Source organism: Cavia porcellus, unplaced genomic scaffold, assembly GCF_034190915.1.
Source record: "Cavia porcellus strain 051 isolate PalLab524CR breed Dunkin Hartley unplaced genomic scaffold, mCavPor4.1 scaffold_1, whole genome shotgun sequence".
Taxonomy (NCBI): Eukaryota; Metazoa; Chordata; class Mammalia; order Rodentia; family Caviidae; genus Cavia; species Cavia porcellus.
The window spans coordinates 64868714-65012892 of NW_026947484.1; positions in this window are offsets into that span (position 1 = coordinate 64868714).

The window sequence follows — 144179 nt, forward strand, 5'->3', positions numbered from 1 at the left end:
TTTTCTAACTTTACACTCTCATCACTAATGCAAAAATCATATAATTTATTGTATATTCTCCTTAGCTTTATATTCTGCCATCTCCATTCTCTAGGCCCACACTAGGAGAATATGTGTAAAGAAACATTACTTTGGTTGCCCTTCTGAGCTTCATACCCAAGCCTGTGGTCTTATTTTCAAGCCCTAATAAGAGATGCATCACACAAATACAGGAAAGTGCTTTGTGCTTTTCCCATACTAGCCAATTACTCTAATTTGTTCTGTCTCTAAAGAATGAGAGGAGAAATCAACGCAGAGGCTGATTATGTGATCTACTCCAGGGAAAGGATCTGCAGGTAGTCAATTTACTAATGCTCAGTGTATCTTAAGTGGTGACAGAACCAATCATCACCAATTTCCTTCATTTAAATTAGTGTTTCTCAACAGATACACATCTTTCAGATTGGATAATGTATCCTTTAAGTTAAGAATAGAGCTGGACAAAAGGAAAAGAAGAAAAAGTGACCAACACAATATTTTAAATAATAGTGCAGTAATAGCTTCCCTGAGGAATTCAGCCTACTTTATGGACACAATTTAGCACAAACCTATAAGAAAGCTAACAAAGCCCCAAAGTACTGCACAATAGCCTGGAGAGGTAAAGGTCAAGGATGATTATTGCCTGGCTCCAGAGACAGCAATACTTACCAAAAAGAGTACAGGATGGGAAAATCTGGAAGCTTGTGTTCTAATTTCAATTATTCCAGTAATTTATTGTGTGATCTGAGTGAACATAGCCTGGCCCACTTTTTCCAATTACAAAAATGTACATTGTCATCTCAGTGGAATGAAATACCAGACCTGAAAAGCTGCAGAATTCTTTAGGAAAAAAAATAATAAAAATCATGCCTTCTAACCAAAATTGAATAATTCAAAGAGTCAGTGGAAGTTTAATAAAAGCCTGCCTTGTATCAAATTATGTGATGCAATTGCTTTTTGTTTCCCTGTAGTTTTGGGACCCATGGCTATGCACATGCTCGACATAATTACTTTTTTGAAAACTATTTTAATGGTGTATTTATTGAGATGACAAATTGCAAGAAATTATAATTAAGTGAAGTCAATAGATAACTATGAGTTTCAAGGTCATTAAGGTTATATTCAAAAGATGATCTAAACTTAATCTTATAAAGAACTAGCAAAATGCCCTGCTACTTCATGTTGACCATGCATCCAAGAGACAAACAGAGTGCTCAGACAGAACTCACGCAAGTATTCCATACATGGTAGCTTTAATACAATGCTCCAAATTACCTGTCATTCATTTCTTCCAAAGTTAAACTCTATGTCATTTTTTCAGCTTAGCTGAGTTTTATGACTGATTAATAGAACAAGACGAAGAAAAGTATGGCCAGTGGGTCAAATCTAGGCAAATGACTAATGTCAGGAATGTCAGAACACAATTGCGTTTATTGAGTCTAACACTGGAGACCTTTTACACAACAGCAGCAGTGCTGAATACTTACAGGAAACAGAATGGCTCAAAAAGCCTAAAATACTTATAGTACCATCAGTCTTTTTAAAGAAAATGAATTTCCAATCCTTGCAATCAATCGAGTGAAATAGGATTCTATGTAATTTCTAAGACCATAGGAGATCGTGCAATTACTGCTTGGTTCTCACAGATCGTGCAATTACTGCTTGGTAACCTCCGGACATGCTTTCATGGGACACTATTTTGAAATTTAAAAAGTATCGCATGAGAAATTCAAGCCACAACAGCTCCACCTGCGTCTAGTCGTCAAGTCATCCCATTTCAGGTGCCAGATGAGAATGAAAGCATCCAGATGACTCCATCTCCACCCAGTGGCTAAGGCTTCCAGGTGTTAAGTACAGGCCAAAGACAAGACCCCTGCCCTACACAGAGTCCATGTGCATATTAACATTATTTTTTTTTATGTCACTGAACTTGTGTCAATAGACAGAAGCAATGTGTCTATACACAGGAAAACAAGCTTTCACAGAGGATGTTTTTAGACATGAATGTTGATCAGCTTGGTTAATACACATGATAAGGATGGATAGATGCATAACTAAAACAGAATATATATATATATATATATATATATATATGTTTATATATATTCTATATCTATATAGAGACTAGCTTTTCTTATCCATAAAATGGGGGAAACTTGGTAACAGCTAATTTTTCTACATCTTTTTAGTGTTTTCCAGGAACTGATAACTTTTTCCTGGGTGTGCATCTTTTTTTAACACTCACAGAAACTCCTCAAGAGGTATAATGATGTCATCTCTATTTTCTAGATGATAAAACTGAGACAAAATATAAAAGCAATTTGTCCTAGAGTACTTATCAAAGAATTCCCGGGCTGGGGTATAGCTCAGCAGCCCAGTTCCTTTCTGTAAGCACAAGGCCATGAGTTCAATTCCCACCTTAAAAAAAAAAAGAAAAGAATTTTAGAATTCAGAACTGAACCTAGCCAAGCATCATTATCGAATATTCAGGAAGTTAGTCTTTGAAAGAAAAAAGAATTGCAGTCATAATTCTGACGCTAGCCTTAAAGAATTGTATTTCACTTAGGGACAAGTTTGTTTTTAAAATTAAAAAGATTACTGTTATCGTGATTACTAACTTCTACATTTAAAAAAATTGACAAAGACGAGAGCTTTGCTAAACACAGAAAAAAATCTGTCAGTTATTTTCCAGTGAAGATCATCTACTAGTCTCCATGCCAACAGCACTCTTTTCTACTCTTAATTTTTTGACTCTGATTTGCCCACTTAATGTTTCAATTTATTTTTCTTTCCTACTACTAGTGAAATCTTGATGTTTATCTCAACATTTTGGCAATAATATAATGAAATAATTATATCACAGTCTTTATATGCTAATGCTCACTGAGATAGAGATTTTAAGTAATTTTCTGATAATTTAGACAAAAAATTGTCATCATTGGAAGCATATAAATTAACTGTGCATAAAATAAATGTTGAAACAAAAAATTTCTGGCAAGTAGATTGGGTAATATATATGGATAATACCCTGTGCTGAAACCCAATGACCAACCACATAGTATTTCTTTCAGGGCCTCAAGCCAAGCTCATTCCAATAAAAGGTGGTACTATTAGTGGGAAAACTTGGAATTATTAGACAATTATTAGAATATCCAAAATAAGACATACATGAAGTCCCTAAGATAGATAACCTCAATTACAAATTATGTAGAGCAATACATTATCCCATTATTCGTACATAGCACAAATCATCCAAGCTGAACCAAACATACTGTCAGATATGTAAGACCAGACCAAGTGAGGACTGAGTTGCAGATGGCGGGAACAGGTGAGACCCGAGAGCCATGCGAGGGGTGGGGTGGGGTGGGGTGGGGTGGGCGAACCTAAAGGAGGGCGGTCTCTCCATCCTCATCTAGTTTTCCCTAGTTCAGTTATCTGAAGGTTCAGCATTTAAGAGACAATCAGACACAATCTGCATGAATTATTCTTTTCAGTATGATCAGCAGTCAGATGACATATTAATTATGATTTGTCACCTTGACTTGACTAAGAATCACCCAGAAGGTTAGGAAAGCTCCAGATATGTCTATGCTTGATTAACTCATAGACCACAAACTGAGGACGAAAGACCATCTCAGATGTTGGGGACAGGGTGGCACTAACCAGTCTTCTTGCAGCCTAACACAATTGCAAGGGAAAGAAGAAGCAAAGGAGCTCTTTGCCACTGTCTTAGGGTCCTCATCTGCGGTTCCTGAAGCTTTCAGAGAATTCTTCAGTCTTTCAGCATGGACCTTTCAGCTTTCCAATATGGAATCATGGTGGACTCTGCACTCAGCTCCAGACCTTCAAACTTCACCTGGATCCTCTCTGTCCAGCATACAGATGTCATCTCACATTCTTCCACCCTCACGGTTGGAAGCCTATCTTGAAACTCCTTTATATAATCATACATATATATAGGCAATTCTGTTCCTATTATGAACCCTAGCTGAGACAGATAGTAAATATTTTAGATTGTGTAGCTCTTGTCTGTTTAACTACTCAGGGTGTGCTGCTGTAGCATTGATAGAGTCATATACATTAATGAATAGATGTAGCACTGTTCTAGAGTAGTGATCATGAGCAACCATGGGTGAATAGGATGTGGGGTAAATTATAGTCCTTCCTGTACCAACTTCTACCTGAATAAATTCGGGGCTTTTCCCAGAAGTTACATATACAAGTGGTGATCAAAACATATGGTGCATATTTTAATTTAAAAAAAATTTCACAATAAAGTCATCAAGCTTCCTCAAGTTATTCCCCTTCACTTTAAACACCCTTGTTCTAAATTTCTTGCCACTTTTTAAAGCAGTTCTGAAAGTGCTCTTTCATGAGTGCCTTTATGAGGTTTTATCAAAATACAGTGGCTGATCAATCAAGTGCCACCCAACAGGCAGGCTTGTAAAATACTATGCTGTGTCCTCACCCTCCTAATCCACTAAATTTGGTGCACTGTGACTCAGTCCTTGCTCAAACTCAGAATGACCATGAAAGGTAAACGTTTTCAATCACTTCACAAGATCAAGGCCACCATGCCAACATAACTAAGTCCTCTTCCACAGGTTGGAAAAAGCTTATTCACCTTTTGGAGGGTTATAAGCTTAATTCACAGTCCACCAATTCAAATGTCCATTTCATTCCCAAAACACTCTTGCAAAAAGACTTAGAGCGATGTCTGGTAAAACATTTGCACATCATGGCTTCACCAAGGCAGCATGTAAAATTGAACACTTCAGTCACCAGCTCCTCGTCACTCAGAGAGGACTGTTATAGATTAAAACTATTCAGCCTCTTGCAGAGATTTTATTCTATCCTTGATTTTACACAATGAGCAATGGAAAGAAGGACTCATTCCTCCACTTAGATGACATATAGAAAGATAAATTCTGCCTTCTCCTTACAACTAACTAGAAAGTGCCAAAATACAGTACTGCTTATATCTGATTCAATTTTGGTAGGTCACAAACTGACCTACAGTTTCAATGATTCCCATGAGATGTCTATTTTTACCATTGGAAAAATTGATTTGCTAAGTTTGGAAGCAGAACAGTGTGATGTGTAAAAACTTCCCAAACATTGGAGTCCATGAACCTGGGACCTGGAAACAAGGAAGGGCACTGCAGAAACAACCTCTTACATACAGGATTTCCACCTCAAAAACCTGTCATTCAGGTGGCACACTGTTTCTTTCCAAATCAAGCATAGTGACAAAGTAAGCATACTGTCAAAGGAAAATCATTAGTCCGGTTAGCCAAATTCATTTCTGGAGATTACCTGTCACATCAATTGTTACGGTTTGTGCCTAGATGCACCCCAAAGTCTCATATGGTCATGTGGCAGGCTTTGCACAGGTTGCTGAATTTTGATTCATGATCCAATGCTGGGATAAAGGGTGCGAGTGCTACACCTGCCCTCAGGCAGGTAGCCTGCATACAATATAAGGGACAGAAAGAATCCTGTTACTCCCTTGTTGTTTTTGCTGTCGTTAACCACCATAAACTGTTGCCCCTCTACCAGGCAACCCTGCCTTGGAGACAGCTGATTATGGACTGAAATATCCTAAAACTTTGAGCTAAGTAAATCTTTCCTCCTGTAACTTTGGGTGTCGGGTAATTTGTCTCATCAACAAGAAAAAAGTAACTATGACTTCATTTGACTCATTGTAGGCTGTGTTTTGGCTCCACAAACCACAGTCCAGAGCTATTCATTCCCCAGACATCTATAATAAGGAGGAATTTGGAATCAGCCTTTTTTGAAAGCTCCCCAGGTGATTATAATGTGCAACTATGGTTGAGTACCACCACCATATCCAATTCTAGACACATAATAGAGACATAGAGAGAATTTAAATTGAACTAAGGTTAAACAGTAAAATAAGCTCTGACTCTATTGCCTGCAGCTAGACAAGAGCTTACAGATTTAAGGAGAAAAGCAGATAAAGAACAAGAGAGAGGAAATCAAAGGCTTTATACCTGAACTGAGCAGCCTGCCACCCTGAAGTTCTTTAGTTCTGTTTGAAAAAATAGTAAATTCAAGTGAATAAATAATGAAAGTCCTGAAGAGAAAGAAAAAATTATTACATTCAGTAACAGTTACTTTCATATATGTTATTTTTTATTTGAAACATAAACTAGCTATGGTTCTTTCCATTTTGTAGAGGAGGAAAACAAACCTAGAATGGATGAAGCTTCATGGGGAGACCAGAGGAGGGTGTAATAGCTGGAGTAGGTACAAATAGGACCAACAAGTCCTCACTCAGCACCCAGAAACTGTGATTATTTGAATTATTTAAACTTACATGGAAAAATGGACTTTGAAGATGTCCTTGATGTTACTGACCTTGACATACAGACATTATCTCATGGAATAAATCTAACCACCCAAATCTTTAGAAGCAGGGAACCATTCCTATCTATATGGAGAGAGAGAATGAGGAGTGAAACCAGGCAGGAAGGGGGTCATAGCAGGAGCAAGGTCAGCAAGACACAATGTCACTGGCTTCAGAGATGGAGAAAGTGGCCCCACTCCGTAAGTGACCCCTAGATTCTGAAAGTCTAGGGAATGTGCTCACCTCCTAGAATCTCCAGAAGGGAGTCAAGGTTGGCCCAAATGCCTTTTTTATTTAAACCATATCAATGTCATTAAAAAACAAACTATGACATTAAAAACAAACTTGTGACATTAAAAAACAAACTATGTAATAACAAACTTATATTGTTTGAAATCACTGAATTTATGGTAATTTGTACAAAGGCAATAAAGTGAATAAATACATCATAAAAGAGACAGGCCATGTACTAGGATCTAAGCATTTCTAAACAGACTCTAGTGGATGATCCTCAGTTTCAAAAGGCCTTCATTCCGACACCACAGCTGCCCTGCCTAGAGGAGGAAGCTGGGCCAAGCCATTGGAACCTGCTCTGGCCTTCCTAAACACCTTCTCTCATCCACAGGACAGACTGCAGTTGCCCCACCTGTAGAAGGAAGCTGGACCAAACTGCGGACCCTGCTCTGGCCTTGCTGACCACCTTCTCTCACCCACAAGGCATACTGCAGCTTCCCTGCCTGGAGGAGGGAGCTGACCAAATCCACAGGAACCTACTCTGGCCTTGCCAGCAACATTCTTTTGGCCTGGAGAGCACCAGCACTGCTGCCACCCACTGGAGGAGGGAGCAGCCCTGCTGAGGAAGTTTGAGGCTGACCTAGGTCATAGGGGTGAACTTATATCAGCCCTGGGAGCTTTGCCATCCAAGGAAGTGGATAGTTACATAACATCAAATCCCCAGGAGGGTATGAGATCCTTGCTGTAGGGGGTAGGGTGTCCCGCTGGGCTTGTGGCCACACTAGATTGGGCTCAGCGGGATTTGGGCCTGCCTGGAATAAACCAGGTGGCCTTCTTTCAATCAGGGGAGCTTTGCTGCAAGAAGGAGGAGCTGTGCAGCTTGAGGAGGCTTTAGACCAACCTGAGAGGAGCCTGGAAACATTCTTTTAATCCGGGGGCCTCGCTGCCCAAGGAGGGAGCTATGCTACCAGAGGAGTCCCAGGAGCCTAAGACATAGGAGACAATTTCCAACACACCCAGGGAAAGCTTTGGTAAAACACTTGAAACATGTAAATATAGAAAAATGAAAAAATGAACGACCAAAATGCAATCTCAAACATCCAGCCCATTCCAAGAAAGCCTAGGAGCCATGTACATAGAAGAAAATACATGCCATATGCTTGAAATACCTGAAATAATAGTAACTTTTAAAGAGAAGCAAATTAAAGGAATTCAAACTAGAAATAATCTCTCAGGTAAAAGAAGAAATGATTAAAAGAAATGAAGGAGATGCTGAACATATCTAAAGAAGACACAGTTAAAAAATTGTAGGAACTAAACAAAAAGATAGAATCCCTGGATGAACAATATAAGAAACAAACAGAATACATAAATCAGATGCAAAGAGATATACAGGAAATCAAAAATTCCATTGAAAGTTGTAAAAACCTTCTTAATGAAACTGAAGATAGAATTTCAGACCTCGAAGAAAAGATTTCAGCCAGATAACAGGAAAGGAAATATCTTTTAAAAATAACAAGAAATCAGGAAATAACAATTCAATAACTGCAAGATGCTGCAAAGAAAAACAACATAAGATTGATAGGGATAAGTGAAAAAGAAGGGGACAGCATTAAGGATATCAAGAGGATATTTAGAGAAGGAATAGCTAAAAATTTCCCAAACACGAGATTGGAAACTGATATCAGGATCAGTGAAGCATATAGAACCCAAATAGCCATAACCAAAATCAAACTACACCCAGACATATAATAATCACAGTGCCAGAAATCCAACAAAAATAGAATATTAAAAATGATTAGAGAGAAAAGACAGATCACCTATAAAGGAAAATGATTTCCAACCTAGACTGATTTCCCTGCAAAACTGTCCTTCCAAATCAGTGGAGAAACAAGATACTTCCATGACAAAGAAGAGCTGAAGAACTTCATGATCAGCAAGCCAACCCCACAAAGAATACTGAAATACAGTTTAGATACACTTAGGAGAAAAACCACTAAAAAAAGCACACAATTAAACAGAACAGAAAGATAAAGATGCAACAGCAGAAAGATAACATGTTAACAATAAACCAACACATAACAGTTTTAACCATTAATATAAATGGTCTCAATGCACCAATAAAAAGAAACAGACTGGCAGAATGGATCAAGAAACAGAATCCAACCATATGCTGTCTACAAGAAACCCACCCAATCCAAAAGGATACTCACAGACTGAAAGTCAAAGGATGGAAAACAATACTTCATGCAACAGGAACCCCCCCCAAAAAAAGTGGGAGTAGCTATTCTGTTTGCAGACAAGGTAAACTTCAAACCAATAATGATCAGAAGAGATAAAAAGGTCACTACATACTGGTTAGGGGAAAACTTCAAGAGGAAGCAATAGCTATCTTAAATATATATGCACCAAATTCCAGAGTACCCAGTTATATAAAACAAGTATTAAGACAAATGAAAAACAAAATTAGCAGTAATACAATTATAACAGGAGATCTTAACACACCATTGACACCAATGGGCAGATCAACCAGACAGAAAATCAGCAAAGAAATAAAAGAACTGAATCACACCTGTGAACAAGTGGACTTGATAGACCTATATAGAGTATTCTACTCAACAACAAAAGAATACACATTCTTCTCAGCAGTACATGGATCATTCTATAAAATAGACCATATATTAGCTCACAGAACATATTTAAATAAATGCAAAAGAGTTGAAATCATCCCTTGCAAGTTATCGGATCATAGCGGTATGAAGGTCTCCAATATTTAGGTTTTATTGGTTTTGTTCTGTACTGTTTTGTTCAATTTTATTATACTTGATTATATATGAAACTCTTTTTAAGATATAAAGAGGCATTGTAGTAACCATTGTTGATCACCTGATATTCTGTGTTTATATCATGTACTATGTCCATCCTTTTGTTTTGACTGACTCTGTTTTGTTTTGTCACATTTGGTTTTATTGTCTTTCACAAAACAAATAATAAGAATGATGGGAATAATAAAACCCAAAATGTGTAATTGTTATTGTAAAAAAGAGAGGAAAAGAAAGTGCTCTAAAGAATATAACTGCATGTATATTTAAGTAGTTAAGATAGAAAACCATATTACTAAGTTTTTGTTGGATCATTGAACAGAACTATTTGCAATCTCACTATTTGAATGTCCACTTCATATGCTTTAATTTTGTAATTTGAACAACTATTTATAAGATGACAATATGTAATCTATTAACTGGTGATTTCTTACTGTTCAATTTTTTGAAATTCTGTATTACTTGTACTCCTTTACTCTTTTGTTTTGTTTTGTTTTGTTTTCTCTTTAAATAAAAAAAATTTAAAAGGCCTTCATCCTGGCCAGGAGGGGACATGTCCTGATACAAAGCATTGGTAGCATAAGTGGCTCCCTGCCCAGATTTGGGGCAGGAGGGGCTGGATCTGTGGCAACACCATACCCTGTATCCCACTGCCTCACACTCACCAGCACTGTCAGACTGAACCGCCTTGGCCTAGCTGGGTCAAGAGGCCCTGACTCCCCAGGCTCCACCAGCAGCAGCAGGGTGTAACTCAGGCTTGTGCTCCCTGATCCTAGGAGCCTATTAGCCCCAGATCACACAAACTGTGACTGACATTTACAAACAGGAGGAAAATGCTAATATGAAGACTGGGAATTTCAGAAAGAAAATATAATAAATTATCATGCCTCACCAATCAAAAGTTATGACACCATCTGATTTTGTTCTCAGTGGGAAAATACTTTTAAAGAGGAAAAAAACAAGACCTCTTAGTGAAAGTAAAGTTTAAAACTTCACTGGAAATAATAAAACACTGAACTCAGTAGATGGTGATAAATTTCATATGTACACTGTAATACCTAGAATATACAGTATGAAAATTTTACAAAACCACATATGTTAAGGGCTATAAATAAATTGTAAAATACAGTTCTACAAAATGTTCATATGACCCAAAGGAAGGCAAGAAAAGAGAAGCAAAGTATGAGAAATTAAAGGAACAAAACTATAAATAAAATTAAAGTGGCAGGTCTAATCTTTCTCATAATGATGACTACAGCAAATGTCAATGTGTCAATATGCTGACCAAAAACAAATAGAAGAGTTTTAAAAAAAAAATACCAAACAGGTTACAGTCACAGATGGTGTATAAGAAAGTTGCTTCAAACATGATAAAGATAATTTGAAACTGAAAGGATGAAAATCACGCACCACAAGAACAACAGTTTATTAAAAAGTCCAAGAAGATACATCAGTACAGATGAAGTAGATGTTAAAGACAACAAATCATAAGGGACAAAAAGGGTGACTGTGTGAGAATAACAGGACCAACCCATCCAGATAATACCCTGAAGTGTGTGGGCACCAACAACAGAGCTTCAAAACACATGAAGAAAACCTGGAAGATTGAGAAGGAAAATAAAACCATGCACAGTTACAATTTGAGAGCTCAGCACAGAAACTGAAAGAATGAATGACAACACTGCAGAAGAGCTGAACAGCACTGACTTACAATATCTTAGAATACTCGAAAGAGCAGAATATGCTTTCCTTTCCAAAGCACATGAAATCTTACACCAGGACTACACCTGGTCATGTTGTAAACCCCCCTCCCCAAATAAAGACCCCATGATGAAAAAGGGGGCAACATGACATCATTTTAAAAAGAAGCACTTTTATTTTAGCTGGCCCAGGGACACAGTGCAGATGGAATTTGCAAAGCTGTGAGACTGAGTTAGAATTGTGACTGATTTTTTATAGTTCATTTATGATTAGCTCATTGATCATTAAGTACATAGCAATGAGAAACAGAAACAAGGTGGGCTTTTGTTCCCCTTTGCTTGAGGTCAAAGGAATTTCACAGTGGGTGGCTGGCCAATTCATAGCCCTTGGTCTGCCAATTCCAGGAACATTTGTCTCTCCTAAAGAGAACAATAGTTGACACATCATCATTTGTCTCTTACAAGGGGAACAAAGGTTGACATAGCAAACAAGTTACTGGGGTGAGGGGGAATGACGCATAGAGAACAGCATGATGATGTGGTCAGTTAATCTATAACTGTGTGGTTAGTGCTTGGTTACTAGGGTCATGAGCTCAGCACAGAATGAAAATACTGCTAATAACTATCCTTTTAATTAATTATTTTAATTTTTCAGCATCTTAGTATAACATTCCCCACTGACTTTTGTCATTGAACCAATCGTTGGCTCATGGAGTTTTCAAGCAAAGATAATTGTTCATAAACTTGGGTCCTTAAAATCATGAGTTTTATAGTTTGAACCCAATTTTTGACATAATTTACCAATTTGTTTATAATGGAAGGTCCAATTGTTAAACAAGTAAGTAAGATTAACAGAGGTCCAAAGGCTGCTGTGATTAACGTTGTTAACCAGGGAGATAGAGAAAACCATCGTTCAAACCAATTTTGTTCAGCTTGTCTGATTTATTCTTGTTCCTGTAGCACCTTTTAAGGCTGGTTATACTTTGTCAGATAACTCAAGAATGATTGGCATACAAGCAACAATTTTCTCCTATTGCCAGACAGAGACCACCTTTCTTTAGGAACAGGAGATCTAGACCCTGCCAGTTTTGTAAGACCATCTCAGCCAGTGAACTTAAAGAATCATCTAATTTGGAGACAGAGTCACTGAGGGCTTCTAGATCTTGGTCAATGAGTGCACTTTAGTGTCTATAATTTTGGTCTCCAATTATTAGGCTAGACACTCCTAAACCTATTGATACTGCCAACCCAACTCCCAGTGATACAGGTAAGAGTACAGGATTTCTCTTCGCTCAGATTGGACTCTAAGTCAAAGCTAGGTAGCAAATGACTCCTAACATTATCTCCAGAGTACCAATATACTTGGGGAAAGATATAGGCTAATATGCAAAGTTCAGGGCACTGGGTGAACAGGTGATGCATGGAGCAAGGAGTTGTACCAGAAGTACAGACAAACCAGGCTCAGTTGTGAGCAACAAGGTGCTGATTAGCAGGATAAGAAAAATTATGAATCAAAGCTGAAGAGATAAGATTACAAAGCACAGCATAAGTGGATGTGCACAAGGAGTAGGCAACAGAGTAAACACAGGTTCCTGGGGTACCCTGTATATTTTCCAGTGTGAGCAGGGGCCTAGCATCCCACCAACAAGTGGTTTCATCTACACAGGAGTTTAAAAGTTGATTTGCCATAAGCAATGTCCAGAGACAAGAAGGGGTCTATAGATGGTGCAGAAATGGCAGAGGGCAAAAAGGTCCCAGGAGCAGGAAGTCTAGTGGAGGAGAACAGAAGATGGGTTCTCCTGAGTGAGGAAAAGGTAATGACCTCCTTTATTTCCCTGTCAAGGAGATATGGATTCACAGACCCCAATGTCTACAAAAATATTTTGTTTCTATGGACTGTGAACACCTGTGATCAGAGGCTGGCTGTTGCTTTGGGGGGCAAAGATACCAGCGAGCAAACTAATTTCTTTTCACTATGTAAATCCCTGCAAGGCTCCATTAGCAATCAGGCAGCATGGCATGTAGACCCAACAACATTCTCTTCTGTCTAATTTTTGCTGGAATGCTATTTAATAGTCACATAAATCTATCTTAATTATCCCATGGACAGTAGCATTGGCTATCAATAATTCACCAGTGAAATAGTAATTTTTCAAGTTTCAAACAGAGGATTATGAGGTATCTCCTTGGGGGGTCCATAAAGAAGAACACATAAGAACAAGATTATCGGATATATTTGGCAATTTTAAGCTTTAAAGAATCCTTGGAGGAAACAACAGTCCACTTATCTGTAGGTTGATCACTGTCAGAGGCAAGAACTTGCTTGAAGTGGCCATGATGAATCCAGGTAGGTGTAGAGGCCTTCCCACCCTGGTTTGAGAGTCTCACAGTGAAGTCTCTTGTTGAGGACTAGTGTCCTAGGTTTCACTGCAGGATGTTCATCTTCAGGATGAGTTGTGGGCAGAGTTTGTTCTCGGAATAACCAGTGGATGGAAGTCACAGCTAGATGAAGGGCCTGGAGGGACTTAACAAGATCTTGATTAGCTAGATCAGCTAATTTTTCCTCAGAAATCTTAGGAATAAGAGGAGGAGGTCTTCCCTATAGAGTTTCAAAAGGATAAACACCTGCAACAGAGGGGGGTACATTGCACATGCAAGAGGGCAAAAGGAAGGAGACTCACCCAGTTCTCACCAGTTTCCAATACCATCTTAGTTATTACCATTTTTAAAATCTGGTTCATCTTTTCTACTTCTCCTGAACTTTGAGGCTGATAAGCACAATGGAATTCCCAATTGATCTGCAAAGCTTGGGTTAGTTTTTGAGTTATTTGGCCTATAAAAGCTGGACCATCATTGGACCCCATAGATAAAGGGAGGCCAAATCGGGGAAGATGCTGTCAAGACTGACTGAGACTTAGTAGGAAAAGCGTTGACCCATCCAGTGAAACTATCTACCATTACTAATAAGTACTTAATACCTTGAAGTCCAGGCTTTCCCATTTCTGTGAAATCTATTTCCCAGTGTTTTCCAAGCATAGTCCCATGATAATGAATAGTTTCCTTTTGTTGCAGTTGCTTCGGGTTCACCAACTGGCACTGAGGGCATCTAAGGCTCACAGACTGAGTAAGCCTCGATAACAGAGGGATAAAGAAATGATCTCAAAAAAGAGCAGCTAGTTTTGATCCTCTCATGTGAGTGGACTGATGAGCTTGTTAGATAAGTTCTCAAACTAAGGCCTCAGGGAGGAGGACTCGATTATCAGGCAGTTGGTACCAGCCCTGGAGGCTATTAGACTTTGTTTGGAGTTGAGCTGCCAAATGCAAGTCCTTTTGAGAAAAGGGCTCTGACAGAGTAGGTGGAATCAGCAGCAATATTGGGGCTGTCTCAAACCCCACTTATTTTGTGGCTGCTTTTTGGGTAGTGGCATCTACTAGATTATTTAATAGCCACCTTTTTGACATCCAAATGGCAGCTAACAAATCCAAAATTTGGGGAGCATTTTTGATCCTTTGGCTCCCTTAAGTCAATAAACCCCACTCTTGAAAAATGGCCCCATGAACATGGGCAGTAGCAAATGCATATCTACTATCAGTCTGACAACTTGAGGGCTTCAGTGAGGACAATGAGCTCAGCCCATTGGGCCAATGTTCCTGGCTCTAAGATTTGTTCCCATGGAATCTGAGAGTCTGTAGTGACAGCGGCTCCCACGTCTCACTTACCTCGACAGATGTGACTGCTTCCATGGGAGAAATATGAAGGAACTCCAGATAGTGGCTCATCTGTCAAGTCTGGTCGAAACCCCATAAGATGACCAGAGGGGCAAGGAGGGGTCATCATCAGGCAGTGGAGTAGCTGGGTTCAAAGCCATTGTACCCTTTAAACTGATGGTAGTCAGATCCAGAAGCAATGCCTGATAGTGCATTACTTGGAAATTGGGCAGCCATTGATCCAGCGGAGCTTTGATGAGAAGCTCCAGTGAATGAGAGGAGACAATTAAAAGTTTTTGTCCAAATGTCAACTCTTGAGCCACTTTCACCAGGAGGGCCACCAAGGCAATCATCTCCAAGCAAGGCAGCCATCCAACTTCCACATTATCAAGTCTCTTGGAAAGACAGACAATAGGTCTTTGCCATGATCCTAAACTCTGGGTCAGTACTCCTTTTGCTATCCCTCGCTTTTCATCAACATAGAGGGAAAAAAGGTTTTTGCAAATTTGGCAGAGCTAGAACTGGAGCTTCTGTTAACGCTGATTTCAATTGCTTAAAAGCCTGGTCTCGTGAGTCTGTAAACTAAAGCAGGCAATATCCTATGGCTCCTAGAAATTCTCACACTTGCTTTCTAGTCATGAACTGGAATCTGTTGAATGGCTTACACCCACTGGGAGGAAGGAGTCAGTTCTAAGCAAGCTCTAATAGTTAACTGAGGGGCATTTCCTCAAATCTCTCAAGCTTTTGCAATTTTCACTTAATATCAGGGGCCAACAGTTACAAAGGCATTATTAATGGCCCTTGCTTTTCAGGTGCTACTGGATCTATAGGTGTACAAATGTAATAGATCTCTAGCAATCTTTCCAGAAACCCCAAGAGGGACTCATCATCTAATTGTCTCACCTCTGCTACCTTGGACAAATTGGTAGGTGTTCTGGCAGCCTTAAAGTCTTCTGAGAACAAGCAGCGATACTGATCGAGAACCTTCTTACCTCTGGTTGTCTGATTGGGATGGGACAAAGGGAAAACATGGTCTGGCATTCAGGATCAGAGGACAGGTTTTCATCTGGAATGCATACTGCTTTTTATCCCACAGCATGAATGTTCTCTGTCTCTTCTACTGTAAACAAAATCTGCTGGCAATCATCCCCAGTAGGGCGATGAGAAGACAGATTCCAAAAGATAAATAAGTCCTTGAGGGTCCTTAGAAAAAGGGGAGTGAGGAAGAGGAGTCCAGAAATTGTGAATGCTGATGGCTCCTAGTCTGGATGGGACTGAGAATTACAGTCCTTTTTAATTTTTATTTTCATAGGCAAAAAATATATTTGCCTATATATTTTATATATGGTCGACACTGACTTTTCATCATTATATAAACTGGGTATGGCAATGGGCTCCAGTTTGTCCTCCCCTTTTTGGAATATAACCTCACTTTAATGGAAGCATTTTTCAGTAAAGATTTACTGATTCAATTCTGTCAAATTCTGAACACATTTGTTTTTCTCTGTTTCTTACTTATTACCAATTATCTTTTTATAGCTTTTTAGACAACATTAAAACTTTTAACAAAATCCTTGAAGTAACTTTCTTAGTAGTCTAAAATATATTAAATCATTTTATGTCTTTTTACCACCTTAAAATGTTACATTTTAAAAACTAACTTTTAACTGGCTCAATATCAGTATGATCTGGCTTTACTTGGTAAAGTCAATATGATTTTAAAAACATAAACATATCTTAACCAGAAAGAAAAATACTTTTTAAAGGCATGCTGAGGTTGTAAGTAATCAGTCAAGGACTAAAACATTAAACAAGGAGCCACAAAAGACAAGACCAATGGTAAAGACACAATCAAAGGTTTTCTGTCTGCAGTTCAGCAACTTAAAGGGAAATAAATTTTCACTATGACCCTTAAGTCCAATAAGCCACATGGAACCTGCAACAGTACTTTAAAAGAAATAAAAGAAATCTGAATGTTAGTACTGAGGTAACGGATTAAAATGAACAAATGACTCCACAATAAAAATATACCAAGCACAAAACCAAATGGATAAAAAATCCCAAATCACAAATGGGCTAGAAGTCCTCTCCTGGAGGGTGTCCCGCTCTGGTGCAGAAGGAGTCAGTCAAGCTCATCTGCAACTTCAAATGTGCACACTCAAATTACAAAGAACAAAAGACCCAAATACTTACGGAAGGTTCAAGCTGATCAATCGGTGAAAAATAATGTGGGGGAGCAGTCTCCATGTAGTCCAGGAGCACCCCCAAATGTTGTAAACCTTCCCCAAAAAAAGGCCCCTTGATGAAAAATGAGGCAAGATGATGTCATTTTAAAAAGAAGTGCTTTTATTTTAGCTGGCCCCAGGACACAGTGCAGATGGAATTTGCAAAGCTGTGCAACTGCGTTAGAATTTTGACTGATTTTTATAGTTCATTTATGATTAGCTCATTGATCATTAAGTACATAGCAATGAGAAACAGAAACAAGGTGGGCCTTTGTTCCCCTTTGCTTGAGGTCAGAGGCATTTCACAGTGGGTAGTTAGCCAATTCATAGCCCTTGGTCTGCCAATTCCAAGAACATTTGTCTCTCATAAAGGGAACAAAGGTTGATACAGCATCATTTGTCTCTTACAAGGGGAACAAAGGTTGACACAGCAAAGAGGTTACTGGGGTGGGAGGAAATGACGCATACAGAACAGCATGACAACATGGTCAGTTAAACTATAACTGTGTGGTTGGTGCTTGGTTATACTAGGGTAATGAGCTCAGCACAGAATGAAAATACTGCTAAAAACTATCCTTTTAATTAACTATTTTTGTTAATAACTATCTTTTAATTAACTATTTTAATTTTTCAGCATCTTACTATAACAGGTCACAAGGCATGCATTACTATTTTTAGAAAAATCAAAACCATACAAAGCATATTTTATGACTACAATGGAATAAAACTAGAAATCAACAATAGACTACAGGAAAATTTTCAAATACAAAAAATGATTCATTAGTTAAAAATGATTCATTATTCCAAATGATTCATTAGTCAAAAACAATTCTCAAGAAAAAATTTTAAATGCATAGAATAAAAAAACAGAAAAAATTAGGAAATGCAGCTAAGGCAGTACTTCAAAAGTAAATTACAGAAGAGGAAATACCATGTAGCAATAATGTAGTTTCCCACATTACAATACTAGAAAAGGAAGATTAAAGTAAACCCAAAACAGCAAAAGGAAACATAAAGACATAGCAGAAATAAAATAGGAAAATAATATGAGAAAAAGCAGTGAATCAAAAGTCCAATTCTTTAAAATAAACAGTTTCAACATCTAATGGGATTGAAGAAGATGAAAACAAACCAAAAAAATACAAATCAGAGTTATGAGGAATACACCCAGATACATTATTATATAAATTGAAAGATAGCAAGGAAATGATATGAGAAACTTCCACATAAAATTCTAAAACAGAAAACAATCGCCTGGCCTTGGAACCACAAACTACAAAATGGGCCCAAACTGAAACCATCTGAAATTTTCTGTATTCATTGAAAATACTAAATTTTAATTAAAAACTCCAAGAAATAAATATTTATGCTACATTGTTTTGCTGTTACAAAATATTTAAATAACTGACACAAATCTTATGCAATCTTTTAAAACATGTAGAAACAGATGGAACATATCCTAACTCATTTTTTGAGATCATTATTACCTTGACACCAAAACCAGAGGTTACAAAAAGAAGAAAAGTTGAAGTAATATTTCTCATGAATATACATGCAAAAATCTTCAGCTGAATATTAGAAAATTAAATATATAAATGTATAAAAAATAATAATACCTTGTATCTAAGTGTAATTTATTACAGACATGCAAAGCTGGATATATTTTAATATAAAAAATCTATTACAGCAATGAAGAATAGAAATCATGTGAATCTTCATGTAGGAAAAGCATTTGATAAAAATCTAGATCTATTCATGATTAAAAAGAAAAATAAAGCTCTAATAAGTTCTAGAAAAAGGAACAGTTACTCAAACTGTAAAGAAAACATTATATTTAACATTACACTTAATTATAGAAGATTAAACACTTTCTCTCTAAGGTCAGGAATAAGGCAAAAACCAAGGATATTTGCTCTCACTGTTCTTACTCACATCTTACTAGAGTCTTCACTCAGTACAGTAAAGAAAAGTGAGTTGAAAAGTAGTGAAAATGATAGAGACCATTCAAATAGCAAAAAAATTGCTTGTGTCTAATATGATTATCAAAACAGAAATCATCCCATAGAATCTACAAAAATAGCTTCTAAGGATAAGTTCAGACACAAAATCAACACACAAATCAATTATGTGTCTATATACAAACAACAAATGTGGAAACTGAAATAATGCTATGTTATTTACAATTCATTTAAGAAATGAATTGCTTAGGTGTAAGATATTTACAGAATCTGTACATTAAAGTTATAAAATGATGATGAAGAAAATATGAGACATTCCAAATAAATGTTCATAGATTAGAATTCAATATAGAAAAGTATCAATTCTCTCAAAGTCAATAGACCTAACTTAATTACTATTTAAAGATCATCAAAACTGTTGCAAACATTGGTAAGCTTATTCTGAAATTTGCATGTCAAGATGAGGCCAAATAGTTCCTTAATTAAAAAAAAAAAAGAATAAGAACGTAAGTATAAATCAATCAACTTGATTTTCAGATTGTATTGCTTTGGTGGAGAGATAGGCATATAAATGACTAAAACAAAAGAGAGAACCCAAAAGTAAATCTACATGAATATTTTTAGCTTATTTTAATAATACAAAAGCAATTTACTTTAAGAATATTTTTAACAATGGTTGTTATACTCTATACGGTTATCTTCAAAATTGTTACTTAGATTACCAGATACAGGAGTAAAACAAAACAGTAAAATGGAACTAAACATTGGGTTTCAAGGGCCAGGGATTGAGCGCAATGGCATGAGTGCCTGCCTGAGAAGCACTAGATCATAAATTCAATCCTCCAAAAAACCAACCAACAACAACAACAACAACAAAACATTGAATTTCAAAAACATAACAAGAGGGAATCCCCTCCTTTTGCTACAATGTATATTGTTATCCTCAAACAACACAAGCATTATTTTGTTTTTACTTCAGTTGCTGTCACCTCAGCCTAAGTTCCTCCAAATCAGCCGTTCGGGAGGGTGCCCTTCCTGTCTCCCAGCCCACACACCCGCTGGCTCACGGGAATGCATGGTTTGGCTTCCCGACTCTCTTCCCATTCCCCCATAGCTGCCTCTGTCTCTAGACAAGTGATATTTATTTAGAAAACATAAAAATCTCAAAACTCCAAAAAATTGTCCAACTACAAAGTAGGCAAACAATGTAAATAATCATTTCACTAAAAAGGTCATATAAATAGCGAATACCTAAAAAGATATTTAATAGCATAGTCATGAAAATGTAAATTAAAAACCACAATGAGATGATACCAAACCACCACTAGAAATAAAAAATAGTAACATCAAATGCTGAGGAAAATATGGAAAGCCTGGATCACACCTATATGACTAATGGAAACAGTACGAGGTTTACACACTGTGGAAACAGGTCAGCCATTTCTTTAAACCTAAAAGTGAGTTTACTTTATAATGTAGCATTTGTACTCTTGGGAATTTACTCAAAAGACCTGAAAACTTATAACCACCAACTATTTTTGTGGGGAGAAGTTAAGTTTTGTTCTTGGTTGTACTTCTTGGTCATTTATATAAGATCCCATTGGAAATTAAGATAAAACCAAGGGAAGAAAATAATTATGCACATGCATACATGCACATGTGTTTTCATGCACACACCCATACATGCAGAATTGGTTCAAGGATCTCCACAGATGCTAAAATCTCTCACATAAAATGATGTCATCGTTTGCATACAATCTACACATATTTTCCTATAAAGCATAAGCCATCTCTAGATTATTCATAATTCTGAACACCGTACAAAGACATGTAAATTGCTGTCATACTCTACTGTCTAGGGGATAATGACAAAAAATGTGTATACATTCAGAACAGTTACACTTTTTTCAATTAATTTTCATCTGTGGCTGATTGAATCCATATATGCAGAACCCACAGATAGAAATGATTGAATACTCTTGCCATAGAAATTGCTTATATTTCATGTGTGTGAAGCTAGTTTATTAATTGAAGTTCTTCAAAAGCTGTTGCTATTCATTTGAATCACCTAAAGAGCTTTTCCAGACATTGGATTTTTGGTCCTATCTCCAGAAATTCTGCTTTAATAGGTCTAGGAGGAGCTGGGCTTAGGGGTTTATCAAAGTTCCCCAGGTGATCCTAATGTGCAGCATATTTATGAACTGCCTACTGGCTGAATGCCAGCTAGCAATCAGATCTAAATCTAAGACACATGGACTAATACTCGAGCCCTGTTGCTAAGTGTATTTCATTGTCTCCTCCTGGAAGATTTGTGCCATGGTAATGACTGACAGTTGTGTTGATTTTCTGAAACAGATTGAAATTTTCAATTAGTTTGAAGCGGGGAGGGAAGGCTGAAAGCAATAATATGTCTAATTTACTTCTTTCCCCACGTGTTTAGTGAGATTTTGCAAATGAGTTCTACCCTCTCTTTTCAGCGAATGTTAATGCTTGTCCTAATGGGATGCTGAACTTTCTACCTCATCAGTAGATTTCATCCATCTCTACCTCCTACCCACTACCTTCCCCAAACATCAGTGCATTTCAGAGAAAAATAAACACACTGACCTTCAGTTCTTCTCCTATTCAGCTCTGCTCTTATCGGGAAACCTCAGTATTAGTGCAAGAACAACGCTTGCCTTTTAGTGAGTCATGTAGACAAATAGACCTCAGGGAGAGGAAATGCAGTCTTTCAAAGAGGCTGAAGCTCAGGGAAGGCAGTGTTAGTCATTTAAGTTTAGGCAGCTACTATCCAAAATGAAAAGGAGGTCTTTAAAAAACCAGAAAAAAAAATTAAGCTTAGCTTTTCTACCTCAATAAAATAAGGAACTTTTTTTTAAAAATAAATCTCAAATTCTCTTTCTAATGCAAAGCATACCTCAATTTCTTAGATTATACCTTTGATTTCCTGTATTATTCATGATGTTTAATTCTTAAAACAGCATGTGGTTGAAAATACAAGGAAACCTATTTCTCTGTGAAAATTAAACCTTATTTTCCTGAGATAAGATTTCCATGTACAGTGTTAGGTTTGTCAACACAATTATTTATCTGTCTGAAATAAGGTGTTGCATTTTGCCTTTTTGATATAGTTAACACAATACAGTAAAGGTAACATGGTGCCGCTTCTGTGATACTCTTCAGCCATGTGATTATGGCCTAGTGTATTTTTAAAATTCAGATTGAGTGAATAATATGTTTGCAAGAATTGAAAAATCAATCACTGAGTCTGTGCATGTTTGCTGGGGCTGAACAGCCACGCTGTGGGAGCATCTGAGCCTTTGCCCACGTCACTCGGTAAAGGAAAGCAGCCCCTGGTTTGCAGCAAAGGGGAGGGAAGGAAAGGCTCTTTAATCATAATAATCCTCGGTTAAAAAATAATCACCGAAACACAACATCTGCTTCTGCACTTTGTTGTCTTGCAGGATAAGAGTGTTTGCTTTAGCTGTTTCTATTGCCATATGGGTACAATAAGTAAATGAACATAAAATTGAATGAACACATAAAAGAAGGATAAAGCCACCCAGCTTAGCAAATCCACTCTCTCACCTGCTGTGCTCTGAAACATGGAAAAAAGAAAGCATTTGGACCCTAAGGATTAGGAGAACAATAGTCTCTGTTAACACTGATAGGCAATAGGAGGATAATTTGTCTGTGGTAGGAACCAACAGTCTCGCTGCTTAATATTGCCCTCTTCCATCATTTCCCCTTAAATAGGTAATAAAAATTACCTACTTATGTTAGAAAAGTTAATAGCCTGATAGACTTTCTGTCTGCCTATTTGGGAAATGGCTTGATTTTTCCTCATTTGTATAGTCAGTGCAGAAAGATTAGAGTCATAAATTTAAATGCTCTAAAATCAGAAAACTGGAAACTCCTAAACTACCGGTAATTAGTCAATATTGTATATACTGCTAAAATCTTAGAAATGCTTTTTAATACTTAAGAAACTGTAGACAGTGTTGTGGTGCACACCAGACAGGGGTCACGATTTCACGCCCAGCTTGGGTATCTTAGTGACTTAGCAAAAAATCTGTTGAAAAAATGCCAGGGATGTTGGCCCTAGGCGCAACCCACCCCAATAAAGTTCACTAAACATTGGTTTCTGCTCATCCTATTGCTTATGCCTCATAATTGGAAATTATTGAAAGTCTTAAATACTTATCAGTAGGAACCTTTCGTTAACTGTCAGTGCTACATCAAAGTGATGCTACTGTAAAAGCAGGGAATTTTTAGCAAAAGGAGTAGATGACTTCTATGTTAATTTACAAAACTTAAATATAAAAAAGGCTTTTATATATTGTTCATCATTGTAAAAGTATATTTAATATCCTAGCTTCCCTGGATTTTGGTTTCCCTTCTGTTTCTACTTTAAGAAGGGGTCTAAAAACACAGATAGTGAACCCAACAGAATTGGTTCAGGCTTGTGATTACCACTTCTTACCTATGCACAAACCACTTTGTCTGATTTGAAATCACAGGTCTGGTTTCTTTCCTTGTAAAATAATTCTCACAAAATCACCAGTCCTACCTATATTATTCAAGTTAAATGAGACTATAAATCTAAATTGCTTATTTTAAGAGTAGTCACACAGTAAGTGATAAAAAGTGATAATTGGCACAATTATATATGTTTTCAGGGGAATTCTTGGCAAGTCTCCACTTCTTTTGCTATTTTTCTGGTTAACTGTCACGTAAGCCCCTCCATTCAGGTATTATCTCAGTTTGCTACTGAAAACTGCAATCTGCCCATTTCTAGTGAGTGGCCCCCTCCCAAGCCCTTCCCCTCACCCTCCTTACCACCTAGGGAAGAGGCCAATGTATTAGCAAGCTGATGAGGCTTCTGCTTTGGTACTGTATCATGTCTCAGCAGAAACCACCGAGATCACTTTGTACAGTCACATGTTTTGTGCAAAATTTTCGAACATGAGGTGTTCTAACTCTAGTAAGATAAGAGTGTAGTTCGGTCCTTTTCTGCATTCAGATTCATAGCACTGCCACCCTCAGTGAACTCTGTTCCCACACCACAGGCATGCTCTCCGGAACTGCTCCTCCTGCCCCTCCATAGTGCTATCTGGGTACTGCACAGAGACCAAAAGGTAGGGCAGTGCGACACAGCCGTGCCCTGCAGTTTGTAGCTATGAAACTAAGAATCAGGAAAAGAACAAAGGCTAAGATGTCTAAGGGCAGGAGCTGAACTGCAGAACATTATTTCAATCATCAGATGTGTAGGGTGTATGTAAAAGATGTGGTTCTCATTAATGCCTAGTCAACACACAAATTTTCTTCTGTCCAGAAAATGTTTGATCAATAATGGAGTGCGTGTGTATGTGTGTGTGTGTGTGTAATAGGGATTGTGTAAAAGAATACTTACTACAATTTCCATAATGTGCAGAACCGTGGTGGTGCTGAATTCAGTAAAGCATTGCAAACAGCACAGCATTTATGAGGAAGTAATCTAAAAAGGTTTGCTCAAATTTAAAACAATACAAATTAATGTGACATTGATGATAATAAAATTGTGAAGCTGAAACTTTTCTAAACTGTAAAAAAAAGAATGAAAATTCCAATCAGCCATGGCATAACAAATCAATGAATATGAAACACGTCTTACTTCTATGTGTCAAATACAAAGCAATGGAGGCGGTTAGCGAATGTGCGGCTAGAAGAGTGAGAGAGTTTTGTAGAGCTGTGTCAGGTCCTATGGGACTGGGTCTAAGGAGTCCCTGGAGCTGCACTGAGGAGCCTGGTCCCTTGCCTGGTGTGATCAGCTTTATCTGGACTCAGGTCCGAGGTAAAGAATTTTCAGAACAGGAAGGGTTTTATTACGTAAAAATAAAAAAACCCACCCTCAGACAAAAAGAGTCTTGGCCCTCAAGAAACAGGCGCCCTGTTTCCTGGAACTGGAAACACCTAAGCTTTGGTGGAGAGGCAGAGACCCAGGGAAGACACAGCCCAGTCCTAGGCAGCATATGATGGTCTAAGCCCAGTGTTGTTCTTTTTTTCTTAGCTTTTTTTTTTGAGATGGACAATTAAAACATTATTTCAGTTTTCTCAACCTATTCCTATATCTAGGGTCAAACTCCTGCTGTTCACTTTCTCAGTTAAGCCAGTTTGCAGCTGTCCTGCTGAACTGCGAGTGTGACTGTCTGGAAGGAAAGGACCCTACATGGACGAGTGCTCACTCTTGGTGGTGTCTGCTGGGTCCTGGAAGCCACACTGTTCTTAAAAGTACAGCTTTTAGCTCTGATTCCCTTGTCTTCTTTTGACCCATCTTTTATTTCTTCTGTCTTCCCTCAAGGTGATAGTAAGTGTTTAATGTGTTTCCTAAATTTGGAGATATCTATGATGTTTGAAAATCTTTTTAAGTTTTACCTTAAACACCTTTCATTTCCAGGTAAGATAAAATATTCTGAAGCTAAACAGGGTTATTCCTGAGCATGAAAGGAGCCAAGTGAAATGATCCCCATTCACTCAAACACTTTTTTAGATGTACAAAGAGACAAAACTGTTCTGGATTTTGGGCTCCAATGACATTCTTTTCAGATTCTTCATGTGCTGAACAAAGTATTGGATGAGAAATGAATAAAAGACATCAAAAATGTGCATTTACTGATGGTGCAAAAGAAGAATGCTCTGTGCGGTGAGAACAGGCCAGTCAAAAGGCTCACAGTGGCCAAGACGATATGGGCAGGGCTCTTTTGCACGTGGCACACCTGTATTGCTTCTCCCTCTTGTAAGTAAGGCATTTGGGATGGTTGTCCTATCAGAAACTCACTTGGTGTGTCATCAAATTCAAGCTGTCCCATGGAGGGCTCCTTTGGTTTCATGCTGGATGTAAATGAAAAAATGAGAATGGCACTTTTGTGACTGGTCCCATGTTTGTATTCGGGGAAAGGACCATGGGATTCTCTGTTCTGTATGTGTGCCTCAGGCCTCCAGGACTGATACACATTTTAGAGCTGTTCAGCTGGTTTGCTCCAATCCTACTACAAAATCAAATGGTGAAAATTCCAGGAGAAGAATAGAAAATGGACAGATCTACATAAGGTATTTGTAGTATTTTTATACTAAGAGTATAAAAATGCCTGCTAAGTTAGGTAGAAACATGATAGGCAAACCAGGCTGGTCCTGGAAAGAGTCCATACAAAAGATAAAAACACATTACAACTATGGCCAGAGGTGCATCTGTCGGGGCCAGGCCTACACTCCTCCCAAGGGGCCAAGGTAACTGGCAACACATCATCTGAGAGTTTACACAGACATCAGTCACTACAGTGTGTGACCAAGACTTCCTGATCTATCCTTTCCTGCCCAAAACTCAAAGGATAATAACTGAATTTCACAGTCAATAAACTGATATAAAAGTAGAAAACACTCTCAGAGACGTGGAAAGCATCTCAAGGATTTGTGAAACCACATACGACGAGGAACACAAAGGACCCTATGGAATGTGTGGCAAAGGCTGGCCAAAGGTGACTGCGGTGCCAGATCTGGGCAACTGCATCACAGAATGAAAAATGGCCTGGCAGTGCTGCCAGGCAATAAAGGAAAGTGCCACCATTCCATAGTTCTATTCTGTTGCCTTTTTACAGTCGTGACCTGGACAGTTCACTTCCGTTTATTTCATCTTCAATGAAGTGCCTCAGCCAGTTAAGAATGCCCCCATCACAGTATGTGGGTCTCATGAACCATGTCCCAAAATGCCCTGTGCTTTTCACTTTAGGTCTAACTTGAATATTAGAGTTACAGCTCAAAGCAAACTAAATGGGGGATGTGATCACACTGAAGACCCAGGAGAAGGGACCTGAACTCCCCTCTGTACTGGGATGGCAGCCAGTGGATGTGATGCAGAGGTGAGAGACCCAGCTCTCTGGCTCTTGCCTTCAGTGTGCTCCTTCATAACTGCTTGGGCTGACTCAGAGGGGCCACAAGGAATGCGGCAAGGAAGAAAAGTCTTGCCTGGCTGGTCTGACAGTCACTTGTGTTGTTCTTTGTTTCTGCAGTGACACTTTGGACACTGCACAGACCTCATCCTAACTTCTTCATGAAAATCTCCCCAGGGATTGTGACAGTAACTTTAGTGATTAAAAGGAGAACTTAATAAGCATGTCTCAAAAACACCTTCCTGCAAAAATCAATTAATTAATTAAAATAAGAACAAATACACTGAGAGGGGTTGATTCAAGGAAGGCTGGTGAGAGAAGCCCACACTCGAGGAGATGTCCACATGCTACTGGGGCCACTGCAAGGTGGTCACGATATAGCCCGAGCCCTTGTCGGCTGCCAGCCTTGGAACCCACGCTCTGTGCTGTACCTGCGCTCAACATTACTGGGGCAAACACCCCGGCCTGTGTGCGGAGGCTTCCCCTGGGATCTGCACCTCCAGCACCACGCTATTCCCGTCTGACTGGGAGGAATGGAGAGAGCCCCTGGACCACTGGTCACATACAAGGGCCAGAGGGCCATTTGCCAGGAAGAGACAGGTCATATTTCAATGAGCCTGGTCAAGACAGCAGCAGCACTGAGGTCTGGGAGGAGAAAATTCAGAAGTATTTCACATCTGGATGTGTGGCACTCAACTTTTACTACCCCTTGCTAGAGAGTAGATGAAACCCACAAATGGGTCCAAAAAAAAATTAGCTATATACTAAAGCATACTCTGTAATACACTCTTCAAAGTTTAACAACAAACCTTAGAAATATTATCTGAATCCAGGCAATTTAACATCATATCAAATGATATCTAATATCTGAAAAAAAGAAAAAATCCAACAAAAACACTTTCTTAGAAATGTGGGAAAATTCCGAAGTCAAACTAAAAGGAAGATTCTTTGCACCAAGGAGATAAGAAGGTTTAACCTTTACACCAGCAGACTGCTGATGTTTCATGCCAGTGGGATGTTGCTGGACAGTTTCTACAGGCAACAGCACTGAGTTTACAGACAGCTTAGTTTCTATAGCATTTAGAAGTGGGAAGCTTCTCTTCAAGAGAGACAGGGGCTCCCGAGTAGGTTGCTGAGGATCCCGCTTTGCAACGGAATTTTGTTTTCTTACCAGGAATCAAACTCAACGTTGCCCTTGCCAGGCAGGACCTGTGCCTCTGAGCTATATTATCAGCCCTCAAGGGAATTTTACAGCACAAAACCAAGAAGTGAGGTGGGTCCAAGATGGAAAAACTATAACCAACTAATACGATTACAAGTATAGTTGCTTAGGTAACTTTGATCCAATGAGAGATCACAAGATGGGCATGAAGGGAGACAAAACTAAGGTCAACCCCAATAAAATTACAGCTATACTCAGGTAATATTGATCAGGAATCAAACAGGGAAGCCAGACATGGACCAACTGTAAAAGTACTGGAACAGGGGCTTTTCCATGGGGGTGGATCAGTGGCTCCTCCTGGACACTCACCCAATGTTACGGGTAACTATTTAGGGTATCAATCACTGCCGTTCATCCCCAGGTGAAGTACGTGAGTGTAGCCCTTCTATCTTTCATCTTGATGTCTGATCCTTGAGGAAATGTGCCTTTCATCTTCTGTCCTGACTCTGGAGGGTCTATTCCTGTCTGACCGCCTGTGATATTTCTACCTACCTCAGCTATCTCTAATAATACCAATGCCAGTGAGTCCAAAACTATAGCCATAAAGGTACTCAAATTATGGTATGCAAAAAAAGCCTCGCCTTTAAGAATATGGGAAGAGGGAGCAACAAGAAAGGCTCCTCGGCCCCCAATCCTGAGACACAGGCAATAGCAGACACGCCACCAATAGACATAAAAGGCTATCTCCAGAGCCTCATAGACGAGTTCAGGAATGAAGTTATATGACCTGAAGCAAGACATAAGCAGAATAGTCAGAGAAATGCTAAGCACCACCCAAGAAAAAGCAGATGGTGGAATGGAAGAACAGAAAAAGAGGGGAGAATTATTTGATGGAGAAAATAGAGAACACATAGAATATATGAAGCAGGTTCAAAGAGATTACCAGAAAACTAAAAACTCCATTGAAAACTGGCATAACAGCTTGAAAGAAACTAAGGACAGATTATCTGAACTGGAGGGCAGATTTGTAATATGGGAGCATGAAATGAAAAACTTCTCAAAAATAACAAAAAAAAATAGCAACAATACAAAAACTAGAAGATGATAGGATCTATAACTTAAGAATTAAGAACATAAGAGAAGAAGTGGGGACACAAACAAATGGACTACAAAAGCTATTCACAGAAATAATCCAAGAGAATTTCCCTAATTTAGCAAATGGTAAAGATACTCAGATATATGAGGCATACAGGACTCCAGCTACCTACAACCCAAATAGAGCTACACCCAGGCATATAATAATCAAAAATTCCAGAAATCCAATATAAGAACAAAATATTAAAAGCTGTCAGAGACAAGAAACAAATCACTTACAAGGGAACACCCATCAGAATTACAGCAGACTTCTCAGCACAAACCATCAAATCACGAAGAGCATGGGGGGAAATAATTCAAGCTTTGAAAGATAATAACCTCCAGCAAAGATTGAGATATCCTGCACAACTATCCCTGGAAATTGATTGTAAAACAAGGTGCTTTCAGGATAAAGAGGAACTAGGGGAATATGCAACCACCAATTCAACTCTACAGAGAATACTGCAGGGTATTCTAAAAAAGGAAAATACCAAGACTTCAGAAACAGTGGCAGAGGGGCCACAATGAATGGAGCAGAAAGCAAAATGAAGAAGACAAACTGACAACTAATGACAGAAAAAGAGCTCAAGAGAAATGAGGCAGAGAAGATTGGATGATAGGAACAGCTATCTTGGAGAAAACGACTTCATAATAGGTAGTGCTGATTTGGTATCATCTTATTTGGAAGTCCCATCAAGCTTTTGTTCTTCTGTCTCCATAGGTCTTAACATGTTGTATCTTATTGGATTTTATTATATGTGATAGTATAAACAAAAACTTTTATAGACAAGGAGATTATATAGAAACCATAGTTCATTATCTGTTAGTTGATTCTAAATATCCTGTAATACTGTCATTCTCTTTAATGGTTATACATTGTGTTGATATATTTGATGCTACAGTATAAGATGTTATACTCAAAGATCTCAAGGAAAGAGACAATATGGTAACTACTTTTATGTCAGGATTATCTTGTGGTGAAACACTAATTTGCTTAAATGGTTATGTATTGATCTGCACTGTTTAGTTGTTATGCCCTCTTTTATCTCAATCTCCATTTTATTATTTACTTTTTTATCCTTTTAATTAAAGGAAAAATAAATTTTAAAAAAGCAGGATATATTATAGTAACCCACTTTGATATTCTATTAACTTGATTTGAAGCCCTGTATTGCTCTCACCACCTTGTTTTGACTGATATTCCTATATTCTGCTTTGCTTGATAGTACCAGGTTTGAAAGCTTAGGCAACAGCTGTGAAGATAGTGTGATTCATTATGACGCCCATACTGGTTGACTATTATCTACTTTTGAAGACCTGTAATATCTCCAATGTTTTGGTTTTTTTGGTTTCATTCTTTACTGTTTTGTTCAATTTTATTATAACTGATGATATAGGCAATTCTATTTGAGATAGCGTGAGGCATTATGGTAACCATTGTTGATCACCTTGTATTATGTTTTTACATTATCTATTATGTCCACCCTTTTGATTTAACCGATTCTGTTCTGTTAAGTCACATTTGATTTTACTCTCTTCCAAAAAAAGCAATAAGAAGTGTGGGAGCAATAAAACCCAAAATGTGTAATAGTCATTGTACAAAAGAGAGGAAAAGAAAGTGCTCTAAATGGTATAACTGCATGTAAACTTAAGTGTATAAGATAGACAATGATATTACTGAGTTTTGTTGGATCATTGAACAGAACCGTTTGCAGTCTCGCTGTTTGAATGTCCACTTTATATGCTTTAATCTTGTAACTTGAACAACTATTTCTAAGATAACAATATGTAATCCATTAACTAGTGATTTCCTACTGTTTATTTTTTTCTGAAATTCTGAATAACTTGTACCCTTTTTCTGCTTTTTTTCCTTTTTCTCCTTAAATAAAAAAAGAAAAAAAATGCCTCGCCTTTGAAATTATGAAAATCTGTATCATTGTAAAAACATGATTAAAGTGTCAAAAATACACATTGAAAACTTAGTTTATACACATGAAATCATAAAAGGAAGAATTGAATATCAAAATCAAATTCTGAGGCAACAATATTAACTTACTATCAAATGCCATGAGGGGCAGAAGGACTTGAGGATCTGTGACAGGCACCCCAAGTCCTCTACTGACCGACAAAACAATCACTAGATTTAACCTCATTGCATGCCACCCAGATTCAGAACAAAAATCAATGAGAATAAACAGGAAAATTTGAACATCGGGAGCTAGGAAGCCCTGAATTATCCCTATATTTTCACCATGTGTAGCCAGTAAATGGAATCTCAGTTATGCGAAGAAAATGACAGGGGAAACTCAGTAGAATATTTCCCAGCTCTAGACACATGTACATTTCAGGTGAATTTTTAAAATTTTCTGAATACATAGCTGATATTGAAAGGAAGAAAGATATATCTCCAGATGTCCAAAACTAAGGAGAGAAATAAAAGTCAAAGAGATGAGAGCCAGTTGATGTCTATGGGCTTTGGATTCTAAATCTGGAGCTTTTACAGATAAGAGCTTGAGTTTAATTCTAACGTCATTCAGGGGCTGGAAGTCTAGAATCATGATGGAATATCTAGGTGCCAGTGACTTAAAATGGGTTGGAGAAGTGACAAGAGAAAGCAGCATCTAACACCCTCAGGTAGAGAAAACCTTAATATCCCTGAGAAATACTAACATTTTCAGAGTTATGATGACCAAATTCTAGCTTAGATCTACACCGCACATGGTATAGAAACTACAAGGTGAGTAGTTCAAGGCAAATCTGGTCCAGGACAGATATAAGATTACGTCCTATTGTTCCATCAGAAGCAAAATTAAAACCACCATAAAAGGAAATTTCAGTAAATCAAACCACACAGTATTTCAAATGGAAAGAAATAATCATTCTATGGAAGTTTCTTTATTTAATTATTATATTATGCCTTCCCATAGTTATTCCACTGTGAATAATTCTTGAAATATATAAGTACAATTTATTTGTAGCTTGCACACCCTACTATCCAGAATGAAATGCTCTTTAGAATTGTACCTGGGGAAATTGGAAAGCACTGTGGAGATGAGATTTTCTTTTCCTATAAAAACTTGGACATAATAAAAATAGCAGTTAATTTTTAATTATCATTTATTCTACTGAAATCTTTTGGAATCCAATAATTGAGAAAAACATGCAATAATGAGGATTTAAATATTTAAAAATTCATAAATCTCCTTATCTATGAAATTTTTTAGAAACCTACTTACTTAAATACAATCCTTGGGAGACATAAAAGTGTCTAGGGATAGGATTCAATGGGCTAGAGAGAAATTCATTTGTTTAATGTTCTTGCTTAGCCAACAAACTCTTTCCAGAGAACCTTGAATTCCGTAGAATGACCCAAAAAAGGGGCCAAAGAAGTGTCCTTCTCACAGACTGTACTTGTGGGCTTTTACTTTCGATTTTTATTTATATTTGGTAACACATTACACGACAACATACTCTTCTCATTCATGTTAATTAAGTCAAACAGCATTTACTTAGCTGAGATACTTTATTTACACTTTGTTGTAGTCAGGGATTGTGAGGAGAACAATTAGAATCAGGACACAGAATTTATAATATTAGTTCATGATAGTCACTCAGAGTTAAACAAAAGAAAATGCAAGAAATCCGTTCACAACAATAAAGAATCAGAATATTCATCCTAGGGCCTGGATCCCACAGCAATGTCCTGCATGAGTCCAGATGAAGACCTAGAGCCCATGACAATGCCTCCCATGAGTCCAACTGGAGGTCTAGATCCCATGAGGACTCATGCAATCTATTGTATGGATCTGCACTGGGAAGGCCCAAAGGTCAGTGAGAGAAGCTAGAAAGTCTATGCCAGCAGACTGAAGGAGCTGTGCTGGTAGGTCTAGGGTTCTACACTGGAGTGGAGAAGTCATGCTCAAAACAAACACCAGCGCTGTCCTGAAAAGCACCACAGCCATCTTCAGTGACACTGAGGTCCTGAGCTCCTCCGACAATAAGAACAGTGGAGTGCATGCCAGGAAAACAGCATGACAAATTTCTCCTGAAGATTAAAGGAAACATATCTTATCCTCTGGAGCCAGGAAACAATGCTCGATGTAAGGATCAGAGCTCCCCCAAAGTGAACCACAGCCACTCTCACCAACAAGGTCCCAAACTCCTCTGAAGACAATGGTTGAGCTCACTGAGGAAGCTAGTCATGACGAGCTCCTCCAGAAGAAACAGCAACACTTAGAGAAACTCACAATGCCTAGCTCCTTTTCTCCTCATCTCTATTTATGCTGGTAACTTTCCCCAGGTGGAACATCTACGCTCAGCCCCATCATGACTTAATCCAGCTGGCATTAAATTGACCACCAGTTTTTAATCTGTAACACACTTAATACATAGCAGTTTAATGAATGAATGTATAGCTTTTTTTTATGATAGGGAAGTACCCCAATAACACAATCATGAGGTAAAATATTCAATTAAAACTGGAAATAATCCCCCAGAGCCTCCAGGCTTGGCCAAGCAACACACCACAGATTACTAGTCACCTTCCTTGTGATCCTGTAGCTATCTGCAACCTGTGGCGACTTTTCAGAGGTAAGCAAAAGTAGCTTTGTGTTCATGCTTCTGTCCCACAAACAAAGGGCAAGTCCTACTTTTGTAGCAGCACTGAGTGAAGCCATCCTTAGAGAAAGGGTGGCCCGGATTGCAGGAGGGAAAGGCTGCCCCCTTGCCTCATAGGCAGCTTACTACGCCACCGGGTTCTGTTTTCCTCTCCACACAGTTCCTTCCTTCTCTCTGTACTTATCTAGCCTTCACCTCTGGCCACTCTCTTTTCAGACAAACACAGGCACCAACAGTAAGAAACTTCCCATGCATTCCTACAGGCAAGGGACGGTTAGGCTCTGGCCATCCACATAGAGTAGATAAGGTGAGAGGGCTGTGATTTTCCTTCTCAACAGGCACAGAAGAAAACAGTTTATGGAGTCATCTCCAGGAAGGGCTAAGGTTAATATGGAGACTTCGGAGGCCAGATGAGCAGGTGACTAGGATGTTAGAGCCACCTGCATACCCGAGGGTGTGATTTTGCCCAGCTTTTCCACTTTTCTAGATCATGTAACCCTACTTTCACTGCGGGGCCTTCTAAACATCGCACCCTCGGCTCCTACTCCACCCACACATGAAGTACCCAGCTCAGGTCTACCTTTTCTTCCAAGGCGGAGCCCCTGGGTGAGAGTGTAAATAGTCAGTGTGGAAAGTAGTGATTTAAACTATTTCTTTTCCTGGTAGAAAACAGAACACTTATCAGGGAGACTTGGGAAGCTGGGGAGGCCAGGAGTGAAGTGGGTATTTATTTTACTTCCCAAATCAAATGCAACAAGAAAGTGTGTTTCTCAGGTTAACTTTCTGAAAGTTGCTTTCTCAGATTTTGGGAGAAAAGCTTCACAAATCAAGCATTTGCTAGCCTTTGTCTTCACTTTCTTTCTTTTCAAACACAAACACTGACAGGATCTTCCCATGGGTCACTCATCAGGCAAGGAAGGTTACCCTATCGTAGCCCACATAGACTTTTAGATTAGCAGGCTGGTCATGGGCTCAGGAAAAAGGCTGGTTTCTCCTTCACCACAGGTGTACTGGGTGGAGAGAAGTGATGTAAAAAACTACCACGGCCAGGGGTAAGATGAAGATGTTAGAGGCCAGATGAGCAAAGTCACTGCAAGAATCCGTATGTTTTCAACAGCAACACTTTGTATCTGTGGAACTGATGTTTACCACTACTTTCCCAGGAACCCAACTTCTGCCTTTATGAACTGAGCCAGAAAGACTCCGAGCGCAAGAGAAGCCTTAGATTTGCCTCAGTGGAGAATTAGATATTCTCAGCTGATTGCGCACTCAAGTTACAAAGAGTTTTAAAAGAGAATCCTTAATATTACTGAGTATGTTTTTATTTCATTCTTTTACCTGAATTGAATTTTTGTTTTCAATTCTCCATTGAGAGTCTTATATCGATATAAGTTCAAAGAACTTTAAATTGCAAGATTCTTGCATTGTCATTCATTATGATTCATAAAAGACAAATCACTGACCCAAATTTGTTTCTGTGTTGGCCAACAGAATATTCTGAACTAAGCATTTCTTTGCTCTAATTCTGACAACTCAGATGCAAAGCAAAGAAGGAAAACTAATCATTCAGAACAAAACTGACTTAGCTTCTGTGGCTGACTTGGGTCTTTTATGTAAACTAACACAAGTTCTGAGAAACAAATATTCAGGTCCTAGAAATAAGTTTAGTCTGCTTAGAGCTGTGAAAACTCTTTGAAGTAAGCTGGAAATGACATACTCCCTAATTAAACCTATTCTGATGCTTTTACTTCTATTTCTATGGAGGGAACACTTTTGTTTGGGTTTTTTTGCTATTGTTGTTTGGTATTTTTTTTCACTCTTTTTTTTGTAACCTCCACATTAATCTATTTTTTTCTCCTTAGTGGACTTAAAATTTTATCTCTTCCTGTGTAGCTTTTTCTATTTATTGACTCTTTCCTTTCATTCTTATTTCTATTTGCTAGTGCATATCACCCGGCATAATTTTTCCTGTCTTCTTTTTCTATTCTCGGAGACATATGAGAAATCTAGGTGAAATGATAACATTTCTCCTGATAATGGTGATAATGTATCTCATGCTTAAATGCATTTTTAAAGAAATGAAGTATGTATCAAAACTCACTACAGCTTTTTGGTTAAAAGTAATAATATTATACCTACACTACCCTACCCTGAATGAGAACAGAATTTTCTGAAAAAAATATGGGATTCTCCCAGTAACCATGGGTTAACCAGCCAGTTGGGCCTCAGACCCATGTAGTCTCCAGGGTTGCCGTAGGAAGCCAGCAAGAATTTGGGGTTTGTTCCTTCCAATGTGTTTTGAGTTGCAGTTGATGTCTGTGTTCCCACACTCCCCTCTCCTCTGTCCCCACCACTTTCTGTCCTCCTGTCTCCTCTGTCCTCTTCTGTCCTCCTCTGTCTCCTCCGTCCTCTGTCTCCTCCATCCTCCTCTGTGCTCCTCCGTCATCCTCTGCCCCCCTCTGTTCTTTTTAACCTCGTCTCACTCAGTTTTGTTTCTCCCTGAAAACTCTTCCAGTCCAGTCACATGGATAAAGATAGAAGAGAACCATGTTTTAATATCGTTAGCGAATGTAAAACATCACTGACTCGGCTGTGTTCATGATTTTGTGGAAATAGGCCTAGTGCAGTGGAGGGCTCATTTTTCAACATAAATCCTGGAAGTGTTTCAGAAGTTTACAGCATGATGAGCAGTGCCCAACCCTCCTGCAAGTATTTCAGGTGAAGAGTTTTATAGGATTTATGTAATCACAGGCCCCAGTTCAACAGAGATGATGTGGCTTTGTTTTGTTCATATATTCTTTTGACTCTTTAGTTGGCTTGCATTCTTTTGTGTTTATATTACTCTTCATTATGAATTAACTTTTTTACTTTTCCAATGTTAAGAAGTTGATAGTACCTATTGGGTTTTACATATTGGAGATCAATTTTAATTTTAAAGTCTTTGTTGGTACCTGTTTGTAGGATCTAACAATCACAGTCATTGTAGGGTGCTGGTACATGTACATACCAATGACCCTTTTCATTCCCCCTTACTCTTTTGTACTTTATCTCTATGTGTCCTCTTAAAGGCTGCCACACTCAGGGATGGGCTTTGGGGATGCAATCGGATCTCGAGAGTATGATAATCTTCAATGCATTCACCCTCTGATGAGTTGATAGCTAAATATGATGTTGGCAGGTGAAGCCCAGTGGGACGAGGAGGTCGCTGGGGACTTAGCCTGGAAGGACCTGTCCCCTCCTCCTCCCTTGATACCTCTCTCAGCTCCTTGTTGAGTTGTTTCTCCCCTGCCGTTCCCCTCTGCCAAGCCACCCCGCCTTGGAACCAGCTGTCACGGACTGAAACAGTAAGCCAAAATAAAGTCTCCTCCTTTAAGGTAGGTGTTAAGATTGTGTCTTAGCTACAAGAAAAGAAAGGAAGGCACCCTGCCCTCTCTCTCCCCTCTCTCCTTTCTTGATCCATTTTCCATAGCAAATTATCCCTACCAAACTATTTTATAATACTATCAATGCAAAAACGTGTAAGTCTGTTCATATCTGTTGTAGTTTCAAGCTAAAAATGTTTTTAACTCTATTTTTGGATATGTTTTCTGTGATGTCCTTTTCATATTGTTAATGTGCAGTGTGACATAAGCAAAACATATGTTGTTTTATCCATGAGGAATATTAGCATAAAAATAGTGTTCCAATTTGCATAAGTATATCTCATTCTGTTCATATTTTTCTTCCTATTCTACATTTCTTCTTGCTCTGCTCATAATAAATATTCTTGCAATTATATTGGATGATGTATGTCCCTTTAACCTACCTTAGTCCTGTACAAAATATGGGAGGGCATAGAAGCTTATCAATAGAATATAAGTGCAGTGTGCTTAGGAACAGTGTATTATGGTTTTTGTTCAGAATTCACTGTTCCTTTTGTAAAAAAGGTTTAAATGAAAATATCAAAAAGGCAAAATTCCTAATTTCAAGGTTCTTGTATGAGTCAGGTATATAATTGTAAAGTAGCACTTTAAAGGCCTAGAAGTAAGAAACCAGGTTTTTAAATTTTTCTTTTCTTTTCTTTTCTTTTTTGGTCTTTTTCCTTTTAATCGGTACCGGGAATCGAACTCAGGACTGCCTGCTTGCAAGGCAGGCGCTTATGCCACTGAGCTAAATCCCCAGCCCCAAGGTTTTTAAATTTTAACACTGTGTTTAAAACAGCAGAATAACATACACAAATAGGTACCTAAGGAAGATTTTTACTCTAATTTGGAATTTTTATGAGTATTTGGGTTTCCCCTTCTAATGTGGTGATAATAGACTATTCCACTCTCTATCAAAGGAATCAAGTTCATTACAATTAGTGTTTGCTGCCAACAAAAGAGTAGGGAAAGAATACTTTTTGTTAATTTTGTTTTGATTTGTTCTTTCTTTCTTTATTTTTATTGTTTATTGCTTTACTTTCCTGGAGGCAGAGTCTCACTGTATATCCCAGGGTGACCTGAGCTCTCCTCCTGCCTCCTGAGTGTGAGGACTACAGCTGTGTGCCCCACATCTGACTTTTCCCACCTTGATAACGTGCAGGTTGTAGAAAATATGAAAAGTCAAAATCTCTGAGGAGCTCTTAAGTTTTTATATAAGTTGTGGGGTATTTTTTTTTTCTATGACAAATTTTGACTCCTATAAGTATGATGTTCTATGTTGTCATGCCCATTTTGCAGACTGAAGTAAGGGAATTTCAAGTAAGCATAAAAGGTACTAAAGGTTGTCCAACTAACTTATAAGTGGTGCAGTGGAAAATTAAAGCCACTTCCCAGAATGTTTGCTCTTCTTAGCATTTGTAAAGATTGTTATGTTCCTGTCTGTGAATGTGGCTGACCCTTCCCAGGAGCCAGTCAACATTGCTTTCTAATCAACTCAGAAATTATTGTTGGTTCTTTAAAGACATTATTTTAAAAGCAATAATGACAGTCATTCAAATATTCCTAGACGGTTATTCAGATGGATAAAGACCAAAAAGAAACAAAACTTAGTGATACCTCTAGCAATCAGTAGACTAGATAGGTTCATTGGTGACATTTAATGTCCTTTCCTCTATGGTAAATTAATCTTATTAGTAAGAACTGATAAATTTTGGCATTGGCCCTTTGTGATTTCTTCTTCTTTTTCCTATCTCTTTATCTTCCCTTTTGCCATGTCATTATTATTGTTACTTTTTAAAATCTTGATGAATTAAACTCAGTAACTAGTATTTAATAAAGTAGTCAAAAGCAGAAATTCTTACAAGGGAGAGAACAGAGAAAAAATATAAGGTATAAATGCAAAAATACACACAGTATATACATATGTCAATATATACATTACATGTAACATCTTTCAAATCTCTACTCTCTGCATTTATCATAGATTGGTAAAGCTGGGAATGAAGGCAACATTCTGTTTTTAAGAGGTAAAAAATAAATATGAAAGTTACTATCAGTGTAAATGAGAAAAAAGGACAAGAAATTTAGATAGTTACATTTTTTCTAGCTATGATGCCAAATATTGAATTTTTTACTTAAGACAAGGAGGTCATTCTGAGTATTGGGGTTCAAGGCATCATCAAATTCATTAGGGAAGAGAAGAGGTGATGGTAGTACAGTTCAGTACGTACCCGGAGATAAGGGTTACTTTAATAACTACCTCTCCAACAACAGCTAGCTTTCCAACAACAGTAACTTTTCTAACACCGTGTACCATACGAAGGACATTAAATTAACATCCTGTGACCTAGATATGAAATGAGACGAACCAAGATCAAGCAACTACTCAGCATCATGTAGTTTATAGCGGCCAAGTACAAAATTCAAATCAGTCAATTTCTGACTGCAAGCTAGTTCTACATCTTTCCACAGGAAACAGTAACAATTTCTAACGGACCTACTCACCAACTCATCTGTGTTATAACTCATTTCAGTTTTTTGCTAAAATTAGTAAATCATTTTGATGAGTTGCCAAGATATATGGGTTTAAAATACAGTTTCATATTTTTAATAAAATTTATACCTTACGAGACTGAGTCTGGAAACTTCAGTGCTGTTTTCTGAAGAAAGCAAACCACAGAACAAGAAATATTCTGCCAACTTTTTGATTCATTTATCTTGCTTAAAAAGCTATAAGAATTCAGTTGAAGAAGTCCTACATTTATCAAACTTTCACCAATGAGCTCCTTGAGATCTTTTGTGCTTACTCAAGAGACTTCTTATTTTAACCTTATAACTTACCTTAAGACCAAAAATTTCAATTTTTTCCTTTGAGGAATTAAAATGAAGATCACAACTGATAATTTAAGAGTTTCTTCAGAACACATACAAAATCTAAAATATACAATAATAATCACCATAAATTGCATCTTTGTTGATCACTAATCAATAGTAAGAAACTGTGATGAACAGAAGTATGTATTTATACACCAAACTTAATGCTCCACCGTATGTGAGTCTAACTTCCATTTTCTAACCACTTTCCAGTTCAGACCTAGAGATGGGACAGAAAAGTCATCTGCCAACAATGTTTGCTGTTTTCCTTAAATTAAGATTCTTATTCTTGCATTTCCTCAGCCACACGCTGCTGAAAGGGAAGAAGCCCGCCTTCCTTGGGTTAGACACCAGCCATGCATCGCTCAATAGGTTGTGCCTGTGCATTACCATGTATCACACTGTATTCTCTACAAAGTCACTTGAAGTTCTCAAGCAGTCATATAAGAAAAATACATGTCCTGAGCTGATACTGTCACCATGAAAACTCACCTTACTGAGTGAATTTGTATTCCATTTTCATTTTGTGATCTTAATGAGGGCTACAAAGAGAAGCATAAAAAAAAAAAAAGCCAGCTGTCCCTTAGTGGCTGAGGCAACAGATAATCTGCAGCAAATGCATCCCTTTTAACAGACGTATGTAGTCCCAGGCTTGAGCGCGCACACCTATAATCCCAGCACTTGGCGGGCTGAGACCCATCTCTGCGAGTCTGAGGCCAGTCTGGGTTACAGAGTGAGCTCAGTGCCAGCCTGAGCTGCATAGTGAGACCCTGTCTCAAAAAGACTAAATAAATAAATGAATGAATAAATGCTATGGGCATAGGCGTTTCAGAGTTAGGAACAAATTTTCAAAACAAAATTCCAGAAGAGCTGGAAACTCGAATGTATAACTGTAATACATTGTCTAGATGTTCATGCAATGGAAAACAATATAGACATTAAGTAGAAGTGCTCTCTTTCTAACGGGACTCTTTAGTCTTTCAAAACAATAGTAATAATTTTTATTTGTTAGGCATCTTCATCATATCTTGCATTTATTGTCAGTGTTATTAAACCTTTTATAATTATCTTGCCTCTTTTTCCTTGACAGACATATAATTTCCTTATGTTGCAGAAGAATTCATTCACTTTATTTTGCTAATTTTTAAAAATTATTATTGAACTTTATAAAATCTGCAGATTTAGCAGATGACTGCATGCTTTATTTTTACTATGCTATATGATATATATTTTTGTATCAAAGTACCTATTATTTTTTTATTTTTACCATGTTATGCTTACAATGAAAAAATAGCACTTTGGTTCAGATGCATCAGTAAATGGAAAAATTAGAACTGAAGTAAATAAAATAAGGTACTGGAAATTGCAGATGACGTTTTTCTATCAATACTGAAAATGATTCAACCAGGGTGGAAATAAATAAATATTTAAGGGGCTAGAGATTCAACAGTCTACAGTGTATACCGGGATGAACCTGTCTCATGACAACCTGTACACATTTATAACTTTCATGTGTCAATTAAACATTTTCAATACGTATGTTTCCATATTGTTGTCCCATACTCGAGAGAAACAAGTGACCTTGGGGGCCCTTGTCACCTTTTACCCTCCTCCCACACCAGTGCTTCTGCCCGCTGTGTCACGCGGTAGTTAACTCCGGCTGCGGTGGAAGCTGGCTTTGTTCCCCCACCACCCAGGCTGCAGCTTGAGTCCCAGGGCAGCCTCTGGAGGTAGCACTGGGGGGAGTCTAAGTCACAGGGAGAGCCCCAGGCGTGCACTCAAGTCATGCTTACGCGAGTTCCCCTCCCTGGTCTGGGTTAGTTAGTAGCAGGAGGGGACCTGCAGTGAGGTCACCCTCGTGCCCTGTGTTTCTCACGGGTGTCTACTTCCCACGTGTTCTTTTCTGCCACCTTATGCAATGCGAAGCTCTCATGAGCTGTGGTTGTCCGGCCTTGGACTTCCCACCTCTACAACCCCGAGTAAAATAAACTTCCTCTTTTATAAACTACCCAGTCCCAGAGAGCCTTGTAGGATACCCACCCCCAAAAGGGACAAGGGAGTTGGCTTTGTATTTGGGGTCCTAGCCAGCCAAGGACACTGAGGGAAGGCCCGGGGGTGCGGAAGGCACACAGCCGTCCACTCCCCAGAGAGCTCCCACAGAAGTGAGCTGCCCGTTAGTTCGTTAGTTCTTGAGTTCACAGCCTGCAGTTACACAGTGGGGAGTGTCTGAGTGTGTTTCTATTGAGTCTCGGTCTATATTTCTAGGGCCACAAATAAGTTTGCAACTCAAGCACTGAAAGTGGATCTGAGGTTCTAATTTCTCAAGATTTTCTATCTTGCTTCCTACATAGAGCAGAGGCCTGAGACTCTGTTTTAATCTCTCAGACAGTAGGTATTTTGTCCAGTACACCTTTGCATTAAAGATAAGGCTGGGCACAAGTTCTGAGTTCCCACTTCCTTTCTCTGATAAAATCAGGTCGTATCTCTTGCATCCCATTTGGGCTGGCAATCAATGCCAGCATCTAAGACGTCCTCCAGGTAGAACAGCTGCTGGTGACTACGAATTTCTTAAGATTGTAGCATTTCAAATGTCATCTAAGTTTCTGTGTAGTATCTTCAATTTTCCTGTCGCGCCACTAAGTGTGAATGGTCATGCTCCTTGGCTCAGTGAGGAGGGTCCTCCACCTTCCACTCTAACTGTCAAGATCTGTCACGTATGTCAGTGGATTCAGCACTGTCACATGGTGTAGCTGGATCCATTTGTGTCATTTGCATTGCGTTCTTCTGTACCATCCATACACTTATAAATAAGTACTTTTTGCATTTAACCTAACAAGTGTTTTCTTTTGTGAAAAAAATTTTAAATAACCTCAACCACCGTATTGTTCAGAGACTTATTAATAATGGCAAAAAATTAAAAATAACTTCAGACACTATAAAAGAATCTGGTTCATAAATATTTTAGAAGTGAGAATTATGGAAAACTACAGTTGTTAAAATAGTGAGACACACCTGTTGATGTCATTATAGAAATGTGTTCATTTGTGTCCCTTGACTGTTTTGTTTCCCCCAAGGGGGGATCTATTTATTATCTTCCAAATAGTGGCTCTTGACTCATTGTTATGCTATAAAATCAGTCTATTGGCTTAAGCCAGACAATTAAAAAAACAAAATGAAATTGAAAGGAAAAGAAATGTGGGTCTTACATGGCAATATAACACAAAACAAGTCCACAGGTTTTATGAGTAATAGCAGATTTCACACAATGCATTTCCTTTGATGGTTGTTGCAAAAAGCTTGAAACACAATTTTTTCTGGGATATAAACTCCATAAAGCTCTCCAGCCATAAGTTTTACTACCTTAGATGTGAAACCACTTTTGGATTATAATCTACTCCCCCTTCCTATACTTACATGGGGAAAGCAACTTCTTGCTAAAGATGTAACTTAGTTGTGTAAGCCGCCTATTTTATAGCACTTCATTATAGCAGCCCTAGAAAATAGACACAGGCTTGAGTAAGGCCTGTCTTTATTTAAACACCCTAGACTTTGATAAAAGTCCCTATATCCTCTTGATCCGTTTCCTCTCCTCTGGAAAGCCTGGGATCTTGGGCTTAATGTCTTTATTTTTAATGTACTAGTTGATATTTATCATTCCAACAAAGGCTGAAGCTTTACTCTTAACTTGTTTTCAACATGGATTCCTCAGGTCACATTTTGGATTTGTCTAAGTTAAGATTTCTGCAGCTGGGTGACTTACTGATTTTCCAGCACTCAATGAACTTATTCAAATGGCATGGATTACTGTCCTCTTTTTCTAGGGAAGAGACATATAAGTTATTCTCCTAAATGCCTTTATATAATAATTTTAAAATAAACTTCACTGTATTTAATTAAGATATATAATATGATATTACAAGATATGTATAAAGGGGAAAATAGTAACTAAAGAGAGACAAATTAGTATATCTACTATCCCAATAACATTCTTTGCTGATTTTTTTATTTTGAAGCAAATAAAACAGAATAGGTTCAATCAAAACAAAACAGTGAATGTGATACAGGACTTCAAAACAAGATAATAGGAAATCAACAATGGCTACCATAATGCCTCTTGCTATCTTCAAAGTAGCTACCTAGGGGCTGGGGATTTAGCTCAGCGGCATAAGCACCTGCCTTGCAAGCAGGTAGTCGTGAGTTCGATCCCCGGTACCGACAAAAAGGAAAAAGACAAAAAAAAAAAAAAAAAAAAAAAAGTAGCTACCTATAACATCAGACATAATAAAATCAAACAAACCAAAAAAGAATAAAATAATTCAAAACAAAACAATTAAAGCAACACAGGGCTTCAAAAGAAGATAATAGGAAATCAACAATGGCTACCATAATATATCTCATTATCTTTGAATACCTGCCAATACTATCTAATATAATAAAATCAAATAGAAAAGAACAGAATAAAACCAAATCAAAAAAACAATGAAAATGATACCAAATTTCAAAACAAAATAATAGGGAATTAACAATAGTTATCACCTTCACTTTTTAGACATTTCCTCCCCTTTCACTTTCACAGTATCTAACATGCATTTTGGATCTCACTAACTCCTTCAGGTTTTTATACTAGGGAGATGACAGGCTGTTCACCATGTGAGTCTGGACCATTTCACCCATAAACATGATCTCAAGTTGCATCCATTTACCTACAGGAGCCTTGTGATTATCCTTCTTCATAGCTGAGTAGCTTTCCATTGTATAAAAAAATCATATCTTTCTTATCCACACTGCAGTTGATGGGCAAGCTACCCCAGATTTTCTCTGGGTTCTCATCACATGGAACATTGTCTTCTCTCCTCCTACCTTCAGACTATGAATTTCCTTTTTGAGTTAAATGTGTTTCTTGTATAAAGCACAGTGACGGGCATTGTCTCCTAATGCACTGTGTCCATGTCTCTCTCTATTGGTGACCTGAGGCCATCGACATAAGTGGCTATGACGAACATGTCCTACCTCATCTCTGCCATGCTATCCTCATGTCATTGGCTCCCTACTTTTCCCCTCCATTTAATTGCCTGCCCTGCTCCATGATTCCCCTCTCCCACTGTTCATGGAACCATCGTCATCTTTATCCCTCTATTGAATATCCTTCAGCACTCTTTGTATTGCTGGCTTGGTAGGCATGAATTCCTTCAGTTGTTCTTTGTTATGGAAGTATCTTGTTTTGGGGCTGGGGATTTAGCTCAGTGGTATAAGTGCGCACCTTGCAAGCAGGCAGTTGTGAGTTCAATCCCTGGTACTGATAAAAAAAAAAGTATTTTGTTTCTCCATTAATTTTATAGTTTTGCAGGTTACAACAATCTGGGTTGGAAGCTGGTTTCTTTCAGGACTTGAAACACTTCAGTCTAAGCTCTACTTGACTTGATGTTTTGTGTTGAGAAGTCTGCTGTGATTATGATAGGTTTTCCTTTGGAGGTGATCTGTCTCTTTTCTCTAACCACTTTTAATATTCTGTTCATATGCTGAATTTCTGGGATCTTGATTATTATACATGTGAGTGTAGATTTATTTTGGTTATGGCTAGTTGGACTTCTATGTGCCTTGCCTCTCTGTACATCAGGTCCTTTTCTCATGCTTGGAAAGCATTTTTGCTATTGCTTCTGTAAATAATCTTTTTATGTGATTTGTGTTCACCCCTGCTTTTTCACTGACGGCTCTCAGGCTTAAATTATTTATCTTTGTATCATCTTGCAGTCATTGAATTGTTATTTCCTGCTTCTGTATTATTTTCAAGAGATCTTTCCCTTCACAATCACTAGCTGGAAACCTGTCTTCAAGGTTTGAAAGTCTATCTTCAGTTTCTTTCAGGTGGTATTGCCAGTTTTCAATGGAGTTTTTAATGTGCTGGAGATCTCTTTGAATCTGTTTGATGCTTTTTAAATCTATGCTATATTGTTTATACAAGGTTTTTCTCATTTTCTTTTGATTCTCTATTTTTTATCTATGCCTTCTTTAGATATGCTCAGTGATTCTTTTATTACATTTTTCATTTCTTCATTTCCCAGGGGGATTATTTTCTATCTGATTTCTTTTATAGCCTATGAAGTTGTTTTTTTACTTCAGTTGCAATCACTTCAGAAACTTTAGGTGTGCAACTTCCGTCTCTTCCATATTTACATCTCCTAGACTTGCTTTGCATGGACTGGAGGCCAGAGACTGCTGTGTGCTCCTTCATCTTGACATTTTCCTAGGTTCCTCCAGATGAGCAGGTTGTGGGTTCCCAGGAACTTCCCATATTGGCTACAGTTTCTCCAAGACGTGGCTGGCTGCTTCTTTTGTCTCACTTGTTTCCAGCAGGAAACATCCCCAGTGGCAGCTGGTGTGCATCTCCCTTGTGTTTTAAAGCATATTTTGTATACATATGCATACAACCCAATATTCACATGTACATATAATTTGTATGCTGTATAGACATATATATACTTTTATGTACACAGATAAAAAGATGATTATTTTTATACAGATGTGTATACAGAATATATATTTACATCAATTTTATACACTAGAACTTGAAACGTGTTGCTGCACAGATGTGTATATATAGAAAAGCATGTACAGATAAGCAGACTGGTCTATAGACATATGATTTAGTACATTCCAATAATTTTAGAGTAGTTTTTAGGTTAGTAGCATTATGGTAGATTTCATTTAGAATACTGTCTATATCTACATCTTAATTTTTATCATTAATAGATTCCTATGGGAAACATTTAAAGGTAATCACATTTATAGGTGTAATGTATATTTAAATGTGTGTGTGTGTGTGTGTGTGTGTGTGTGTGTGTATATATATATGGCACTAACTTTATAAATAATACTAGGAACATGGCCTAAACAAATTCTCAAAATATCAGCTATTTATTTTTCTTCCTGGAGTATCCACCTAACCTTTAAGGAACACAGAAAAATTGTCTGAAAATCTCAAGTAGGAAATGGGATCCATTATTTGTTGGAATGTTAAACAGAATTTGGTCCTCATCTGTACCCTTCAAAGAGCAGAGAAGCCAGCTTGGAGCATCCAGTAAAAGTCAATTTAAACAAAAAAGCCTTTGTTTTTCCAATTGAAAAAATTAAGTTTCCAAGAGATCGCTGCCTCCAGTACCAAAGCTCTTTAAGTATGATTAAAAACAGTAACACTCATTGAACAGCAAGGAACTTAAAATACCGGTGGTTTTACAAAGAGTCAAAGCAATAGCAATAATTCATGTGTTTTTCATTTGAAAGAATGAAGGGAAAATAAGGGGTGGGGGACAATAAGACCTAACAGAAAAGGGGTTGTTTGTTTATTTGTTTGTTTTTATAAAAGAAAAAATTCCAGTAGGACAATGAAGCTGTCTTCTTTAGCCTCATCTGTTTCCCTTGATTAACCTGAAACTTGGCCTTTCTTTTTCCTTTGAAATTGTTTACAAACACCACTGCAAAGCCCATTGAGTTTTAAAAATTATATTGTTCTCATAAGCAAATTCCCCAGAGTACAGTTCTGAAGTAGGAGAATCTACAAATTGAAATGTCTTCATGTTTGTCAAGAGAGCAGTGTCACAGATGCACTAAATAGAAACAGCTGGATTTTACTTTATTTATCATTATTTTTCTTGGGTTGGGTTGGACGAACCCACACCCTTCTGTGGGTTTGGGGCATTCTGTGGAGAAGCAATGCCCTGGGAGAACTCGGTAAATTGACAGTAAATTTACTCTTGCCCATTTTGCCTTATTTTACCAACTACAGTATCTTCCGAAGTCTGTCTCCCCCACTTCTCTGGTAATTTTAGTAATAAACATAAAATTCACCATTCTGATCATTTTAACATGCACAATTCAGTGGATTTAAGGATCCCACATTCTTTTGCCGCCATCAGCATTGTCTAGTTCAGAGCAAGAACACCGAACAGAAGAGGGAACCCCAGGGCCACCTGGCAGACACTTCCTGTCCACTCTCCCTGACGGCCCTGATGCAAACGCTGTCTCTCCTGTTCTGTGGCCTTTTATGTCTGCCTCTTTCTCTTAGTAAAGTGTGTCAAGTTCCAGCATCACATATCAGTACCTTAATTCTTCACACTGCACACAAAATTCAAAATTCTGGGGGGGTTCAAGTGAAACTCTGGTGTGGTTACTTACCTTCAGCCCGGTACATTTACTGAATGTATAAATGAGGTTGTAAAATGACCTGGGTGATCCTCACCCAATCTGATTAAAAGTTTGGGAAATGTTGCAGCAGTTGTTTGCTTTATTTTAAAAGTCTTTAAACAGGACCGGCATGGCATTTTTTCTTGTCAGTTCATTTAAATTCATCAAAAGAAAATGAAAACTCATTAAAACAAATTTTAAACAGATTTTTCAATTATTCTTAAAAAGGGAAAGATTACATGTTAGCTATGTGAGATATAGAGCTATCAAAACATTGTTACAGTTCTAGACACAAATACTAAATTCCATTTCTTAAGAGTCGAAGAGCTGTGTAGTTCTTGAATATTCTTGTTGAAAAATTCTTCTATCAAATGTATTAATGCAATGTAAACAACAGAAGTCAATGGTTAAGTACAGTTCTAATATTGGGTCTAAGAAACACCACTGGAAAAAATCACCACTTGCCAAAACATTGTTAGTTGTAATATGATTTGCTTTCAACTGCGTGGCACTTTTACTGTTAAGTGGAAAGAGATTGTATAAGAGGAGTGGGGGCCAAATTCTTAAAGTACTTACACACATTAAACAGGTCTAAGACTCTTGTACCATTTTATACTTTGTACAGGGGATGATCAAGGTTCAGAGTGTTGTTGTCTCCTACTGAAAGTCACACAGCAGTAAATATGAGCAAGAATTCATTCCCAAATGTGTCATACTGCAGTCTGAGGTATAATTTGATATTAACAGAAACAGCACTAAACTAAATGTCCAGAGGATTTCTTTTTTATTTAATGCTCTTTCACTAACTTTGACCACAGATAACTCACTTCATGCATATGGGCTTTGGTTCAGACTACTCTTCCAAGTCAGAAGCTTGGCTACATGACCTCTGCATGTATTACCTATTAAGAAAGCTAATAGGAAGAGTGAATGTGATCAAAATACATAATCCATTTGACTTCCCCTTGTGAAAAAAAGGAGAGGGCATGAAAAGATAGTGCTGGGAGAACATAATGTACATGTACAAATTTGTCCAAGAGAACCTCATTAAAATGTATAACCAATATGCAATAATGAAACATGTAGAAAAGTAAAATAAAATGTTCTGTAAAATTGGCATCCTAAAACAATTGCCATTGCAATATATGAATGGTGCCACAAGGTGGCAGAAGAGGGTACTAGTCCTTTCCAGTGGGGCGTGCATTTGACAGGGACCTCACCACCCAAAGTTCCTGTTTGTTGACATAAATATCAAAGCATAACGCTGATGCTATTTACTTCAGCGTGAGGCTTTGCACTGCAGCTGTGCATCTCAGGAAAGCCACTGCAAGCTTTTCAACTGTGTGAGTACAGATCGGATGCAAGGATGCTCTGCAGCAAAGGCCAAGGTCACCTGGCCTTCCGTGGTGCTGCTGGTGGGGTGACTGGTGCAGTTGTTTTTACCTCCACAGGTGATTCTGATGGAGAGCCAGTTTCAGGACAAGCAAACAGAAAGAAAACTGTAACAGCTGCTTGAACTAACTGTTGGCTTTTCATAATTGACCTTTTAATCTACTTTTAATGCGTTTATACTCATTACACACATGGTCTTTTGAGCATTGTTCTTCTTTGAATTCAGCATGTAGTCATCCTAAACAACTAGCTCTTTGTTCCCCTTTTACTTTTGGGGTGTCCTGCCCTGACTGGCCGAAGTGTTCAGACTTCTATGAAATACCTATGGCTAATTTACTACCACTGAAACCCAACTTGTCTCCATTCTCCCTCAAGTTGAGAAGCAGGACCCTAACGCTTTGTGAGGTAACCAACAATAACTTTCTGAAGTTAAAGACTTGCTAGAAGGAAATCCATGTTCCTCTGAAAATAAGACCTACCTGCAAAGTAAGCAGTAGTTGTTACCATGGTGATGGCCAGCCTCACGCAGAAGTGACAGACATCCTCTATTCTCTCGCTGGCCAGCTTTGTGGCAGGTAAAGCAAGGTGCCTGGGGCTGGCACTTTTGATCTCTAGTTTTCAAGGCTGATAATTTTCTGGTTAGGTCTTATTCTGGGAGAAAAAGGGTACTGAAAACGCCCACTGTAACTCAGCGTTCATATGCAGTTCAGGTATGTGCAAACTGTCTCCACCAGGATGCTGGGAGAATCTGCTGAACCAGGCTTGGCCTCTCAGGCATTGGGCAGGAAAAACGGTTTCCTAAAATCTCAGCAGGATCTTACTGGCTTAAAACTGTCTGGAAAATGCCTAAGCAGTATTATTGAGTAAATGTCATTTTAATTGCTCCGTAACCAGAAGAATCCCCAAGCAAATTCACTCTACTGACTCATTTCTCTTGAAAAAACTTAGTGTCATGGTGTAAAACCTATTTTCTTGTTTCAGTAGTAACCACTCTCCCCCAACCTTCTCTTCTGAGAAGTATTCTGGAGTAATTCTGATCAGACGAGGTAAGTTGGAAGAGTTCATACAATTAAAAGAATGCATTTATAGCCCCAGCTTGTGCTGGTGAGAACCCTTTAACAGGGAAAAAGCCGTGTGCCTTGCAGGCAGCAGAAGAGAGAAGCGGCTGGGTGTGTGTCCTCCAGGCCCCTCAGCCTGCTTCAAAGCAAAGTGGGAAACCTTGGAAAGGAGGAGGAGAGAAGCCGTGGAAACAGTTGGTTTCAAAAGTCCTGGAGAGTCGGACTTAGTCAGAGGAGTACGATCACTGCTGCTCTGTTTCCGTTGCCAGTTACCTGTTCATATCTGTTTTCCTTTGATTTTTCTTTTCTTTTTTTTTTTTTTTTTTTTTTTTTTATTCGCTGGAATTTTGCTCTGTTGCTAAGACTACACATTTCATGTCCAGTGGATCAGGTATCTGTTAATGTTATGAAATCTGCTCAGTAGATAATTCTTGATTTTTTGGAAAATCAAGTTGAGGGTACTGCTTCCTTATGGCATCTCTAAGGGTTTGTCAAAGGACATTTCTCCCCTCTTAGGTTATAAAACTAAATCCTTTCCATTTTCTTCCTTTAACTTTTGACATTTGCCCTTTTTGTAGAAAGCTTTATACTTTTATATGTAAATGAGTTAAACACCCAAGGTCCACTCTTCTCAGTCATTTTCCCCCAGTACTGACTTTGAAACAATTCACATTTTTCCTATTTGTTTCTGTAATGTAAACTCAACTTTTAGTAATACAGTTCAACAGTAATCACTAGCTACGCTAGGCTCTTGAGAACTCATAATGTGCTCTTAAGTCCGTATTTCACATTTTCTTAGTTGAGAAAGTCATAAAATATTTAACTAAATGTTTATATGGATTATATGTAGAAATGATAATATTTTGGTTACACTGGATCAAATAAAGTACAATATTAAAATATCACCTGTTTCTGAGGTTGCATAAACATATTAGAACCACATTTGTGGCTTGAGTTATTTTTGTTGGATAATACTACTACTGTGTGTTACTTTGGCATATTAGAGTCTATATCACATTGCCATAGAGGGCTTATTACTAAAATTTTTCATATTAGCATGTAGGATAATTTTACTTTTTTAAATCTACTGGTAAATCTCCCTTTTCAAATCTACTTAACAATTCCAATTCCTCAAAAAAAAATTGAGCCTGCATTTTCATTGTATTTAGATTGAATTTGTGGGATAGCTGAGAATAACGGATATTGTTAAGGTTAGGTTATAAATCTATATCTTCTCTTTAGAAATTTTTATAGGCTTTTCAACTCAGCAATTGCATTTTTTCTAGTTTATATCCTAGACCATCGGTATGTGTGGGTACATGTGTGCATACATGTATGTGTGTGTATTTGCACACATTACCACATTGTTTCTCATTTCTCTTGCTTTTTTGTTGGCAGTGAAGGTACCAACATATTTTACTTGTTACAGTCTGAAACCTAGTGAAAAAATAATTAGCTATAATACAATTATTTATTTCACCGTATTTTCTGAATATACTTTCCTCAAATAATGATTTTTGTCTTTTCCTATACTCTTCATAGTTACCTTTACACCTGTGAAATCCTGCCATTCTACATTATTTCAGACTGCCAATATAACATTAAATCATACTGTGATAATGAATGTTCTGTTACTCATAATTTTAAAGGAAATTCAACAAAACTTTCCCATAAATTTTACTTGGCTTTAGTTTTGGTTTGCTGGTTTTGTAATATGTTTATCAAGTACAGAATGTTCTATTTGGGGAATTTTTATCATAAGTAAATATTCTCCAAGTCTTTGTAGGGAGTGTTGATTAGTAGCTTGATTAACAATATTTTTCTTCCTCAAAGTGGTGACAATCTCTGTCAGGTAAACCATCCTTGAAGGGCCAGGGATTTAGCTCAGCAGGCTTACGCACCTATCTGGCCAGTGTAAGGTCATGAGTTTGATCTGCAGTACCAAAGAAATAAAAAATAAACCATCCTTGAATTCTTAAATTATGTGTGACTTTTAAAATATATATGTGTAGAATTGCTTGCCTGACATTCTATTTATAATTTTTATGTGTATTTAGAATTGTATGATAAAATAAATATCTTCAATCCTCCCTTCCTTTAAACCATTTTTCCTTTTTTATTTTATTATTTATTCATGTATTTATTTTTGAGGAGTGGTGCTAGAGATCAAAACCAGGGTGTCGTGAAGGTTACTAGACAAGTGCTCTACCCCGGAGCTGCGTCCTCAGCCCTTTCCTCCTACTTTTGTAGTTTTCTAATTCCTTTACGTTTTTTGCAGTATGACTTCTATCTGTGTATAAAAATTACAAACAGTAGTAGTAACAATATATCCCTTGAAAATCCTGTGGAATACACTAGCAAAACCACTTGACTTTGGATCTTTGGATGTGTGTGTGTGTGTGTGTGTGTGTGTGTGTGTGTGTGTGTGTGTTCTTCCACTAGGGTACTTTTATTTCGTAAGGAGTTAACTATTTAAATATTCTATGTATACTCAGGCCAAATATGCTTCTTTGACTTTTTTTCCCAGACAGTGATTCATTTCAGGAACTCATAATTTACATTTGTTTTCAAATAAATTCAAAATTTATTAATGTATTTTAAAGTTATTTTGACTCTAGTGGTCACATTACTTTTCATATCTTCTACATGGTAGTTTTACCCCATTTTCTTCCCTTTTGACTTCTCCAATAATCTTTTTTTTTTTTTTTTTTGTATATTACAGTAATACAAAACTTTTTCTAGGGAAATACTTTTTGTTGGTTGGAGTCATGAGGCTCTGGGTTCCCAAGCACCAAAAAAAGAAAAAGTAATATTTATTTATCTAGTTTCTAAGGTCAAAAGTTGTCATTAATTTGTAAGTATTATGTTTTAACAGGTAAGTACTTAAACCTAGGCATTCTTGAATACTATCTTAATAGAATCAAACAAATTTTAATATAAAATATTTTCATTGTCACTTAGCTTAGTATTTAAGAACTTAAAAGTTTTTCTTTAATTCAAGGGTGACACATAGATTTTAAAATTTATTTTTAATAATCTGATATGAAATTAATATCTATTATATTAATTTTATGCTTATGAAATTTATGAAATTATAAAAGGTGACTATACTTTATATAATGTACTATTATTTAATTAAAATGTATCGAGGCATTCTGATACCCTTCTGTGAAACTCTAATCTAATTTGGAAAAATTACTTTTTTGAATGTTAAATTATTCTAAATCAGACTCAATTTGTTAACAACTTTATTTCAATTTTCATTTCTGCTTACTTTTCAAGTTTGTTTATCTGCTTCTGACAAACTGTCATTAAAAATAGCACTTTTTCTGTTTTGTTTTCAGATTTCTCATGTTTCTATCAGTTGTTGTTGTATAGTTTATACTTCACTTGAGGTTTAGAATTGTCGTACATCCTTAATCTAGTGTTTATTTCACCAGAATATATAATTTTGCATTATAAATCATTTTATTATAGATAGCTTTTAATTATTATGTTGACATTCTTTTAGTTCATATTGAGTTGTTATTTACTTTTCTTTCTTTTTTTTTTTTTTTTTTTTGGCTTTGTTTTTGTTTTCATTTTGAGACAGGATCTCAACTCTGCAGCTTTGGCTGATCTTGAACTCATTGTGTAGCCCAGACTTGTCTTGAACTCACTATGCACCCCAGCCTGGTCTTGAACTCACTGTGTTCCCCAGGCTGGCCTTGAACTCACTGTGTAGCTCAGGTTGGACTCAAGGTCACAGCAGTCCTCTTGCCTCAGGCTGCCAAGTGCTGGGGTTACAGTGTGTGCCACCATGCCAGGTCATATTGAAATAGTGGCTAACACAAACAATGAACAAGAAAATGCGACTTTAAAGAAAGGAAAGAATGAAGTGTTAGGAACCGCTGAGCTGGCAATCATCATACCTGTGGAGCTGGAAGCACAGTGCCTGAACAGGAGGCCCAAAGGCACAGAACACCTGAGAAATGCCCTGAGGGCATGGAGTGCTGGTGGGGCGCAGGTGCTCCAGCCCCAAAAACACGGGGTGTAAGAAGCCAGCTGGTTAAGCAAAGGGGCGCAGTGTGATAAGTGTATAAATAAACACACTGCAGTGGCTGAGCAGTCTCCTCCTCCCATCCGGAGGAAGGCTCCACCTGACCCCAGCTTTCTGTCTCCACCTTTGTTTTCTTCATCCTCTTGCCTTTCTTCCCTTGGGGAACTTAGAGACCTCTCATGGACACCCACAGAAGAGTAGAGAAGAAAGGAGGAAAACTGAAGAAAAGATAAGGATAAGAAGAGAGATGTCCCATGTCCCACAAGTAGCACAAGCCATTGCAGAATCAGGGTGATAGTAGAACAGGAAGGTCACTGTGGCCATGAAAGCAATGGCCACCATCTTTTTAACCCCTTCCTATCCAGGGCTTGGGAGGTGTCTCTGGCTATGCACACTACTGTAATTGATAGGTCACATCCTTTTGATCAGCACTAGTCCCGTTGAGGTTACAACATACCCTTAGCCTCTGGTCTGGATGTCCACGATGGCAAGATACAGTGGACCCTTAACTTAAAGAGTCAATGTGTTCCCGAGGGCTGGCTATAATTCAAGTGTCAGGTGAAGGTTGAGGTTTTCCACACAGCCTTTGGAGTTTCTCTCCTGTCTGCAGGCAGGTCTCAGTGTCTTGAAGAGATGCTGTCCTGGGACTTCTCAGTTATCTCCACACCGAAAGGATGTTTCATGCTCCTCCCAGATTCTTCAAGGACTGAATCTGTATCTGGAAGTACAACTGGCCAGTTTCCAAGCTACACCTCAGGACTTTCCTTGTAGGTTAGAACTAAACTTCTCATCATAACCTAAGTTGTTTGTAGGCCAGGCTGGTTGTAACTCGGGAGTTCACTATATACCCTGTTTTCCAGTCAGCTCATCGCACCCTAATCTCCTACCTCACTATTAATCAAAGGATGACTTCGTAGACAGTGTATTGTCTATGTAATCTTATAGCTTTAATACGGTCTTCTAACAGTTGAAATCAGTCTCTTTCCATCCACTTTAATTAATATATTAAAATTAACTTGGATCATGTGAGTTACTCTGTTTGTCACATTTTCACTTCACCCTGCTTTTCCCATGTAGTCTTCAACAGGGAGGATTGTTCTTTTTCCTTTCTTTCTTTCTTTTTTTCTGTTTTGGCTCTGATTATTAAATGCAATTTCAAACACCCCTATAACATCTCTCCAGCAAGAATAGTAGAATATGACTTTACCTCCTGTCACCTTGCATATCAGGAATTTTGACTGCAAATTATTATGAATCTGTGCCTAATATAACCCTTGAGTTTTTAAGACAATGCATTATAATTGTCATGCTTCATAGGCACTTCACAGCATATTTCTAAATTTATTGATGGCATACTTTCCTAAATTTTTACAAACAGCAAATATTCTAATGGCTTATGTGCCTGAGAATACCTTCCCTGTGATGATTAAAATAGTATATAAAAGTTTAAGTAGATCATTCTTTTCCTTCAATAGTTTGAAATTATTCCATTATATTCTGACTTGCAGGTTTGATTAAGAAACCTGATGTCCATAGGATACTATGTTAGGGATCATCTCTCTCTTTAGGACTTTTCAAATTTTCTCTTTATGTTGTCCTTAACTTTGTACATATTCCAAATGTAGGTTTCTTCTCTCTAATCCTACTTGTACAGTTTGATTTTACTCCATAAGATATTTATGATGTTCATACATGGTATTTTATTTCAAATGGCTTGGTCTTACTTCAGATTGTGAATATTGTGGTGTATCTTTTTGGAAATATTAGTAGACAGTCTAAAGAATCTGGTACTGTCTACCTTTAATTAAAACTGAAATTGTAGTTTCAGTGTACTGTCCCCAGTTAATTCACAGTCTGATTCCCTGGGACATTCCCAGAATCACTGTCTAGGGAGTTACTTACTGATTCTCTTTTCACTTTCAGGAAGTCCTAGTTTCCAAGATAAATTATGTGTTCATCCTGTGTCCTATGTGTAAGATTCCAGCAGGAGCCCACTGCATAGCTCACTTCGTCCTTTGTTTGTTTATATCTTCAGTATATGTTTGTAGCACATAGCAGGCACATGTACTCTACTGAGCTGGTACGTATACATAACAATTTTAACACTTTTTATGTCCTCTTCCTCTTCCCGTTCCCCAGGAGAAGGACCCACAGCTCAGGCTCTAGTCTCTGATCCCATCAGAACCTGATAGCAGAGATTTACCTTGGAGTGGCCAGGCCCAAGAGCCAAGATCTAGGCACAAAGTCACCTGTTTGCAGCCCAACCTCACCTGGCTCTGCAATGCTACTTTTCGGCAGAGCTTCCCATCTCTTTTTGCTCTTTACCATTTAGCCGCATAACCTTAAAACCATAAAGGATTTGGTGGCTTATTCACACCTCAGTCAGACTTCCATGCAGTCCTGCTATTAAAAGTGACCAGGAGGCGCTATTTTTCTATTTAAGTAGCACAATCCAGAGAACTCCCTTAACAAGCCACATCCACACCTGTTTTGATTCCTTTTTTGATCCTGGTCTGTATCACAATCATCTTCATCTCCCCAGGACTCTCTGAAGGATTAACACTGATTTTACAGACACATATATTCCTAGACTTTCTCTGACAGTTGGGTTTGGGAGAGAAAACCAGCAGCCCTTGTCAGTAATTTTCAAAATTAAAGCCTCTAACTCTTTGCCATTATTTTTATAATACTGTTGACTCCAAAGAGCAAGCCCATACCTAATAATGGCTGCAGAGCAAGGGAAATGATAGACATATCCAAATACGTTAAAGTATTCTACATGAATCTACTGTTGCTTGTATCTTCTAACCTGAGCAGATAAGCCTTAGAAGAACTTCAAACAATGATGGCTAACAATTCCATGCAGTGAGAGTTAATCCTTGTCAATAACCTCACAACCATGGCCCATCTAGGATACACAACATAACATATAAGATCTAGTCAGAAATAAAATGCAACATGCTACACATAAAAAGATGAAAAGGACCAACAGGCACAGAAATGTGAGGCATTTTACTTTATTTTTCAGTCTCTGTCAATTTGTTCTGGGTGTTCTGTGTCTGCTATTGAAATACAGAAAAATTAGAATTTTGTAAATTTTATGTTCTCATGTTTTACCATGCCAATTTAAATGCAGATATTTATGCTATAAAATATTATATGAATCTTTTAATAATGCATGATGCCAATTTTACATACAAATACACATGCATTCAAATTACATTTAAAATCACCTAAATTACTGATTAATGTCTTGTACCTTACACATGCATGTGTGCTTCACTATTACCACAAAAGTAAAACCACTAAAAACCAGGTCAACTCTTTTTTAGTTTTCGTACATAAATAAATGCACAATCTACCAAAAACTTTTACGCTTGACTTACTGATGAGTAAAGAAAGTTTAGAAGGAAAAAATACTATACTCATCCTATTTTTCTCTTTTCCTTTTTGCTATAATTTCCAGCATAAATAGTTGGCAAACACAAAGGAGGGCCAGGAGGAAGACAGTAAATGACTGTGTTGCCTGGGTACTTGTGGTTTCATAGCACCATTGCTTTCTCTCTGCATTCAAAGCAAGTTTTGATTCAAGTGGACCATGGCCTCTGCAATTGGTCAATGGCCCTCTTAGTCACAGACCTAACATGCCCTGAGTCTCGTGGATTATGAGTCCACTGGCTCTGTGCTTGTGGAGCACTTGAATGTTGCACACTTGCATGGCAAGGAATTGTGGTCGGCATCCATACAGTGTATACCTTAGCTTCTCTTGTTCATGCTCCACTGTGTTCTTAGATTTCATCTTCAAAGCATGATTCAAAAATGAATTGTTAAGAATATTAAGCTAATAATAGCAAAACATTAAAGTGCACTTAGACTCCTTCTGTTTTCGTGCCTGTAGGACCACACAGGATACAAATATACGAAGCCAGCCTGAGGTCTGCCCCTCTCTGTCTCCGACATTGGTTCTGTCCTGCTCACTTGTGTCCATACTTATTCCCATACACCCACACTAAGCCCAGCCCCCTGAACACAGCTGGGGCTAGCTGGCTGTCCTTGGGAGTACAGACTCAGGGAGAGGCCAAAGAAGGTCCTGAAAGAAGACTAGAAATCTGCAAGCAAGAAACTTCGGTGTCTGCCTTATGTTTTAGGGCCCTGGGACCCAGTACAAATGTGACTTTCTCCCAGGTCCCTGGATCTCTTTTCATCAAAGTAAGGGAGCACCCAGAGCCAGCCCAAGAGGATGACCCTCTAATCACAGAGCTCATGGCCTTAGATAATACCAGGCAGGTAACCAATGTGGTACTGTTCTCATTCTCATCATAACTCCTCTGATTTTTAACTTAGAATTTCTCATAAGTTTCATCTCATTTTGAGCTCTGCTCTCATTAATCCTTTCTCTTTCTCTTTCGTTGCATGGGTCTCTTTCTGTCTTTTTTACATGTCCTTCCTTAAGTCAATCTTACTTGATAGATACTTGAGCAGCTACAAAATTCTCTGTAGACAACCCTTTGGTTTCTTCTGCACTTGCATTATTAATGGCAATATAGTCAGAGCTTCATTTTCTAATGATCCTGTGAATTGACACAGATAAGTGAAATATCTGGAATAAGAAAATTGTAGAACTGTATCATCTTAAGGGATCTGTGGCTCAAGGAGTTATTAATTAATAGGCTTTTCTTAAGAAGACTAGGCCACAGAGTAGAGCCCAGACATCTCAGCTCCAAGTCTAAGGCCCTGGACTCTGAGGTTTCAAAACAGAATTAGCTGGTGATGTTTTAATCTTTTGAGAGTGGATCAGGAGGCTAGTGGACAGCTTTGACAAAATGCATCTCTGGATTTCAGGATCCCAGAGAAGAGTCAAATGAGGTGTTAATATTCCAATTGGCATTTTAAAATGAGCATGCACTTCTATGGTAGACACTGCTAATCAAAGTCCTATGTTTCTTGAAGCTTTATGCTTTCTTCCATTAACAATGAAAACTGGCATAAAAGATGAAACCTCCAGGCACCTTAGCTACAGACACAGAAATGGGAAAATTTATGCAGTTCAAAACATACATTTAACACGAAAACTAGAAAGCATGATGACAATTAATTTACTGATAAAATTTTTCAAACAGCTGTTCCAAAAGAAGCTTTGGCCAATCCTTGTATCAGTCAACAGTTGCTACAATAATGTTTTGTAACAAGACATCAAATAAATGATTGAATTACATCCCAACCACTGCTTCGCATGAATGAAAAGGACGGGACACGCTGGCTTGATTTGTGCTGTGGGCCGCAGGTCCAGCTCTGAAGCCTGGGTCATTTATACACATGGGATCAGTGAGGAAAACAGGGTTCTTTTCAAGGCGATGTCAGTTTTGAAGAATTAGCCAAGTAAATGGAACCTCTTAAGATGTAAGCTCAGAATTGGCACATCATTAGTTCTATCCACGTTCCATTAGCCCAAGCATGTCATATAACCCAGCCCAAATTCAAGACTGCAGGAAGGCAATCAGTCCAGAATGAGACCCCAATAAGTGTTTCATAAATGGAAGACAGAAGAATTGGAAATACGCGTTCAAACTGGTGAGGTGCTTGTAAGAAGAAACAAGAAGGAAGTATTTTACAATCATACCTGGAAGTATTAATTCTCTTAAAATATATTTGCTTGATTGATATGAATCTTTTCAAAAAATGTCTACCATTTGTTAGTAAATTACTGTGAATCTTTTTCTTCTAAGGCAGTCTGATCATTGTCATTTTATGAGACACAGATTTGCAACTTTGGATTGTTGCTGTGATCTTTTTCACAAAATGAGTACAGAAGATCTCAAACAGATCTTTCTATTAATAATGAAGAGAATCTTATTTTAGCTCATGGTTTTGGCCCATGGTCAGCAGCCACACCCTGTGATGCCTTCCTTCTCACAGAGATTCAGGTAGCACAGGACATTCCATGGTAAGAGACATAAAGTATCCCAGACACATCACCAAACTGGTTTTTGCAGTGGACTTGCCCTGGAGACAGTCCATTAACTCTTTAATCCATTAACCTCAGGGATGCAGCAGCCATTCAGGACGGCAGAGCCCTCACTGCCTTTAAAGGGCCCCACTGGAGTCCATGTCTCAATATCTCACTGTGAAAATTAAATTTCAACATCGATTTCAGAGGGAAAAATCATATTCAAACCATAGTCATGGCCATGCTGTGTTAGTGTGGCTTGGTCATAGCATTTTTGGAGATTAATTTTTAAAGTGTGACTAAATTGGAGTGACTTTCAGGGCTTTTCTTTTGGGAATCCTGGTACTTTAACTCTTATACTAAAGGCTTAAAACAAATAAGAAAGAAACACTGTAATATTATAAAATAGGGTGGTGATCAGAAATGATTTTGATTTGAAGAAATAGTAATTATATCGAAACTGTCATTTTTTAAAAAGTCATTTCTCTCTCCCTGCCTATTCTTCAAATGTAATAATACACATTAGATAGCTCTTCCCTAACCAAGTTTAACAGTATTCTACAATAGAATATTCTCAGTTACATTTTGTTTCTGAAGAAGATGACGACGACTTGGAAGATAAAAAGGCAGCAGCTAGTTAGAAATTTTATTTTAAAAATGAACACCACAGCCTGGATCTGAACTTGGTTTCATTTTCAAAATGCTCCTTGCATTGCTTCATGCTCGCGGGCTTCTGCTGAAAATCCCACGTGCTGGCCCTCACAGGCGGGTATAACATGCAATCAGCCACAGCTTCGGCCATCATTCATCTTTGATACCTACTTTAAAATATTTATATTAAGTGAAATTAAAAAAAGAAAAATGTCCCAAGCCTTTTATGTAATAGCATTTTCAGTACAAGTCAAGCTAATTATTACTTCTATACCTGTGAGTAGCATTTTAAATAATCAAGAAAAATAACTGTTATTGATAATTTCCCAAAGTCAGCCCATGGCAAACCACCTTGTCTCTGCAGAAAAGTATAAGAGGAAGAAATAGATTAATTTCTAAAGGCTGTTTTTCCTTGGATTTATTGTAAGAATTCATCAATGTGGTCGATCATTTTTGTTAAGCAAGCCCATGTTTTAAATATGATGTAAATAAAATGTGATTTGTGAGTTTATGCTTGGCTCTGTGGCTATATCAGACACTCAGAGTGGCAAGGTTTCAATATATTAAAATATCTTAACAGTAGGAAAAACATTACTTCTATGCTACATAATTTCTTGTCCAGATATTTTAAAACAAATGAAACAGAGGTATTATGTCTACAAGCTCATAGTTACAAAAGATTTTATATAAACTTAAATAATTCCCCATGGTTGAACATTGCATCTGAGCCTCGCATCTCATGAAAAGGCTTTTTAAATTTTTTTCAAGTTTAGCTTAACATTCCCACTCTTTGTGAAAGCTTTGTGAAAGACTCATAACATCTCCCGCTGTCTGTCTTACTTCCTGTCCCACATAACCCACATCCAAGAGTTATAGAGCACATATAACTGCAGTCATTTTATAGAAAAGGACGCTGAGGCTCAGAGTACAGAAACACTTTGCTAGGAAATACAACAAATCAATGATAGAGGTAGGATGAAGATGGAAATCCAGGAATTCTTCTGCTAAGCCACCGATAGTATTGTTCCCCAGTTTCTCATTTACAAGGTTCCCCTGAGAAGCCACTAGAAGTCAGATATCTCTTGGACAGGAACATGGCCAGCTCAGTAGGACCAGGGCCCCTCTTACCCAACATACAACTCAGCAAGACACAAAAACACATCCTCAGAAATACACAGTTGCTGCTGCTGCTTTTTCTCCTCCTCATCCTCCTCCTTCCCTCCTCCTCCTCTTCTTTCTTCTTCTTCTTCTTCTTATTCTTCTTTCCACATTTACCTTCTAAATAGCTCAAGTTACATACTCTCAGTAATTAGCTATTTCTCTTATCATTGAACAAAAACTACAGAAGATGGACTGGAGAATCACTCTTTCTTCTCTCCTGCTCCACGCTGTTAAAGGGGATACAGAGCAGACAGTAGTTACAGAACATTATGTCTTGTATCTAGCTGTCCCCCCAAAGCCTTACATGCTCATAGGTGGAGATTTTTGGAGGTACCCGGATCTAGGATGTGTGACTAAGGATTAAAGGCATTCTATAACTAGACTAGTCCACTGATTGGTTTAGCATAGCTCCAGGTGTGTTTAATGGGAAGGCCCACCCTGGATGTGAGTGGTACCAGCCAATAGGCATTGACCTGGATGGAATATAAGGGAAAGGGAGGCTTGTTGCTGCTGCTGCTGCTGCTGCTGCTGCTGCTGCTGCTGTTACTTGCTGCTTTCTGTATGCCCTGCCCATCTGCCATCTGGAATGCCCCTCTTATATCCAGCCCTGCCTTAGGGTCACCTGACTATGGAAACTTCTACAAACTATGAGCCAAAATAAATGTTTCCTCCATTAGCCTGTGAGTGCTGAGTATTTTGTCTCAAGTAACCAAGTCACGGAAGTACAAACAGATTGTATTAAATATTATTGCAGTAGAGTGGGAAGACCTCAGTATACAATGGAGCTCAATTCTAAACACAGTGTGGGTGATAGGATATTTACAGCCAGAAGCAGACTGAGGGTTTAGTGGGTAGAAAGTACCTAGAGGAAATATCAGGGGAGAACAGGAATTTGGGCTAAATGGTGTAGCAGGATTCTCACTGAAGCTAGGCCAGTGAGATCAGACAGCCTGTGGGGTAGAGTGAAGGGTAAGGAGTCTGATTAGATATCAACAGTGACTGGACATTGGGCTAAAGCAAATTAGCAGGATTTAGGTGCAAGCTGGAGTTTATAAGGAAGTACAGGAGAGTCTAGGAGAGTGATGGTGGAACTTTCTAGAGCTTTCAGGGATGCAAATAACACACTGCAACATGTGTGCTGTAAGTTTGCCACCACTGTGCTATAGCACCACCAGGAGCTTTTCAGAGCCTGACAGAAGTTTGGCCAAGTTAAAAAGAGCTCTGTTGTAGGAGGTTAACACCAAAGAGAGCTTATAAACAAAAAGATACTTTCAGGCCTGATGTGTTCTTAAGGGGATGGATGACCTTATAAGGCTCCTCAAAATAAGAGCAATTATAAGCTACAATGACAACTAGGCATCAAAGTTGTGTCTCTCTGCATTCCCAGTGATAACAACTAAAAGCCATGTTATTTCTGACAACTTACCTGAAAGGTACGGTTTTCCTAGAAAATGGCTCACTATTTTCCCATGCTTAATATCTAATGGGCATGATTTCCATATATGTTTCTCACTAATTGTTATGTAAAGTTATTAAATTTTCATTCCTCACAATTAAAAACTTTGTGTTCTAGTTATTTGATATTAGTGATGGGAATAAATGAGAAAAACAAGAGAAGAAGGAAAGAAGGAAGGAAGGAAGGAAGGCAGGCAGGAAGGCAGGAAGGCAGGAAGGGAAGAAGGAAAAACCTAAGAATTGTACTAAGGAGAGCACTGAATAAATGACAGAAAGTTATGGGACACCTCAGTGGCCTCCAGATTCAAGTGCTCTGTGGTACAGAAGACAACAGAAAGTACTTTTCTCTGCTGTTGCCTAAATTCAGCTTTCAAAATGATGTCACTTTTTGCTTCCCAAGAAATTATTTCTCATCAAAGAGATTGCCTTGTTTTGTTTTACACATTGAGAAATCAAACAAAAAATCTTATGACCTACAGAAAGTGAAATGCAATAGTAAAAACAATACAAAATTGGAGATGGGTTATAATTTTGCAAAAGATGTAAGGGAAAAAGCACATGTATTTTTAAATCTGCTACTATAGTTTGCTTTTCAATGTTTTGTATTTGTTAAACATACGGACTATACACAGTGGGAAATATGATTATTTGTTTTTCCGAGACAGAGATTAAGGGAGGACTCCCATCCCACCATCCATCAATCCATTCACTCAGTATTTCCGGGAACTCACACTATGCTCTGAGAATGGGTGAACACCGCATGGAGAAACACGCCTCTTTCAGCTGGAGCACTTTAAACATGCAAACAACTGAGAGATTGAGAAGCGATGCTGTTAATTTTCTTAATAGAACAGTGTGAGATTCTGCCTTCCTTTGAGGCTGAGAGTTAAAATTTGTTGTTTTCTGTGTAAAACAAAACAAAAAGGAAAACCAGTTTTCGCATCCCATTTGCTGCTAGGAGTGAGAACACAATGACCTTTAGCTACAGCTCTGACAAGCAGACTGCTGTGTCTTCAGCTATTTATGAGACTGAGGGTTACTACCCTGGAATTAGAGCGCCGCAAAGCAGGGAGACAGCATGAGAGTTAGTACATTAAAACAAATCTCTAATTCTGCCTGACTCTCCTGCACATATTCCATTAGCTAGCAGTTACATTTCCCACGCCTTCAATTAATACTGGTTTCATTTTATCTCTTTTTTTTTTTTTTTTTTTTTTGTCTTTTTCCTTCTTTTATCGGTACCGGGGATCGAACTCATGACTGCCTGCTTGCAAGGCAGGAGCTTATGCCACTGAGCTAAACCCCCAACCCTGGTTTCATTTTAAATGCTATCAGTTAAGACAAGATGCGATAAGAAAACATCATTGCCTAGCAAGCACTTCTCAAACACAGCAGATTTATCTCTCTGGCAATTCATTAAAATGCAAAATATATTGAAATTGATTTCCAGCACTTTAAGGCAGGAACGTTTATAATAACCTTAATTTGCAAATTTCCTCCCTCTTTTTTGTACGTCTCTGTGCTACAGTTGCCATATTTAGCCAGAGGCTATTTTTACTGTGTGGACGGAAAACGAACAGCAAACGTTTATTTCTCATATCTCCCTGAGAAACCTGAGGTGCATGAGGATATTTGTGTTGTAACAGGCGTAGTCAATCTCCTTCACTTGCTTTAGTCACTATAGATCACTCGCAAACTCCCAGCTAGGCCTGCTTTAGCAATTAACCTGCCTGAGCCGCCTCCTGTCAGGCTAAGTAATAATAAACTCCTCTTCCCAGCACCCCTGAGGGAGACGGAGCTATAGATCCTGGCTCTGCAGCTTCCATGGAGGCTGAATTATTCAGAATCAGCATGATTAAGAAAATGACATGGTATTAGTTAAAAAGTCATGCTTCTTTCTTCCCCTCTTCCTGACTGACGTTTAAACCTATTAAGGATTAAAGCAGTAGAAGCCAGGGATCTTTCCCTCTTTGGTGCTTAGGTCCAAAAATAGAAATTCTTGAAAGGCTATTTACAATACTTTGTCAATTTCCAAGTTTAGGAATAAAAGTATAAATACAGCAGGGAAATGTTAAGAGTCAAAATGCCACAGCTCACATAAACCTAGTACTTAGCTAAAAATAAGCTTTTCGCCTCAAAGAGACAAAGGGAACAGGTTTGTTTCAAGTAATTAGTCATGTTTCATTGTTATTCTTATAAGCAACGAAAAAATTCCACTTGTTTGTGTTTTTTGGTTTAGTTTCAAGTGGACTCAGTTGTGATGAATTGTAAATTAAAAATCCGGATATACAATCTGTCAGAGAGCAAGTTGTGAGACTCTAGAAATAGCAGGTCCTGACCATAAACCTCGTCTTTATGGGAAAGGCAGTGTTATAAACGTCGTAATGGATTGCAAATGAACCAGCTGTTTATTTCTCCTTTAGTACATGAATGAGAGAAGAGCAAGGCAGGAGAAAAATAAAAGGAGATTGAGGAAAATTTACTAGCACCAGGTCATGGAAAAAGGCCCAAGGAACTCAATTTTTTATGCATTCCCATCCAATTTACCTCTGCTGGTGACTGGTGGGAAGAGCAGCTTTTGAAACGAGTTTTATTATTCCACTTTAAGGTGCCTTCTAGGGTTTCAATAGGCCCATCGTAGTCCTGCGCCTTTCTCAGAGGCAAGCTGCCCTCCCTGGCAAGATTGGTTACTGTCTGAGGATTCTGCTAGGAGGATTTGAATGCAATTTCAAAGGCCAGGCAGGAGCAGCTTTCAAAACACTGGGAGCTTAGAAAAGCAGAGTGAGTGGCTCAGGGGGGTGTGGGATGACACTGCCTTCTGGGTCTCATTTCACTTTCCACTAAATCATCTTTTGCTCCCCACCAGGTGAAGATCAGGGTGTTTCTAACTGAATGACTCCACCCACCCGCAGCCCTGCTCATAGCAATTACCTATTCCTGCGTTATTGCCTACATTATCCACAGCAGCCCGTGGGACTGAGTCCCTCTGCAGACAGAAGCACTCTGCTCTCCTCCTGTGTCTGATTAAATCTAGGCCCACCTGTGAGATCTCAGCAAATCGTCAGCGTGGTCAGGAATGCTTGGCAGTGGACTGCCCTTTTCTGGCCATCAGGCATGGATTGGTGGTGCTTTGTCATGCAAAACTCTCATTTCAATCCTCCGAACCCTCTGTTCTCAGTCAGTGATAGAATCCAGCACAGGTTGCAGAGGCGGGGTGTGACTCAACGTTAAAATTTAGAAAGTTGCTTAGACCACACATGGTAGTGCATGCCTGTTATCCAGGCATTAAGGAGGCTGAGGCAGGAAGAGCACTGTGAGCTCAAGGTCAGCCTGGGCTACAAACTGTGTTCAAGGTCAGTTTAAATTGCGTAGTAAAACCCTGTCACCTTGCTTCAAAAGACAAAATAGCCTAGCTATTTTCTCTCACTTACTTGGTTCTCTCTAGTGGCCCTTTTCAATTCCAGCAGTGTCATCACTTCTTCATGGACGCCTTCCTGAACTTAGAGAGGGACTTGAGTTTTCAGGACAAGAGACCTACAAGAGAGAAAGCCTCCAATCATGTGTTTGATGTTTGATTCTCAGTTCCCAAGAAAATGCACTGGGCAGACACCAGCTCTCTCTAAAGTTAGGAAAGCAGACGGTAAACAGAGGAGAAAAGAGGAGAAAGTTTAGGAAAAGGGAATAGCAAGTGTGGAAGCCCTGATAAAGAAAACAGCAAAATAAAAGCAGCATTCTCGAGTAGCGGAATGATTTTCTTTATAGATGGAACATAAAAGACAAGAGTGAAGAAGGGCCTGAGGTGGTGCCTGGGCAGGAAACAGGTGCAGGGTGGCACAGGGCTTTCCTGGCCAAGGTACAGACCTAGAAATGTGTGCTAAAGACAAGAGAAGAAAGATTAAAGCAGTGTGAATTGGAAATCCAGTGCTCATTCATTAATTCTTAGTTATAGCTGGGCTTGGAGACCAAATACCACATGATGAATCCTGTTAGGGAAAGACAGAAGAGAAGGGACAAGCTGTGGTCTTTCTACTCACACAGTAAACCAGGGCATGTTCTTAGTACAATATTGAAAGTGCAGACCTTGAGATTATCTGTCCATCTGTCTGTCTGTCTGTCTGTCTACCTGTGACTGAACTTTCAGAGAAGTTTTAGGTTCTCAGCAAATTAGTGCTCTAAGTACAGAGCACCGGTTCACATTTCCCCACTGTCCTTCCCTTCCCCACTCTAGACAGGCTCCTCCACCGCCAACCCCATCACCACTGGCACCCATGATGAGTCTGTGCCGACACACCAGTATCCCGAACCCACAGCTGCCTTAGCTTCCCTCTTGGTGGTGTCCATTCTGCAAATGTAAACAGATGCAGGACGTCACCTTAGAGTCCCATGAGGAAAGCGTCACAGTGCTGACCTCACCCTTTAGACTCAGCCACCGTCCCTACCAACCACTGCGATTTCCTGGTGTTTTTAGATGTGCCTTTCTAGAATACCACATGTTTGGAATCATACAGTATGCAGCCTTTTCAGACTGGCTTTGTGTGTTAAGTGGTAAGCATTTAAATTCCTCCAGTGTCTTTCTGTGCCCTCATGATTCATTTGTTGCTAATTCTAAATCATATTTCATTATTTGGCTATCACACTTTTTCTCTCCATGGGTTCCCCTACGGTGTGGCAATTATGAATAAGGCCACTATAAACACAGATGTGTGTAAGTTTTGAATCCCTTTGGATAAACACTAAGAAGCACAGCTGCTGTGCCCTTTGTTTAAAAAAAAAAAAAAAAAAAAAAAAAAAAAAAAAAAAAAATGCCCAGCTGTCCTCAGAAGTTGCAGTACAATTTTGCATTGCACCAATAACCAGTAAGAGTTCCTGTGGCTTCAAATTCACAGCATCACTGATATGAGTTTTAAACTTCAGCTACTTAAATAAATAAATTGTTGGTTTCATTTAAAATTCCCAAAGGACCCATGATATCAAGGTTTTTTTCATCTGTAATTCTTCTTTGGTGAAGTGTCCAGGTCTTTGTTCAAATCTTTTGTTCATATTTTAGCTGGGATATTTATTTTCTTACTGTATATATATATATATATATATATATATATATAATATATTTTATATGTATTTATATATTATATGTGTAAATATTACATATGTATATAATATTTTTGAAGGGAGTAACAATCCTTTGCCAGGTTATCACTTTCTGCAAAGTAAATGTTTCAGCAAAGGTTACTGCTATCTGGAGGCTCCAGGACTGAATGAACTTGTTTGGCCTGTGGCCCCTTTCTCCACCTTGGAAGAAGCAAGGGCAGGTTGACTCCATCTCACAAGGCACCACTGTGAATTTCAATTGTTCTCAAATTTTCTCCAATTCTCTCCTACTGGGTCTTCCTCTTCTGCTTTTGAGGATCCTTCAGCTTACACTGAAACCACCAGATAAACCAGGATAATCAGCCCAGCTTGGGCTAGCTACTAGCAAACTTAATTTCCTGCTTTCCAGGTAACCTAACATTGTCCCAAGTTCTGGGGCTTGTTAGAACATTAACATCCTGGATTAATAGTTATTCTGCCTGCCAGTTATCCATAAATATTTGCTGCTTATCAATATTAAATGGAGTAATAACAGAAAGACAACTTATGAAATGAATAAGACTGAGTAAATAAAACCTTTCTAGTATTTCACAATTGCCGTGTTTTCACTTAATTCGGCAGCAACAGGTTTTTTTGTTTGTTTTTCAGGGTTTTTTTTTTTTTTTTTAGCAATTCAACTGTGTGAAATCTGTTTAAATTATTTAGCTTAGCCTTCATAGAAACAAAAGCTCCTGTCTTTGCACATTTACTTGGGACCAAGAAATTATACAATATTTAATTAAATTACATAATGACAGTAACTGTAGCTGGGTACATGTGTGGAAAGAAACATTACTGACTGTTGATAAAGATAAAAGCCAACTAGAAAATCAAACAAGTATGGCCTTGATAGAGCAATAGGTGACAGACGCACGGCATGCAATGTGGCAGTGCTTTGTAGCAGAGATAGAGATTGTCACTAATCCAGTGAACCAGCTGAGTTGATTTCTAAAGAAAATGTCTAATCTGCAAACAACAGAATACAAACTGAAGACAGACATGAGTTATACGTCCTTCCTCCTGTGTCTTACAAGTTAATTTTACCTTGAACAAATTAATTTAGGTCTAAGATGTTGTGCTCTCTCCTCCTACCCAAAGAGGTGCAAGGTATGACCTACTCCAAAGTGTGGCAGTAAGAAGTAAAGTAGTTGTTGCAGGAAAAGATGTTCACTCTTCTGCCAGTCATCAATATTTGCACAAATATCAGCATGCAATGTCTGTTATTTACATAAATAAATGGTCAAATGCAACTGTTTGTAAGTCTCTAAACTTTATGTACAATCACTATCAAAATGGTCTTCAGTACACACACCTACTTGACAAGCTAGCTAATCTACCATTTTAAAATTGCCAAATAAGTCATCTATAAAAGTAATATTTGAGATTGTTCTTTTCATATGAATTACTATGATTACAACTTGGGAATTTTTCCTTATGAAATTGTACTGATCAATTAACCTTCTTCCTTATGAATTGCCTATTTAAGACATTTATAGTTTTCTCCTTGATTTTTAACATTTCAAAGTATTAAGATCTGGCTTATGTTTTTCTTTCTCTTTTGTTTACATATCCCATGGATACCCAAGCAAGACAATTTAAATTTTCTCTGTCCTCTTGATGGGGAATCAATTTTAAAATACCATTTAACTCGGATTTTCTATAGTTAGTAAATTTCCAAATGATATTATAGCATACAATTTTGTATTAATGGAATACTTCGTTTGACTCTAGTAATTATTTGACTTTTGAATAAACCACAGCCATTTTCAGAAAATTGCTTTCTTCTTCATATTCTTCTCATGCTTTAGATAGCAAACCAACTTGCATCTGTGGTCCCTGGCTCATCCTCACCAATCGATTGCAATTCCTTCTTAATTGTGTATTTCCTCGGCTTGCTATTATTTGGTAACTGTTACCTTAAAGCTTCCTAGGACAGCACCTTCTTCTGATGAGTAACATCAGCTTTCATCCCTCTCCTCCGCCTCCTCACTGAATGAAAAGCAACATTTCTTGTTGGAACCTCTGCCTGGAAGCTCTGACCACTGGAAAGAATGGTCCACGCAGTGCACATTCAGAGGACAGAGCCCTTGTCCTTCAGTCCCCTGGCTTGGGCTGGAGGGACCAAGCGCTGTTCGGCGTACCCTCTGAGTGTCCCCCTGACCACGCAGGCTGCTGCAGCTGCCCACTGTGCTAATCTTCACCGTCCTTCTCTGTCTCTTGTGACTGGAAGTCAATGATTCAGGATCTTCCTCCACTGTACAATTAGACCGCATGCCCTTCCTCTTTTCAAGCTTCCCTTTAGGTTAGGGACTCATGCTCATCATCAGGCCTCAAGGCTCACCTGGGGCAACTTCCTCAGACACAGCGCAGCCCACAGCCTGCAGAGCAGGAGAGGAGCGCCTCCAGCACCTCAAACCCTCGTTTGTGGATTCTGTGTTAGGTGTGTATCACCTCGGTCACTCGTGCAGATTGCATAACCTTGCTGAGCTTAGCTTCTTCATGTGGAATACAGAAGCCATTACTGCAGTGAGGCAGGTTCCCAGCTAATCTTCACTCATTCCTGTTTGACTGTCACCCCCATCATCCTTCTTCTTTTTGTTCTTTGTTAAACACATGCAAAAAGCCTGAGCGGACACACAGTCCTCCTGTCTATCCATATTCAGTATTTCTCCATGCTGATGAGACTAAATTCATTCTCTGCACCAGGACCCCCGTCCCTGCACTCCACCTCCTTCCTTACCCTGAAGGAATTTGGCTGATTTCACTTGCTCGATCTATGAAGCATCCCAGCCAATGGTAACGGGTAACTATCTTGGTTCTGTTAACTCTGTCTTTCTTGGCTGCTGGCTGCTTCTGTCTTGGCACTTACATTCACCTCCCTCCTTGGGGACATGTACTGTCTTAACTGGTACTGGCTAGGACCATTGGGCAGCAAGCCACGTATCATAAAAGTCTTAAGGGATTTTCTCCTGCAGTTTCAATGTGATGTCCATTGATTTTTTAGGAAGTGCTCCAACCTTTATTTGTCTCCCTCGGGAGAAAAGTGAGAGTCTTAGTACAGAATGTATCATCTGCTCAGCCCTTCCCCTCTAACACTGGATATATTTATGGATGGTATAAATGCCAAAGGTTTACACACTCAAACTAATGAGGACAACATTTGCTTGGAGGAAAAATACGCTAGGAATTCATATGCAAACAAAAACATTTTATACCTTAACACAAAGAAGTTAGACTAAGACTAAAAAAAAAAACAAAACAAAACAAAAAAAACTGATACTTTCTCCTCACGTGTGTGTGTGTGTGTGTGTGTGTGTGTGTGTGTGTGTGTGTGTGTTTGATGTCTATCATTACAGAGCTAATGACACAGGGACTCAGCATTCTAATGACAGTTTTGAATAAAGATGGTTCGATTCTTGAGTTACTGAAAACAACAACAACAATGGTAATAACTACCATTTAACAGAGCACTCGTTGCTGCATCTTATTTAATCAGCAAAATAACTTGTACAATAAGAAGCATTGTTTCTTTTACAGAAAAGAACTGAATAATAAAGTTGTCACTATAGCTCTTGAGGCGCTTGCTAAACATCGTGTAAGAGAAAAAAAAGTAGAGATTTCATAAGTCCAATTCCAAAATGCATCCTCTACACCAGCACACCAGCCTTGCCCCAGCTTAGTAATAGCCTCATTCTGTGGTTTTCATTCCAAATTATTTAAAATATGATTCTATCGTGGTGTAATGAAAGCAAGAAGAATAATGACTCTTGGATTTGATAAATCCAAAAAACTCATCTTTTGGCAAAAATCAATGTTGTCAAAAAGGCAGAACCTTGGAAAGTACCTGGGACCCACCAGAGCAGGAGTCAGAAACCTCTACTAAAATATCTCTTCAACCGAAGCCGATGCATCCTGCCAGGCACTGATTTGTGGCTCTATCATAGGTGTTTGGCCAGGGACTATGTGTGTCAGCAAAGCATTAGTGCAAAAGAGCCAGCAGACAAATTGTTGTTTAACTGACTTGCTGAAATATCAGTCTCTGCTGTGATAGCTCACAGATCAGAGTAGTCATGAGAAGCACTTTCCGTCTAATATTTCTGAAGAAGTCCACTAATTCCTACACAGCAGCTCAGGCTTCCAAGTTGGGCATGACAGCCAGCCACAGAGAAGTCTGTCAAGCAGAGCTTTGACCCAAGCAGAAAGACGACACTTAAGGTAGACATTTTTGTTCCTACAGCAGCACCTGCCCCTGCTGCTAATGTTTACAGGTGTTTGTATGTATCTTGCCCTTACCAGTTGCTCCTGAGTCCTGTAGAGAATCAAGCTGAGTGCTTGTAAAATGCCGGAAGCTCCTAAGAGAAAGATACTCTCTAAAGATACAGGGTGACTATAAATTTCAACTACTTCCTGCAGCCTGAGAATGCGGTCCCGGGAGAACACTCATTTCCTAAGCTGCTGTGAATGCAACCAACCCCACCAGAAGGAGCTAAGGGCAGAGAGCCACAGCTCACACTAATCCACTTACTGGCCTCTCCTCAGTGGTGAGTACAATCGGATCACTATTAGGTGTAGTGAAAACAAGGACACAGACTTGCGAAACCTCACTCCTGTTCATAAAGGGGAGCCATGGTCTGAAAGGAGCGATTCATTTTCAGAACTTCCTGCTGTTGTTAGAATCCTCTCAGTGTTGCATGTGGCCGCACGGGGATGGGTTCTCTTCTTCACCCCGTGAGCAGGTCCAGCCTCTCAGTTTCCATCAGATTTTCACAGTCATGTTTGAACAGTGACAGTTCCCTTGGAGTTAATCTTTTAAACTCAAAGACAAAATCCCTTTAGCTCATCTCACATATATGAGGCTAATGTCTCTGAACTGCTTATAATCTTGGAAAAGCACCATCTTTTGAACTGTAGATAAACACAGCGTTTCACCAGTGGCTGTATGTCTTCTGTGGAGTCAGGCTGATACCTGAGAATTAATGGGCAGGTAAGAAAGGGATGCACTGATGGGGAGATTAAAGGAATGCAAATTATAGCGCCATTTGGAAAATAACGCTGCAGCAATATAAAAAGACCTAAAATATTTATAATATAATGAATGCATTCATATGGTCCTTAAATGTATTTGCATAAATATAAAAATGTTTAAAATGAACAAAAAAACCAAATATATCCAATGTATTTGTACCATTCTACCCGTGATCTTGTCCTGTTTCCAGAATTCTGTAAATGACTCACTGATGGGTCTCCTAATTCCATATTCCAATGCAGACCCATTTTTCAGCCTCTTGGGATAACTAGCAGGCACCTCAAACTGAACCTTCGGTCGTCCTTGTGAAACTTAACCTTCCCACCATCCTTCTCCCTCCCAAACCAGAACTCTGTTCAACCACTTGCTCTGCACTTCTTTTTCTCATAACAACCATGGTCCATTTTTCTTATCCTCACCTCAAGTGACTACCTTCACACACACACACACACACACACACACACACACACACACACACACTTCAAAAGGACTGTTATTTCTGAGGTCCAGAGAGAAGTCTGATTGGAGCTACCACCAAATGGATACATTTGGGTATAGATGAGATCATTTAAAAAGATGTGAGGAGAAAGGAAATAATGAAACCCAAGGTAAAGCTGTAAGAAAGTTAGATACAGGAAGCCAAACTAAACAGCAGTAGAAGTCAACTAGGTCCTTGTCTTATCACAGGTAAGGCTGCTTTAGATTCGGTCTCGGGCAAAGTTGGTCTGCTCAAGGGGAGACAGGCAGATCGCTCTGCTACCGGCTGCTCCGCAAACATCTTGTCACCCAAATGCAGAAGTCCTCTCTTCTCCCCAAGGATATTTTCTAAGACTTAGGGGCTGGCTAGGCCCATGGACAGTAGTGAACACTACATATACTATATTTTCCTATCCACACGTACCCATTATAAAGGTCTATTCACAAATGAAGAGACTAATAACAATAACTAGTGACAAAGTAAAACAATTAAAAAATATGCTCTTAAAATGTCATGTGAACATTCTCTGTCTCTGTCTCTTTCTGTCTCTCTGTCTCTCTCTCTCAACATGTTTTATTGTTCTGGACCTATGTGATAACACCCCATGAAGTGAACTAAGCAGCCACTGAGATACAGCATAGGCTGCTGTGTAACAGGAACCTGAACACACACACTGAGTTACCTGACCAGTGACTGAAAACAGAAATGGCACTAAGTGACTGACAGGCAGGTAGCATATGTGACCTAGGTATGCTGGACATGGGATGATTTACTTTCTGGGAAAGACAGAGAAGGATGCAGAAAAGTATCCTCACAGGACTCAGCACGCCACACAATTTAAAACAGGAATTATTGATTTCTGGCAAATTTCCATGTAATATTTTTAGTTCCAAAACCTGGAAATGCAAAACCACGGGGTCACTATGAGAGCGAGCCAGGGCTGCAATATGCCCCACTCAGAGTCAGCAGGATGAGGCGGTCCTGTTTTCCATGGATCAAAAAGAAAAGAAACAGATCCTGTCCTGGGCTGCTTCCTGGCTTAGGAGGGTGTGGGAGAACTTCAATCTGGAAAGCCTTCTTAGTTGTACCCCTGAACAAAAGCTCTCTTTGGTGGTCACATCAGCCAAGTTGGATCAGCAAGGCTGCCACTCAACAGGCTGGGCTGGAAGAAAAGGCACTGTATTCTTGACAGCACTCAGGAGGCTGAGGCAAGAGAGTCCCTGTGAGTTAGAGGGAAGCCTGGGCTACAAAATGAGCTCAAGGCCAGCCTGAACTGCCTAGTGAGACCTTGTCTCAAAGAGACAAAAGTAAGAAAGAAAGAAGAAAAGAAAAAAAGAAAAGAAATGGAAAGAAAGTCATCGTGAACAGTATCACTGGGAAGGCATGTCCAAAGCTGAAGCAACCAGCCATCCAATCCTCCATCCTGCACATCCTCTAGTCACATAGGGCAGAGAACAGATTCTGTAGTGTTCATTTAAAAGTGTTGGTGGAAACCCCACTGAAGGCTGATGGGTGGAGGAAAGAAGGGAGGCAGGGAGGTTGCAAGCAGACGATGGTGGTGGTACAAGAGCAGGAGGGCAAAGCCGCCCTCACCGGGTCCCAGAGGGGACCGGTAGATGCACAGAGGGGACAGGTAGATGCACAGAGGGGATAGGTAGATGCACAGAGGGGACAGGTAGATGCAGCATGCAGGAAACCCTTTGCAAAGAAATCCTTTCTCTATCCTCTAACCCCCATATTGGAGATTCCTAGATGTAAAGCTTGGGGGACAGAAGTCCTAGGAATCCTCTCATCAAAACATTACAATATACTGAAGGTCACTTAAATCTGAAATGGTCTTCTCTGACCTGCAATGTACCTATTTCTTTTCAAATTGTCTTTAATAAGTCTGAACTATATTTACTATTTTTAAGTTAATAAAAATTAAAATGAATGATTATGGGCTGTTACACTCATTTGCTCTAATTGTAGTATTTTTTGTTTAATTCTTCTATTTAGAGAAAAAGGCAAAAAAAGAGTAGAAATAATACAGACTTTCAAAAAAAGTAAGAAATCACTAGCTGATAAATTACATATCGTTACCTTCGTAGCCTAAGTGGTTTGTGCCATCATTGCTGATTGTGTATGGTTCATGCCTTGATTGTGTGACCTGAGCAACTCCACTCCTTTTGCACATTCCTACGTCAAATCTCCTGTGGGACAGCTGGCAAATACCCATTTCACTGACTGAAAAACAGACTACTGCAGAAATGAGTCAAGCTTCTAAAAGTCAAAATTTAAGTACTGAGCCCTTGGGTTATTTTTTCCTAAATACAAATTCTTTATCTTGTCATTTTCAAGCAATTACTAAATCGTAGTTTCCGCCTTGTCCCAGATTCTAAGATGGTGAAGCCTCACTGCCTAATTTGGGACTAATTATTCACATATTAAAAATGGTATCTGGCACTGTTTCAGGTAAGATGCAAGAACTATGACTCTTTTCTGTCTGCTGTTTCTTGTGCCTCCAGACTTCTCTGAGGCTCCTGCTTAATGGGCGTGCTCTTAAACTCATTCATCAGATCCCATGTTTCTTAACTTGGAGTGGTTTTTCAACATATATTTGGGGGTAACTCTTCTGAGTGACATATTTTATAACAAAGTTTAATAGCAAGAAGCACAGATGCTACTGCTGCTGGAAAATGATTCATAAAACATTTATCCACTTTGCCTAAATTTATAGCAGTCGACTTACATTAACAAATGTTAAAATTCCAGTGTTGTTTTGTTTTTGGTTGACTTATATATTTTCACTGCAAGTCCTGTGTGAGGTGAGGCAAAAAGGAGCAAAGAAAGAAAACAAATCACAAACATCAAACACTAAACTGTCAGCTACTGTGTAGTTTTATAATAATCCCTGAGAATAAAACGTGGTTCTGTGTTTCCTTTTCTCTCCCCCTTTCATTTTTCAAAGGTTTGCAAAACTTGTCCCAGTAATTATACCCTAGGAAGAATCAGAGTAATCAAATTGTGCGGTTTAAAAGCCAAGAGGTTTGGGGAGAACATTTAAATGAATGTGACTTCCTACGAGTTACGGCTTTGCCAGACAAATGATTCTTTTGACCAGTTCTCAAGTGTAAGCTGAAACAAATAAATACGATTGCTCGAGCCTCTGGCTTAGGAAAACACACACAGGATCTCGTGCCCACAACTCCTCTTGGAGCACATGTGCAGTCTTCACTTAATTAGTCTGGGGGAAACGCCAAGGAGGGAAGGGCCAATAGCTAGACTGGAAGACTGGGTAGATAATGGTTTGACAGAAAAGGAAGGGACCAGATCCAGCAAGTTCTGTTCTTACTATACGGTGACAAGGGCCAAAGGAAGCTAAGGAGAGCAGATCCTGCTGAAAGCAAGAATCAAAGGCTAAGAAGCTTTTAAAGTCTAAGCAAGACTTGGCAGTCATTTAATTTAATTATCATTCATTTTGGCAGAAAGGAACTCAACTTTGAAGAAGCAGTGCGGTTCAGCCAAACCGGACAATGGGTAAGTGGAAAGTTACGCCAAGAGTGTCTGCTTCTAATGAAGATTCTTCCTACTGCTCTCCTAACTGCCTCTTTTCAAGGACGATCCAAATGGTGATGGAATCTACCCGGGTCCAGTTGGTTGACTATAATGTGAAAATTAATGCAGATATTTAAAAGGGGTAGGAAAGGTTGGGAGGCTAACCCTTTGGCATGAGTCAAAATAAATTTGAAGATATCAAATACCTGTAAATAGATTAAGGAAATGCAGGTGAGAGGATGGGGAAGATTCACTCATACAGAAACAGAGTAGAGGGCTGGCTTCGGGTGTGATGGTTTGTGAAAAAGTCTAAAAGAAACTCTGGGACAATAGCTTTGCATGCTAGGTACACAATATGCAGAGCTGCAGGCCATAGCGGGAGAAGGGAGTCTCAAGGACAAGGTCCAGTGATCTCTGTCATGGTGGCAGGAGGGGACTTCCTAAACACTGTTGCTCAGGGAAACTTACCAGTTCCCCCTGGGCCCCAAAGCACCTCATCTTCTGAACAGGGCTTTCCACTGTGGGCCAATATTTTTGCTTCATTGTTGGAAGGCAAAACTTAACCCATTCAAACTACGGAGGGAAATACTGTAAAAGTTTTAATCTACAGAAATGTCTGGACATGTGAGTCCCTCTGCTTTCTCCTATCTTCAATCACCCTTTTCATTCTGTTGAATGAGCTGAACACTGAATTTCTGTCACATAGTTGATTCCTTTGAATAGGTGAGATCAGTGAACACTGAACTCAACATTTTTCATTAAAATCGTCATTTTATTAATCACTGATGGACAGCTAGTAGGACAAAGATCAATCACGGATACACAAACCTCTATGCCTTAGTCATATCTTAGCCTTTGAGGCCAAACTTAAATTACATCAATTAAGACTCACAAATTTATTGAGAAGTGTGGGGCTTAACTTTTTAAGGGAAATGATATCTAGTTCAAATCAGCTGATACGGTTCTGGGTTCTTTCAGCTCTGTTTCCCCAGGTTCTGAATACCCAGGCCAGTATGAATGGAGAGCTTATGTGCTTGGTTCATGCCACTGATTTGGTGTGTTCTTGAATGATAGTTCATTTTCAGTGATGTTTTCCAATTTTCAGGAGAAGAAGACTTGCAATTGACTAGATGATGCATTGAAAATGCCTTCTTTAGGTTTCCGGCTTGTTGAATGACAGTGTATGACAACTTCATTGTCCATTCCCATAAATTCAAAATACAGAAGCTCTGAGACTAAAGTTTTATTTTGCTTTTTAAAAAGTTACAGTGTATTTAGTGGCAAAACCTGAATTGACCTAATATGACAGTATTTCCAGTCTATTTGTCTCACTTAGGATAAATGTGCTTTTCATTGTAGAAATATGCTTGGTTGGTGGGGGTGGTGTCAGCGCTAGATTCTACTGTGGTTCATTTATATAATACAGAAGATTTTTGCATGTGCATGTGCGTGTGTGTGTGTGTGTGTGTGTGTGTGTGTAATTGACTATCAAAATTAAACAAAACAAAACAAAAAAACCTGAATTTAAGAACAAATCTGTCCAATAATTTATAGGTAAAGATGACCCAGAAAAAGCAAAACCTGGATATTTTTTTCCCTAAAGGTGTAGGTAACAAATTTCACTATTGCTGTTTATACATTCAGACCCTTCAGCCTTGAAAGATTTTTTTTTTTTTTCATTTTTATCGGAACCAGGGATCGAACTCACGACTGCCTGCTTGCAAGGCAGGCGCTTATGCCACTGACCTAAATCCCCAGCCCCTGGAAGATTTTTTTTGGTCTGTTGTTTGTGTTTTACTCTGCAGTTTGTGTACTCATGAAAAACCAGCAGATGGGGAAAGCTCTCCATTGTCACCCAACAGTGCCATGGTGACTGCACAAACTTCTGATGTTCTTAAGAAAGTGCCTCATGGCTATTTACCTGTTCTTACCTAGTTCTTAGGGTGAAATATGCATTTATTCATGGAACATTTAATATATATTTTCTTTGGTAAAACTGTCAGCAAGAGATCTAATTGTGAACAGAAATTCAGCTTTTCTGAACTATGTCAAACATACAAATCAAAACCTTAAATCTCATTAACTTCCACGGCAATCACAAAAGGACATGTATCCTCACCCATCTGAAAAATAACCACTTTGAAGAGAAAAAACAATCTTCTATCTTCCAGATATGTTCCAACAAGAAAGTCTTTCTTTGCTTTCACTATATTGCTTTACTTTTTACAATTTTGGTTGGAACTAAGCTACTACTACTTAAGTCAATATATTAACTTTTTGTTATCTTTTGAAGGAAAGTAATTTTATTTTTGTAAAACTGGTTGTCAATTATATATGTTAGGTTTCTGGACAAAAATGTCAGGCAGATTTCTTCTTGACTGTTAGTGAATTCCAAATGAGAGACAGAGAAAGAAAATGAGCAAAATCATATTGACAGGTACAGTTTTAGCAAGAAAGAATTCTTAAAATATTCATTATGTACATGATTTTCTGTTTAAGAAGTTCATCTTGGGCACGCAACCTCCTATGCAGGGGAGCTCTGTAGGCTAAGAATATTCATCTCAAGGTTTATACAATTAGAAGAGGACCTCTGAGAATAAAATTCAAATACATTGGTTTTATTGTCTTCACTGAAAATAGAAAGAAGAATTCTGGACTCAGTGTGTTTTCAAGCTATGGATTAAAAACCAACTGAAGTTAATTTACAAGTTGACACCGGGAACCTGAAAGGAAAACGAGTGGGAAGTATACACACTAAATATATCCTTCCAAATGTATTTAAAATGCATTTTGTTTCAAAAAGAGCTCTTTCAAAGTCCTCTAGCAGGGTGTATTCCACATACACAGTCATGAGTTCTTAATAAATGGTGAGTTCTTATGAACTCGATGGAAACCTCAGTGGGGAAGAAAGTAAAAACCACCAAGCCACAAGAATGTCACAGCTCCCACGAATTAGTGCTACTTAGGAAAACAACGACCAGCCTCTAAACAGCTTAAGCAAAATGTCAAGCAAATCAAGTCCCTACCATGTGCAAAGCCTTGCTATGCAAATGTTAACAAATATCTAGGTATTATTAGGGGGAAGGAAAGAAGACATGTTGCAGCTGATGACAGCTGAGGGGATTATTAAATGCTGGCGTGTAAGCCAGACCTAAAAATTGATTTAGCAATAAGAACAAGAATTTCATACAATTCCGTGTTCCAGCCACAGAATTTTTAGAAGTGTTTCTGTTAAATTTTAGCACCATTGCGTTGACTCAATGTGAAGGATTGGAAAGTTATTATGTGAAAACTGAACTAGATAGTGAGACTAGTGAACCCGTTGCTTCCAGAGATGTTTGTGGAATGCTTCAGGTACCTGGATCTGAAAGTATCATACATGCGCATCTGTCTCCTCCTTCCTTGTGTAGCTTCCTTGTGATACACGGGAGTGTTTTTCCTGCTCTTCACAGAGGGACATTAATTTTTAATGCATATGTGGCTCAGACCTTCCACTCTGACATGGTGTACTTTACTCTGCAATGTTTTAGTGGAACTTTAATCGAAGTCCAAAATGTACATTCAAAGTAGGAAAGCAGTGAGGGCGATTATGCGTGCTACCCCATAAAGATCCTGTTGGGAAGTCGTTATGCACATTTTCTCAAACTTTTAAGGTAGCTTATTTTGCTCTGTGTTGTCTTCCTCTGCAATCCTCTTTTCTCTCTTAATATCCCTTGAGGAGCACTTGCTGTGGCCATAACAGAACACAGGGAGGCCCCTCATTCAGACAGTGGCTGCAGAGTAACCCATTGCAGACACACATGGTAGTTTTTTCAATCGGTTTCCTAGTATCGCTTAGTGTTAGACATGTCTACATTCTTCCTACCGGTAACAGTGGAACATACCTTTGCTTACCTGTATGTGTCCTGGCCGTAGACAGATTTCTAGCCAGATCAGACAGCGGATGAATTGAAAACTTTTAAAGCATGTTTCCAAATTTTATTTCCACTGCATGTCCCAATCCACATTTTTGGTAGTTTAACAGTGGGCGTTTTCCCATATCATCACCAATGTGTGCTGCCACATTTCTTCAGACATAAAACTGAGAAGGATATTTCACAGTTTTAAACATTGACTTTAAATCATGGGTAAAATTGAGCATCTGTTTACATGTTCCTAAGCTACTTGTGTTTTCTTCTTTTCATGCTATTCATGTCCTTTCTCTTTTTATTATGGGTTTATTTATTCTTCCCTTACTGATTTATAATAGCTCTTTAAACAACGAGAAGTTTAGTACCAAATACCACGACACAATAATATTTACTACATTTTCGTTTTAGACATTAGAGTATTTGCTCCTAAGAAGTTTTGAGGCAATAACTTTCCCCAGGCAAGTGTTAAATTGCTTGTTATAGACAGAACAAATTTTACGGAGAAACAAATGATTGTGCTATTTAAGTAATTACATAGAAAAAAATCTTAATTGCCTTTTTAAAAAAGAAACTTTTAGAGGTTTTATAATTAAGAAGAGATTATCATGATTTTTATATGTAATATATAAGTAAATCTTAATTCTTATTTTTAAGGATATTAATGTAAGATTTGGAGTGAAAAATTCATTTTACTGGTTTCGTTCCAGGTTGAAAAGTAATAGAATCCTTTGGGCCCCAGTTCCTGGGGAAGATTAAATTGTAAAGAGCTATTTTACCTAAGGAGCCCATAGGTTCCAGTTTGGCCAGTGGGGATCCGGTGGATTATAGGATAGCCCGAAACACCCTCTCGTAGCTGGTTTGAAGCTTTTCCTTATACTTGGTGTCTTAACAAGTTGTCTCACAGCCTCTCTCTCAGCTCTGACAACTCACGTGAGCTGGGTACCCTGGAGGCCCATGATTTCACAGTGGCAGAACTGTTCAACCAGCCTGTACCAGAATTTAGCTTTCAAAAAGGCAGTAGAACTCACGATTGTAGAAGAATAATAGAAGCAGGCTCTAATACCCAAAAGAAATGTAACTTGAGGCAAGGAAAAGCCAAAAACCAGTCATAGCTGACAAAATCATTAGCGAAAGATACAGGAATCTTTACTGCCATTTGGGGAAAGAGTACATGGATCCATGATGGTACTAACACTTATGCCTACCACCACTTACTAATCTCAATGTATTCTTCTGCTCTTTGAGTCACTTTTTACCCATAAATGTTTGCTTTATCAAATTAAAAACTTCCAACATTAAAAGGCAAACTTCTAATCCCTGATTTTCCTCTCTGATTCCACTGCCAGTATATTTAGTGTCACACTAATTTGCACTTGACCATTCTCTTCTTCTGCGAGAGATGCTATCATTACTTCACCTACAGCCGTACCACGAGAGTCCCAGGAAAGGACCATGTCAAACGCTGCGCATTCCTTCGAGCTTGGTCCACTGCTGGATAAACAGATCTCAGCATTATTGATCCCTTGTACTTGAACTAAGCACACCTTCCATGGCTGGGATCTAAAGAGCTCTCTCATCCCAACAAAGGCTTTTACGGGCTTATCAGTGCCACCCAAAACTAACCTAAACTCAGCAAATGAACCGCCCTCATCTTCAGTTCCAAAGAAACACAGTATCAGGATTTCCTGGTTCTAGAAAGGTAAGCTGCCAGCTCATGTTAGTGGCCTTTCTAAGCAGTGTGTGGGATAAACCTCTACCGATTACCAACCTTAGGCACCGCAGGGGAGCTGGAATGGGAAGATTCATCTTCTCTATTTGACCAGCTCAGATGAGTTTCTCTGCACACAGCAATGCATGCAGTTCCCCAGCAGACTGAAAAATTAGAATATCACTGTTGTCATCACACCCGAAAGAACATATTAGGACCCGTGTCCCTTTTGTCTTCTCTCCACCTGCCCCTGTGCCTCTATGCCTGGGTGCACTATTGGATGCAGATAAACATCACTATTCCTACCTTCCCAGTGTTAGGCTGGCTGTATTTCCCCCCAATGCAGGTAAACTTCTGTCTAGTTGAGGCCTAACCTTGCCTCCATGTAGAGGGCTCCTTGCCTTCATCTGTGGTGCAGACAGACTGGCTACTTTGCCTGTGTGTCCCAGAGGATTTAACCCTCCAGAGGTCAGACTGTCTGTGTTCCTCTGTCCTTGTCAATTCTTTGGTCCCATTCTTATCTTCCCATCACATGGAGACCGTGGTTAGGATTCCTGTGCCAGCCACCAGCTCTCACTCTGGGGCAGCAGCTGAGAACACAGATCTCACAGCCACATGAGCTGGGAGGTGGCATCTAACCCGCAGGGGGACCCCGACAAGGGCCTTCAGAATCCTGATTTACAAAGTGCAGGTTATCAGAGTGAAGACAACATGAGATAGTCCTCTGATGGGGTTTCATATTGGAGTGCTGCAGTGTGAGGACTGTGTCACCAGCAGACTGCGCCACTGAGGAGGCAGCAGCCTCACCTGACTCTCGTTGACAGACACTAAGGAGACAGTGTCATCATCATAAATAACCACAGCAGTCCTTAAAACTATACTTTACTTAAACCAAGAGTTAGAGAAGTGAATAAGTTAAGAGGCTTCCATAAGATGCTCCCATTGAGGAAAACCAGGAAAAGACTACAGATACTGGAAGCTGGCTTACAATAAGTAGTAAATATGATTTTAGAGAGTGGTGAAAAACTTAAGAGTCCTTAAAGAGAGAGGCTATGAAGCTCATCAGAAAATTCTTGAAGGCTGATGGAGCACGTAGTGCTTCGGCTATGTGGAGCAAGGGTCTGTGAGCTCATTCTGCAAATACATGCATGGAAAGTGCTTTCAGTTTCGAGTGCCGTGTACTCTCCAATCCCACAACTTAATTCTGCCACTGTGATGTGAAAGTGGCATAGAGATATGCAGGCAAAGAAGTATGTTGTACTGTAATAAAATTTTATTCACAAACACAGAAAGACGCCAGAATTCGGCCAACTAACCAGCAGGAATTTGTTAACCATTCCTTCAAACCAAGAATGATGGTGGTGGTGATGGTGATGATGATGGTGATGGTGGTGGTAGTGATGGTGATGGTAATGGTGGTGATGGTGATGGTGATGGTGGCGATGGTGATGATGATGGTGATGGTAGTGATGGTGGCGGTGATGGTGATGATGATGGTGGTGGTGGTGGTAGTGATGGTGATGGTAATGGTGGTGATGGTGATGGTGATGGTGGTGATAGTGGTGATGTTATGGCGGTGATGATGATGGTGATGATGTTGGTGATGACGGTGATAGTGGTGGTGGTGATGGTGGTGGTGGTGATGGTGATGGTAGTGGTGGTAATGATGGTGATTATAATGATGATGGTGGTGGTGATGGTTATGACAATGATGATGATGATGGTGATGGTGATGATGGTGATGGTGGTGGTGGTGATTGTGATGGTGGTGGTGATGGTGATGGTGGTGATGGTGATGGCAGGTGGTGATGGTGGTGATAGTGATGGTGGTGATGTTCATGGTGGTGATGATGGTGATGGTGATGATGGTGATAGTGATGATGGTGGTGGAGATGACGATGATGGTGATGACGGTGATGATCGTGATGGTGGTGGAGGTGATGGTGATAATGATTAAGTGCATGCCTACTGTGCCTCAGGCATTGTCCCCCATCCTGTCCCAGAACAATGTCCTAGCATTGGTCCTGACTTGACTTTTCTAAGTGTCCTATTTGTTTTGTCTTCCACATTGATGCTCAAAGATACTGGGCTCCCTAAATCACTGAAAATCTTACTGGATGCAGCCCCTGCCTAGCAACACAGCCTTGTACAGGTTCCCTGGGTCTCATCTCACTGGTCTTTCCTCCCTCTTCTGACACTGTCCATTCTGCTTATGCCTCCTCCGACATGTGTGTCTGGTCTGTCCTCTGCCCAGCCAGTGGTAGGGACCTTGGCTTGCGTTCTGTAGTGGGCTGTTCATATTGTTGAGAACTCTAAAAGACTCCTCTTTTCCTCCTATTCCACAGCAAACTTACCTGTGATTCATCCTTCCAACCTTAATTTAGCTGTCTGACTCTGTATCCTGACAGAGGCATCACTTAACAATTCTTTCCCACATTTGAAAAATTCCCAGCCTCCATATTATTGGCACTCAGGACAGGCATCCCTTGTTGGGAGCAGGACTGGAGTACTACGCATTGTATGATGTCTTGCAGCTCACCTGGCCTCCACTGCCTTCTAGAAGCACTGGCCACATTCCACTTCTGAAGTCAATTAAGGTCCGTGTTACCACTCATTGCCATGTGTCCTCTGGAGGAGTAGTCTCTCCCAGTTGAGCACTGCTCCTAGAGTGAAAACTTCCTGAGGGGAGAAAGTCTCCTGTATGTTACTCTAATTCAAAACAAACCAGAGATCAATTAATTTATAAGATGTTGTTTTAGTTACTTTTCTTATTGCTGAGGCAAAATACCAACACCCAGAGTTAAAGGAGGAAAGGTTTGTTTAGCTCACAGTTCGTGGAGGTTTCAGTCCATAAGCAGCAACTTCCATGGCAGAGGGTGGCTCATGGCAGAGGGTGGCTCATGGCAGAGGGTGGCTCATGGCAGAGGGCAGCAGTTCATGGCAGCAGAGGACAGCTACAGCAGGGAGAGAGAAGGGAAAACCCTTTCTGCCTTTACACTATATCCAGCCTACAGGGATTAGGGCTGTGCCAATCCAATCGTTGGACTGACCCGTAATCCCAGCACCCGTAATCCCAGCACTGCACTATGAATCACTCACACACCCTAGATTCAGCCCCCTCTGAAAATCCCTATGGCTGTGTGAGGCTTTGGCTGATAGCGACAGTCTAATGACATTTCAGAAAGATTTTTCCCTTTAAAACTACAGTGAAACCCAAAATTCTTAAGTGTGTGTGTACTGAGGCTTGATCAGTGTATACATTTGACATCCAAACAAAGATATGAAACTGTACTTCACTCCAGAAAGCTCTCTTAGCCTCCTTTTAAGTCAATGCTTGCTTTTCTCTAATCTCATGAAAACCACTGTCTGGATTTTCTCACCATACTTGGTGTCTTTTCTAGAAATACTTCTTTCCTTAACTTTTCTAGAATTTCACATTAATGAGATTATAAACAAGCATGCTCTTTTGTGGTCTCCTACACTCAGAATAACATTTTATAAATGTGTTGCACTGTGTGTAACAGGATATTTCCCCTTGTATTCCTGAGTAGGGTTTCTACTATACGAATCAAGTACAGCTTATTGAAACTCAATGATTTCCCATTTTAGGCTATTTAATAACACTGCTCTAGCATGCATGTACAACTCAGTTTGTTGACATAGATTTTCATTTGCCCTAAGTAAAAATGAAACTGTTTGGTCACAGTGTAAGTGAAGTTAAATTATATAAGAAACAACTGTGTATTTTCCCAAATGGATTCCAAATGCTAAATTAAATAGATAAAGAGAGTCCATATATTAGTAAATAGATATGCCTTTTTCCCCTAAACTGTAACATAAAGAAACAAAGCAATAAGAAATAGTTTTTAAAAAGTTAAATGTCATAGAGGCCAGGACCAAGAATTTTAGAATGAGGAATGGGATTTTTTTTCAGAATATAACTTTTGATGACAGAATGTCTACAAATGGTCTGAAGACTTGACTCTAACTTTCAGGTACAGACATGAATGGGTATTATAAAAATACTCTTGAGTGAACAAATTATATATACAGTTTGATTTCACAAATGTATATCTTAAAAACATTCAATATAAGTGATCTAATGCTATGGATTCAATCACATATTGTAAAACTATTGAGAAAACCAAGAAAATGGAAGATACAGTTTAAGATAGTCATGGCCCTGGAGTGGAGGTGGAGCTAGGGCCCATCCACCAGGTTTTCTAGGAAATGAATATTTTGCATGGGAAAATAGGTGACAGGTGTGAGAGTGCTTGCATTGTGATCTATGTTTGTATTAACATTGCTTTGCAAATGTAAATTTGCAATTTTCTGTGAAAATTCTTTTTCATAGAAAAAGAATATTATTTTCTAAAATATGAATGCATAGTCATATCACTCAATATGAAAAGCATAAATAAAAATAAGAAACAGTTTCCACCTATTAGATTTAGGTAAAAGCATTGAAATATGTAACGTACAGTGAATCCTTACAAGAAGAGACACTTATTGGCCAAAGTGTAGCCGGTTCATGCTGCATGTAGTGGCACATGGTTCGTAATCCTAAAACCCATACTCATGAGTATCCATCAGTAGGCACTGATTATATAAATTATGCTGCATCAAAGCAATTGGCTAGCTGGGTAGCCAATAAAAATAATGAGGCAGCTTTATATGTGCCACTACCCATTGACTTCAGAGGAATATCAGCTGGGGAAAATAGCAAGGTACAGATCTGGAATTGATGGTTTAAGATTACATATGTAAAGCAGGTAAATATACTTATTTTATATTACTGTGAATTGTTCCTCAGAGGATAGGCACACAAAAGAAAAATCTGGTCAAAATGATTAACTCTACACTAAGAGGCCCTCTTTCTTTTCACAGTCACCCTTTTGCTTTCTTTTCTCACGTGTGAAAATGACCTTCCAGCAGAGGAGATGTGCGTACATTCATATATTCATGGGAGTATACATAGAAATAATACGGAAAGCAGGCACAGTTGTCTGCCACTGTAACTGTGCTCCCCACATTTGAAGTTTATTTATAACTAATGCAGTCAGTCAAAACCTTTTAAGGAATGAGAATTTTTATTTTATCACTATTTTACTCAAATATTATCAGAAGAAAAATATATCACAAAAATGTCTCATGCTTCCTGAGTTTGTCTCACTCAGAAATGATGGAGAAAAGGGACCCTGTTTCTAACATTAAAAACTAAAGTCTAGTTGCATTTCTCTTTTGAAAAGCTTAAATGTAAATGCAAAAAGCAAAGATAACTTTAAGACACGTCGTTTTGGGCAGGCTCTCTAAAGCGGGGTACGCTATTAATTTCACTTTCCATCAGTAGTTCACATGGGGTCAAGCTTCCTACAGCTCCATAATGGGACTTGCCCTTCTAGTTTCAGAGGCATAATGATGGGAAAATGTCTCACAAACAGAGCTAAACTGGCTTTTACAACTCATTCTTCCCAAATCTGATGTAAGAAATGGAACACTTCCACAACTTTGTGATGTGGCTGTGGGAAAACCCATGAATTCCTCAGAAGCACCACCCTCTGGGGTGCTGTCCTGACTCAGAGAGTGCTGCCTTTCCCAAGGTGCAGGTGCCCTGAGACACCCACACACCAACCCTGGCCGCCTATGCACATTCGTGAGCGGACTCTAAAAGCACTAAGGCCCAGGCCTAGAGAGGCCAATGAAATCCATGTCTGTAGGCCTGGGTCTGGCCTCTGCATCTTTGAAAGCTCCCTGGGTGACTCCCAGGAGCAGACGGAACTGAGAGAGCCTACACTGTACTAGTGTCTATCACATCCTCCAGCTGTAGAACACTGTGACATTTATATGGATAAAACATCATGAAGTTGTGAGGATCCACAGGCAAACACGCTGAGCAGCAGTTCCTTGATGGTGACATATGTGTCCCCATACATATTTGATTCAAGAAATGAGAGCAGCCTACGCTAACCTAGTCAGATGCTACCTCATCAGCTCCAGCTCTGCAGCAGGTGGAAGTGACATTTTAAAAGAAGAGCAGGAAAAGGAGTAAGAACAAAGCAATTTGTGTTTTAGAGCAGATAATCTGCAATTGTTTTGGTGCAGCAGCAGGCTTATAACAAATGCAGATGCCACAGGTACGCGGTGCTGCAGGTTAAAATCAAGCCCAAGTTGATGTATTGCTTTCCGTGACAAGGATCCTGTCTCCTCATCCTGGCTCTCTTGGAACTCTGTTTTCCACTACTCGCTCTCCATTTTCAACACTGGTTACTAATTTATACAGTATAAATGACAAAGTCCAGGAAAGTAGCTCTACAATCCTAGCTTTCTCTTTTATCACTGAATTTTCTAAACTTTGCCCAAACCAGAGAGACCATCCTAAGGTAAGCACTGCTCTGGTAACAGAGAGACTATCCCATGCAGAGAGTATAGAAAAATCAGAACACAAAGGAAAGGAAAACGAAGTCTTCTGAAGCAGTTATTTTAAAAAAGAACAAGAAAGTGTGTCCCTCAGTTGCAGTATTTTCCACATATGAGGCAGTCTCATATGCCAGCCAGATTTAATTAAAATACATTTTTCCTCCAACGCTGCTTGCTCCTCCAAAACATTTTCCCTCACCATTCTTCAGAGATCACTGTTTCTCAGAGCGCTGTCTAATTCTCCGGCTCGGCTATGATTCCTTTCTTTAATAATTGGCTTCTGCCAGCTGTTTTATTGCCTTCAGCGTGTCCTCTAAAACTAAGTGGACTTGTAACAATATAAGACAAAGCTTTTCTTCCTTTTATCTTTGCTTTCTTTAGAATCTTACTGAAAATCTTGTTTACTCCTGGGGCTACAACAAATCACCCTTTCCTATTGTTTATAGATGAAATCGCACGCGTGTGCTGTGTAACCCCAAGCAGTCCAACATGTCGTTCTTCAGTAAAAGGGGAGTCGGACCCTGCTGCAGAGGCACTGTACACAGATCTGTGTTCCTCTGCTACACTCTATCTGACTTCAGCCTTGCAAGGTTACCTGTGTAGACCTTGATTCTGAAACCTGTGTATCAGTGTTTACTAGAGAAACACATGGAACACAACGGGCATAAAAATATACAAATATACAAATGTATAAGAAATAAGATTGGTCTACACTGTGCAGCCTCAGGGTCAGATGAGGGAGCATACGGAGGGCATTTGCACGCTGGAGGCCAAAGTCCAGTCCAAGGGATGGAGCTCACTGCAGTGCCTCCGTGAGTTGGTGTCAGGAGCCCATGGGTCTGCAGTGGAAGGCTGAAGAGTCTGAGCTGGAAGCCAGGAGACGCTGTCCAAGGCATTGGTGAAGACAGGAGCACCTCTGAAGAACAGAAGCCAGTCTGTCCTTCATCACTTCACTTTATACCACTGAGGCTGTGAACTGCCCTGGGGTGGGTCCACCACCTCACAACATAAAATGCTGCCTAAGTCCAAATCAAATGTTCTCTCATTCTGGTTCATTATTGGGTCTTAGATATAAATTCACTACATGAAGTCACTTGGCTGACTTGCAGTAGTGTGAGTGTTCACCCACGAGTCCTTTGCAAGACTCTGGATGAGCTGTGACATCCACAAGGTCCCACAGATTGGAGATTCTATTTGCTGCCTTAAGATGTATACTCCAGCCTAACACTAAGCTTGCTCCTCAAGTGGTAACTTTGCAGCTCCCCAATCTAAGGCTGATTTGCAGTTTGATGAAGAGAGGTACAGAAGGGAAAACAAAACCCACCTCTGAGTGCTGATAGGCCCCCAGCTGGGAAGGTGTCCTTTCTGGGGCATCAGCAAGCGTGCTTGACTCTCATCCCTGGTTTTGTCACTCTCTTTTTCCTGCTGCTCCTTCACTGCTCTGGACAGAGAGCCTTTCTTCCTTGGATAGCAAATGTCTTTCATCAGTCATGATAAGCATCCAGGTGATCACCCTTCTGTATAAGTTGGCCATTGGAGACACACATATTCTTGGTCAATATTCTCGGGAGAAGATCCAAGCTTGGCTGCTTCTCACAGTACTTTATGACAAACTACATACTGGTTCTTCAAATTGGAGGGAAAAAGAAATTGGGGAAATGCATCTTGATCATTCCTTACCTTTGTCTTCACCTTTTTATAATCACCATCCACACAGCCTCACACAGCCAGACTTCTCCCTCTTAGAGACAGAGACTAGAATCTAGGCACTTCCCTAAGCCCAAGGACCTGTGTTAAGCTCTCTCAAGAATTAGTCCCTCCTCCACTCCAGGAACAGATCCAAGGGGCCAAGAATTCTTGCTGATCTTCATGCTACAGCAAGGTGCCAGTCTCTCTTGTCTAAGTACCATAATATTTAGTAGTGAAACCCCAAGGTCTTGCAGTAGAGGGAGAAACAGTCTCTATTCTTTTACAAGAGCAAGGTGAGAATTATCCACTTCCTTCTAACTAAATCCACTTTGGAACTTGTGGCCTTCTCTCATGTGGGTTCTTAGGGTGATGGGGGGTAATCTGGGTCCACTTTCAGCACATTCTATAGGGTTAGGTTTCGCTTTCCTGCAGCACATAGGAAATTCTTCTGCCCTTTGTATCCTTTGCATCTTTAGGACTTTTGTTGAAATTCCAAGAAAATAAAAAAGTGATATTCTCATTATTACAGTTCACAGGCTTTCTTCTTGCATGTTATTTTAAATTTTTAATTCATAAGGAATACTGAAGACTTCAAAATTTCTTTCTAATATTGACCAATTGCAGGGAAAAATATATTCCCTCTACATTTCATTATAGCCTATGTAAAAATGAGCTAGTAAAAAATTACATGACATGGTAATTATGAGATCAAATGAGATAATCTGTGAAAATTCTATGTAAACTTTTTACTGATGTCCAAAGATTAGTTAGTATGTTTAATATAACCTGAATAAAGTGAACATTAAAGGCAATTATTAAAGTAATTCTGGCCAAAAAAAATTGTCTACCAGTAGTGACTAGAGATAAAGAAGCACTCCCGAATACATTCTGGATCATACAGACATCACATACCCAACACTCAGCATAAATCTTTGAAGATAAAGAAGGAGGATGTGAAGGAGAAGAGGAGGAAGAGGAGGAAAGAGAAGAATTATTAAAAGAAAAATATAGAGCATTGCAAAATGTTCCTTTTGACTATGCAAAACCCCTTCTCTTGTTACTTGGCATGCGTTGGTGATGCAGGTCTTCCTTTCTCAACCCTCAACTCATCTGCCATCCTCCTTCTCTCTTGCCCTTGGATTTCTAAAATGTTCTTTCCAAAATGTTAAGACTATCACTTACTGCATCTTCAGCTTTCCAGCCACCTCACACCTTTGCTGTCTCTCCAATGCCTCACTTAGTACTTAGGAGGGATGGCCTTACACCTCTCCTGTGGCCTTCGTAAGGCATAGGAGATGGTTAAGTCCTCCTATGACACTTTACCGCCTGCCTTCCTTCCCACCCACCAGAGTGTGACATCAACCTGGGGGAGAAGCCTCCTGATATATGGACTCTATAGCAGAATTGATAAATCTATATGAATAAGATGTTCAAAAATGTACAGACTTGATAAAAACTCACCGTAAAGAAGCAGACCTTATTACAGAGGTGGGGTGCCTGTGAGATCCTTGATTCTTTCAGTGAATCTGGTTATTAAGTATGTTATTTACATACACAGGTCAATCCTGCCCAGTGCAGATGGTTATAGTATCATATTGTCTTCTTTTTACAAAACTCAGAAAAACTTCACTTTCAGGTTCAACCTTGACTTGTACCAATCCCTTCATTCTTATCTCTGAATCACGGATTATTTGATTTCTGTCAGGTAAACTGTGAATTCCTGAATGTATAGGGTCACAAGGAGGAAAAAAAAGAAGAGGAGAAGAAGAGAAGATTGAAGAAATTTAGTCAAGATGAGCACTTAAGAAACAACTGTGAACCAGAGACTTCTGCCAGTTTGTGTCATTTACCTCTGAGAAGTGCGAGCCTAGGAAACAGTGCCAGCAGACCTTCAGGGGACAGCTTCCAGAGGTGAGGCAGCACCCAGCTCCAGCTCATGCTGCGTGGTTACGTTTTCTCTACCTGTCTTCCCTGGGGCAGACTCCCACCCCCACCCCGTGGGGTGTTTTCTCTGTGTCTGCTTTTGTTTTAACTTCTTATTTAGAGACAGGGTTTTTCTAAGTCACTAAGTTGCCAGGTTGTTCTAGAACCTTCGACCCTCCTGCCACAGGCCCCCAAAGAGCTGGTTTGAGGGGTGCGTGCCTCTGCGCCTAGGTTTGAGTCTGTTTTCAAATCACCATTCCACTTTGAATCCCCAAACCAATTTAAGCAAGCTGAATAACAGAAGACCATTAATAATTTATGTCTGCTCCAGAGGAAGAAAAATCATGGGATTGTGAATACGGCTGAGGAATGGACTTCTGGGTATCGTGTCCACCCCTTGGTTTCACTCCACTCAGACCCATTTTTAGGCCACACACTTTATTTTGTATAGACTGTATGGCTATTTTATCTGCCAGGCTCAAAATTTTGGCATATGGCCCGGAAGAGAACTGTGCCGTGAGAAGTGTGTGAGAACTTCAGGTATGGGGGACACACATGGAAAGACAGAAGGATAAAACCAGAGCTCTGAACCTTCAGAATAGAGCTCAGGGCGGCTGATTGGTTGACTCATGCATTCTGGTCTGTCGCAAGGCTCAGCAGACCAGAGGAAGGGAGGAGGCAAGAGATAAAGGTGGCCTAATGTGGGCATGAGCTAATGTGTTCAGGCAATGAATCCCCTTCCCCTCAAACTGGAAAGCTAGAGGGCAGGACCCAACACAGGGGGAAGGGGGGTGATCAAAGTGTGTCATGTACAAATCTGCTAAGAAAAAGCGCATTAGCTACATAACCCTAACACTAATTTAAAAGACATGGAACGTGTGGATAACTCTAAGATCCCGATGCCCACCGCGTGCACAGTAGCAGGCACAGTGAGCTTTTCCAGCCCCCCTCAGAGGGGCTCTTCTCAGCTTGGCTTTCTGCAGTCCCCGAACACTGCTCATCTCTGACCCCTGAAAATGACCACAGGACTCTCCCATCCTCACACCCACACTATGTAACTCTTCTCCTCCTTGTAACCATCTCGTTCTTAAACTTCATTTGCCGTTTTCCTTCTCTATATCTTGAGCTTCTTTTCCTGGCCTCAAAATGGCGTTTAGCATTCATAATAAGCATGGCTCCTACCACCAACAAACACTGACTAGAAATTTATTTCAGTCCCAAAAGGTTTTCACAAATTGTCTTTAATTCTTACCACTGTGAATTGGAGATGTTGTTGTTCATACTTTACAAATTCAGCCTAAAAAAAAAAAAAAAAAAAAAAAAAAAGAAATCCAGCTAACATTTTCAGTGGTGATGTGTACCGAGGTTTCCTGTTGTAAAGCAGTTGCTTGATTTGTGATTTATATGCCACACACTTCAGCAGCTCAAGGTTTGCAACCTGTTGGCTTTGGATATGTTCTCGGAGCTCTGCAATCATCACGATTATGTTTAGAACCTTTCCATCACCCTAAAAGAAACCTAGCATTATTAGGCATCACCTCCTTTGCTTCCTCCCTCCAGCTCTGGACTATCACTAACCCGCTGTCTCTGGCTGTAGACTTGCTGGATCTGAGCATTTCATAGAGTATCATCATGCAACATGTCTTCTCTCGGCCCCACTCCAGGTAGCATGGTAAAAAGTGTCATGCTGTGGTATCCAGCGCTACTGTACTTCATTTATTGTTATGACTGTAATTTTTCATAGTAATCATTTTGTTTCTCCATGTATCAGAGTCAGCTTAAGTCTACTTTTCTGGCCAATGTGAATAATGCTATGCTATAAATATTCATACTACATTTAGGGCTAGAAATATTCATATGTGTATATATAGTATAAATTTCACATAACAGTGCAATTGTTGGGTAATGTGACAACTCATTGTTTAAACTTTTCAAAAACTGCCTGTGTTTCAAAGAGCTTGCTGCGTTTCACAATTCCACCAGCCATACTGAGGCTGGAATCCTCACCAACACTTAGTATTACCTGTTTGTTTTCCATTATGTAGAACTTTGACTAAAATAGCATCCTGAGAGGTGTGAAGAGGGACCCTTCCTTTGTATTCCCCTCTTGCTGATGTAACCCTGGGATTTTCTTGACATGCTATCTTAAAATGTTTGCACAAGTTATTCAAGTCAGAGTTAAAACTTTGGTCTTAAACCAGTTTACAATCAGTAAGATGAAAAAGGAATGGAAATATATATGCTGAGCTGACATGAATGTGTGTGCATGCATGTGTAGATACATTTTGTACAGGTTTATGCTTACATGTGTATCTGACATGCAAATGTACCCGTGTATGTGTCTGAATTAATGAGATATGGGCTCTTGTATTAAATTGCTGTATAATAAATCCAGCCAGTACATCTTCAGTGACCTACAGCACATAGCTGGACTGCTGTAAGATCATTTTCCTTATCTATAAGGGGGACAGTAAAGGCATACATACCTTGTTTATCATAGTGTCCATTAAAGATTTTGTTTATAACTGTTAGCTCAATAATTTGATATTTGTAGATTCTTTTATCATCAGGAGGTAAGCTGTGTACTGGGCAATTGTACATTTTCATTTCTAAATATTTCCAATCGGTATTGGGTTTTCAGATTTAATAGACTCCTCATCATGGTTCAGTGTCTCCCGTACCTAACTGCTCCCCTCACCCTGTAGTGACTAGAAATTGTCCAAATAAAAATAAAGTAATAAGAAGTACATTTTATTGCAAAGCAGTGTCATCAATTGTCATAGCAAAATCCAAGAAAAGCTTCACAAGTGGTGCCACTTCCACCCAAGGCAGAAGAGGAAGCCTCCAGAGCCTGTGACCACATGAGCCCTTGAGAGTAGCAAACTCCCCTTCTGCCTCCTCCACAGCCCTATGATTCAGCCCTTGCACTTCCCATTTGTCAGGCCTGGGAGCAGTAGAAATAAGCGGCACAAATTGGCAGATAATGCACCTTATTTCCATGTGGAAGCAGGTGCATTTTCCTCCGGATAAGTAGCAGGATGACACTGATCTGCTGTGACAGGCCAGCTGATCTAAAATTACTCAGCACACATTGCCACAGGCTCGGGAGGCTTCTCCTGAAAGCTTATTCCACAACTCTTCAATCCCCTGGGTGCTAATTAAAATTTACTGGATAATATTTGCAAAGCTCAATGGACCTAGTTACGGCAATTATCAGTTACTAAATGTTAGCTCCAGAGATGTCGCTAATGATTGGCTCTTTTATCCAGGAGGATTTTCCCTCCTCCCCCTTCCTGTATACCTTCCCTCAGCTTCTTCAAGAACCTGAATGAGCTAACGTCTCAATTGCCTTTAGAGGGAGAAAGAAAGAATCCCCATTCTAGACTTCTAGTAATTCTTTTCTCATTGAACCATAATAGCTGAGAGATTGTACCCCATCTCACTATTTTGGGGAGAAAGGAGGAGTTCATTTGGGAGCCAGAGCAGGATGGGAAGGGTGCTCCTTGCCTACACATTTACTCAGTGTCTATACATCTTGCACAGGTAGAAAAGGGTTCTGGCTGAGACACTAGTCTATCACGTTACTGCAAAGAATTGCTCTTCACATGGTCAGTGGTGTCTACTCCCCTGTGGCACTAGAGATTGATTCCAGGGCATCTGCACTGAGTTATAGCCCCAGTCTTTTGGTAGCTTTTTTTAAAATTTGGAAACATATTCTCTCCAAATTGTGAGCCACCCAGACTGAACATGAATCTGCAGATTGCCTCTTAGCATCCCAGAGTCCAGGGATGACATGTGTGCACTACCGTACCACACTGGAATGATCCAAGGAATGGATCAAACTGGCTGCCAGACCAGCTGAAGGCAGTGGTTCAAACCCTTGTGCCATGTTCTGATCCTGATTCCTCTGGTGATGTGGGAAGCTCCATGTTGTAGTGAAATACAGATAATACGTGACATTTGACCATTTGACTGAACTCAGAATACACCTGATGAGCCTCACTAATCACTTAATCTGGGACAAGAAATGAAACAGTCCACAATCTTTTTTAAATAAAAATGACACTAAATTTAATCATCAAACCTCTCTAAATTCTAATTCAGGAAAGGCATCGGCTCCAAGGACAATTAGCGTTGGCCCTCCATGGTTACAAATCAATCAACTGCAGACTTAAAATCACTTTTTAAAATTGGTGCCTGTAGTGAATATTAATGAGTTTTATTGTTGTGTTACTCTAAATGAGATGGTATAGCAACTATTTATGTAGCATTTACTGCATAGCTGCATGTAGCATAGCTGCATGCTATGGTTGATACATAGCATCTACTGGAGAAGTCTGGATGTTTAACTAAGTAACTCAGCAGCTCTATATCCTGGGGTGTAGAGAACCAGGCTTTAGGGCTCTAGGATATTGTTCATTGTTCCAATTTGAGAAGCTGGGAAGTATCAATGATTCAGCAAGTGCCAGGGCCCCTTACCTTGCAAACATTCTCAGCCTGTGCAAGAGGAGAGCAAGCAGATGGTGTGAGTGCTGCACCCACTGAGGGGATCAGCCTGCTTACAATGTGGAGGGCAGAGAAGAGGCTTGCTTTCCCCTACCCTTTTGCTCTTCCTGCTTTTGCTGTCTTCTGCCACCTCGAAGTGTTGCCCGTGTGCTACGCAAAGCTGCCCTAGAGCCAGTTGATTATGGACTGAAACCTCCACAAACTGTGAGGTTTGTGGAAATAATTTCCAGTCCTTAACTTGGGATATCAGGTATTTTGCTCCAGAAGCAAGAGAAAATGATATTGTAAAGCACCTATTTATGTAGCATTTACACTGCATCAGGTATGATAAATAATCTAGAGATGATTTAAAGTATATCAGAGTATGTACCTCAGTCATATTCAAATACTCACATCTTGTGTAAGGGACTTCATTGTCCACAAACTGATATCTAATGTCCCGCATGGACATCCACAGATGAGCCCACAGTTGACTGTCATTATCTGGAGCAGTTTATATGCTCTCAGTTTACTTATATTCAGAGAAACATTTTTATAAGATGACAAGCACTAATATTTATAGAATATTGTACTTAATATTTGCTGGATATTAAGGTTTGGCACTTCAGACAGAGGTGGATCTTTCCTTGCTTTCTTTACTTGGTAATTTGCGCTTTTCTTCTTTGAATGGTTCACTTTTTAGAAATAAAGGAAAAGGTAACTGCCCTCCCGCCAAAGAATATAACTGCCTAAGTCTTTGATAATGAGAGGTATGTGAAGGAGCAACATGAAACTGGAAGAAAAACCAGACTCTAGGACTAAAATCCAGTCCTGGCCACCTACAGCAGTATATTTAACATTCTGAGCATCTGCAGACTTCCTTGCACCAGGACAAAACAGTGCAGGTGCTGGGGCTCTGAAAGGTGTGAGCTGCTAGGGAAAGTACACAGGAAGAAGAGGATACCAGTAGCTTAGGGCCCTCACAAATACCGCAGAGATCAAATGAAGGCACAGCAGGTTAAAGCAGCGCAGTGGGCACATGTCAGAGTAAACTGTGGTCATCAGTAAATTAAATAGTTTGTCTTTCTGATCCATAAAGTGTTCTTCAGAACCAAGCAGATTAAATTCCCCTGCAGCATCCATATGCCAGACTGAGCCTTGGCTTCCCTGCTCATTTTCTGACTGTGTGTGTACAGTCCGGGTGCTATCGTGCAGTAATCAGTTTCATTCTCTCCTTAGCCCCCAGTAGTGTATTCCAGTAAATTTCAAAAGAGTGCAGGGTTGCTGGAAATTCGAGCAAGCACATGCAATCAAGCTTACCTGATTTTTCAGGTAAAAAGAGTTTTGTAGGTCTATTATAAATAGGTTAAAATAGTTTTGTTTGTCTAATGCCTACTAAACCAAATAATGAAAGAGAATGCATAGATGGGCAGGTTCATCTGGTTTTTAATTGTGTGTGTATGTGTGTGTGTGTGTGTGTGTGTGTGTGTGTGTGTGTGTACCAGTGACTGAACCCAGAATAACACACAAGCTAGGCAAGCTCTCTACCATGGACTCACAATGCAGACATTTTTTTAATTTTTATGCCTTTATTTTTAGACAGAGTCTCATTAAGTTTTCTAGGCTGGCCTCCAGCTTTCATCCTCTTGCCTCAGCCTCCCAAGTAGCTGCATTGAAAGGATGAGCCCCAATGCCCCAGTGCCCAGCTTCCTGTTTTACTCACAGTTACTTTCCCCAGGCTAACCTGATCAGAGCACTTTCCAGGAGTGTCATCTCCAGTCACCGAACATTCACTAAGTGGCAGATACTTGCTGTGAGCATTTTATTCTGCAAGTCATTACAAGTGCAAGGAAAGTTTTGGACAGAAAGGAAGGACTTAGCAAGATCAGGCGGGGGGTGCGTGCCTGAAAGCCCTGAGGTGGGAGGATCGTCTTGAGCTCCAAGCCAGCCTACACCACATGGCAAGATGGTGTTTCAAAGCCACAACTGAAAAACACAAGAAACAGCAACACCTTGAGTAGCACATGCTGGAGGGGGAGGAATCATGGCTGGATTACCGAGTAAAACGTGGGCCATGCAGGTAAGAGTTGGATGTCAAGGATCTAGGAGGAAAACACACTGCTCAGAAGTGTAGTAAAGAGATGTTGATGAAAGGGACACTTACAGAAATGTGTTCAACATTTAGGGAAAGGACAGGAGCTGGAGGTGAGGCACCCAGAGAATACCAGGAACAGGAAGCTGTCACACACACACGCACACACGCACACATGCACAACAAGGAAGGGAGGAAAGGAGCTACAGAGTCCTAGAGATGCAGTTGAGGGACCCCCAGGCCTTGCAGAGGGGAAATGGGGAAGCAGAGGCAGCAGAGAAGGGGCTTGGGAGCCACTCCCTCCTAAGGCAGCTCCTCCTTCCCCTCCAGCGTCTCCTTCTGGACACAGAGCAGAAGGCAGAGGGAAGCAGGCAGCAAAGAGACATGAATACAGCAAATCCAACAGATTCCCTTCTGCCTTCCTTGCTGAGGAGACAAGAAGATCTGACAGACTGGGCGCTCAAGCCAGTCAGTTAGGTTTTCTTTGCCATAGGTTTTGGGAAAAGTGTGCTGCTTTGAAGTGTACACTGTTTTCCCTGTTGACATTCATTCCATTAATTCACTGGGACTTGGGGTGTGGGGAATGAGAGATGCTTCTGATTTGCTCCAAGTGTACAAGTGAACAGAAGAAAATTAAGACTGAATGCCATTCTGCGCACTGCAGTAAGTAGTGACCCCAGGTAAGCACGCTGTGAGGATCTGAGGCCAGGAGGCTCAGGGAGCCCTGCACCTGCCAGTGCTGAAGACCAGGGGTTCTGCTTGTGAGCGGCTTTCAGGGGGTTGGTGTGCAAGTCTGCATCCAAGGGTTTGCGGAAGCTCACACATTTCCTGTTTTTGACAATGAGTTACAAAACTGTTTATTGTTTTGATTTTTTTTTCTTCTCTATCCTATTCTGGGTGGCACATGCTAACATTTGTTGAAAGGAAAAAAGAAAAAGACTCTTTAAAGAACATTAAAGTTCTTTAGAGATGGTTGGATTTTTTTCTGGAATTAATTTTGGAACCCTCATTTAATCTGAAAGTAGAATCTGAGAGCATTTCAAGGGAAATTCTGAAGTTTTTACTAAAAAGCAAAAGCAGTGTGCCTAATTCCAAATGAAGGAGCAATGATGAATATAGGAAATTTTCTGACTGCATAATTCTGATACACTGCTACATGGTATGCATCATCTAGGGAAATTTTTAATATTATAAATCCCCAAGGCCCCCAAAACAACTGAAATGAAACCTAAGACCTGGGATTCCACGTAGGAAAGCGTCACTCTAAGGTTTGGGTTACAGCTTAGTAATCACCATAGATACAGTTTGGCATGTTTTCACCAAAGTTTGGGGTTCTGCCACCCCACACTATCCACGTCTCATCAGAGACCAGCACTCAAGAATGCTGATGCAGGAGGATTGCAAACTCAAGCCCAATCTAGACAACCTCTTGGCTTGGAGAAAACTCATCTCAAAATTTAAGAAAGGGAGACAAGGAGCTTGGAGTATACACAGTGCAGAGGCCCTGGGTTTAATCCCCAATACTGGGGAAAAGATTCCAGACCACTGAAATGCTGTTGCTATCTGCCAATGACCTCCCAGCCCTCCCACGTACAACATGCCATCAGTCTTGATGCTCAGCGTCCAATTTAGGGGTACAGACAGGGGCTCAGACTTCTAAACTTTCAGAAATGGAGTGGATGCCAGTGGGTTGCTTTCCACTGCTCAATGCCAGGAGGTGTGCTTTGGGAAATGAAACTTTTAAGTGGTATAAAACATGCTATTTTCAGGATGTTAAAGTTTGGGGATTTTATTATTAATATATCGTGAGTGGTTTCTGAAGTGCCCACGGCAGTCCAGGGAACAAGACACAGACACAGTTCAAGAAACGAAACGGTCGCTACCATTTATGAACCCTGGGAAACACTCAGTCGAGTGTTCTAGCTCAGAGGTAATTACAGACTCCTTTGGTGACTCCAGCAATGAAATGGCCACGACCGTCAGTAAGGAGCATCCTGAAATCAACTCGGTTCCTGTCTTCAAACTTCTCTCCTGTCATCCGTGCTCACCTGTGTCCTGCATGCTGCCAAGAGTGTTTACAGGAGAGTCACTCTGGAGCGCCCCTCTGATTTGTATTATAGCTCACTCTTTGTTATACACTTGGTTCTGCCTACTGTTTACTTAAGTTTTTACTTATTTATTTACTTGGCTAACCAAGGTGCTTATTCAACTGGGAATAGAAATCGATTTCCGGAAATCTCATGCTCACTTTCCTACCTCTCTCCTTTCCCTGTAAAACAGCAGCCCCCAAGTAGATACAAACCATCACCCTGGGTTGCTACATAAACCACTTCAGAGTCTCCTGCTTTGCGGTCTACACACTGCTGTGTTTTGGACATGGAGCAAAATCTGCTCAAAATACATTGTTGCAAGGACATTTTTTAAAAAATAATTTTGCTTAGATGAACACAAAATTTGGATGATTTTCTGGATAGAAAGGTGCTAGGAATGAAATAGGAACTGAAAGCTACATAAAATTGCAATGAAAACAAAGTAAAGAAATACATAGTTTCGAGATCACGATTTCAGTCCCATTTTCAGGGACAATCAGGAAAGTGAAAATCCAAGTAGCAACAAAATATCCTGCATGTTCATTTGGAAAAATTAGGGACAATGATATTTAATACACATTGTAACTTCTTAAAAATTCTATTGAATTGGTCAAGTTTCTTGGCAGAAAAGTTGACAATGTCCATTAAAAGTTACAATATGAGTGGCTTAGTGATTTTGCCTCTCGGATTTTACTCTTCAGCAGTAACATCACATGTGCACAAGGGTATGTATTGTTATTATTTAATACAGCATTGCTTGGAGTAGAAAAATTGAACAAAGAAACTGCATTATTGCTTTGCCATCAGAGAAATATTTGAGTACACATACAGTAATACTATTATGAAATTTACAATAATTCAAAAGATAATCACATATGTACTGAATCTGTGAAGCTCACCATGATGTAAGTACAAAACGTACATTGAGGGCCCGGGATTTAGCTCAGTGGCACAATCACCTGCATGGTATGTGCAAGGTTGTGAGTTTGATCCTAGGTATAAACAAAAAAAGCACAGTTGTACAGTATTTTAAATATTGTGACAATTGGCCAAAAACGTACATACTTACATACCCATTTTGGAACTTATCCAGAGAAAAGCTTATACTTATATTACAAGTGAAACGGATACAGTCCTTACAGAAGTAAAAGACAGGCCAGGTAATGTACAAAGTTACTTGGTTCTTAGCTTCATTTGTCTCATGTCTCTATATCCTGGTATAATTATGTCACTTTTATAAGGAAAATATTTTCACACAATTTTGGGACAATCTACTTCCCTTACAACTGATTTTTATACCTTTATATTATTAAATAGAAATGAAAATCAGACTCATGATCTTACCTTTACTTGGAAGATACTCATTTAATTCTAAATGTTCATACCATCACATAATGTAGAAAGATTGTAAAAGTAATAGCTAAAGCTATAATGTAACAAATTTGACTTTTAACACAAAGTTACTAAAATAAAACTAAGATTGCATATCATCATCAGTCTATAGAAAAGTATGTGCCACCATGGAAAATAACAGAAAGGAAACCAAAGGAAGAGTATTTTTATATCAAGCAAATAAATCCATTGCTTATTTTTCTCCAAAATGACTTTTCTCTGGTTTATTCTTTTTACAACTAAAAATTCCATGTAAACAAACTATTTATTGTACTTCTAAGAGAAAAAAATAGGTTCTTGATTTTTACACTATTTCTACTGCTGAAAGTTTAGTATGAGAATCAGGAAATCAAGTCACACAGCCTACTTCAAACAGATGGTTACTAATGAAGACCAAGAATCAGGTCACAAGTCTATTTAGCTCACAGGTCCAGAAAAAAATCCAATGTTTTTCTACCTTCTAGTCATGCCAAGCAAGTTCTAGCTTGGTGTATCCTGTTCCATATTACTTCATAATCTAATAATAGCTTGTGTTTATCTAATCAGAGGCAGAAGCTACTACCAATGCTCCTTTTATATACACATGTATTTTTTTTTTTTTTTGTCTCAGTCAAAGGTGTTCTCGCCAGAGATCTCTGTGTGTGGTTTATCCTTCATGTTGCCCCTAAGCAGCTCCAGCGCCCCTCACCTGTAGTCTAAAATGTTTGGACTTTTCTGGGAAACTTTCTGGCTCTGTTACAGACGAGCACAAAGAGGAGGAAGGTATGAACCCAGTGGATGTTCCAGAGAAAATTCACTTCCCATCATTTTTGGCTTTGAACTTGCTTTGAGGTGATCAAATCATAATATAATAAAGGATATGGTTGTAAGAAAAAAGATCACAAGACTTTTTTGGAACTATAAGAGAGAACAAATAGCAAAAGGTTCTTGATAATATGAGGAAAATCTCTATCATATATTGTTTTCTATGGTTTTTATTGATAGGTTAGTTGAATAAAAGTGAGATGAGTGTAATGCACAGCTGATCTTTTGATCGATTTTTAATATGCAGTTTTTTCTACACAGAAACAATATAGTGGCTCACAGAGGGAAGGGAAGAGTCTTTGCTTTAAGGTAAGATCAAAGCTTAGGAAATATTCATACCAATTTCAAGGAAAAAATATTCTGCTGTGAAGATGATCATATAAGCCAGTGTTGTCACAACCTCAGTGACATAAAGGTTCTGAATGATGCATTTAGAGGTGTTAGGAATCCCAAAGGAACCCAAAAGAGAGGGGCTTTCATGATTTTATAGAGAGAAAAGGCAACTCTATGTCCATAGTATGCTTGTTATCAGCATGTGTACTGCACTTATTTACATATAAATTCCCAGGATCAACAATGAAGACCCCTATTCTGAAATTCTCATCCCGTGGTTAGGTAGTTAGCATTCATTGTAATCAATAATCATCATGTAGAAAAATCTATGTAAAACTTACAAATGTCATCCGTGAGATCAACATTGATGTTTCACTTATTCATATATGGGGTAGCAGAAATAATTTTTTACTGCGAAATGAATGTCAAAATACGTGATGGTATGTTGAAATCAGGGGTTGTGAGGAGAATAATTTGAATCAGGACACAGAATTTACAACATTGTTTTATGATGGTCACCCAGAGTTAAACACAGAAAGTGCAGGAAATCTGTCCACAACACTAAAGACTCAGAATATTCAGCCAAGGGCCTGGATCCTACAACAGTGTCCTGCATGAGTGCAGATGAAGAGCCAGAACTCATGACAATGCCTCCCACAAGTCCAACTGAAGGTCTAGGGCTCATGAGAAGGACTCACACCATTATGTTTTATGGATACACTCTGGGAAGACCCAAAGGTCAGTGGTGGAAGCTAGAAAATATTTTTTAAATTTTAAATTATAAATAGGCAAGAAAAGCTTTTCAACCCCAGTATTCTTGCATAAGGAAGCAAGTAGAATTCAGCAGGTTTCCTCTGGGTCCTTGCAGAGAATACTGGGCTGGTCCAACTAGACAGGGGATGAAAATGAGATCTCAGAAGTGTGGCTTCTACCTCAGAGTGTCTCTGTATTAGCAGGTGCTGGTGAGAGCACTGGACAAAACACAGTAGATATTTCCTCATATCTATAGGACGGGTTCAGCTTGCTAGCTGGTAGATTATTGTAATCGGTCTAAGATTTACTTTCAGTAAAACCTATCATGTGAAAACACGTCAGAGTGTCCACATACATTTAATCCACTTGTATTCACTGCGATACTTGCACATTGTAGAAAGGCCACATCTAAACTAACCCCATCACCACTATCTGGAGAATACTACAAAGATGGCCCGGAATCCTTGTTTGGGGTCATTAGGATTTTACTGCCATTCTGCTCACACACCTTTACTTTAAATACAAGGTAAATTTTGCAAGAGTTTTTGACGCCCAACTCAACTGTGTCTGCTGCCCTCCTGCTGGTTATTACTTCCTTCTGACTTCAGGAGCTTATTTCCAACTAATTCCCTCTTCTCTCATTCAGCTCGAAGCCACAAAGATGTTTACTGTTCATTGAAACACTGATTATTTCACCAACACAGAGACTTGCCGTCCATCTCTGTGCGTGGCAGGTCTTTCTTAGATGTCCCCTGCAGACGCCTCCACTTTCTCCAAGCATTGCTGAGACGGCGCCTTCTCAGGGTCTTCCTCAAACACTGTAGAACTGTGCACAGTCACTGTCCTGTCCTGATGCATTTCCTCCAAAATGGTCTGGGCATTTCTAACCTTGCTGAATAATTCATTTTTATTGTCTATTTTCCTCTAAACAGAATGCAAGACCCCTGAGGGCAGGTAGAATACGCCCCATAGATATTCACAGAATGAAGCAAGAACCAGAAAACCTCTTGTTTCAGTCTGACCTAAACCAGCTGAGTGACATAATCATCAGCCACTCTTGGCTTCAGTGTGCTCATTTGTAAAGGGAGAGGATTAAAGCAGGTCAAGGATAGGCAAAGTTTGCTGCACAGAGAAGTCTGTGGGGATGTTTTTGAAATTACATCCCAGCTGGTCTGGAGTGCTGCCAGACTCTGTGCCCTTCCAGCCTTCCACATTATAACGATGCTGAGCATCAGTAGCTGCAATTTAGAAAACAAGGCATTAGATAGTGATTAAGAGTTTTTTCCTAACTTTAAGAGTAAATCAGGGACTAAAGAACCATAACTTGTTCTGTTTTTATACAGTTTTATTTGAAAACACGGTTATTCATTTATATATTATCCATGGCTCCTTTCACATGACAACCACAGACTTCAGTAGCTGTAAAAGAGATCATGTGGACCTGTAAAGTGAAAACTATTTGCCATTTTTCCTTCTGAGAGAAAAAGGTCACTGATTCTGCTGTGTACCAGTGGAGCTTCCTCTAACCATTATTTTGAAACTTGAGAGTATCAGCTATGGTTTTTCAATCTACTGTTTCTTACTTCTTTTTCTTTCCACGGGGACATTAATGTGAGTCTTTATTTTAACAGAGCCTAACCCTGACCCTGCAGCACTGAGGTCGCAGGAAAGGGAGGTAACCCTCCTTCACTAACACCCACGGAGTACTTGGGAAGTTCTCCCCATGCAGGCCCAGTTCAGGGAGAGTGAGTGCTGACACCAGGGAATCTTCTGGAAGACCTGAGGTGAGCATTATATATGCAAGTCCTCTCCTTCCTGATTTAAATCACTTGTGACTGTCTTCTCTGTTCTCAAAATGACAACAGCATCATCTGTAATAGCAAGAGTTGGAGGAGGAGTGCTGGCTATGTGACTGCTGCACTCATGTTGGAGTGAAAGGCAGCAGTTGGGTAGGCAGGGAGGACTTCATGGTGAGCTGTCCCAGTCCACTGGAATGTGAGAGAAAGCAACAGGAAGTCAGGCTGAAGAACTTCCACACTGAACTGATGATGTGTAGCCTCCAACAGATGTCCAGAGGAGGAGCCAGTACTGTGGGAACCCGGCACCAAACTGAAAGGACAATGCCCTGTACCAAGTAGTTGGAAGGCAAACCATGTATTATGCTGGTGGGCTGGTGGGAAGACCAGCTCCAAATCTTCAGGGTTTTGATTATATAGGGTTTGCAAGCCAGAAGTGCAAAAGCCAATAGCAAATCAGTACAGACCATGTCATGTGTTGCTAGGCAAACTGGGCAGATGCTGTTAGAGGGGCTGTTTATCATAAGGCAGGAGGTCTGGGGAGGCGGTTGGTAGAAGGTGAAATCATACATGTCCTAGTCCTTGACTAGGTAGGCAGTCCTTGGAACATGTTAGTAAAATGGGATACATTTTTAAGTAGGTAAACAGAAACACAGCAGCTGGACCTGTCAAGCTGGCCTGGACCCAACCATCCACAGAAAGCAGTTAGATGTGGTCTGTTGGAGCTGTCTGGGTTTGGGTCCAGGCATGGGGCGGCCCAGATGAACACATCCTGTCTCAACATGGTGTAAAACTGCCTGCTGGTCTTTACGTGTCTGAATTTTTGTTACATTTCTAATTTCCTGTCACACTAGGACACCACATGCCACTGGATTTTTATTCTTCCTGTACTGTGTCAACTCGGCCGGAACTGCTTTGAAGCAATCATGAGGGACAGACCCTTGATTTCCATCTCATCTTAAGATTAAGGGAGAGGACGTCTCACCTGGGGAAATGAGATAAACAAGAAGCACCTGACTCTCTTGGTTTTTCTCAGGGGTGGCTGGAGTGGGGGCCATTACTTGGCCTAAAGTAAACACTGGCCTTGCCTTCATTTCTCCTAATATTTTCTTAATTGGCTTCTGTTGTCTACAAAGTTTCAGTGACCTCTGAGACATAAATCATGTGATTTGCTTATTTGATGTCCACAGGACAATGTTGTCAGGAAAATCTAAAATTTAAAATTGACCTTAGCACCAAATGACTCTGCATTTCAAACACCCTGCCTAAGTAGATGGAGGAAGTGACCAATGTCACCTCCTGAGAAGTGAGACAGGGAAAAGGAAGCTGAGGCCTTTGGGGCCATGACTTACATCTTTGAATTATATAAGCTTACTTTCACAGAATTAAATAAGATGTATTCTAAATTTCCTGATAGCACTGGTCCAAGTATGAGTACTGGAACCCCTTGTCTGAGGTCTCGAAGAACACAAGGAGGGAGGCTGGCCAAGGATCCTAGGGTCTTCTTAGGAAGGAGCTTAAGGAAAGGTGTCAGGCCAAGATCAACGGAAACATTCAGAAATAAGAGGAGTGGCAGAGGTCAAATGTGCAATGGCTAGTTTCTTCAGTTAGATAAGTGTAACTTTTCCCCATTTTCAGAGTCAACTCTTTGGAGGACTGAATTGTCAGTTAAAATAAATCACTTCTCTCAAGTTTATGTCCTTTCATTGGAACAATGCACATCCCATCACTGCATGTGAAAGCACTGATTTTGGCCTCTTGCCTCAGTTGCAAAGAACTCTGAAGAGCCAGCGGGCCTCAGGTCCCCCATGAACTGAGCACCACAATCCAGTCCACCTTCTCCCCCCATCCCCTACACAGGTGTCCATGTGCCTCTCACTCTGCCCTGTCAGCTCTCTCATCTGCTCTTACACTGCATGGATCCTGTGTACACGTCTGGTCTATGTCCTGCACACAGGTAATCTTCTGAGTGCCTCCCAGGAGACCCTAACCCTCCACAAACACAGTTCCTCAGATCATCTCCTGAGTCCATTGCTGTGCACTCAGGACCACAGCATAGAAGTGCAGGTAGCAAGGATGAGAAAATAGAAACACAAACCGGGGGGATTAGTTCCCTGGAGTCACTGAACTTCCTTTGAATTTGAGGAGGAGCTAGACGGATTAAGACCCTGGTGCAATGCACTTACGCTCTCCCTTGAAACTCTGGCATTACATGCAGGAACCAGAGGTCATGCCCCAAGGCAATGATGCCCCTTGTATTTGGCACCAAAACCTAACTCAGGATTGGCAGCCTCATCTGATAGACATCACCGCAGTGAGCATAAGGGGGGGAGGAGAACCTCAGGCGCAGTGGCCAGGAGGACCCCGTTCCAAAATGTGGGAAACATCCCTTGAGGTCACCCAGGAATAGTTGGCCAGGTGGAGAAAAAGGAGAGGAGAATCCCATTCCTGCAGTTTTAGGAAGAGTGAAGCCAAGAAAAGCTGATTTGGGATGGAGCACGACCTTAACTATACTCCTCAGATGGTGTGACCTGGGAAGACACTGCTCAGGCTCATGGCTTTTTTATTGCATCCCGTTTCTCTATTAAATTCTATTCTCCACACCTTTAGAGCAAGTAATTCCACTGGCACTGTCTGCTTGCTCTGATCCGTGCTGTAGGAAGGGTGAATCATCAGCTCCCCTCCCCCACCAAGGCACAATCAATTTCAATATTCAGAGTAAGTAGACCACACAGGATCTATTGCCTCCCAGCAGGGACCTGACATATTAACTGTTGTAATGTCTCTAATTTCAGTCTATTTACTTTGGGACAGGCCGTGTCTCCTGCTCATCATTTTAACCTATACATAGGCTGTGTCAGGACTGTTTAGAGTGATGGGGGTGATCCTCGGGCATAGTCAGGAGAAGCTCTGCACAGGAGAAGCTACAGGGAGCCACGTAGCTCCAGGGTAATGATGACTAATTCCACTCACGTCCTTCACCCCTGCATTGAAATCTTCTCTCGCCTTGTAAATTGATGTCTGTCGGAGGGAATGAAACTCTGCCGGTGTCCTGGCTTGATGAATCGGTCCAGGGGAGGCACTCCTTCTTGTCATGAAAGAAGACAAGTGAGAGGAAAAAGAAGAACAGAGGAGGAAGGAAGGGGGCAGGGAGGGCTGGCTGAGAAAAAGAAAAATGAACAGAGACATGGAAATCACCCTTCACCCAATGTCACTGTTCGGATTCAAACATCTTTAAGCTTCTTTAACCTAGAAGCGGTCTATTGAGATGATCTTATCACATGTGTATGTCAAAGGGAAAATTATCCAGTGGTACACACAGGCTGATCCTGTTATGGGTTATCATGATAGGTGTGGGGACCACTGCAGGGAGACTTTGGGGTCAGGGAGAGAAATCGGGCACCTGTAGGGCATCTGGGAATTCAAATCCAATGGTCAGAGTGGGAGTTGACAGTTAAAATTTCTAAGAGAAGCACAGACTGGTTAGATTAACCTAACAGGATGCCTGACAAAGGGGGGGGGCAGGCATCACCTGGAGGGTGGGGGAGGATAAGGACTTTCCCAGCATTGGCAGGATTCTTCCCAAAACCCGGTTTTACAAGAACAAATACAGACTCTGCTGTGGAAAGCAGTTCCATCCAGACAGCTTTTTCTGTTTTGTTCTGTTTAGCACCTAGAACAGCATGCTGGTCCTGATGAATTCATTTAAAAAACAGGAAGAATAAAAAAGATTAAAAATGATACAGAATTTCAGATGATAGGAAATTCACAATGGTTATTATGTTGCATATTGTTGTCTTCAAAATAGCTGCTCAGATTACTAGATGTAGGCATGCAAAATTTATCAAACAATGTAAGCACTATCTGTTTCTCTCAATGAACTAACAGAATGGCTAGTAAAATTAACATAGCTATCTTGGGTATATACATATATTTTTCTTCCTTCTTTTCTCCTTTCTCCCACTCCAGTTGTTCTTTCCTTTTGAGTAGTTTTTCCCCTTTCACGTTTACAGTACATTTTGGATCTTATTTACTCTTTCAGTCTCTTACACTGAGGAGACAATGCAGTGTTCACACTGCAAGTCTGATTTATTTCACTGATGAGTGTGGTCTCAAGTTGCATCCATTTATAAAAATTTCTAGTTTATATTTCTTTATAGCAAAATAGTGCTCCACTGTGTAAAACTACTGCATCTTTTTTATCCATTCTTTGGTTGATGGACATTTGAGTTGTTTCCAAGATTTAGCTATTAAAATTTGTTACAAACATGGGTGCATATATATGGCTGTGGTATGATGTTTTCAATTTCTTGAAAAAGCACCTTAAAAGAAATTATTAACAGAGTGAAAAGAAAACCTATGAAATGCCAAAAACATTTAACTGTCTCTCAGACAAAGGACTTCTATCTAGAATATACAAAGAATTAAAAAAAAAGTCAAGCTCTCTAAATTCAAAGACCCATTCCCAAAATAAGCATCTGAGATTTATACACACTTCTTAGATGAAGAAATACAAATGGCGGGGCTGGGTTTTTAGCTCAGCGGCATAAGCACCTACCTTGCAAGCAGGCGGTCGTGAGTTCGATCCCTGATACCGATAAAAACAAAAAAAAAAGGAAAAGACAAAAAAAAATAAATAAAAGAAAAAAAAAGAAATACAAATGGCAAACAAATATATGAAAAAAATGTTCAACATCATTGGTCATTCAAGAGATGAAAATTAAACAACAATGAGATTCTACCTCACCCCAGAAAGAATGACTAACATCAAAAAATCATCCAACAACAAATGCTGGTCAGGCTGTGGGGAAAAACGAACCCTTCTCCACTGTTGGTGGGAGTGTAGACTGGTGCAACCACTGTGGAAATCAGTGTGGAGATTCCTCAAAAAAACTAGGATTGGAGGTCCCATTTGACCCAGCCGTTCCCCTTCTGGATGAATTCTTAATGGGCCACAATGAAAGAAGAGCTCTGAGGTCCATACAGGTTGAGGTATCCAGTGTTGAGCTAATAGTTAGAGAAATGACTGTGCTTAGATAAAAAGTAAATTTGCAGTTCTGAGGTCAGTTTTGAAAATAGAAAAGCAAAGCACATAGAACTTTTTCTTCATTCTTCAGGTATACCTTGACTATCCTCTTTCTTTGGCAAAGATTGTTTTACACTTGCTTTAATTATAAACACCTGCAGGTCTATAGAAAACCAATTCAAGATGTGATTTGGCATGATCTGATAACATGGTGAATACTACTAAATAAATGCCAATAGTTGTGTGTGTTCTTATAACCAACCATCATATGTCAAAATTTGTTATTACGCAGACAAATTTCTGTGGTTTAAGACTTCCATTCGCTTCGATACACTGGACATGCAGAAGAAAGCTGTGTCTGGGAGGCTTGGTTAATGTCCGGGCAGGTCTCTCTCACCTCTCCTCTTGGAATAGTTTCTGGCTCAGCATGATTCCACAGCAAGACCAGAAAATCCCAGAAGGAATCTGGCCCCGCTCCCGGGAATTTTGGTCAGGCAGTCTAGGCAGGCCAAGGTGTTGCTGAGGATAACTGAGGAGCTCCCTGCTGGCCAGGGTGAACTCTGAAATCCTGCCCTGGAATCACGCCCTGGCGGTCCTGGAGAAAACCCAAAACCATAGATTAACTTCAGATGAGTCCAACAGTGGGCTGGCTGAGGTCAAGAGCAGGCTTTCGGAGGCCTGTTATGCTCAGAGAAGCTCTTCAGTTTCCTTGGATGTAAACAGAGGCGCTTCAAGAGCAGCAGGGCACAGATAAGCCACGCTCTGCACTGCAGCCAGAGCTGCTATGCCGAGGGCTTGCATTGCATCTGTGTCCCTTGGTGCACGCTTCTGGCCTGGCCGCCAAGACAGCAGAAATGGCAGCATTCATTATCATGTACTGAACAGCTCTTCTGAGAGGCACCGCACTGGCTTAGTTACAGAACAACACTGGACGTCAAAATCGGTGTACCTGTGCCATCCTGGGTGGTGAGCACTTTGAGAAAGAGATGCCTTTGGGTTTGATACTAATCTTTTCTGCTGGAGGTTGTGTGGTGCCAGCTGGCCCTCTGTGAAGATGTAATAAGCTCAGACTCACACACCTTACCAACTTCATACAACCAGCAAATAGCAAGTAAGAGTTATCCAGGTCCATCTGAATCACTCAGGGAGGCCTCTGGCATGGGTGCCGCTGTGGGCACACAGGGCCCTCTCTGCACACCATCCAAGGGGCCTCAGTAGCCGAGCATGGATAACAGATTCAGTTGGGTAAGCTGACTGCAGAGAGGGCTCAGTGTGTTTCACACCTTTGTGTTCACTTATTAATTTATTCACTTATCATGAATTATTTCCTTGAACTTGAAAATAGAATAAACTTATATTGTGTGACTAACACTCATTCATGACTCAATTTGATAGCCTTTTAAGGGCCTTGCTGACTCCATTAAAGAATTTGGGTTTTAACATGCATGAGTCTTAACATGTTAAGACTCTGTAAACAGTTTATGGGAACTGATCATATAACACATGATGAAATGAACAGATAGTATGAAGAAGAAGAGACACTAAAATACCCAGTGCTAATACTGAAGTGTCAAAAATGTGAAACCCAGCAATAGTATTATTCCTTGTTCAGAGTGATATTAGCCTGCTTGTGTTTATTCAATGTCAACATAATTGAAGATATGGATAACTGCATGTACGTTCAAGTGTATAGGATTGATAACCATATTTCTAAGTTTTTGTTGGATACTTGAGCAGAACTGGTTGCAGTCTCACTGTTTGAATCCTCACTTTATATGCCCCACTTTGGTATCTTGAATAACTATTTGTAAGAGGACAATCTGTAATCATCAACTAGTGATTTCTTACCATTTATTTTATTCTCTGAACATATGTATTTTTTCTACCTATGTTCTGTTTTGCTTAGTCTTTCTTTAAATAAAATTTGAAAAAAACAGAATTTGGGTTAAAATTTTTCTTTAATTTGTTCAGGTTTTGTAGAACTGAGGAAAACCCGTAATGAAGAATAAACCAGACACTTCTGAAAAGAGCATTGCGCTGGTCTTCCCAGAACGCTGAGGGCTGAGTTCTCAGGAAACTGTCTACTTAATGAGACACCTTTGGGGGAGGGGATCCTTTTCAAAACACTTCCATTTGGCAATGGGTTTCTCTCTATAGAGATAATCAGGCCCAAGGAAAGCAAGCAGGGCCCTCCGATAATCTACAGGTAACTTCTGACATACTCTCTCACTGTAAGGAACAAGTTTTGGGAGAGCTCCCTCTAAAGGTTATTTATTATCACCCTTTCACTATGAAAATCAATGCTATGATCATTCTTCTGGGAACAGTCCACATGAAAGCAAAAGAACCGTTGAATAAAATGCCAATAGAAGGATTTGGTAAGAATTTTAAATAAGCCAAGAATTTTAATTTTAAAAACTTCAGGTCAGTGTTCCTTCCTGAAGGAAACATGTCTTGAATTTCTGGAATTTATTAAAATACACATTGAATGACAATCTGACAAAAATTTGCTTTACAAAATATTTTACATGGATTGATTCACATTGATAGTGAAAACATAAACAAACTATGTGAGATATTACGACAAGCCATTTCTTTTTTTCTTGAAAATACGATGTCTCACATTTAAAAATTCTCAGATCCATACAGTTCTGATTGACAAGAATTTAGAACATGGGTTTTTACTCCTGGCTGCACATTAGATCCATTAAAGAGCTTTTAAAAGATGCTGAGTATCAGGCCCTTTGTAACTCACTAAGCCAGAACTTCCAGGGAAGAGGCCACACGCTAACACGTTTTCAGGAATCCCATAGCAATACTAATGTGTAGTCACTGGCACAGGGACTTCCTTTCCCTCCGCTGGCTGCAATCCATTTCCTCCAGACTCCTTAGTTTTACATGTATACATCTCACCTTTCCTCCATGAAGAGCAAAGTTCCTGGGGCACAGAGACTCTATCCGATACCTGTTCATATCCCCAAAGCTTCTAACAAGACAAGTTGCAGCACCAGCTGACTGAGTGGCACACCAGCTGACCATCTGCATAAGTCTAAGTCCACTTTTAATTTCATAAGCATAAGTGGCTTCTTTCCGTGAAAAGTAAAGTAAGGGTTCACTGGAAACGAATGCAGAAAATCAAGATTAATAACTTGATTAATAGCTTGTCCAAGTTACACCAAAATCTAATTGCGGGTAATTTTCCTGACATGTTCCTGGAACTAGAGAAATAAATAATATGATAGATTATGACAGTTTATGTAACACATTTGTTATCACTTTGCACTTGTCCTCAAAGCAATAATACCAGTGAGTAGAAAGGGTAGAACCTAAACAAAAAATAAGTAAATAAATTATTTTCTTTATCCTAAGTGATATAAAAAAGGTGATTCACATGTTGTTAAACTTCACTTTAGCAAACTAAAATAGTAACAAACTGATGGAAATTTATAAGCATGAGCACATATTGCTTCCTTTTCAGTCGCCATTGAATCCACCCACCTAAGAGTGTATCTTTCGCTGACTCCTCCTGTTCTTAAGTAAGCTTACTCCCAATGCAGCTGCCTATGGATGCTTTATTCAACACTTATGGGCTGGGTGGCTTACAGAAAAAGCACACAGAACTGTTTCTCACAGTTCTGGAAGCAAGAAGTCCACAATGAAGTACCAGTGTGGTTAGGCTCTGCTAAGAGTCCCTTTTGGTTTGCAGCTGGATGACTTCTTATTGTACCCCACTTATTACGGGGAAAAGGCTAGACATCAATCTGGGGTCTCTTTCACGGGGGACCAGTGCTATGCATGAGAGTTTCAAGCTTAGGACCTGATCACATCCCAAATTCTCCACTCCCAACAATAAGAAATTTAGATGTAAAGATAAGAATTTTGTAGGGACATCAAAATTCAGGACCTGGTAACTCAGTCAAAAGAACAGCATGTTCTCTGGTGAAACAGTGTTTCAGTGAGACAGCTTCACACTCCTGCAGGAGGATGCATAGCAGCTCTCCCCACCACAGGCGTGGGTGGAGAACTACCGGTCTTCACTACAGTTTAAAACAGAGTGGTTTCAAGAGTGTAGATGCTCTGGGGCCAAGTCACCCAGGTACTACATTCAAGATGTTTGCCTTATCAACCCAGTTCCTGCAATGCTTTGGCTACACTTTGCTTTTAGTTACATCGATTACTAAGGCAAATTGCAAATCACTGTCAGAGTAGAATATGTCTTTAATAGGACATCCAGACATACCAAAATAAAATATATTTTCTCCTCTAGTACATGAACCACCACACAGTTAGAAACACCAGCATCAGGAAAGTCACGTTCCCCAGGTAGCAGGTGCATTGTATCTCCATCATGTTGCCAAAATATTTGGATTTAGAAATATCTTTGAAGTTTAATTAATAGAGAATAAATTTAGATGGATACAGAAGGGGTGCACTTTCCCTGGCTGTTATCAGGCTGATAAAGAAGCAAATAGTTAAACTATAAATCGTCTGCAAAGAGGAACCACACCAAGCTCAACGTCTTCTTGGAGGCATTTTTACCAGTGACTGAGGTGAATCTACAACATTCAGACACAGAAGCAGTAGGACGTGGGGCACGATGCCTTAGCATTCATTCCAATGTAAAATTATGTCTGGTGCCTATTGCTTTCTTTGTTGACTGGCTTGCAAGTAGTCTAGAGAGGCCGGTGAGAGTGAGGGCCGTATTCACTGCTGTGCTCCTGGTGATCGGAACATAGGAATTGCCACATTAGTGTTTGTTACATCACAGAATAAAAATATTCTCTTTCACAGCTAGTAAAAATCTCCCCTTCCAGAACAAATAGCCCCCTTACTTGTGTTCTCTGATCCAAAATACGTGGCTCAAACTCTACTCAGCCACAAGACTTGTGCAGACAGCCATCTCAAAACTTTCACTTTGTCCTACCGGGGCCTGTCTTCCCCACCTGTGAAATGCTCCTGTGTTAGCAGTCTATGGCAACACTTCCTGACCTAGGCAGGCTCTGTCAGCTCCTGGGGCCTCACAGCTTGGAGGCTGGGAAGGCTGGGAGGGGGTGACAACTGGAAGACACATTCCTGTCATCTTACTTTATAATCCACAGCAGCACAGAGTACAGGATTCGCTTGGCTCCCTGACTTCAAGGAATAAAAAATGATGGAAGACCTGGTAAGTGATTTAACAAGGAGCTTTCATAGCCCAAAGAAGCAGTATCTTAAACTTTTCTTCCTGCCATTTTTCTATTCATCCTGTTCTGTTTCCACTAGCAGCACCTTAACAAAGAATCTAGGAAAAGTAGGACAAGAAAGGGGGTGGGGGAGAAGCGGGGAGGGAGGAGGGAAGAAGAGAAGGAGGGAAGAAGGGGGAAAGGGAGGGAGGGAGAGAGAAAGGAGGGGAGTAAGGAGGCAGGCAGAAAACTTGCTATCCAATGCCCATAAAAAATTTGTTTTTAATTCCCTGGCTATCACAGATAGAAGCTGCTGCTAGCATTTAAGATAAGATTAGTTAGTGTTGCGCTATCAGCACCTCCACATTTTCCCTGCAGGGATTCCTTCTGACAGGCCGAGCTGGAGACATGTCTCAGGATTAACACGAGCTAATGATTATACACTAAAGCTTTGGAACTGTCGGACTAATAGGATTAAGCAATAGCAGATGCAGGTCCCCGTTCAGGTTAAAAATGCACTTTTTACATTACAAAGTCAGACAGATCCCTTTGAACATGCAATGAATATGGATGTTTTCAATTATCACAGTCTTCCAGGGCTATACGATATGGTAAATTAATCCCTTTAGAACACCGGAAACAGGACAAAATAGCCTTCTTGAGGCTGAAATCCCTCGTTTTAGATTTTCTTTCATGGGGATAAGCAGCGGTGCACCTCACATAATTAATCTTATTACTAACAGAGAGAAAGGGGAAATTTAAAAAAAGACTGTAAAAATTGTTTAAATATTTGAGAAACTTAGAAAAAATATCACTTGGAAATCAACATCTCTTAATTAATTTCCAAACAGCCAGACATACAATCAGAAGGCAAAACAAGCAGATGCCCAGGTAGGTTGTGTTTCTTTACGCCTCAGGTGCTAATGTAACAAGGAGGAGGGGAATCAGGTCGCTTAAAGGAATGAATAAAACACAGACTGCTGGTAGGAAGCAGCGTTCCCTAGACATCTGAGCTGATCTGATCCTGCACTGCAGGCTCTGGAGGAAAGGAGGAAAGGACGTGCTGAGATATTTGTACGCTGCTGCGTGCAAAGGGCCTCTGCTGTCCAGCAGATAAAACCGTTCCTTATAGTAACCAGAAGTAAATCACCAAGGTTGTGATTAGACAGTGTTGAATGTGAGCAGCAGAGGGAGAGGAGCCTCTGAAGCTCATGGGTTTGACCGACCTGGGGGTAGAGGCAGGGAAAGCAGCTATTTATTGAAAAAGCTTCATGGAGAGCTGAGCTGCTATCAGGGCCTGGACGTGGCTTTACAAAAGCCAGGATGACGCAGGTTTACTTAATTCTTTGCAAATCTTAAAGCCAAATATCTTCATAACTAGTCCGAGCAGTTGCTGACACCCTTCATGGACAAGCTCTGCGATCACGCTGCCTGCTATTACTTCTCATCTCACAAGGAGACCAAAAATTCCATTGGAAAGTTCTAGAAGAAACAAAATCCCACTTGTTTAAAAAGCCTGAAAAGGAAGCTGGAGGGGACCAAGGGCATGGTGCCAGCATTCTTCACTGAATGCAGTTATTGTGTTGCTTGATTTTTTGTTGTTGTTTTCAATGCTTAGTGTGTTTTTTATCTATTATCTACATGGAGACTTCCAGGATTCAAATAAAACCCGAAGGAGACTAACAGATATGACAATAAAATAGAGACGGAACTGTGTGCTGACTCTCAGGCGTTCACACACCCAGTCAAGTGAAAGAATCCAAACCTCAAAGCACTTTGCTTACTGTCCCAGTACAGCCAGATACTTCTTGACCAGGGTTCTGCATGAATATCATGAGTCCTACATTATCTGCCTATAAATAAAATTGTGTTTTATTTATGGTTACCATAACTAATTGGATTAAAATTTAAAATATGCTAAGAGACTTCTGTAAATAGTCCTGTTTTCCGAACTTTGGATTGAAAAGTCATTCCTTGACAGAGAGAAAGGGAAGAAATTGGGATTTTAATTGGACTACTTTTTACTCATTTTTCTTTGCACTATTTCAGAAAATATAAACTGATTTTCAGATAAGAACTGCTATCCTCATAAAAAGACATCCAGAGAGTTGTATGTCCTTTGTTCTTGGAAGAAAATGACAATTCTTGATATCTTTTTTGTTAGAATGTACTGAGTCTTCTATACTCATTATGGATCTCTCAGTGACACAGTTTAGGACAAATGTTACTTGGTTTCACTGTGCAGATGAGTCCCCTGGGATGTTTACTAAATTGGAGCTCTGGGTGGGGCCCTGATGTCCGCAGTCCCATCGAGGGCCTGGGTAACACACCTGCCCGTGATCTGGGAGGCCGCACAGAGGGGCAGCACTGAGTGATGGTGCATACGGAGTGCATACGTAAAGAGAGAAGGCAACCCAGCTTTACGAGTGGCTTACAGTACGGAGTCCATAATTAGCGATGCACTGAGCATAATCCCACAACTCCATTTCTTGGCTGTTTTCCTAAATATCAACTACCCATCCATTCTACTAGGCTTCTTTTTAATGGGTTTAGCTATTCATCCTCCAAGATAGATTTATTACATGAGCAGCCTCCAAACCATCATCTTAATTCATTACAAATCTTTTATAATTTTTTTGTAATTTTGATTTTAAAGAGAACAAAACCAAACAAAATCAAACAGAATAAAGCCAAGTAAAACAAAACAGTGTGATACAGGACTTCAAAGCAAGATAATAGGAAATCAACAATGGTTACCGTAATGGCCTTTTTGTCTTCAATATAGTTGCCCAAAATTTCAGACAGGAAAAAAATCAAACAAAACAGAACAGAATAGAACTAATAAAAACAAAACAATGAGCACAATAAAGGACTTCAAAACAAGATCATAGTAAATTCTATAACATATCTCATTATCTTTGAAATAGCTGCCCATGCCATTGAATATAATAAAATCAAATAAAACAAAGCAAAATAAAACCCAACCAAACAAAACAATAAAAATGATACATGGCAAGCTGCGTACAAGCCAGGAAGGGAAAAGCCAGTGTCCTGGGAAATCCACCATGGATTCTTGAGAGACCCACCAAGGAATCAGTGATCCAGCCTCCCTGGTAAGCGGTGCGAGGCTACTGCACAGCAGGCTAAGAATCAGCAGCCCCCTCCTGTTAACCGGATGGTTTCCAAGATAGCCTAAGTTGATAGTAACTAAGGTACATCAAGTGACTAAATGCTTATATTGTTTGGTTATTATGCTGACCCGGGGCCAGAGATCCGAGCATCTTTTGGGAGGATAACCATATGCAATACAGCAAATATGGGGGATTTCCTTCTATCTTGTCTTTGAAGTCCAATACTGTTTTCACTTTTTTGCTTTGTCCTGACTAATTGCTTTGCTTTATTCAATATTCTGTTTTGATTGGTTTTATTCTGCTTTGCTGTTGGTTTGATTTTACTATACCTGATGGAATGGACAGCTATTGTGAAGAAAACAAGATGTGTTGTGGTAGCTATTGTTGTTTCCTCAGTACTCTGCTCTGAAACTCTGTATCAATTTTGCTGCATTGTCTTGGTTGGCTTTGTTCTGTCTTTGTTGTATTTTACTATCTTTAAAATAAAAAATAAATAAAATGACACAGGATTTCAAAACAAGATAGTAGGGAATTAACAGTGGCCACCACCTTTAGGAGGAGATCCCCCTAGATACTACATTGCATATTACTGTCCTCTGAATAGATGATCAGATACCAGCTTTAGGCCTGCAAAGTCAGTGAACCACTACAAGCATTAAGTTGTATTTTACTCAGTAGCTATCATCACAGCCTGTGTTTCTCTGGATCAGCAGGTCCCCTACGGGGTGGAGGGGACTTGGCTCTTCCTATCTCCCAGCCCATGCACCAGAAAGTGCTCGTGTCTGGGTCTCCCCCATCAGCCCATGCATGGCACTGACTTGCAGGGAAGGCTTGGTTTCTTGTTCTGCTCCTCTGCCTATTATAATCTTTTTATTCCTCAACCATCTTCATGACAATATTACGTCTGTCATTTCCAAGTGAAATTTATTAGAGCACTATTACATCTAGAGGCCTTTGAATATTAGTTGATCTGCACATTAAAAATTCATATTAGCAGCTAGATTATTTTCAACAGAAAACAAACTTTAATTTGATATCAATATTGAATTATGTTCCCTGTGAAATGTTTAAGGAAAATCTTATTTTTCTCCTAAATTCCATAGACTGTGTTCACTAGGTATTAGTGGCTCTATTATGTCCCTTGCACTGGGAAAGAAGGTAATAGGAAAGCAAGCAATGATACAATTTCAGATCTCAATTTTACTTTCCAATAACTAATATACTACTAAGAGAATCAAATACCATACATTTAAAAATGATACATATCCAGTAGTGAAGATAAAGCCAAAATTAATCAAAATACAGACTACAAAGTGAGCAGATGCTAAGCAGAGCTAGGAAAGGTATTGCAAAGAAAATAAAACATAAAAGTTTTGAAGAGTGAATAGAAGCTCATGGAAAAGAAGACGGAAAATCTGCTCTTCATATTCTAGCCTACCTGGAACTCTTACTGCAGAATAGGTATTCAGTGAAGAAACGACAAAATTGGCAGGTGAGTGATCTGCTTTGGTTCCCTGGGGCGGGAGTGTGACTGTGGAAATGGACTCCATCTCCCTGCTTCTTTAGGAATCTCTGTTTGATGGAGCCATGTTGAGCAGCTTGTGGCTCACAGAACTTCCACACTAGCTTGTAAAATCTGAGCCCTTCCAAGAAGACCACAGCCTGCTTGAGTCTGGTACACTGGGGATGCTTGGGCACAGGCTTCCTACACCTGTGCCCGATTCCCAGGATTAGTGTGGGTACAGATGAGAAGAGCCAGTGTTCCTCCCGCCCGGTACTTTAGAATGACTGACAAAAATAGTAGTTATAATAATACCTTTGCTCAAGGAATTCAAAAGGGACTTCAGAAGTTCATTGTTAGCCCTCTCCTCAGTGGGATGAGGGATGTAAAGATAACAAAAACAGCAACAACAAGTAAATGTGTGCTGCCTGTTCAGGAGGCCCAGAGCAGCCGTCAGTGTAACACCTGAGTATGTGCAAGAGAATGCACACTAAGAGACTTGCCTATTATAATTTAGAATAACCAAGCATAAGAAATCCAGTTCATACATGAAGGCCTTTGTATACTTTATACTAACAATCGGGACAAAGCTTAAAGTAGAATCAAAACTAATTTATTAAATTTCTTACAATTGGCCTATATTAATATGTAAATCCCAGAACAAAGAAAAGAGAGGTTATGTCCAAAAAGCATTCTTAGTGGTCCAGATGTACCTTCAGGCACGTGCTTAGAAGGAGAGATCTACAGGACTTCAAACCCTGCAGTGGGGGTGAGGTATATTCTACCACAGCCACTCTACACGCACACGATTTTAAAGCAAGATTTATTATTAACCAGTACGACATAGTCCACTCCCTCACTGGCATTCCATCCTACTTCCGCACTTCTGGAATCGGCTTTGGTTGTTGTCATTGAACTGTGTACCTCTGCCACAGGAATACTGTGACGCTGGAGGTCACTGAGTCCTTGATGATTTAAGTCTCTTGTCTTCCTTAAAGAACCTTGTGCTTCCAAGCACCTGGCCCATTCTGTGGTGGCTGGCAGATCCTTCTTCTTGACCTGAGATGCTCACTAAGTAAATGATTAGAAACCATGGTAGATACAATTAATCACCGAAGGCACAAGAGAGGCGCATCAGGTGCATTTTCCCCGAAGCTTAGCTAATTGCTAGTAACCCATGAAATGTGCCATGGTGTCTTGGACTGGTTAATGATGTTAGACTTGTGACTAGAGTGACTTTTTCTCTGGGGAGACACTAACTCGATATTTTTCCACTAGGCTCAAAAGCTTGACACGAAAGCCAGCCAAATGTTCCTAATTCCAGGGAACATGTTATTTTAGCCTTTGTGATGATGACTCAACAGTGAGCACTACCGCTCTGTAGGATTCCAGCAGAGATGACATTTTGCAATCCACAGCAGCAGCATGTCCCCTGTCTGGAGGCGAACTGAGAAATAGTTCACGTCAAATGAGCCTCTAAACAGCTGTCAGGTCAGAATAACTCTAAGTCATTACCTACCCAAGCCATATTGAACCAGTGACTTTTAAGGGGTGAAAATCTTTGTATCATGTTACTAATCTCACTGGCCAGCAGTGGCTGTGTCAACAACCAGCATTCCCTCTTAGTAAGCAGGTAAAAATACACACTACTCCTTAACTGAAGGTTAAAGGCACAGTTGAGAGGGTAAAACGTTCAGGAAGGGAGGAAGTCGAAAATAGATATCCTCAGAGCTTTGCTTCCAGAATAATCCATGACAGCCTTTAAATCACAGCATGCCACAAAAAAATTCACTCCGGCTTCCGACCTGCCTACGGCTAGCCACGCAAATCTTCTCCTCAAACCTATGAGCAGCCTTCCCCTAGCCACCATCAGCTTGGGCCCAATTTCCTGACCAATTAGCAGCTCAACAGCCTAAAAATAAAGAAATAGGGAGCAGCTGTAAGGCTCTCACTATGATTACTTATAAACCCTTCAAATCTAGACTCAAATAGCTTCCCTATAGTTTTGCTCAATTGATTAACTCCGACTGGTTTATCACTAAACCATTCATTTACTTTAACAATCCACTAAAGCCTCAGATAAAATGCATTTCACATCCCTTCTTGGGTCTTTAATAATTAGCTGTATCTCCTATGCCTTTTAATCTCTTACTTAATGAGCGCTTCCAATCTTTAATAATTTAAAAGGATATCAAGCCAAGTATCAATTAAAGGGAGCTGTTCCAGGCCACAGAAACAATAAGTGTTAAGTCAGTGGAAAAAAGCACAGAGAACCCCACTGCTTTCTGTTCAAGAGCACTTGAAAACTATGAGATTATTTCAAAACATTACACTTCAGTGTGATTTATTTTAGTTAGCTTACAGGCAAGATTAAATATAAGAAATAAGCATGAAGCATTTTGTACAGACTCAAAAAAATCGTGCGTGGCAGTATCTAGCCTGTCATTTCTGAGTATATTGCAAATTGCACATCATCCTTACTGCTTCAGCTACTGTTTTTGACTCTTCTAGTTTCCTGATTCATCTTAAAGCTCTCAATTCTTCCATAATATCCAATTTGTTGGAACTCTCATGCAAACCGAAAGGACACAGTAATCTATGCTCATTAATGGAGTTTTTAAGAGATTAATATTGGGCAATTGTGTATTCCCTCATTCCTGGAAAATAACTAAAACAAAGTTAGCCCAAATGAGTAACTGTCTTAACAAACCTTAGAAAGAGTCCAAGTATCAGACCAAACTAAACCTGAGTCACCTGAAAGAGTCTTTAATAGACTAGTAAAATTGCTGAAATATGTATTTCCCTTCCGATACCACCGCCTGTATGATGAGATTTTGCAGCATTTCCAATTGATTTGAGATCTAATTCCATAGCCTTTAAATCCAGACTATCACTGTCACTTTCTTCAGTGAAGGACACGTGGCCAAAACCGTGCTGCACCAGCTTTGAGCCCGAGCTGATCTAGGAGACAGGAGCGTGCTTCTGTTTGATCCCGTGGAAACGTGGCCACCCTGACCTCCCCTGCAGGAGGATAAGAAACTGAACAGAGGACCCAGCTGCACAGCTAAAAGCCATCTCGGGCAGCCGATCTCTGATAATCGAGCAGGTAAACATGGACGTGATAGCCAGCCGCAGGAACGGAACCACTCAGAGGGACCCACTCCAAACTGTTGACACATGTATGAGCCAAGTAATTTTTTACTGTTGTCTTGAAGTATTTAAGTTTTAAAACTTAAATACTTGCAGGAAAACTAGTGGACACATGCCTGAAACTTTATAACTCAGCCTTCTGTAGTTTTATGAACAAATCAGTGCCCCAAACCACCAAGGACTAACAAAACCAAAAAGATATTCAAAGCTAGAGTCCAAGTTAATATTTACCTATGGTTACTTAAGGTTACCATAGCACTATCTCAACTGATATAATTTCTCAACTACTTAAAAATGTTCTCAACATACACACTCAATATCTCCCATAGTATCATAGTCACCATAATGATGCTTATGTCTACAAAACCCCAAACCCTAAGATTTCCCACACATGAAGTTTCCTCCATTAATTGATGTCATGAAAACATTATAATCATCATCAATATCAATAATGTTATTACCCCAAGTAAATTTACGGGGACATCTCAGTAGAGGCCATGGGATGTTCCTGAAGTGTCCGAAGCAATAGCCACTTCAGGGTTATTCTAGAGAGCCTGCAGACCATGCTACCAGCATCTCCACAGGCAAACAGTTCATGCCCTCACAGTGGGAGCAGCTCCTTGGCATCTCCCCAGAACACCGATGAAAACAGAGAGCTACCACAGAGTCCTAACATGTTCAGCAACACGGGGAGGCACAGCTGAATATGCTGGGGGCATCCATGTGGCTGAAGCCATCTGGCTGGTATTGCTGGCTAATATAACTGTGCTGAGAGATGTCAGTCTTAATGTGGGTGAGCACTGATAGGCTTGAGCATGGGTCAGAATAAGAGAGCATGGCACAGAAGGAGGAAGCTAAAATATTTTTAAATATTTTAAATATTTGTTCCAGCCAGCAATGTAAGGCCAGTGCAAGAAAGACTCGGTTCCCTTATCTCTGACTTAGCAGTCACAGTGTCAGCACTACAACCATAGCCACTGGCTTCCTCTGACTACATCTTCTCTCTTATTTGCATATCATGTAATCACTTCCCACAGACTGATTCAGATAAATTAAACCTTTTGTAGTAAGCCATGTGGTAGGTTTACAGCTGGTGGTCAATTGTGACTCCCAACTGAGTTGAATCAGCATGGTGCTGGTGCTGGGTGTGCAGAGGGCCCACCTGAGGATTGTTGCCAACATAGAAAAGAGAACTGGAGAGGCACAAGTGGTGTTGTTGGTTCTCCTGTTGCGTTGGTTCTCCTGGAGGAGTTTGTTGAGCTTCATTCCTGATAGGAACTTGGCTGTTAACTGATCATCAGGGAGCTCAAGACCTTGTTGTTACTGAGAATGGCTGTGGTATGTTTTGGGGGAGCTCCGTCGCTATACTGAGCATCACATCATGGCTCCAGAAGGGAAGATATGTGCTACTCAAACTCCAGGAGTAACTTGTCACGCTGGCTTCCTGATGTGTACTTACTTGGCTGTTATCATCATCAGAGGTGCTCAGGAACTTATCGTCAATGAGGATTGCTATGATAATTTTTTGGGGAGCGCTGGTTCTTACTTTGAGCAGGCAGGGCTGATAAGTACCCTGCCAGTAAAAGCTAGGTTTGGGAGATTTCTGCTGGGAAGAAGGATTGCATTGGTGCTAGGTTCCAAAAAGTTTGTTTCCATCTTCCTCACATCCAAAGATTTTGCCTGAGACTAAGATTAAGGGTAGCAGACCAATTAAACTGGCAGAAAAACTTTCAAGATAGTCAGATATTAAGATGGTGGCATGCCTAATGTTGGGGGCTTTTAGCAAGATCTATATTGATAATCAAGAGCAAAGAGGCCAGCAGAATGATTTAAAATGTTGTGAATTTGGACCATAAAGGAAGCTCCAGTAAAGCTATGAACTGCAAAGATAGAGCTGAGGAGACGTTGATTGCAGAGAAGGAGCAGGAGAGTATAAAGGATAATCTGAGGCAATACCTCACCCTTTGTGGTCTCAAAACTGCAAAAAATGAAAGACTTTGCTTTGAGGGCAGTGTGTGACCCTGTGAGGGTGAAGCCCTCAAAGTATATTAGAAACCCCAGAAGTTTGGGAAAACCAGGAACATGGATCTTCAAGGAGGACTGTAAGACTGAGCAGAGTGGACCTAAGAGAGAAGTCGTAGGAGCTACAACCACTAAAAGTACCATAGGGGCAGATAATGCAAGCCTTTTGGAGCTCACAATCTACTACAGATTATTTCAGATGTTCCACATGGAAATTACAGGACTTAATGTTTGCTCTGCTGGATTTTGGACTTGCTTTGGCCTCAATGCTTTGTATTCCTATTCGTAACTTTTGAAATGGTAATGTTATGTTGAGCTGGAAGTGTTTAACTTTTCACTTGTACAAAGACTCACAGCTAAGAATTTGCCTTAGATCTCGGGGGGAGACTTGAACTTTTCAGCAATGCTAAATGTTAGGACTTTGGCAACCCTTAAAGGGACACTAACTCTTTAAGAGATGGACTAAAATACCTTTCTCATAAAGGGATGTGCATAAGTCTTTGTGGGGCTAGGGGAAGAATGTTATGGTTTGAGTCTGGATGTCCACCACAAAGCCTCATGCAGTCTTGGCAAGAAGCTTATGCATTTTATGGAGGCCCATTGCTTGGATTATGAGTGTGAATGTGTGGGGAATTGAAAACTGATGGTGAATTTAAACACCAGCTGGACTGAAACAGTGTGGTGCTGAGTGGGGGACTCACCTCAGAATAGTTAGCAACATAAAGAGAACTGGAGAAGAAGAGGTTTGTTTTCATTTAGCGCTGTGGTTCTCCTGTTTTCGTGGGTTCTGTTTACTGTGGGTTCCCCTGGAGGAGCTTGTCAAGCTTCTTCTCTGACATGCACCTTGATGTTCTCATCACCAGAGGAATTCAGGACCCTGTTGTCCTGAAAATGGCTGTCCACCACTGTGAACAGTTGCACATATGCTGTATCACCCTGCCTTGGAGCAAGCTGAGTATGGACTGAAGTCTCCACAAACTAATGTCTAAATAAAACTTTCCTCCTTTAACTTAGGGTGTTGGGTATCTTATCCCAGCAATGAGAGAAAAGCAATCAGCACAGCCACTTAGAATGCAAATTTCAAAATATGTCAAGAACCCCTGAGCATTGTTTTGCTTAGAAGACTAGCCACTATCAAGGAATTCAAAATACTAATCTCCTTCAAGGACAAAAGTTAAATTGTACAGTATAAGTCTGTTTTGATTCCTGGTTGCATTTTTAAATAAGTGAAAATTCATTTATTTAGAAAATTAACACCTCTTAATAGGTTATTTTCTTTCTGAAATAGAGTTTATCCTGTTGATAATCTACAGATATATTAAAAAATCATTGTTAATCTCACTGTAAAGATGAGATCATAGATTCATGCATGTGACATGTGTAAATTAGTTAAGTCAGAATGCAGATTTGTTTTGATATTTGGTCTTACAGTAATTATTAGCTATTGTGTAAGCCAAATTAAGGCAAGGAAAATGTCGTATTTATTTTTATTAAATGAAATGTGATCCTGTTTGAAATAAGAAAAAGCATGAGTTCTCCTCATATAGGATGCTCACTAGTTTTTCCAGTTTTACAATAGTAAAACTATTACATAATAAAAACTGTTGTGTTGGCTAAAAAGTTCATTAAACAATTACTTAAACATTTCCAAATGCTATACTCTGAAAATCAGGTACATTGTGTCATTTAATTTTTGTAGCAACCCTGTGCTGTAACCTTGATTATATCTGTTTTCTGAGCAAATAATAATAATAATGACAACCAGAGCTTATTCATTCCCATGCCCTCACATTGGCCAGCTTCAAACGTGTCTTGTTAATTTTGAGTTACACTGAACACTCAGTGTATTGAACATTTGTGCTTTTGAAAATAGATAAATACAACCATGGATAATTTATTTTGCTTCTTCTAATGTTGATACATTATTTTCTAAAATGCCTGTTTCTTAATATCTACAGAATAAGATACATAAATTTTCTTATATACACTAGATTCTTTAGCTATGTGGGGACTGGTTGTAGTACAACTTTTCATGTTACCTTATTATGAGCTAGCAATTGGCCCAAGATAATGCAGGAGTGGAAAGACCAGAGTTCTATTGGTCAACTCAAGAAATCTGTCACAGATGCTTCCGAAAGCAAAAGAATATTATCTGCTGCTCCTCAGAAGCCACTGTTTTATTCTCTATCTCTTTGTGTGTGACTTTTCTGGAATATATAAGGTATATAAGGTAGTCCCCACAATATTTCTTGTTTTGCCTAGCTTATTTCAACTACCAAAGTGTCCTCCAGGTTCTTACATTTTGTGTCTATAAAATCATTACATATATTTTTTCGTTATTCATCAATAGGTACATATCTTGGTTATTATAAAGAATGGTGCAGTGAACACAGCAGTATCACTATTTCTTTTCACATTGATTGCATTTCCTCTGGAGACCTACCCAAAAGTGGAGCTGCTGAATCACAGGGTAGTTCTGCTTCGAATTTTTTGAAGAACCTCCATGCTGCTTTCCGTGTGGCCATGTCAACTCACAGTTCTACCAGTATTGCGCGGGGTCCCCTTTGCTCCATAACCTCACCGACACTCACCATTTGTCTTTTGGAGGCTCGCAATGATATGTCATTGCTTTTCTGATTTAAATTTCTCTGTTGATTAGTGATTTTGAGTATTTTTTCAAATATTTTTATTGCTATTTTGTTAGTTCTTTTTCCTGTTTTGTTTCCTGGTTACTTTCCTCTATGTCTTTCTGACTTGAATTTTTGTAGCAGTATGTTTCTCTTGCAGTATCTACTACTGCTTTTCTCTTTGTAGGTAGAAAAAGCTTACCTGAACCATCCTATGGTTATAACAGTCTACTTTGAAGTGAAAGTACTAAAATCTGACCACATAACCAACCTCACACACTTTGTCTCCTCCCCTCTCCTCATTTTATAGTGTAGATGTCATAAATTATATCTTCTTCTATTACATATCCCTTCAATAAGCTGTTGTAGTAATTTTTAAAATTTTTTACCTGAGAATTGAGAATTTACACACTAGCATTATGCTATTATAATATTCAGAATTTTACTATATTCTTATGTTTATAAAATGTTTTGTTTTCATGGTTGTAAGTATGCTCCCCTCTTAATTGGAAGAACTCTTGTTAGTATATCTTGTAAACCAGGTGAGGTGGTGATGAAATCTCTTCAATTTTGCAGTTTGTTTGTTTGAAAAACCATCTCCTTCATTTTGAAAAACCGGTTTTACATTATACTGTATTCTTATCTGGTACACTTTTGTGCTTTGGCAGTTTAAATATATCACCCCAATTTCTTCTAATATGTGCAAGGTTTCTGCTGAAAAATATCTATGTATATCTTGTGCAAACTTCCTTATATGCAGTGAGCATATTCTTTTAAAACACTTCTGAAAATCTCTGTTTTTGACTTTTGAGATTTTGATTAAAATGAAAATCTTGCTATGATTAGTCTAACTGTGAGTCATTATAATTGACGGATTTGCATGTTCCAGCACCTTTAAATAAATTTTCTCTTCTTCTCTGCTTCTTGGGAACTCTTATAAGTCATACGTTATCATGATTTATAGGGTCTCATAAATCTTGTAAGCTGTTTTTGCCATTTTTCTTTCTTTTTTTCTTTCTCTAATCAGATACTTGCAAATGCTGTTTTTGAGCTTACTGACTCTTTTTTCTACTTGAGCTTTCTGTTGAATTTTCACTGGAATTTTTCAGTTTAGTCATTATATTATTCAGCTCTATAGTTTTCATTTGGCTCTTTTTATGGTTTTTATCTCTATGGAATTTCTAATTTTATTCATGTACTGTTCTTTTGATTCTGTTTAATTGTATATCTTATGTTTTCTTATACCTCATTAGCGTTTTAAGAAAATTATTTAACTTATTTGTCAGGTAATATACAGATACTCAATTTTTAAAGGCCAGTTGTTAGTGTTTTATTTTGCTGTGTTGCCATGTTTCTCCAATTCTTGTGATCTGAATTTTGCATTGCTATTTCTATATCTGAAGGAATAACATGTCTTCTAGTCTTTCAGAATATCTTTTCAGAGAAAGTATCTCACCAGTCACCCAAAAGGGAGTCTAGGCAGAGTCCCTGGTAGACTTGTTACTGGACCTTGGGGTGAGATGGCATGGTATATTGGTCAGTGATTACTTGTTTATGGCAAACAAGAAAAAGAAAATCAGTACCTTTGCAGTAAAGTGAAGTGATAGTCATCAACTTACTCAAGTAATAAAATTTAACAAAATCAATAGTAGGGCAGCATGAGAGTATAGGCTGTTGGGTATAAAGCAATCAAATACAATTGTGATCCCTTAAAATTTCTCTTACCAGAAACAGTTACATAAATCTAAATATCAGGAAACAAGTATGGTATATGAGATACTCTGCCATACAAGTTATCTAGACTCTTTGAAAAGTTATTGCAATAAAATAAAACAATGAAAAGGTACATGGAATTACAGATTAAAATGGGCAAAAGGTGAATAATAATAGAAAAATGTAAATATTAATAGAAGAAAAGCATCTACATATAACATTTTTCTTTAAGCAAAGAAATTTTGCAAGACTATTTTAAACAAATGATATTAAATTAATAATTTTGAGAAGGAAAATTATATTTTGGTTGATACATGTATTCATTCTTAGCAAATATATATTGAAATATGTATGGGTGATTGCTATGTTTGTTGCTTTCATGTGGTTCAGCAAAAATGTATCTAAAGAGATTGATTTACAACAGATAAATTTATATACCGAAAAACACGGCAATACAGCAACAGCTGGTAAAGCTACATAAGAAGACTGTTCCTGTTGTTATGCACTGTTTTTGTCAACTTTTCTATGGGTTTGAAGATTTTCAAAATAGAGCTATGGAAAAGAAAATGAATAGTCAAGGCGGTATGTATTTTCCTAAGTACTTCATCCCACTGCTAACCCCCAACACACACACACAAAATTGTATGGCAGATACATTTGAAATTTCATAAAAATTACTCACTTCACAAATTAAATAATGTCATTTATTCCTGTGTTTGATTTCTCAAGGAAAAAGTTTCTTTGTTCAAGGTTGTCAAGGGAAATATGAAGAAATCACCAATGGTACTCCTGTGGACTAGTTTAAAGCTTTCAGATAACCTCGGTGTTATCTTGAAATACCATGTAGCACACGTGTGTGATTTGCTATGTCACCCCAGAGCAATTCTGTGCGCATCTTTGGCTTGAATCCCTCTGCTTTCATGGGACTCATGCATTTACTTGTCTGACTCCTTTGAAAGCAACAGTTATAACTTATTCATTCACAAATAAGAAAAGAATCCCCTGATCTTAAGAGCTTTGTTCTTCAGTAAAGATCAGAGAAGAATAATCAAGGCAGGAGATTATAGGCTATCTGATGGTGCTGAGTATTATGAAAATTGGAGATAGCAGAGATGAAGGAATGTTTCCATCTTTTAAACTGCCTTCAAACTCCTTTCTCCTTCCATTGTCATGGTGTCTCTGCCTTCCATATCAGATCTATCTACTTTTCCCTTATAGAGATGGCTGTCATAGCAGCTAGAACCTGTTCAGAAAATACATGATACATCTCCCTGTTTCAAAATGCCTAACTCACTGTGTGCAGTCTATTTTGGCGTGTAGCATGGTGACTATAGATTTGAGTAACTTTGGAGCTGTAACTTAACCAACCAGAAGGAACATTATGCTTCACCCAAACTGTGTGATGAAGTGAGCAGAGCCAGACTGGAGAGTGCAAGGGATAATTACATGAGAGGCCTTGGAGTTAACCATGATAAGGAGGAAGATAAGAGCACAAAGAAGTATAAAAACACGGTGCAGTGCTTCTAAGATTGTGGAACTTCGGGCATAAAGGCCCTGATGTGGCCCAGTGAGAACTATGAGGTTACACTGAGGAAATCAGATGCTTGGAACTGAGTTTACTGCAGGATGGGACTGAGATAAAATGCAGACGTTCGTTGGAGAAATCATTTGAGCTGACTGGGAAAATCAGTGGGATTTATGAAAAAGGTAATGTTTGGGAGACTGACAGTAAACCAGGTGCTTAAATTTTGGTAAAAAGAGGAAATTCATTTATTTTTCTATCTATGACATGTGGGGTAAGTGGTAGATTCAAATTATTTGGAAATTATGGAATTCAGAATTGTTCTTGTATATATTTCTCATATAATATGTGATATCTATGAATCTATAAGTATCTCCAGTACATTTAGTCATGCTTTACTTTCTAATATCATTACACTATCACGTGTAATTTAATCTTCTATAACCCTCAGACCCTCTCCAAAATAATTTATATTGGAACTATCAAAGTAACAACAGACAGTGCTGGTAATAGACTACCATCCAGAAACAACAAAGTAACAACAGACAGCACCACTAAGACTGTCATCCCGAAATTATTATTGGAATCCACACACCAGTGACATGGCATTGCAGCATTGTGTGCTAGACGTACAGAATCTCACCCAGATGTCCTTAGGGAAAAGTTCCATATTTACAAGATCTCTAAATACTTACTTGCAAGTTGAGAACAGTCGTCTAGACATGAGAGCTAAGGAACACACAGTATTTTGGACCACATACTCAAGAAGGAGGGACAAGAATTATTGTTCCAGAGTCCGCCCCTCTCATATAAATTGCACATAAAGTGACAGGATTGAAATGATTTTGGGGAAGCTGAAGCAGGTGAGTGAAAGTGGGAGACTGGTGTCCCTGGGGCTTCCAACGACCTGGTAAATGGTGGCGCTACCTTGCTTCTGAGGTCACCGCAGATATACGCTGTGTACACCTAGTGAGTGACATGTTCTTCCTCACACAAGCCATTCGTCTTGCAGATTTATAATTTATTCAACTCCAGATGAGCCTGGCATCTGTGGTTTATTTCCTGTCGTTACATGGCTCCAATAGATTTACAAGTCTAAGCTTGCATTCTGGAAAGATAAAGCAGGAGCTATACTACAAAGTTCTACAGTGTTTGCCAAATCAGACATTAGTGGTAGTATATAGGAATATAATATATTTTATATTATTATGTGGCACACAGAAAATAATTATGACACATATTTTCAAATTGTTATGAGGAGTTCATATGTTTTCAGGAACACTTTGAAATATAAAAGTAAGTAATTATACAGATAACTGATGCTTAAATTCCTGCAGTCCAACTTAGGTAGAATTTTCTCTGTGGTTTTTTAAGTCTTTTTTTAGTTTACATTTTAGATAAATATATATTTATTTATTTATGCATTTATTTGCTAATGCAACACTTTCCTTCCTAAAAGTGAAGGTCTGCCTTTCTTTCATTTTCTTTTCTGATTCACTATATGATGCCTAATATAAACAACCATTACAAATCAATTAACTTCTCTATAGTTTGTGTGATAATATAAAATGTGGGAGCATGTGTTTCAGTAATATTAGCCAGAGCTTTTAAATTACAAAAATAAAATGAAAAGCACATAAATTTCCTCCTTTTAGTTTTCTCTTCAGTAGCATGGATTTTACAAACTATATTGTTAAGTTTGATTATTTGTGTTTTGCTTCCATTTTAAAATGATATAAAATGGCTATATTAAATAATGCACATGTAGAAATGTTATTAAAGTTAGATTAAAATATCAAAACATTAAAAACTTTACAGAGGGATGGGGAAACAGGTAGGTTAAAATGTAGACTCCTATAATTATTCAAAGAATTGAATTTTATTTGGCCATTCAGGCAACTGAAATATAAAAAAAAACAATTAATCAAATGTTTTTCTGTCTTAATGTGTCTTATACTGAATCATCACCCCTCTAGAAACTGAAAAGTTGAAAATTGAAAAAAATTATTAGAAGTCTGTGTAATATTGTTTATTGCCTGTAATAATGCCTTTTAGAAAAATGAAAAACGTTTCCACAAAGATGATGCATGTGATGGATCCTCTGGCTTCATAGCAATTCTGTGTCTTTAAAAGCTGACTGTAACCTTAAAATGTAATAGATTTCAACAGTACATCTGCTTCTGAGAGGGCTCTTTGGGAAGATCATGTGTGGAGGCTTACTAAGTAATATGATTATTTCAGTGGGTGAATTAGAGGGTGATAAGAATGTGAACAATGTTTTAAATAAAGCTAAATGTGACCCTGATGGAACAGAGATTTCTGAAACATTTTCTGTCAGAATAGTCATTGCAATCTTTTCAAAGCTATTGAAAGTTGGATAATGAATAATTAGTCATTGTTGAATAATGTTGCTTAATGCTTATAAAATATTCATCAAATAACATTTCATATGAAAGAAACAAGCAAAATGATTGGAAAAAATTTGTATAATTTTCAAAAGTGGTTTAAAGTCTTTTAAAAAAATTTTGTTGTGTTTTTAAACTTAAAAAAAACCTAGCCACCTACAGAAATCTATAAATCACAAAATTTGTACTCAATCCCACTACTATTTAAAAATTACTAAAAGCATAGAATAATTTGAGCAATGTTTATAGAATAATTGGTGGGGCATAGTTCAAATGGGTTGATGGCACATTTAAATTCGTGTAATAGCAGATACATTGCTGTTTTAAAATGAATTTCACCTAAAATGAATTTCATGATTATGCACTGCCTGCATGGTCATGGTACTAATAACAAATCAACCTTTTATAGTCGCTGACTGCACACACTGTTTTCTGTGTCCTAACATTCTTCTGGGAAGAGGTGTCTCACTTGCCACCCACCCACTTTTCCATTCTCTGCTCAAAGCTGGCTTGTCTAAAGCTCTGGATGAAAAATTTAGACTAATATAAAAGTAACTGGTTACCAGGGGATTTTATGCCTAGACAGAATGAATTCCACTCCCTTAAAGAAAACAATAAAATGTTAATACATTAATAATAGTAAAGAAAATATCTAATAATTTGATTTTTTATTGTACACCATAGGGGAGGCATTAGTGTTGTAAGCACCGGGAAACGTGGGTATGCTTAGACACATTTCCTCTACTTTAGGTTGGCCAAGTCCCAGCTGATAATTGTGGAGACCACAGGAAGCAGCCTGTCTATCTGCCTTTCCTTCTCCTCAGGGACGGAAACTCATGTGACCCACCTCACACAGAAAGAGAACATTAACCTTGTGTTCCCCACCTCCTCTGGGATGAGGGAGGTCAATCTGTATTCCTAGACCCACAGCAGGCAGAAACTGGAAGACTTTGTTTCAAGGAAATCTAAGAACTGCAGTCTGCCTCCTGCTGCGGACTATTGACAGACCCAGATCTGAAGGCAAAGGCGTTCTGCAAACCCACTGTCTTTACCTTCCTCCCAGTCTCTCCCTTCCTTTACTTACTGAGGAGCTGGAGGGTTCTCCTGAGACTCTCAGGCACCTGCAGCAGCACAGCTGAAGTTGGCTGAATTAGACCTGGGAAGGGAGGACTGTGGGGACCCGGTGATGACAAACTGATCACTGATTGTGACTCCCCACAATTACCCTCTGGGCTCTGTCCCTAAGCCCAGCATCCCTCTAGAAGAGCACTCCAACTCCCTGATATGCAGTGTGCACTGGAGCTTACAGCTTCCTGCATTTTGGTCATTTCTGCAAAAGTTTCATCCCAGCATTCCCATCCCTGTGCATAGATGTTCTCTAGAACATTCTAAGTGGGTGAATTCAGTGCAGGTGAGTGCCAAAATAGGGAGTCAGTGGGCCCAACTACTGGGCTCCAAATTCTGATCCTAAAACAGCCCAAACATTCCTAAAATATTACGACACTGGACAGAGATTCCCTTCCCATTCCGGATGAATATAATTCAAGTTCTATCACTCTACAGAACCTTCAGATAAACTGCAGTTGATTTCTCAACTAATCTGATTATACATATCCCATTATTGAAATGAGAAACTAAACACTTCATTCAAAACTATCCACTCCTCCAAACACTCCCATGTGCTAATGCCAGAAAGCAGGAAAGTGCGGGTCATCAGAATTGCCTTCAAAATGGAGAAATTGACAGAAATTCAAAGCCATCATACTAGATCATATTTTCTACCCAAAACTAAGAACTTTAAGTGCTTTTATTCTAAATCGATGTAAGAGCAAAACATTTTTACTTCTAAACTTGGAAGTCATTTTTAAAAACAATCCAACTTTCTCCCTGCTTAGAAGAGCCTAATTTACATACATTCCCTCACCCCTACCTTTCTTCTGACAGTAGAATTCTAAACAAAGCAATCAGCTTGGCAGATGAGTCAGATTTGCTTGTTGAGTTGCACGCACGCATGTTAAAGAGATGTTAAAGAGTGGTACCAGCTCTCTTGTTAGTTATTGGTGTCAAGAGGTACAATTTAAAAATCTGCTCTTTAATTTTTTCCCTCTCCTATGACAGGCAGATTGCTTTCCCCACACTTCCTTGCAAGCTTATTAAATATTTGAGCATTAGGAAACCTTAATTTCCCCTCAAAATTAGCTAGAAACATTTATTTTCATGTAAATTTTTAGATAAAAAAGAACCCTTTATTTGGGGGTGCTTTCAGGTTTTGGAATAAAATGATTTTAGGTAAATTAGCTGTCAGAATTACTGTTATTATGCTTTAAAAGCTGCCAAAAATAATCAGTTCATAGGGCAAAAATTCATATGTATATTACTTTATACCTGACAGATATTGCAGAAATTTGGCCTGAAGTAGAAGTTGTACACTTTTCAAAATTGTAACAGAAATAAATTACCAAATCAATGACTATTACATGTATATATATTTAATAGAACTGGTATTTACATGAACTGGGTTTTTGAAACACTGAAAATAATAAATATCAAAGACAATTTGAGTCCTATTTGGTTTTTGTCATTTATTTTGAAGAATTGTTATGCATGATACATTTCGTCAACTTGAGAGGTTTAGAAGTTTAACTAAGAGGCTCAGCAGGGAGCCAGGGTTCTTATTTTGTAAATATCCTCATCAGATGTAAGAGGAGGGCAAGGAGATTTTGTGCTATACTTTCCCTGAAAAAGGGGTGGCCTGTGTACAATATAAGGGAGGAAAAGAGACTTGCTTTTCCCCCCTTTTTGTTCTGGCTGCTTTTGGTGGCTGCTGCTTTGAAGTGTTGCCCCTATGCCATGCCAACCTGCTTTGAAGCCAGCTGATTGTGGACTGAAACCTCCACAAACAGTAAGCTAAATAAACCTTCCCTTCTTTCGAGTATCAGCTATTTTGTCTCAACAACAAGACGAAAGGAACCAAGACAGGAATATAGGTAAGCATAAAATACATGAGCTGCAAATCGTTATCATTTTACTCTTAAACACTTTTTATTTTGTGGTGCAAATGTGTGGCTCCCTTCCTCTAATGGTGGCCACCACAGCTCTGCTCAGTTCCCTTTACAACTGCAGCTATTTAAACAAGACAAATAGAGCTCTTTCAAACAACAGATCTTTGTTCCTGTTTTCAAGCACAGAGGTAAACATTGGTAGCAAATACAAAGTGCAAAGAAAGAAAGTCATTTGGAATTTACTTTGTTTTTCCATTTGGAACAAGGAAGACCCTGGCTGGTACTGTCACTGCATAGAAGACCCCATTGAGGGTGTGTGTTCTGGTGGTGAGTGAGCTTCCAAATTTGTTCTTCTCTGTTCCTTAATACTCAGGATGGGGTAACCCATGTATTCCTCCTTCCCAAACATTGACCGTCTTTTCCTTTTAAATATATGCAGTGTGAGACAAGGAAACTCTGCTTTCTGCTTTATCCTAACACCTTCTAATACAGAGATTGAAAAAACTCTAAAATCTTACATAAATACTATTTTTGGCAGTTTTAGAGTTTTTCTTCGTGTCTACTGTGTAAACCCGCTAACTTGGTGCTCTTGAGTCATTGTTTTAAAGAAACATTCAGTAGCCTCAGTTAAATTTGACTCTTCTGATTATGAAAGATTGCCTTTTTTGGACAGCGCTTTATAGCCTCTAAAAGTTATTTCCTATACCACCTGACCTCCTTCTAGGAACAGTGTCCCAAGGAAGGCCACAGAGATGTGCTTCTCAAGTGCTCATGAAGAATGAGAGACTCTGAGCAGTTCAATAACTTCCCTCAAGAAAGTAATCATAAAACTTAGAGCCATGTATTGACTCTTAACTGATTCGTAATTTAGTGCTGCTCGTGCCAGCAAGTGTCTTTCTTCTGGAATCTCATTTTGTGTTTATTTAATTTGAACTTCATAAAATTTATTTCACTGCAGATAGAAAACCCAGAGCAGGACAGAAGGATATGGTGGCTTTGTGTAAAGCCATTTATGCAGAAGAATCTGTAGGCTGTTTGTTGTAGTCAGGGTTTGCAAGGAGAATAATTTAACACATGACACATAATTTATGTAAGTATTTTATAATACTTGTCCAAAGAATCAAAAAGTACAGGAAATCTGTCCATACACTGAACATCCAAGGAATCCAGATAGGGGTCTGGAACCCATGACAATGTCCTGCACAAGTCCAGCTGGAGGCCTAGAGCCTATGACAATGACTCACCCTAGTCTGTTTCATGCATCTGCACTGGGAAGGCCCAAAGGTCAGTGGTGGAAGCTAGAAAGTCTGTGCCAGTAAGATGAAGGATCTGTGCCAGTAGGCTGATTCTGCTCTGGAGCCAGGAAATGATGCTCAAAGTAAGGACCAGGTCTCCACTGAAATGAACTACAGCCATTCTGTGATGACAAGGTCACAACCTCCTCTGATGATGACAACAGCCAAGCTCATATCAGGAAAGAAGCTCAACAAGCTCCTTCGGGAGAACTAACAGAAACAGAATTATCAGCACCACCTCTTCCTCTTCAGGTCTCCTTTGTATGTTGTTAGCAACAGTCCTCGGGTGGCCATGCACATCCAGCACCACAGTCAGTCCACTGGGTGTTACCCACCACATTGCTAAGTCCTGGCTTTGTTTCAGCACAATAGTGATAGCAAGGATGTTGGTTCAAAACTACATCATCAACATAGTATTAGGTGCTGAGTGATCAAATATGGTCAAATTTATTTGTTTTCTTCTCTTTACAACAAATAGTATCAGTGTAGATAACAATGTCAGTTTCAGGAGAATAAAAGAGCTGGCACTGAGAGAGCTAATTTGTTGTCCATTTTATCGTGTGTCATCAGAAAAAAATCTATGAGACTAACAGTACTTTTCTTCAGGTGTATGTTTTCGCCTTTGACCCTTGCTTTGCTCGACAAAGAGAAGGGGCCCTTTAATGAAATGGAGATCCATCCTGCACCTCCACGGCTGCTTTTCCATTTGGTGTGCAGTCAACTGTGCATTTAATACAAACATTACTGCAGGATTTCTGCAGCAGACCAGAAGGCTGTTGGTGTAAAATGCGGTGCAGAGAGACTCTGCACACAGGTAGCCCAGTGAAATTCAGTGTGGTGAATAATTACCATGATGATCATAATTAATAATTATCTTATGCCAGTGGAGAATTGTACTAATTGGTAATCTCTTCTCTTAAAAGTCCTAATATTTTATTTCTGCTCATTGCTAACTATCAAGTGGAATGCTAATGGAAATGTGGGTGACTGGTATTGTAATAATTATAACTGCAATCACATTCAGCAGCTAACCTCTAATTAAAATAAATCAGATGATGTAGCAAATTGGCTACATGGAGTTGTGTTTCCAATAATATATCTTATTGGGAAAATTATTTTCTCCCACAGAAAGCCTTTGAAGATCAGATTTTAAATTATGCGAATGTGTTGTATTTCTAAGGAGATGTTTTCGATGGTAATAAGTAGGTTAATTGCATATTCATCAGGTGATGGAGTTTCAGGATAAACACGAGTTAGCATGTAACAAGTACCGCTATTTCTAATGAAATTATAATATTATTACCTTACAATTATATGCAGGTCACTCTGGGATGTCTAGCTGGTAATGAATACCTGTATGCAAACTTGAAATTTCTCCTTTGAACTCTAAGAAGCGATCAGATAAATCTATCCATAGGTGGTTTTGTTTTTATTACAAAACACCATTTACTGATCACTTTTCTAAAAAATGTAACCCTGAGAACAGAAAACTTCTAAGACTCGCTAGCCCTTGCAGGAGATGCCTGGGATGAAGCTGAAAGTGGCTATACCAAATGTCTGGCCTCCTTCTCACTCCACCTCTGACAATGGAGAAGAAACTGGCTAAAAGATCCGCGTACAAGAAGGTCACAACAGTTTTAAGGCCATCAGTGCATCCTCTTGTCCACTCTAGTTTGTAACTCTGAGACACAGTATCAAGTAAGCACCGTCAAACACCTGCACCCAGCTAAGCGCACTCTCCTCATTCTTTGCAGTGATCTTTGAGGCTCGCTATGTCCTTTTATGACAGCTTCTGTTTATCCCAAAGCACAAACTCTGCAACCCACACACAGTCTCCATGGTCCAGTATAAAAGTTTCTTTCAGGATCAGGTTGGCTGCTGCAGTGTTTATGATCTGCAGTGTGTACTGGGCATCATGCTCTTGGACAGGCTGGTCAGTCCTGTTCACTGCGGACACTGGGCTGTGGTTAGAGCAGAGATCCTGATGTCAGCAGTGCCCGGGCCAGCTGACGTGGTGCTCCTGAGTAAGGGCACTCCATTTCCTCACTGTTCATGGAAGGGAGCTCCATGAAGGTGCCAGGCCTTAGCAAGTATCTCAGGATAGAACTGAGGGCCCCAGCTTTCAGGCTTTCAAGGGGGTGCTGCATGCTGCACTGTCCTTGGCTGCCAGGAACCCAGAAACTGGCGTGGCTTAGCCTGGAGTCCCCCACCTGAGGCCTGTGCCTTCCAGCTTCCTGCCTGGACCGTACTGTGTCTCAGACCAGTTCACAGGTGGTTTTGGCCACTGTAGGATGCTCCTCCTGTCTGTCCAGGTGTATCCACCTTCCTGTCCACCTCTGCCTCAGCTTCTGGCTCTGCCAGGCTTGGTGTCCACATGGCCAGGCAGGCGGGGCAGAAGCTGTCCAACAGGCCCTGGCTCCTGGTGGCTCCAGGAGGAGAGCGATGAGCCGGGGGACAGGGAGAAAGCCAGGCCAGGTTAACAGGGTATTTGCCTCATCCCCTGTCCCCTGGCCTCTGTCCCTTCCCAGGCTGCCCCAGCCTGGGAGATGCACAGGCCACAGAGGTGCTGGTGGGGGCCACAGTGTTGGTGGTGACCAAAGCAGCAGAGTAGGATAGGGTAGGGTGCAGGTGGGGATGAGGTCAGATGGGGGTGGGGGTACATGAAGTCTATCTCTGTGTTTTTAAAAGACTGAATTGTATGATTAAGAAGTGATCCTTTTTATGTATTACTAAAGACTTTCTAAACTGAAGTCTATAATTAGCAAGTGTATACAGAGTCCACCAAAAAATGGGTACACACTTCAGGAAAAGAAAAATAATAAACTCTGCGAGCAAATGGTCAGCACTTTGAGCACCTTAGTTGTAGAGACCAAAGATAACTTGTATTAACCTATGAAGGTTCAATAAATGTAGTATTAAAATATTTATACAAGATTTTCTTTTCCTGAAGTATATCTACGTTTTTGGCAGAGTTTGTATGTTATATACCTCTGTGTGAATAAATGTGTGTACACACAAGCATACACACACGGATGGATATGTGCAGATAGATAGACCACTGGTGGTCACTCATCAAACACAGACAAGCTGGTGATCTGGGAATACACGTTTGTATTCATATGGATGGACGTTAATGCTGGACAGTCTCCTAAAGTAACACATCTTAGTGGCAACTGAATTTGATATATTTAGAAATATTTTATTCTACTGTCTGACCTTGCATCACCCTGCCATATACCCCTTTACCATTTAATTCATGAGGAAAGTTTTTCTGGAAAGGGCTTAATATCAAATATTTACTACTAAATATTCCTATTGTAAAGAAAGCAGCCCCAGCAAATGTAAAGACATATTGATTGAATTTCAATAAATATTCTTAAAAACAAATATTAAGCTGGACCTGGTCACAGACCATAGTTTACCAACTTCTGATAAATTATAAGATAATTATTGGCACTTCTTCCATGCCAAGGGCTGTTCCAACAGGGAGAGCTCGAGGGGTAAGTAAGAGAGTCTTTTCTTACCTTCTACTATATTAGGGACTGTCTACTGCATTTATGGTAGTGTGCTGGGTTATCCAAATGGAAGTGAGCTATATTTTTCATGACTTGAAGAGGCTTAGAGTTTGAAAAGCAATTATCATAGATTATCATGGTTATTATCATGGATTAAATACTATGTAGGTCCTAAAAGTGTCTACAGAGTGTTAGAAAGTTTTGGGTAAATAAAGACTGTTACTGAGTAGGATTTCATCAAGATGATAGGTATTGATTTGAAGATTTTTGGTAACATGTATATCAAACACTGTTTGATGAAACACTAAAACAAAACTGAGACCCAATAGTGTCCAAGGAGGACACAGATTATAGAAATAAAAGATACTGACAGTGAGCCTGGAAAATCAGTTTAGACTGGATGGTAGAAGGCTTCCGTGTCCACATTAAAGATTAGACATTATCCATGCTGTTGGTATAGGAGGCAGTGGAGTATTTGTAAGCATTGAAGGGCACAATAAGGTTCTAAGTAAGGG